The sequence below is a fragment of the Neolamprologus brichardi genome, chromosome 9, assembly GCF_056152115.1.
Source record: "Neolamprologus brichardi isolate AB-2024 chromosome 9, ASM5615211v1, whole genome shotgun sequence".
Lineage (NCBI taxonomy): Eukaryota > Metazoa > Chordata > Actinopteri > Cichliformes > Cichlidae > Neolamprologus > Neolamprologus brichardi.
In genome coordinates this window covers 11,819,734-11,963,912 of record NC_142112.1, presented here as the reverse complement: position 1 = coordinate 11,963,912, position 144,179 = coordinate 11,819,734, and the positions used below count along the sequence as shown (strand labels likewise).

At 40.8% G+C, this 144,179-nt stretch overlaps 3 protein-coding genes across 8 annotated transcripts; 1 reads left to right on the top strand and 2 right to left on the bottom strand.

Annotated features, from left to right (window-relative positions):
- Positions 1-14,053: 14,053 nt before the first annotated feature.
- Positions 14,054-31,034, bottom strand: odad2 (outer dynein arm docking complex subunit 2). 3 transcript variants are annotated; one of them, XM_087845922.1, is made up of 21 exons: positions 30,772-31,034; positions 30,295-30,452; positions 29,740-29,944; positions 29,511-29,617; positions 27,231-27,367; positions 26,909-27,022; positions 25,572-25,702; positions 24,971-25,102; positions 24,695-24,826; positions 24,414-24,567; positions 23,867-24,013; positions 23,317-23,526; positions 22,196-22,429; positions 20,106-20,216; positions 19,839-19,993; positions 17,345-17,525; positions 17,191-17,252; positions 16,438-16,552; positions 15,465-15,653; positions 15,034-15,255; positions 14,054-14,412 (listed from the first exon to the last, which is right to left on the bottom strand). In XM_087845922.1, exons 1-21 carry the CDS (start codon positions 30,993-30,995, stop codon positions 14,287-14,289), a joined length of 3,246 nt encoding a protein of 1,081 aa, XP_087702048.1. In that variant the 5' UTR covers positions 30,996-31,034; the 3' UTR covers positions 14,054-14,286. The 3 variants fall into 3 exon arrangements, with proteins under 3 accessions (XP_087702048.1, XP_087702047.1, XP_087702049.1); XM_087845921.1 differs by having other exon boundaries at positions 29,511-29,621; positions 29,741-29,944; XM_087845923.1 differs by having other exon boundaries at positions 25,572-25,699; positions 29,511-29,621; positions 29,741-29,944.
- Positions 31,035-33,500: 2,466 nt separating this feature from the next.
- Positions 33,501-112,441, bottom strand: mpp7a (MAGUK p55 scaffold protein 7a). Of its 2 annotated transcripts, none has more exons than XM_087845919.1 (17): positions 112,229-112,441; positions 77,586-77,733; positions 61,936-62,054; positions 59,013-59,090; positions 57,691-57,771; positions 55,559-55,690; positions 55,312-55,393; positions 54,599-54,684; positions 54,000-54,074; positions 53,556-53,752; positions 53,060-53,124; positions 46,751-46,921; positions 46,200-46,280; positions 42,436-42,529; positions 41,636-41,744; positions 39,139-39,282; positions 33,501-35,651 (listed from the first exon to the last, which is right to left on the bottom strand). In XM_087845919.1, exons 2-17 carry the CDS (start codon positions 77,620-77,622, stop codon positions 35,472-35,474), a joined length of 1,731 nt encoding a protein of 576 aa, XP_087702045.1. In that variant the 5' UTR covers positions 77,623-77,733; positions 112,229-112,441; the 3' UTR covers positions 33,501-35,471. The 2 variants fall into 2 exon arrangements, with proteins under 2 accessions (XP_087702045.1, XP_087702046.1); XM_087845920.1 differs by lacking the exon at positions 112,229-112,441 and adding an exon at positions 81,588-81,676.
- A 1,920-nt stretch (positions 112,442-114,361) lies between these two features.
- Positions 114,362-142,902, top strand: waca (WW domain containing adaptor with coiled-coil a). 3 transcript variants are annotated; one of them, XM_006804514.2, is made up of 13 exons: positions 114,362-114,615; positions 114,816-114,846; positions 115,634-115,826; positions 127,208-127,299; positions 127,982-128,097; positions 128,196-128,311; positions 135,012-135,257; positions 137,077-137,199; positions 137,378-137,529; positions 137,821-137,945; positions 141,018-141,210; positions 141,295-141,422; positions 141,510-142,902. In XM_006804514.2, the coding sequence occupies exons 1-13, from the start codon at positions 114,575-114,577 to the stop codon at positions 141,577-141,579; spliced, it is 1,626 nt and encodes a 541-aa protein (XP_006804577.2). In that variant the 5' UTR covers positions 114,362-114,574; the 3' UTR covers positions 141,580-142,902. The 3 variants fall into 3 exon arrangements, with proteins under 3 accessions (XP_006804577.2, XP_006804576.2, XP_006804575.2); XM_006804513.2 differs by having other exon boundaries at positions 114,363-114,615; positions 137,381-137,529; positions 141,015-141,210; XM_006804512.2 differs by having other exon boundaries at positions 114,363-114,615; positions 141,015-141,210.
- The last annotated feature ends 1,277 nt before the right edge of the window (positions 142,903-144,179 follow it).

The following is a 144,179-nucleotide window of genomic DNA, read 5'->3' as shown; positions in this document are numbered from 1 at the left end:
CTATTTTTCCAGTTATCCAGGAATTCCGTGGTGCGGAATCATCAACAATGATCACAATGTCCCCTGGCATGAAGTTTCGTTTTGGGTTGCACCATTTCTGTCTTTGTTGCAGTTGTGGAAGATATTCTTTAATCCACCTTTTCCAGAATAAATCTGACATATATTGGACTTGTTTCCATCTGCGACGAGCATATATGTCATCTTTTTGAAAACATCCTGGTGGTAATGATGGTGCAGTCTTAAGAAGCAACAGGTGGTTTGGAGTAAGTGCTTCAAGGTCGTTTGGATCTGTAGAAGCCTTTGTAATAGGACGACCATTCAAAATAGCTTCAGCTTCACATAAAACAGTCCTGAGGCTCTCTTCATCAAGACTTTGTACATTTAAGGTGGAATTAAGAATTTTTCTCACAGATCTTATAAGTCTTTCCCATACACCTCCATGATGTGAGCCAGCTGGGGGATGGAAAGTCCATTTAATGCCATTTTGAAGAAGGGTATTGTGTAGACTATCATTTCCTTCAGCTCACGATGGGCTCCCACAAAGTTGGTGCCGTTGTCAGATCGCAGTTCTTTTACTTGACCACATCTGGCAATAAAGCGACGGGCATTGATAAAAGAGTCTGTGTCCAGTGATGATGCCATTTCAATATGAATAGCTCTTGACGCTAAACATGTGAATATCACACCATAGCATTTTACAGTAGTCCTTCCACGTTTCACTAGAAATGGTCCGAAATAGTCCACTCCAACGTACGTGAATGGTGGTTCATCAGGAGTTACTCTGTGCAGGGGGAGGTCTGCCATTTGCTGTTGTCCTGGTGGGGCATTTACGCGCCGACACACAACGCATTTAGCCACAATTTTTCTTATAGGTACCGTGACACCTGAAATCCAGTATTTTTGACGCAGTTTGGATAACATGTGGTTACGGCCTCCATGACCCACCGCTTCATGGACATGTTGAAGGATTAGGTTAGAAATGTGGAAGTCTTTGGCCAGAATAACAGGATGTTTTCTCTCTTCTGGCATTGCAGTTCTACTGAGTCGTCCACCAACTCTCAACACACCTTCTTCCAGGATGGGAGTAAGTTTATAAATGTGACTGGTTCTCTTAACATTCGATCCTTTTGTTAAACAGGAGATTTCATCAGCAAACCGCTTCCTTTGACAAAAGGAGATTAAAGCCATTTCAGCGCTAATCAGCTCCTCAACTTTGAGACTGCTGGTGTCCAGGCAGTGTTTCTTCATTTGAAGTTCAAGATTTTGTCCAGGATCATGTTTAATCTGTAGTTTTCTTCTACTGTAATGCAGAAGCAGTTTTTTTAACTCTCAGAATCCATGCTACTGCACGCTTCAGCCGAGTCCAGGATGAAAAATACTGAATGAAGTGAGAAACCGGATCCATTTCTTGTGATGTCTGAACAGCATTCACTGTTGTTTTAATTTCTGCATCGTTTGATGAGATTTGTTTCACTTCATCAGGATTCTGAGGCCACTCCTCTTGTGGTAGTAGAAGAAATGGAGGTCCAGAAAGCCAAGTTTGTTTATTTTTCAAAAAGGATTGTACCGTTAAACCTCGAGAAGCCAAATCTGCTGGATTGTTATCCGTGTCCACATATCTCCATTGTTGAGCATTTGAAACTTTGACAATCTCAGAAACTCTGTTGGCGACGAAAGTGCGGAACCTTGTTGTTTTATTGTTGATATATTTTAGTACAGAGGTGCTATCAGTCCAAAATACTGAGTCCTTCAGTTCCATCTGCAGCTCTTTCTTCCACATTACATCCATTCTGCTTGCTAAGGTGGCAGCAGTTAACTCCATTCGAGGGATTGTAACTGGTTTTAAAGGAGCAACACGTGCCTTTCCCATAATGAATGCACAGTGTGCCTGGTCTCGTTCATTCTTTAGTAACAAATAAGTCACTGTTCCATAGCTGTCCTCAGATGCATCTGCGAAATGATGTAACTGAGCAGTTTTTACAGTTCCAAAACTGTTGGTTTTAAAACAATGATCAACCTTGAACTCCTCCAGCTTGTAGAGCTCTTGCATCCAAATAGTCCATTCCTGTATAACTGCATCAGGTAATGCATCATCCCATCCAATCTTTTTTCGACACAGATTTTGCAGAATCTTTTTAGCAGTTAAGATTACTGGTGCCAACATTCCTAAGGGGTCATAAACAGAGCTGACTACAGAAAGGATGCCACGTTTTGTCAAAGGTCGATCTCTTAGAGTGATTCTGAACTTGAAAACGTCAGATTCAACACACCATTGAACGCCCAAAACTCTTTCCACTGGAAGCTCATCACTGATCAAGTCTAGATCCTTTATTTTGTTTGCTCTGTTACTTTCAGGTATTACAGCCAACACATTACGACTGTTACTTATCCATTTGTTCAGTGGAAAGCCTCCTTTCAAGCATATGGCACAGAGTTCATGATAGAGATCTATCGCATCCTCTTCTGTGGCTGCTGAGACGAGACAGTCGTCGACGTAAAAGTTGTTCAACATTGTATCCACGGCTTGAAGGCTAAACTGTTGTTTATGATCTTCAGCACATTTCCTTAGTGCAAAATTTGCACAACTGGGAGATGATGTTGCTCCAAACACATGTACTGTCATCCTGTATTCAACCATGGCTTGAGTGTAATCTCCGTTGGGCCACCAAAGGAATCTCAACATATCTCGATCCTCCTCTGGTATTTTAACCTGATGAAACATGGCTTTAATGTCTGCTGCAATGACAACAGGTTCTTTACGAAATCTTGTCAGAACTCCAATTAACGTGCTGGTCAAGTCTGGACCTTGTAAGAGCTTGCTATTTAGCGACACTCCATGATACTTGGCTCCACAGTCAAACACCACTCTAAGGGTTTTCTTTTGCGGATGCAGAACACCATGGTGCGGCAAATACCATTTCCTGCCATCCGTCCGTTCTAAGTTGTCTTCTGGTACCTTTTCTGCATAACCTTCAGAGATCATATCTGCCATAAAACTGTTATAGTCCTGCAGAAAAGAAGAGTTCTTCATAAGTCTTTTCTTCAGATTCTGAAGGCGTTGTTCAGCAACACTTTTATTATCTGGCATGCAGACCTTTAAGTCTTTCAATGGGAGTCCAATATAATAATGACCATTATGTAGGTTAGCAGTATTGGAAACTTTATCCAAAAACTGTTGGTCTTCCTTAGAAGGTTCTTTCTCATCTCTGGCACACTCTGGAAAATCAGTTTTAAACTGCTGATTCCACAGCTCATCAAGTTTCACCACTTAAACTCTATTGACACTTATCTGTGGCTGATTGTGAGCTTCAGTTTGAGTCTCACCCAAAGGACCGTTTACTATCCAGCCAAGGACAGTTTTAACAGCATACGGTCCATCTCCAACACTTCTAATGACATCCAGTGGTTCCAGAGCCTTTGGCACATTCGAGCCAATTAGCAAATCAATTTCAGAGTCAATTTCTGGCAGATGTACAGACTTCAAATATGGCCACCGGATTATATCGTTCTGGTGAGGAATGTTTCCTTTATGGGCAGGCATAGTGAACTGAGTATAAAGAATGGGAAGATCACAAAACTCATTTCCGTCTAGTCCAGCGACTTCTAAATCTGCAACAATATCCGTTTCAACAACTTTATTTTGTCCCATAGTTCTCAGCAGAATGTTGGATCTTCTTCCATGAATTTTCAGCTTATTCATTAGCTTTACTGTACAAAATGATGCAGTGCTGCCTGGGTCAAGAAATGCATAGGTGTACAATGTTACATTTCCTTTCTTGGCCTTAACTTTCACAGGCACGATTGAAAGTTTGAATTCATCTTTACCGGCCCCAGTAAGAGCACTGGTCTGAATAGAGACTATGGCACGATCCTGAGTTTGTTCCTTTGATTCTTGTTCTTTACTCATTGTCTTTTGATAGATGTGTAACATTTGGCTGCTTTAAACCACACGTCTTGCACCTGAGGCGCTTTTTGCAGTCTCTACTAATGTGTCCTTTACAAAGACATCCGAAACAGACTCCATTCTCTTTTAGAAAAGTGATTGTCTTTTTGCGTTTTTCTTTCCAGCTCTTGACAATTTTCTAAGGTATGTTCACCTTTGCAAAACAAGCAACTCCTCATTTGTGTGGCTCTTTCTTTTTCCTTAACTTTGTCATTTTCTTTATCAGATGCCATCACAGAGGTAGCAAAAGAACTTTCTTTGAATCTTGTGTGAGTTTGAGACTTAAGTTTTCTTGTGTCTCTGTTTGTCATGCAGATATCCTTGATGTCCCCAAACACTGGGTCAGATGCAATCTTCACTCGTTTCTCTAAAAAATCCACAAGATCCTTAAATGTAGCTTGTCGATTACACTTCTCATGGAAATCACAGACTGCAGTTCTCCACTTATCTCTCTGCCTGTAGGGAAGTTTCTTTGTTATAGCTAACATGTTGGCAGGCATGTCAAGCTCCTGCATATAACTGAGATCTTCCATAGCATTGCAACAGCCTCTTAGGAATATTGTGTAAGCTTGAAGAGCTTTCGTGTCCTCTGCTTTTATTGAAGACCAAGCAAGTGCTTTGCTCATGTAAGCCGTGGCAAGTTTATGTTCATTACCAAAATGCTGCCGTAATAAAGACTTTGCCTTTCTGAATCCTGCTTCTGAAGTCATGTGTAGACAACTCCTTACAAGTTCTCTTGGTTGACCCTTTGTGTGTTGTTCCAAATAATAAAGACAATCTCCAGGGTTTTTATTTCTGCTTTCAATGTTGTGTTCAAACGATTTAACAAAAGTCTGGTACTGAAGTGGATCTCCATCAAAAACTGGGATCTCCTTTTTAGGTAATGAAGAAAGACTATGTTGTTGGATTAATAAAGCAGTGAGTTCGTTTTGCTTACTCATGACAGATAAGATGTTACAGTCTTCTTCATGACTAGAGATTTGAGAAGGTACATGTTTATTTTCACGTGAATTTCTAATGTTTGACTGATATGTCAAGGAATCTTCAGAAAGAGTCTGAGGTTGTATTGGAACTCTGCCCGTGGTTAAGAGAGATTGTGAGTCTGCAACATTATGCTCCCTAAAGATATGCACATGTTGCCTTTCATGTACAGGATTATCAGGACGAGTATTCAACACTTGAGTTACCTTTTGTCCCTTTCCAAAATATGACTCCATACCATCTGATATTTTTGATAGTTTACTTTTAATACTGGAACCTTTTGAGCCTCCCAGTACTTTCATTTTTGCAACCGTGGCAGCTATATTTGTTTCCAGCTCCAGTTGCTCGCGCTGTCTCTTTAACTGTGCTTCATGTTCCTCCAAGGCGTGTTTATCCTTAAGCAGTTTTTGCCTTACCATCAGTGCAGCTGCTTCAGCTTCAGCCATTATTCGTGCTGATGTTGTACTTGAGGCTCTGGAGTTTGAGCTTGAAGAACTGATTTTACTCTTTTTGCTTCCTACGTTTGAAACACTGTCACCTGGCTGTATTTCATCTTGTATGTCAGAATTTGTTTTAACCTGCTTTGGAGATGTTAAGATGTTATGTTTATCATTTGTGGAAGAAACCGTCTCCTTTGATAAAACAGTCTCAGCAGAAACGGGCACATCCAAAGTAACAGCAGTAGGCACTTTCTCAGCTTCATTGTCTTTTTCCATAAAAGGTCTTCCAGCTTCAAGAAGCCATCGTTTCACATCTTCAACAAAATCATCATTACATTTTGTTATGCATCCAAACCAGTCAATATAAGCGTCTTGTTCGTCTTTAGGAATCAATAAAATGAATGCATCATGAACTACTTTGGCATTTTTATACAAATCATTCAGTTTTTCCAAGTTAAGCTGCACAGCTTTTGCATTGTCATCATGTTTCATCAATTCTTTAATATCACGAGTTAACCCTTTAATCTTGTTAACATGAGCCTTTCGCTCTTTCTGCAAAGTTTCCATTTTAAAAGCAAGCTTTAGCTTTAGCCGTCAGTTTTGCAGATCTTTTTTCTTCCAGTTCATGTTCGGCTTCTTTTATTTCACTCATCGTCACTTATTCACATGCATCAAAACAACATTATATTCCACAGCTTCAAAGATAGATCACAGCCAATACTTTTCGTCTGTGTAAACCATTGCGCAGCAGCGTCACAGGCTGTCAAAACCAAAGCAGCGTCCTCCAGCTTGCCAAATCAAGCACACGCACGCACACAACGCAGATCAAACCAATGTCCCCAATGGACAAGCGGTGACACTTACAAACTGTGTTCAAAACATCCAATAATACACAGAGTGAATCCGCGTGTCCTACCGCTTCTGAAGTGTCTTTTGTGCTGCGTTCCACCATGCCAGTGTGAAGGTGCCGTTTCCAATTACTCCTTTGAGAACTGCGTCCACTCATCTGAAGGCTCCGTGACTCCAAAACGTATATCCAAAAATCCTCTTCATTGTTCTGATGCGTGCGATAAAAGACAATTTTCTGTTGACTAAATGTTGCGACTTTCATCCGTAAATAAAGCCGCGGCCGGCTGAGTTGGTTGTGTCCCTGTGACGCGCCTCCAATAATCCATAATGAGTCGTACTTGTACTTTGCGCATTTATTTTAAGAACGAAACAAAAACAAATGTTTGCGCTTTCAATCAATTAACAAATAGCGCATGGATTAACTGATGTGCCAAAAAATGACGGTCAACAGAAAAGTTTGCCCACAAACCACTCACCCAACAACACCTGCTGCGAACACCGAGATCAGGTAAATAGACTGTGACCACACCCACATGCCATCACCGGAGACACAGGTAAGGCTATACACCTGTGCCACCATAACAAAAAGGCAAAACATAAACATTGACTTTGGCTCTTACACTATAAATTTCATTATTGTCCGGCTGGAAACAGCAGGGGTGTCAAAATTCAGAGGGCATATCCACCCGAGGACCGAGGCCTTCGCGGTCTAAGTGGGCCGGGTCCTCCGAAAGCCAGGTAGGCTGAAGTGAGCGACTGTGAAATTGGACGGTCAGAATTACGTCACGAGCTCTCTCGGTGGAGATAAACTCTGCCGTCTGCTGCCTGCTATCTAAAATATAACCGGACGCTGGCGTAAATTCTCGACCATCTCACACTTTTGTTTAATCGGTTTTCTGTTTGACGTTTATTCAGTTGTGTGAAATACTCAGGAATCCTCCAGAGGGCTTAATAAAGGTTTATTGACTCTAATCATCTCAGCCAAACCGATTTACTCACGAATAAATAAAACACTGAAAAAAGCCAGACAATAACATTTTTAAGTTATCTAAGTGACTTGTCATGTTTAACCTGAGTAGCGAAAAACCGCTGATGTTTGCTGCTCTCGCCGGCTCAGATATTTAAGGTTTACACACCTACATTCTCGCCTGAAAATATGTTAAAAGTTTATTTTGCGACCCAGAAAGAGTAATGAGAGTAATATTAACACTAAGTCGCTGCCGCCATTGTTGGAAACTGGAATTGGCTGGACCGTAAACAGGGCGCGGGAGCTTTGAATTCTGGGATATGGTTTTTCAATTTTGTTGTCCGGGTGGAAAATCGGGAGAAATTCGGTAGAATGGTGGCTCCGGGAGAAATACGGGTGGGGCACTCCCGGAGAAATCGGGACGGTTGGCATGTATGCCATAAACCCATGCAATAACTTTTTCCCTACATTTACAAAAATCAAAACAAAAAAACGGTTCTGCGGCTCAGTCAGAGAGCGTGTAGCGGTTGCTAGGCAACAGTTTCTCGTTTTTTCTTTAAGGGTGGGCGGGGTTAAACGCAGATCAAATGACATCACATCCAGGGATCAAAGGAGTAGTGACATCACAGGCAACGTCTTAAAAGGCAAGGCAGTCTTAAAAACCCTTATAGACACGCACACCGCTTGTGTTGGGTTCAAACGCAGTTACTTGCTTAATAACAAACCTAGAATAAATTTTCACGAAGCAAAGAGAAATTTAAACACAATGAATAATATAAAAGCTAGGAGTAATCTGGACAAATGTACAACTGATGACACAGTAAGTGCTGTGAAATCACTTGTGGGTCAGTTGTTCGACAACATTACACCGGAGCAGTGGGACGAGTTTCTGTTAGGTCGCTCAGACAAGGTCACCACACAACAGCTCTCTAAATTTGTGGCAAACATTGTGACCCTGTGCTCGCAGTCGACAGCGGCAAACCAGGGGTCTTCCCAGGCCACCCCTGCACCGGACGTCTCCTCTGCCACTGCTGGCAGAAAAACAGTCAAGCGAACGAAGACTGCACGTGGTTGGGGGTTAAAGAAAAAACTCAAAAACCTGTGGATGCGCTGTAGGCGTCAGTCAAGTTCTGTCAGCTCCGCAGACAGAGTTGAAAGCGCCGTAGAAAATCCATTCAATGTAACACCTTCTAACGTTCCTAAGAATTACGCCGTAAACTCAGTCATTGACGGTGTGATTTCACAGGCCGAAAAAGCAGCACATCTCTCTGCTCAAAATTACAAGAAAGAAATGTTTGACAAACTCTGGCCTGAGCTGGAGTCTAAAGAAGTAGAAATCGCAGAAAATGTGGAAACTGTCATTTTCTCTGACATCTGTAAGGAGCTTGCTATTCCAGAGCATGCTGTTTTCTCTGCCATGCTTTTAGACGAAAAACACCAAGAAACAATCATTTCTACATTCAAAAGACACCTGGTTCCATCTTATGGATATACATCTAGTCCTGTAAAAGCAGAAACTCGCTCTGTGGTAAAAGCTCCAACCCCACAGAAATCCCCTGTTAAACATGAAAGCGTGCCGGCTGAAAACAACTCTGAGGATAAAATATGGCTGAGCAAACTTATTCAAACTGTGTTTTCAGAGTTTGCTAAAATATCAGTGTCCCCCTCTTCCGATTCTCTGCATGAACGTTTGTTGGAGAAGGTCTGGGCTGAAATCCAGAACATTAAAGTGCCTTTAGGCCCAGAAGTGCTGGAAAAGGTTGCCAAGGACATTTTCAGTGATCTAAATGAAAAATTAACCGCTTTAGACGAATCACTGATTGACACCACAGTTTTTTGTGTGTTCAAACAACACCTATTGGCATTAACAGACACGTGTCAAGTTGGATCACGTGAAAAAGAAGAAAAATACAAACTTTCTGTGGAACTCTGCAATGGGGACATGGTTAGGTGTGCTTTTGATAAGGTAGGCATTTTCATGCCCCCAGACAGGATTAAAGCCATCCAAAACAGATTTACCACTGTAGTCTGGACAGAACTCAAAGACGAATGTGTTAAAGTTCCATTGGAGAACTTTAAAAACCTCAGCAAGATGGTTTACAAATCTCTTTGCAAAAAGTATGAAACGCCAGAGAACGTTCTCACGTTCATGCAGTTACAATACCCAATAGTTGATGAAACAATCGTGAACGTGTTCAAAAACGAAATCGCAAACTTATCTAAGAAACCAGGTTCCGTCCGCCAATTATTATCATCTGCGCGCAATTATTTCTGGAGCAAAAGATACAATAAGGTTTCTGCAATGTAGGGAAATCAACTGAAAAACATTTCTTAAAAACTAATTGGAGCCATTTTTAAAATCATAATGGCTCTTTAATTAATTGGATCATTTATGAAACTCCGCGGACCGATCGCGACAGATGGCCGTCCCCTCACTGAGCCTGGTTCTGTCGGAGGTTTCTTTCTCTTAAAAGAAAGTTTTTCCTCCCCACTGTCGCCGAGTGCTTGCTCAGAGGGGTGTGTCTGCTGGGGTTTTCTTTTTAACACTGGAAGGTACCAAACCTTACAGTAATACATTGTAAGGTTACCTTACAATGTATTACTGTAAGGAAACCTTACAGTGTGAAAAGACCATCATTTACTTTCCCTTACAGGTTGAAGTGAACTGAATTGAACAGAAAACATAACTAATTCAGCGCTTCAAGTTAATGTCAATAAAATGTTTACATTTCATGCCCTGATTTCTGTTTGATTTCATTGTCTGTGAGTTGAACAAATTCATTCATACCAACTTTGTGTTTCATTTAAATGTGTAACCTATTTTTAAACCTTTCAAAAATCGGAACACGGCAGAATACTGTTAAATAAAGCAGAATGTGATATTTTGTATCTTGACTTATTTCAAAACATACATAGATTTATGTGTGGAAGAAGACAATGTAGCATTTTTTAAAGGAGAGAAAAGAAAAGAGCCAGCTGAGTCTATTATTGTTACCAGACAAGAATATAACTGCACCAAATTTTGAAAGATTAAATACAAGAAATTTTAATCTTTTGACAAAGTGATTAAGTGAAACATTTTGGATTTACTCAGTTTCGAACGATGAGATTTTCTGAAATGTAGATATATTTAAAATAAATACATTTTTAAAATAGACATTGAACAGGATACACTTCCTTTTCAACATCACACCCACCTTCAGAAGGCATGTGACGCTCCTTATTGGCCCACAGTTTTCACTGATCGATGTCTCAGGCCAAAGGGTTGAGCGATGAACCATAACGGCTCTGTAAGCACGTTCACTTATTCAACCTGAACTAAACTGAGAGCAAATTTTGGCTTTTAGGGAGAGGTGAAAGAGATACCTGTAAAGGAAAGGGGAGATGTTGATTCAAAGCAGAAAAATATGAACAAATGAGATCTTCAAAGTTAAAGAAACGCAAGCTGATGAATGATTCAAATGAGTTTTTATCCCAATGATCTTGTTTAATTGGTTGTTAAAAGTCAGAATTGTGATTTAAATCATAATTCAATTCATCTCCCAGCTCTATGATTAATTACTGCTATAGGATTATTAAAAGTATACTCATCACTTCTCGTAGCACAACAATAAACTGTGAAAAATGAATGAATGAAAATTTGTGGTCTCAAAAAATCACCTGTTAGGACGTTAAACATTGTTGAGCTCGATATGGCCAATTTGTTTGTGTTGAGCTTATTCGTTGGTCATTTGGTGACAGGAGGGCTCTGTGTGAACCTGTGATGACAAAAGTGCTGAAATTAAATTGTGCATTTTTATTTTACTGTGAATGACAAACAGGAAGTTGGTACATGCAAGAATGAAATGTCCCCAGTAAATAGAACAGAACTGCCCTTTTGTCACGGTACTGGCTTAACCATCATACACCCTCTCTGTGCTGTGTGTGTTTCCTCCGTGCTCTCCGTATTTTCAAGTTCTGTTCCCAGTTCTGTTTTCTATCTTCATGGTTTGAGTTTCATGTTTGAGTTTTTGGTTTTGTTTTCTGTATTAGTGTAAGAGTTTTCCAGCAATAAAGCTGCCGTTTTGAGTTCACTCCCCATGTACAAGTCCTGGTGACACCTTTACTGTCATTGTACATGTACAACGAAATTGAGGATGCTTCACACCAACTGCAGGAATAAAATATTCATTGTAAGACAGCAGCAATTTAAAAAACAAAAACAGAAATGTATACAAAAGGAGAGAGGAGCACACATTTCACTGTACGGTCTAGTCCAACGTAAGATCACTAAGTTAGGACAACTTAGTCATTGCAAGTACACAGTAATAAGAATAACCCGATTAATCTCAGTGTGAAATACCAATTGTATACCCACTAAACATCAAGTGCTAATAAATTGAAAGAAAACATTTTTTTCTTACACAAATTAAATGCAACTAGATCACATGATGTTTTTTTCTCATATTTCTAGTTCAACAGTGCAAATATAATTCAAAAAGAATTAACAACACTTCTTGTAATGGAGTTAAAATCTGTCTGATCATTTTCCTGATAACAGTTAAATTGACATTCATTGATTACACAGTAGTGAGGAGTAGATTTCTTCAAAGTTGATGTCTTTCTAAAAGTGGTGTAACTAAGTTACATAATCCATTATATATAATGATTATATGGTATAATATAATCTTCAATGCCCTGTACCAACACAGAGCAGAGCAGCTACTCCAACAGAGGTCGATTATCTTGTTAATAATTTTACCTCCTCACTACGTATGACTGGTGAGTAGAGCTACAACAGCAACTCATAAAAGATCACTAAAGTGAAATTACACAAGATGAAAAATGACAATATATGAATTTGCCATGAATTCATTATCATGTGAGCCCTTAAATGAAAGTCTTTCTTTGAGTCTGCTTTTCCTGAGCTGTAAAGGACTCAGTCTCACCTGTAGCTCCAGGTCTTATGAACCTGTAGATGTCAGTGTGGTGCTGTGCTGCATTTCTCCTTTTAACTCACTCTCACTGTAATGTAACATAATTTAATCTAACCTCAAGGTCATGTTCCACAAACATTTTCTTTGTAATACAGATCACTATGAACACCTTAAAGGATATTACTGTATATCTGACACGTAAAATATCAGAAGGAGGGAAGAAAATCCTCGGATTTGTCACAGTGTCCCCTTGTCTCTCCTGTGGAACAAGTGGGTATATTTTACAGAAGGAGTGCTGAGACATACATCAGAGGGTGTCAAGTAAATTTGCAAAGGAAACAATTACAACTTGATCTTTGGCCACGAGGGTCGTAAGAAAAAAAGTTAATAATACTAGTAGTTTAAAACACTGGTTTCTCTGATTAATTTAAATTCCAAACATTAAAAAATCATGCTGATAGACTTTACCTAAAGCAGACCGTAAGGTTTGATGCATCATTAAAGTGCAGCTTTACAAACAAAACAACAGAAGCACTCGTGCAGACTCAATACGCACAAATATAGAATAGATTAGAATAAAATAGCCCTTTAGTGTCATTGTACATGTACAACGAATTTCTGAGTGCTCCACACTAACTGTGACAGAATAAAATATAAATTAGTACACAGCCTGAATAAGTAGCAAACAACAGAAATATATACAGTCAAGAGAGATATATACAAAAATAAGAGAAAAGCCCACATTAGAGAACATCATATTCATTGATGTGCAAAGGTATGCGTGAGGAAATTAACATAAATAAAGTTGTTAATGGTAACACACAAGCACTTCTGTACACAAGTGCAAACTAACCTGCATTCACATCGGAGGGCAATTTGGGGTTAGTATCTTGCCTAGGGATACTCGACATGCAGACTGGGGAAGCCAAGGATCGAACCACCGACCTCCCGATCAATAGCTGATCTGCTCTACCACCTGAGCCACAGCCATTCCTGTGAGGAATTCGTGCAGACAGCAGATCAATTATGAGTACAGTGGATAAATAAATGTTATGTGACTCGTGTGCATCAATGCAGTAAACTTCCAATTCTATTCTATTCAACTTGTAATTTCTAGTTAAATGCTGAAATCTGTCCTGACAAGAGAAGCACCTTTGAGCTTTCATCATTAACATTGCGCTAATTCCGTGCAACAAAAGCACAGAAACAAAACACCCAAGTAGTATTTTTAAGTTCCAACCTGTGTCACCATTTATGACATTTAGTTTTCTATATGGGGTTACAAGTGAGAATAAAGAGCCATGCAAACTCGGTCCAGTTCATTCAAAATTGTATACGTGTTTGTCTTCTACATCATCCCTGTCCTGAGTCTCAGTAACGCGGCTCCATTCCTGCTGCAGTAAATCACTGTGAGCGCAGTTACCTTGTCCCGGCTCCCTCCTGAGTCTGAAATACTACTCAGAGTTGCCAGCTTGTGAAAACCCCCTTTGGCTGGTATTTAGTCCTTCCGTTTGGAACATAACACTGCAAAGCAATATTATAACTAGTCATTAATGAAGCCTGAGTAATTATAAATAAGTAGATTATCTTCAAACTGGAAGAGTTGGCTGGATTTGTACAAAGTGAAATGGTTGGCAATGAACAGATGCAAGGATATCACTGTTATAGCCTCATGCAATAAAGAGGATGTATGCTGTATCACAAGACACAATAAGATGACTGATCAAGTTTTTTCACTACCTCATCGATACGAGGCATTTTGTAGAGGGTCTTGCAGCTGTGGCAGTTGTTTGACTTCAAATGACAACGTTAATATCCACATTTAACTTTCAACTTCTTTTTTTTAAAATCGGTCCTAATACTCTGTTGTAGGCATCTGGACTGTAAAGTAGGAGCTCAGGATTAAAGTTCCCTGCTGAAATTGAAACAAGAAAGCCAACAAATATACACTCATCGATCAAGGTAAAGCAGTTTATTTGAAACCAACAGACAGAATATATCTGAAAGACAGTTCAGTGAACAATTTCGTTATTAGAGCAGAAAGTGTAGGATTTTTTTTTCTAACAATTAAATGGTCCAAACTAAATTTGATAAGCCTGGAAAAACACAGTTCTTTAAAGTAACACATTACATAACTGCGCTGATCATTTTTGTATAGTCCCTCTTGCATATCCAGGGGTGTTGCTGTGATCAGTTTCTAAAAGTGAATAACTCAGCATTCCTGTTAGCCATGTACAGTAGTCGGATGCTGCGCACACAGCCGGCAGCAGCTTCCTGAAGCTCCTCGTCATCGGATCCCATCATGTGGATCAGTGGCTGTGGAAGTATACAGGACAGAGCTGACAACCAGCGGAAGAATGTATTCCCAACAAATCTCATTTACTAAAGAGTGTTTCTCAAAACTGAATTAAAACACCAGAAACACATCACATTTCAAAGCATGAGATGCATTATAATACACCAGTCCACACATCAGTGTGGTTAGCAAGGAAGCAGAGGCAAGGCATTCCTAGGATTTTCCCAGAAAAACCAGAAGATGAAGTGAGCCAGCCTGTGGGTGAAAAAGCTGTGAACTTACAGAATAAGTCCAGTTAAAATCTAAAAAACTGCTGTTCTTCTACTTATAACCACATTATTTTGCAGAAAAAGACAAAAGCAGTCTGCTCAGTGTCGAGGAGTGTGTGTGAAACATTAGTGTTTTATGTGATTAAAATCCAAATATACATCATGGAGTAGTGTTGCAACTCTTAACTGGTACATTAATAAGAGCAAACATAGACACAGATTTAAAAAGTATTTCTTAAATTGGCACATTCTTACCACCCATTAAAAAAAATCTAATAAAAATGTAAGTCTAAATGGAGGAAACAAAAAAGCAGTTTGAATGTGACTGAATTTTGGAGTCAGATATCTAGGTACCACAGCACTGTAACTGACCTGAACTACTTCTTTTTCATGCATGGTAATACAGTTGTTGGGATTCCTTGACAGCTGATACAGGGCCATGGCTGTGCTCCGCTGGACCGAGCCTTCTTTCGACTTAAGGTTACGCACAAGTGGTGCCACAGCTCCAGCCTCACCAAATGATGCCCTATTGCTGCCCCACATGCAGCACTGTGCGATGGCATCAGCAAGATGGTGACGGAGCCTGTCATGAGTCTGGAGAGAAATAAGACGCTACTGAATCCCGGAGAGCATTTTTTACATTGCCCAGAACAAGTTGTGTCTACTAATGCACCCCTCATTCGCTGGATTCATACAGCAGTGAGTGATTAAAGAGCACCTAAACTCAGCATAAAGACGGTATATGAATACAGACAACAACACTACAACCCTGTTGTTTTTCTCCAGCAGTGAGGTGTTCTTACTGTGTTAGTCAGCTTGGCCAGCGATGGGACGACCCCGAAATCAGTGAGGATTGCCAGATTCTCCTCATCTTTGGCTATTTTGCAGATGGCAGCACAAATACTTGCCAGCACCTCATTGTTTGTTGAGCTCAGCAATTTAACAATCAGTTGGAATCCACCGATGAGCGAGCGTGCAGTTTCTCCTGCATCCTAGAGTCAAAAAGTCTGTTATTAGCTGCAAAGGAACACAGAAGATGATCAAGAGGGGAGCAGTCCTAAGAATCCAGTCCAGTGGATCCAGTGAATAAGTACTAACAACCTGTTTCCAGAAAATATCAGGATGCCTTTTATAATGTAAATAAAAACAGAATGAATTTACAATTTAATTTTCATTATTATCGATCTATCGATCTATCAACTTTCAAATCACTGAAGTGGACTCTGACAAACAACACGAGTAACTGATGCTTAAATTATTTTCTGTGTTAAAGCTCAATTTAGCTGGAATCTACACTGGTCCAAAATATGGATTGGCCTTGCTAACCACACAACTTAGCATAACCTTGTTCAAATATTGGCACACAATAACAACACAAAAATGTCCAAAATGCTGAGCCAGAGGTTTAAAGGTGGTAGTCCACTGGGTTTGGACACAGTGGGTACATCAATATTTAATTTACAGCATACCATAAGTTTATATGTTTTCTATGCTTTTAACATACCACGGTTACAAATGAATATAATGTTATTCTGTGCATGGTTGCTCTGTCCTCTGAGCTACAGCCACCCCAGCTGTGTGCCTCTGGAGCTGGTAGCATGTTCAGAGAAGATTTTCAGCTGGGAAATCAGAAGCCATGCCACAGGATATTTACTCAGTCTGGCAAAAACACTGCAGAACTCTTTGATTCACAGGATAAATATGTGCTTCACTTCACACAAACAGGAGACACAAAAGACCCAGTTTTAAGTCACAGACAACTAAAGAAAAACATACCTCTGCATTTTCAATGCATGCACAAAGAGCCCAAGCAGCACTAGACTGAACATCTGCACTGGGGTTTTTTAGCAGCGACCACACCAGACGGATTCCATCGAGCTGGTCAATGATTCTGACGAGAGAGAAAGACGTGGAAGTGTTGTGAGAAAAGAGGGAATGAAAGACGGAATGAACAAACAAATAAACAATTGTAAACACATTTTGCCCACTGTGTGAAACTCTCCACAGTAACTGGCTATATTTTATCATACTGACAATTTTTTATTGGGCTTTTTATCCCAAACACATGTAATGGGTTCATTGTTATTTAGCACTAATAGATAACTAACAACGTGAATTCTGACATTAAGTTGTATTTAGGTTTAGGTATGTTAGTCTGACCAGCTCAGCTCCTAACAGTGACCGCAGGCCTATAGTAAAACTAGGAATTAAACCACAACCACATTTAACACAGCAGGTACAATAAACAAAGCTTTTAAAATCTGTCATTAAGCCGGAGATAAAAGGGTAACCTACCTGCATAATTACAAATGTAAAAAACAGGAGATTTCTTGAAGCATCAATTCATGACCAGTTAATGATACTGTGTTTAGATCCTAGACTTGATGTCATTCTTTTGTAAAACTGTATGACCGTATTGTCGAGAATATGTGAGTGTGTGAATATATGAGACAGACACATCACATTTTAACAGGCAGTTTGTCTTGTGTAAATTGTACTTGTGATGTACAGAAAGAGACAGAGACTTACACCATGTTATCCTTATTTGTTGCACAGGCACCCACTGCTTTGGTAACATTCACAAGCAGCGCCTGGTTAGATTACAGGAAGATGAATCGGTAAAGGATCAAGTTGTAAACATGGCATCACCCTTAATGCAAAAATAGAGAACAAATCTAGATACCTGGTTTGGGCTTGTGAGCAACTTAACTAGTGGTTTGATGCCTCCAAACTCACGGATGGCAGCCTTGTTAGCAGGTATCTGGGCAAATTCCCCCAGGGCTCCCACTACATTGACCAAGACTTCTTCGGGTTGATCAGTTAGTAGATTCACCAAGATCTCCAAGGCTTTGTACTCTTGAAACCTTTAAGGAAAGAAGACAAAACTGGGGTTATATGATATCACTTAGAATAATTTAGCAATTAATTATATTAACCAAAGAATGTAAAACAACACTAAGAGTTTAGTAATGTTTACCAGGTTGTGCTAGACTGGGAACTGTAAACATTTGTGCTATCATTGGTAGCAAAAATATACATAGGTGGAAAGTCAGGGGATGAATAAAGTACTTCTTATCTCACTTTTTAATCCATTCAATAGTCTAAACCATGTCTGGACCACGGTGTGAAGTGGTTTGAACAACAGACTGATGACTATCACTATGTCTAGAACCCCATGCAGGGCATACTACTCAAACGTAGCATTGACTTAGTTGCATCTGCAAGCCACACTGCAACCCACCTCTACTCCCCTTCTCCTTTTATGTCATTTCTGACTAAATCCAGCATGAAATACTAGGAAAATACATGCATATCCACAATGGGAAGAAAGCCAAGTCAAAAATAAATGTAAAATGTCAACAGCCAGCACACTGTGTGGCTCCAGTTTTGCCTTTTAACTGCACCATGGAATCAATGTGTGTATTATCATTAATCAAGAAAATGGCTAATATGTGCTGCTGTCCAGACAATGTAAATCATCAGTCACAGAAAAGAAAAAAACATCCTGTTGTTTGCAGTGGGCCACAGGGTCTCATTTGACCATGAACTTAATGACGGAAAAGAGAAGAAAGTCAACTTCCCTCTCAATACTCCTGTAACAAAACATATTCAAAAATGATTGTCATTTCAGTACGCCACTCAGCCTGTGACTGATTCTGAAATGAGCAAATGCCCCTAAAACCCTGTTACCATTAACGGCCTTTCCTTTTTGACAGTAATGGCTCTGTCGCTTCATTCCAAACTTTTGCCTGACCTAGACATTTCAACCTCCTAAGACCCGCACTCCTCTACGGCATGCATTTTTAATTTCTCTTTGATATTTGGTCACATTAGGGCCTTATTTTTGTTTTTAAGAAAAATAAGAGCCACATATGAGGATATTCGTTTAAAATTTTGATATAACAGTAGCAGTATAATGTCCTCATAAGTGGATATCAGGTCTATTTTGGTCTAAATAACCCAAAATGTGATGTCCAAATATGTGGACGCCAGGTCCTAGGAGGTTAGTGATAGTGATAAGCCTGAGAGAGTACGAAAAAACGGATCCACTGACACATTCAAGTGGGCATTAAAAACATTTGCTGTGCATCACGCTGGTTTCCTCCCGAAGAGGTGGCCAATTTACCTTCATTCATATCCAGCTGTGCATGTCATCCAAAAAACAAAATATAACACAACACACACGGGAACCAAACCACAAAATGAGAGAATGCTGTCAACCTTTGTGACAAGTTAAAGTTAGAGTGAGGACAACCAAAGTGTTTTTTAGTCTTTGTAGTGTCACTAAATGTGCTTTACATAAGATTAATGGCATCATTTCTTCTCCCATGGAGGTTATGTTTGTGAAAGTGTTGTGTGTGCATGCATGCATGTCATTCTTTCTGTAAACACTAAAATTGTTTTTATAATCCTTTTAAAAATGTCTAAGGCTGTAGAGTGGGGTCATGTTTACTATCCATTAAAGTTTGGCTAACATCCTCCGAGGTCTCAAAGGTTGAGTTGATAATTAATTGGTCAAAAATTGGTATATAGCTTCAAGTGTAGTGTGTATTGTCAACAAAGAGAAAGTACCGTACAAAGACCTATTTAAAACTATGTTTGTTACTGCCATTTTTTGTATGATAACAGCATATAAGAGATTCTAAATATCACATTACTTTGGACCTCTCACCTCTCTTTCAAGGTCAAATGTTCATAAAATGTCTTTTATGTTGTAAACTGCTTAAAATTCTACTGCCATTGTTTGTAGTGGAAACATTTAGGAAGTGATACTGGCATATGGGAATTCTAAATATCACTTTACAGTTTTCATCCAAATATTATGTAACATTTGACCTCTGACCTCACTTTCAAAGAACAAAGAAAACGATAGGATTATATACAAAATACAATACTGTTTCCTTGAAAGTAAATACTGCCCAGAGAGTGAGTTGCCTTGGCTGAGGTTTGCACTGTCTGAGCGCTTCTTCTGTTATTATTATTATTATTATTATTATTATTATTATTATTATTATTATTATTATTATTATTATTATCGGTAGCTGGATAACTGTTTTATAGTGTGACAATTCATTAAGTGAGGTAGAGACTCTATACTGACAGCAAGTTTTATATTCTCTTTTAAAATCTGTGTGTGTTAATGAGTGGTACCGCTGTGCTGTCTGAGGTATTCATACTTAGTTACATTCTCCTGGCTTATGGAACACTTCCATATTGCTCCGGTAGCAGCAGCCAGAAGTTGCTTGTTGCCTGCTTTATGCAGCAGTGAGACCAGTGGCTGCAGACCTTTATACTTGCGCACCAGGTCACGGGTTTGCTTATCCTCTGCACACTGCAGAGCAAAAAGAGAGAAGTGAGAGCTATGTTAACACTGTTATAGAACTCTTTTAGTCCACATCCTTTATTCTCCAATGGATCCAAGACACAGACAAGAAACAAGGTACCTTAAAGATAGCACTGGCACAGTGCATTTGTAGCTCATCGTTGTCACTGCTTAGGTTTCTGACCAAATCTTTGATCATGCCTAAAGTCTGAATGTCAGTCCTGTAGCTCTCCTGTAGTGACACAAGAATAAACAGATCACATAACCATGAATGAACCATGAGGTGCTGTAGGGTTAGGCTCAGTGTGTCTCAGGCAGCAGCAAAGAGTGAAGGCCATGGAGGACCAATTGGTGGCTATTGAGGCTGGCGACTGAGTCCCAGCCTCCCAGTCTCCTCTCTAGTGGGGAAGGAGCCTGAACTAGTGTGTGAGGTTGAGAGATACTGGCTAGATATAGCCTCAACTCAACACATGGCTTGGGACCAGTCTCCTAAAGAAGGACTGGACTCTGTTCTAGTCTAGAGTTGCCTTCAATGGGAGGTGGTGGGCTGCGGTGGGCATCCTTGAATTAGAGTTTTAATCAGTGGACAAGAGCGTTTGATCCCTGCACCTGCAAGCCAGGGAATAGGTCCTGGATGTTGTTTGCGCTTGGAGTACCCAGTGTACCCAGAGTATCCACCCTTCTTGGAGTTGCTGGGTGGTGTGCTCGACAGTGCTCTGTCTGGAGCCTCTGTTTTCCTACTAGGAGACTTCCACACTCATATGGGCAACAATAGTAAAACCAAATGGTGTTCTGTTATTGGACCTGCACTATATTGCCAAATGTATTTACTCATCTATCCAAATCACTGAATGTAGGTGTTCCAATCACTTCTGTGGTCACAGGTATATAAAATCAAGCACTTAGGAATGCACACTGTTTCTATGGGTTGCTCTCAGGAGCTCAGTGAATTCCAGCGTTGCACTGTGATAGGATGCCACCTGTGCAACAAGTCCAGCCATGAATACTTCCTAGCTACTAGACAGCCGACAGTCAACTATTAGTGGTATTAGCTCAAGAACAGTGCATGGAGAGCTTCATGGATTTGTTTTTCATGGCAGAGGAGCTCCAATTAAGCCTTACATCTATAAGTGCAATGCAAAGTGTTGGATGCAATGTTGTAAAGCATGCCACCGCTGGAGTGAAAAATCATGCTTCTCTGGCTGGAAGAGTCTGGTTTGGTGGTTGCCAGGAGAGTGATACTTGTGTAACTGCACTGTGCCAAGTGTAAAGTTTGGTGGATGGTGTGTGGTTGTTTTTCAGGACTTGGGATTTGCCCCTTAGTTCCAGTAGAAGGAATTTAAAAATTTTCAGCATACCAAAGTATTTCTGACAAATTCATGCTTCCAACTTTGTGGGGAGAGTTAAGGAAAGAATGACAATAAGTCAGAATTGTTTTGTGCTCATCCAGTGCTCTCCTATGTTACACATTTTGTTCATAACCTTTAAGCACAGAATTTGTATGAACAACCAAGCATCGGAAAGTTACGGTTCGTGGCACCCAGTATCTCATGTGGTCTTGTTGGCTGCAGGCGGTGGTCTCCAGCTCACACTGGAGCAATTCACAGTCGAGCATGAACCAGTGAATATGAGAATTAACTCCTACACGTCTAAAGCCATGGCCATCAGCAGAAATAGGGTAAATATTTTGACCCCTCCAGATAAGGGGCTCGTTGCTGCCCCAAGTGGAGGGATTCTTGTTCCCTTGATTGAGGGAAGACAGGAGCAGAAGTTGACAAATAGATTGCGGCTGCTGTACTCGTCCGTCGTGGTCAAGAGAAAGCTAAATGTGAAAGCAAAGCTGTCGATTTACCGGTCAATTTACGTCCCTACCCTCACCTATGGTCACAAGCTTTGAAACTAGTAGAAAACCAGCAGAAACTATAAACTAAACATTTTTAAACAACAACAAAGAAAATGTAAATAAGAAAGTTAACTCTCAAAATAAATTTAATTTTCTTTTAAAAGTTTTTTAAAGTTTAAATGAAATAAAAATAAAAACTAATTAGAAAATGCAAAACTATTATCAGTTGTATAAATTTATTTACAATAAAAAAGAAAGGGAAATTACTGGCATTGTCATTTAATAAAAATGATTTGCAGTATTTGTTCTAACACTTTGAATAGATGTTTTAATTTGACAACTTGTTGTCAATCCTAGGCCCCTCTCACCTCTGATGCACATTCCTGTAGGGTGCCAACCACTGGAATAAGCATTTTCTGAAGTGGAGACTTGAGCAGGCGTCCCAGCAGAGGGATACCCCCAGCCTTCCGAATGGCCTTCTTGTTCTTGGTGCTCCTGCTGCAGCTCCATAATGCTAAAGCCCCACAACAGGCCACCTCTATATCCTCCTCCTGGCTGGGAGTGAGGCTGGCTAAATTAGGAAGGCAGTCCAGCAGCTTTACCTGATTGGCGATATAGACACCCCAAAACTTACATGTATATAAACACACAGATGAAGCTGTGTGCAGACAAGCAAACACACTCTGTATTTAATCTGATATTCTCTACATATAAGATCTGTGAGCCTAACACAAATTCAAGAACTAAACTCAAAAAATTTATTTGCTACATTTGGGTAATAATTGATGGTTCCAGATGGAAATAGCTCCTTTTTGGTCATGATGGGTGGGATTAAAGTTCTGTTACTAGAACGTTTCATGCAGAGAGAATTAAAACAACAGAGAAGCCAGGAGTAGAAAACTGTCAGGATAGATGTTGATGCTGAAAAGCCCAGTGTGACCATTTAAAGCCATTATTCTGTGTTCATTTGATTTGGGGCTGAACAAAATAAACAAGACATGGTAGCTAAATTAGGAGGGCAGTCCAGTCAAAGATCCCTCCATCAATAATCACGAATGCAGGTCAGAGGATGTAGAAGACATTCTATCTGGTACCCAGCACCCACTTTCTAATTTAAAAAAAAATTGATGACCACTATCAGGCATCTACTGTGTGAAAAGGGAACATAATTCTTTACTTCAAGGAAGCCAAAACAACAACAAAAAAACCCTTTGAACTATGTTAATATATGGATTTCATCAGAATAAAACAGAGTTTTTCTCAAAGCTTTCAAGTTTTCTGAGGTTATTACAAAAAAATACTACATCATAAACAAGCTGACCTGTGTTTTCAAGGAAAATCTGCCACTGTTGGACATTTTTCATTATTACCAGTACAGAAAAATCAGGCTGAAATCTGCAGTGTTTTTCCTGCTGCATTCCTCACCATGGGATTGTAGAGCTTGAGCATGTCACACTCTGAACTTACATTTTACTGTGCTTACACTCACCAGTTTATTGATACCACCATATAACCTGACATTTCTTCTTGCTCTGCGGAACTTGGCCACGTTAGCGATGGTCTCGGCAGCTAAGGCCTTCAGTTCCTTGACTGGTGAGTCCAGGATCTTCACTATGCTCTGCACGCCTCTCATGTCAACAATAACCCGACGGATTTGCGAGTTGTGGCTGATGGTTCTCAGTATTTTTAGAGATCCGATCTAATCACAAGAAAACACATTAATATTAAATATAACCAGTTAAAAATTATGTTTGTTTTATGATAAAGAAACTTATGCACACAAGAGGTCTCTAGTAGCCAAAAAAGTAGCTAAACTTTCCACTAAACGTAGATAAAATGTTGCAGTACAACCCAGTTGAAAAGCACCCACCCACACATCTCATTAGGAATGCTATAGAATAATTGCTACCCCATTTTTTAAACAGCATGCTTTCTACCTTGCACTCATGTTTCTAAAACTAAAACACAAGCTGGCACACATGGCCAGCTCTGTTCATGCCAGCAGGCCGTGCAGGTCCAACTTTGTCATGGCTACTCACTTTACATTTGTGTTCATCTGTATCCAGCAAGTTAAGGAGGACTTTAAGGCCACCTGTGTCCTGGATAGCCATTTGGCATGACTCCTGCATCAAATTAAAGTCCATCATGGCACAAAGAGTGTCAACAGTGACTATCTGGTCACCATCCTGAAACAATGATTTCAAACACAAATGAATTAAAAAGTAGGAGAGGAGGAAATAACATTAAGAATTCTCCATTCTCTCATATTGCTCTTCCCTCTTACTCTGTTGTTTCTTTTCATAATGCTACACATGCTGGAGCTGTTTCATTAATGCCACAGCCTTGTACTTTAAGTGTTTAGCGTTGTGCTGGTTAACACTGATAGAAAAAAAAATGATTTGCTGAATTCCTGGTGTTCAGTTTGGCTCATGGTAGGTTTCAGCATCTAATGGTAATAATATTATAAAATGACTACTGGGCAAACTATAAATAACTGTGCTGTGTGGCATCCAGACACACACACACACAAAGATGTTTTTGTGAAATCTGAGTTTGCTTCTGTTGTGCAGAGTGAACTTATCATACCTTGAGATACCTAACCAGTTTCTGGATTTGCCAGTATTCAGAGGGCAGGTCTGTGTTAGTCTCTGGATGGCGATATGGCTGCTCCTCTTCCTCTTCACTCTCAGTGGAGCTCTCACTGAAAAGTTCTCCTGGCAGGGCTCCTGCTGATGTCTTCCTAAAATACACAAGAGCAACTTCTGCCTTTTTAATTAGGCATACAATCAAAACCCTATATGTCTAACCTCTTGGTTGAATTTACCCCAATTGCAGATCTGGAGGAAACTCTTCAAAGGAAAACTTACAGTTTCTGGGAAGACACGTGTCCAGGTGAAGAAGATGCAGATAATTCTGCTTTCATCTTGCTCTTGGCTCTTTGTCTTAGATTTCTGTGCTCATCTTCAGAACTCTTAAGGGGTTTATTTTCCTCTGTTTTACTATAATGAGGTGAAATAAGAGTCATTATAGCTGCTTCATGGCTACAATCAGATCCCTTGCACTTCTAACCTCTGCTTAGTTTAGTTTACCCCAGCTGCAGTGCAAGAAGGAACCCTTGTAGGTTTTGACAAAAGAGATCTTACCGTTTTTGGGAGGACATGTGTCCAGGTGAAGAAGATGCAGAGAATTCTGCTTTTATTTTGCTCTTGGCTCCTTGTCTAAGACTTTTTTCCTCCTCTTCAGAACTCTTATGGCCTTTATTTTCCTCTGTTTTACTGCAATGATGTGAAATAAGACTCATTATTCCTACTTCTATTTTGAGATGGTGATTTTTCTGGCATAATCATTATTTAACAATTCAGGACAGGGTTCAGCATTTTTTAAGCAATTAAGATTAAAAAGATCAATTTCTCCTCAGATGGGTACAAATATCCTGAGGTAAAGCTGCAACAGCTCAGTCCGTGCTAGATCTATTTATCAATCAAAGACCAAATGTGATAGATCTTTTGGGGATTCTTTTCTCATACTTATTCCTAAGTTTTGTGTTTAGCAGAGAGCAAAGAGGGTTTCCCTTGAATTTCTAAACCATATAACCATGTTTTTATAACATCTGACTGCTAGCAGATACACTAAACACATGCATTAAAGACTTGGCATCATGGTCATCAAAGTTCATCTGCTCTTCAAGAAGAATACCTGCGATGAATATTCAGAACAATTTTTAAGTGAGGAATCATCACATACCCACATGTAGATAAGATACCACTTGGTCTTGGTTCATATATGTTCCTACGTGTTGTGTGCAGCTCAAGCTGTAGTTGCTCATTCATAGTCTTTTCCTTTTTCGTTGATCGTTCTTGAACTGCAGAAGCCTGCTGGTAAGGGGGAAAGTGAGAAGTTGAAGAATGAGTGTAAATACCTCTTCCAATTTGCAACAAAACAAGCGAAATTTGACTGTAAAGTGCTTTTTAATCTGACTGTAAATTTCTCAAATTATTGCTTATATTAAAAAAAGCTATTCTGATTAAGCTGATTAGCATTTCTTTGACTTCTTGTCAATCAGCGTGCTGTATTTTCCATCCATTTTTGCAACTCTATGTCTGACAAAGTCTTGGTCATGCCACTCAAGGAAGACTCATATAAAAACCACGAAAGAGTAAAAAGTTATAATTAAAAACACAAAATTGACATAAGAGCCCTTACTCAACAATATATGGACTTATTTATTTGGGCTTGTGTATGAGCTAGAGCCAAGCATGCCCAATAGCTTTTTTCATTGGCTTGTGTTTTATAAAACACAAAGTGCTATTGGAAACATATGTCAATATACAAACCCACAGTTTGACTTTACTAGGCTAACCAACTTTCTCCAATTCTGCTATATGAGAAATGGACAAATTCGTACTTGTCTGCCTGGAACTCAAAAGTACTACAGGAAATTAGCCCTGTTGTTCTCAGCCAACTTTGGTGGTTTCTCCCATTGATACGTGGGGACGTCTAGTCCATATGCGGCACAGATGTTTCCTATACACAATGTCTCTGTGCTGTCCTTTTTTTGCTTTTAGCCTTTATTTGGACAGATGCAGTGAAGGAAGACAGGAAAGCAGGGAGAGAGAGAGAGGGGTCGGACTCAAATCCTTCTTCCTGATCTACAATCCAGGATACTCACTCCGTGTTTCATCCTTGTGACTCTGACATTCACTAATCCTTACTCTCCCTCTTTCACGGACTTCAGGTGGAGACCTCAATGCACTGTAAGGAGTTTTTTATGTCTTGGCATCAATGCCACCTATCACCTCCTGTGGCCAGCTTATTATTCCATCAATACATATGCCCTATCCGCATATGATCTTATTCCTGCTGTTCAGTTTGCTTTTCAGCACCTTTTTTACAGAATCCCAACTCTGTGTACAAATATGAATCCCACAGCATCAGTAATAAAATCACAGGATTACAGAGAAGATTCATAAGACAAAGAGGCATTTGAGAACCCACACACTTTTGCTTAGAGAGTTACAATTCACAGCAAAAAAAAGACACACCTTAATGTGTTTATGTTAATTGCTATTATTCTACTCTACCTGGTTTATTTTCTCAGCAAAATGTGGAGATCTGCTTTTCAGAAGTGTTACCAGGTCTTCATAAGTATCACTTGTTCGCTCATATCCATTCTCCTCCCCCTCCTGTTTTATGCCCTGTGAAAACAAAGGTAAATTAACTATTTTTTATTCCAAAAACCACAATTTATTGTCAGCTGTTGTTAGTTAAAGTTACAGTTGAGCTGAGGTTAGAACATGTCTGAAAGCTTGTGTGAAAATGAAATGATTATGTTTTATGTCATATTTACATAGAAATATAAAAGATCACAATGTGGACCACAGTGCCTTTCACTTCTAGTCTTACCCCATTGAGGAAACTCCCAGCAGTGCTACAGGTAATGTAGAGGGTTTCAGTGTCACAGGGCTCAATCACAAGGTAGCAAATGTCACCCTGCACCTGTCTCCACAGGGGGGCACGATAGCCATTTGAAAATTCAAAGTCTAAAAACAAAAACAAGAAAGCCAACTTAATAACTTTGGAAATGGTTAAAGGTACCGTCAGTTGATTTTCGAGTTTATTTCACAGAAAAAAAGAATTCAGCTTCAAGCCTCATCTCCTGAACTCAAGTCAGGGTTCATACGCATTTTTGAGCATCAAATTTAAGCACTTTTTAAGCACTTTCAAGGTCCTTTTTCAAGCTTTTCCAGCACATTACCAAAAAAAAAAAGAATGCATGTTTCACTTTGCATCACCTCAGTAAGACCATGAAAAAATTAAAACAAACCATCTTAGGTCGACTTCAATGTACTTTGTGCCTCTTGTTAAAACAGAGAAAAATGCACCACACAAAAATACTGAAAAAGAAAATGGTTTCCTTATATGCATATAGTATACAAGCTCAAACACATTTCTCTTAAAAATTAAGATATGCAAATGTAAACAAATGAACGTGTTAGAGATATTCATCTCCACTTGAAAAAAACAACAACCCCACAAAACAAGAAAACTGCACCAAACACCACAATAATACACAGCAAGGCCAAATTAATAAGTCTCTTATCAGGTATTGATGCTTCTTTCCTATGTGACACAAAAATAGGAGACAGATGTTTGTTTTTTTAAGCACCCATGCCCAGAAAAATGGCGGCAAAAGGGAGGAGATCACGTTTAATCGATTATAACAAGAGGTCAGAAATATAAGTGCCGATGTGAGTAGTGTCCATACAAACCTCCGAATCTCAGCCAGAAAATCATGTAAACCATTTCAACAACAACCAAACAAAGCGAAGATACCAAGCAGTTAAAAGAGCAGTTATGTTACCATGAATCTGTGGACAGGTAATATCCATATTTTGATTTATGATTTTCTGGAGTTAAACGTGTTACCTGGTGTTTAAATAAATTAGGTGAAGGGAAATAAAAAAGCCCATTTTTCTATGTTTGAGTTACAGTAACTTTGACATAGTAACATCTGCAATACACCTCTGATGACATCTCAAAAGCGTTTATTTTATTTTGATACCAAAACTGTTTACAGAGAGCTTGTAATTGCAGAGAAATACCCCACTTTTTTGGTCATTTCATTTTTGAACAGAAAGCTCAGAAAACCCCTGGAGGCCTAACAGGTTAAAGTTAATTCCCAATAAAACCAACTGTGAGATGTTTGACTACATTTGCTGTCTGTATTATCTTTAAAGTCATAAATGATCACCTTTAAAGTGTTTGTGCTGATAATACCATGTACAGTAAGACAGGCATGGAGAACAGCACTGATGGGAGAGGCTTTGAACAGATGACACACTCAGTTCAATTCAACATATAAGACTTTAAGAATGCACAAGCATCTACCTAAAATCTATTTATTTAGTCTATCATCTGTGATATAATTATGTAAAATTATAATGTGTTGTTCATCTCCCTTAAACAAACAGGCAGCCTTAAAGTATAAAATTATATATATATATATATATATATATATATATATATATATATATATATATATATATATATATATATATATATATATATATTAATACATTAAAACACTTACATTTCTCTGCTGTCTTGCTCATAGGGCAAGACAGCAGAGATTGTCTGTCTGTCTGTCTGATTGTTGAGGTTTTCTCTGTATTATTTTAGGTGCTTAGCTTACAAAATAAAGGTGATGGTTGTGATTTTGCACTATATAAATAATTTTGAATTAAAGTAAAAACATAGTGTGTAACAATTTTCTTTTTACGCAAACAGTAGTTGAACCACACCGGCTTGTGCAGCCATCATGGGGCACAGTCTAAATTTCATGTTTTTGATGTTTCATACAGTAGCTAATCTACTGACATCTAACAGTGCAGCATGATATCATTGGTTATGATGTCTATAGTTATACTTGCAATATAAATTGTATTTGAATGGGGTTTTTTGTTTGTTTGCTTTTTCTGTAGAATAGAATAAAATGTGTCATTATGTGTGCATGCTGCTAAATGCAATGCAATGAAGCAAAATACCTGAGCTGAAAAATGACTTTGTAAACTGGAATCTGTCTCTCATGTCTTTGAGAGCAGCAGAACACAGCTTTTATGCAGCATTAGAGTTAACAGTGACTGCTTTCCTCGTATTCCAGTAAAATGTGGAACTGATTCAAACCTGATGTGTATCGCAGTGACTTCAACAGCCCTTTATCCCCTCCACCGCAGAACACTTGAAGGATTTCCACTTCATTCTTCACTGCTTTGGGGTTCAGCCTTACTTGTCTTTTGTGAATATTAAGGAAAACAAAACAATAATTCATTAGTAGTTACTTTTTTCAATATGCTTCCTAGTCCAATCAAATGTGCTTGAACATGTCTAAATGGAAATATTGTCGAGCACTCACTCTGATATGTCTTTAAGAAGCTTGTCAAGGATCTGTTTGTCCATGTCTTGAAACAACTGAAACAGTTTGACCTTGACCTCCAAGTCCTTAGATAAGCCTTCCTCCTTCGTCCTGTCTACCACACTTACTGCATCGTCATGGGCTTCTATCGCCAGGTCAGAGGAAAAGCTCCTACCAAGAATCTTAACCAGGGGCTCTCTGTTTTCTGAACAACAAAAGAGGGGAGGTTTAGCGATTCAAATTCAAATGCTATGAGCTGGATTCATTCTGAACTATAAAAACAGCTGGCTTTGACTGTACTTTGTTTCTTTTCAAAACTAAGCTAATATTATCTCTCCATAACAAATCCACTGGCAGTATGAAATAAGTATTACTATATTCATCATGTGTCCATCTGTTAAAGAAATATATATTAGTTCAGAGAAAGAATTACCAATGGCGGCATAATTGGATGGTTGTACAGAGTAACAAGGAGGACAAACACATTAAGTTCGTGGGTTATGGAGGAATGCCGGTGGTTGGACTGCTTGGGATGCAAATTCGACTCAAATTTACCTTCTAGACATGCCCGAACCTCCACCAACTTCTTATCATCTGCCAGATGAAGTAGTTTAGAGAGCTGGCTGAAGCTGCGTACATAAACAGTCGGTGGAGAGAGCTGCAGCAGTGGATGGCCCTCACTATCTCTTTCGTGGGACTGAACATCTGAATCACTGAGTAGGAAATAAAACAACAGAAACTTTAATTGTCTGAAATGCTTAATGGAGATCTGAGTCTTTGTTTTTGTACTTTTCCAGGTTCATACTATGAGACACAAAGGAAACCACACACTTAAAGTAGAGCAGACATTCTGATGAAATACAGTGGAACGTTCTCAATCTTACTGAAGCTGAAAAACAAATTAATTACAGTCCACATGCAGCTTTGAGTATGTCTAAGGTAAAAACATTTGGACACCATGGTGACAGCAAATCCTGCACAGACACATAATACTGAGAGCCAACCAGCTGCCTGCTTCATGATTAGACCAACCTGATGTCGTAGTCTGTTTTGAAATCAGACGCCACTAAAGTGGTATTCCACTGGAGTGGCTCCTCAAACACATGTTCAGCTTCCTGTGGGTGTTGGGAACTAAAGTGCTCCACTAAGTGCAGGATTTCTTTCAACAAGGATTCATTCATTGGTGTGGATGCCAGCTTTGCAGTACTGGAGCTGACCATGGTCCACTGGGCAGCCCTGGTCAGTGATATCCCCATCGCTGTGTCTGGGATACTCTAAAACGTAACATTAACAAAGGAACCATTTGAAACAGCCTTTTAAGTCTTGGTTTGCTTGTTAGATATGACAGGAAATAAATAAATATTTCTGGATGGATTCATGGATAATTTAAAAAAAGAAGACAGATGCTTGCACTGGTATCATGATGGCCATAGTGGGTCATTCAAATAAATGACATGCACTATATACACTATATAATCCCCTCCTTCCTCCCATCATTATTATAGCTGAATAAAATCTAGAGAGCCAGACCCTTACGTCTGTGTTAGCTGCAGAACTTTAACAAAAGAAAGACATATCCAACAATCAAAACTCGCTAGAGGACAGCAATGTAATAATAAACAAGTAATGTATTATAATAACGGCGTTAACGAGACTGTGAAGAGCACCAGCACACTTTCTTGGGACAGGAGTGACTGCAGTTAAGAGTAATTTTATGCTACAGAGTCCCGTTATTCGAAAAGCCGATGGTCTTCAGCTAATATTAGATACAACAACTGAAACCACACCGAGGTATTCGTCATTAATCAACCATGAAGCAAGTCTCTTCAACTGTCTGTCATGAAGTTATGACTATCTGTTCGAGTACAAACTTACCGTGTATTTTAACTTGCTTTACAAAACCTTTACTGGTAGCTAGTCAACCACAGTATCCATAGAAACAGCACCACTGGTAATTGCCCCTCCCATTTTTGTTGCCATGACACTGGTAAACGAAACGGCAAGCGAGTTAAGTCAAAACTCACAAAACCAATTGTTTCAGTTGACAGATGACGGTAGAAAACGACTTTTTTATATATAAAAAAAGAAGAAGAAAAAGGACATTCCGAGGGTGTTAAGTGTTGTTGTCACTTATTACTGAAGTTGGCAAGCTTTTCAGCTGCTGGTGAACATGTTAGGAACCTGCAAGACAAGTCATGTCCTGCAACCCAATCACTTACTGTATTATTTTGTTATTTTAATGATCACAGAGGTGTAGTAAACTTTTCATGGATAATATTTGCGTTTAGTAAGTCACATAAACCAGTAAACCAGTAAAATAAAAAGCTATGAAAAGTTCAGGATTCAGCCTGTGGAAGGTTGGTGTGTAACAAATGAGATAATTATAAAAATCTCTCTGTGTGATAGTTTGCATGTGAGAGGTGTATGAAAACACTGCTGGGTGATCTTATGTGTGTTGGGAAATAATTTATAATTGTGATTTTTTTCATGAAGTTATGGCTATTGTGCCACGTGTGTCTCTTGGATACAGTGAGTACCAAAATGCCACTGAAAATTTGTCACACTTTCTCAAGGATGATACAGTTTGATAACCTCAAGTCAAGACCTGCAATATGTGTGATGACAAACTAGCTGCCTTAAACCAGCCCACTGAATGAACAATGGGCTTTGAAGTCGGTTCCATAATCATTAATAATCAAGGAACTGACCTCACAGCCCATTGTTCTTTCAGTGGTGCTAGTTTCAGTCATTGTGCAAAGGTACTGTTTATAAGGTTGTGAAAATCCTGCAGTCAGCTGAGACTGAAGTTGTCACTTAGAGGAGTGACAAAATGTTCCTCCCACTGAAGACGCTACGTCCAGATGAACAGAACTTTTGGGGATTTACTTACTTGGATGATTGAACATGCATCAAGACATAGCTCCCATAACAGAGGTGTGGGACAAGTGGGTAAAGGTTCTTCAGATTTTAGATTTTTAGTGAGGATGGGTCATTTTTGACCCTAGGCGTGTACAGGACATGAGGACAACAGGAAGGCTAGAGTGTCTTCCTTAAAAGATGCAAAGCACCGGACCACTTGTGGTATTAAGAATTTAAGAGAAAATTTGGTCAAATACACTTACTTAGCACCTCCTAAACCCATCACTGTGCACCTCCAGGCTGTGCTGTTGCCAGTACCCAATACATCTCGGCATATTAAAAATGAATCACTGACCTTGATTGCTTTTTTGGGGGGCGGGAGAACGTATTTGCCCATTTATTCACTTGTGCGTATAGCCTTGGGAGTGTGGAGGGTTAGTGCCACATTACTGTATGTGAAAGCAGCCCTTTTGTGTCCCCCTTTACTCTAGTATCCTAATTATGAAGCAGGAATGAGTGAAAGACATCAGCAGCAATGTGTGGACTAACTGAGTAAGTGCCATTACCTTCTCCTCCTCTTCCCCCACCTAACACCTCTCTGCCCAACACCATTAACTCTCCTTTGCTCTGCTCTACTCTCAAAGTGAGCACCATGGAAGGTGTTTGGGTTAAGTCAACCTGATTTTGATCTTTAAATGATTTCTTTTGAACATCAAGCGGAGGGCGGCTAAATCCTCTTCTTAAGAGCCCCCCTTTTACCACCTCCACCTGTTCATTACCTTTATTCACAAAATATGCAACATTTTGCTAAAGAGAAGTAGGGATTGTGCTGGTAAACATAAAGTTGTGTTCACTCTTTGCTTGGATAACAACATATATGAATTAATTTGGGGACATTGCAATTACAAGTTTAGTCGTATTTTCTTTAATAAAAAAATGCAGCAGTTATCAAGAATAATGTAAATTCATACAATGTGCCACTTAAAGAGTATATCACTACAGGGAGACATAAAAAGGTATTTTCTGGAGACGGTACAAATGTGACTTTGATCTGTAAGATGGGCAGCAGGGGGGTGGGGAGGTAGAAAAACTGAAAAATCAAAAAGACAAAAAAAAATGTTGGGACAAAGTTTGGCAGACAAGAGTGTTAAAGACATTTAAATCATATTACATCAGAGCAGTATAACCAATCATGCTTACACTTAAAAAAGGACACAAATCTAGTTTGTATATATCACAGTTGGTGGAAAGGGCGAAATAAATGATGCACAATCTGGAAACATACAACCTGAGCTGGACATTCAGCAGTGTAAGAGTATTCTTAAAGTAAAGAAAAAAAGAATTTAGAGTTTAAGGAATCATTCAGACAGTTTGGATAATATGCTTAATGCTTTTTTTTACTGAGACTCTGGAAGACTGATAGCACTCTTAGAGTTTAAATGCAGCTACAGACTGGAGGCAACCAGTCGAGCAAGCACAAAAATTAAGAGATGAATTCAATATGAACTAACAGTTATTAATAGGGATGAACAAGTTCAGAAAGACTAGCAGACATAGGCCTAATTGTTTCCAGTCTCCAACTATCCTAGCGCTCTACCTCCATGTATAAAGGACAACTTATCCATTTGCTTGTATTTTGTCATATACTAAGCAGATATTAAACACTGCTAAATATGCAAAATATTGAGGTCATCTCTGGGAGGCAGTGCGTACGAGCACTAGTTTCTGTTTGCAGAGGCTAGGTGAGGGGCAACCAATCAGAAGAAAGTATACTTTTAAGGAGCAGGAAGTTTAAAAAAAAAAAAAAAAAACAGCCCAAAGCATAAATAAATAAAATATGGATTTTTTTTGTGTGAATTCTGGTGAATAAAAATGTAGCTGGAATTATAGTCTCCCCTTAATTTAAAGGAGGTCAGCTTCTCCCAGAATCAAAAAGAGAGGAAAATCTGGAGCTAGGAGAATTGTAGCAGTGCTGATAACAGAGCCAAATAAAGCCAAATAGAGCTGACAGAGCCAAAAAAACTAAACTAGGGTGACAAACAAAAAAAATGCTAGATTGAGAGAAAAAATGCTTCTAGTAAAAAGAGGCTGTCACAGAGATGGCTACAGCTAAGATCATATTAAAGTCATAAATGTATATAAAATGCGTAAAAAGGACTACAAGCAGATATTAGAAAATATATTAATTTCTTTTAAATAAAATTACACTTATTGCCCTTTCTCAAGAGTGTACCTGACAGTGTTTCGCTTGGAATAACAGTCATGGAAGATTTTAGATGTACAAAAGTCTAGTAAGACAGAAGGCAAGTATGTTTTTCTTTCTCCTCTTTTCCCTGGTGCTGTGCTCTTTTACAGACAAACACATGTAAGTTGTCCACGAAGAAGAAATACATCAATCCCTTTGGTTTCTAATCGTCTAATGTTATAAAACCACTAAAGGAGGAGTCCTGTTTGGCCGGTTTACTGATGTGCTGGCAGGACTGCTGGTGCTACGATGCTCCAAGCTCGCTCCATGTTCCGGTTTGGACCAAGGCGCTCCAAGTTGTGGCCATGGATGTGTGACCCAGACTGAGACCCTGATCAATGTCAAAGTCTTAGATTCTGGAAAGAAGCCTGCAGCCACAACCTGATCACATCTGGTCAGACCTGGAGCTTCCAGACCACAGCTGAGGTCTAAATCCAACCTGATCCCAGGCAGAAGCTTATTTTTAGCTCGATGCAGTTCAGGTATGGCGACACAGCAGCCAGGCACTGTTTTATTCCTGATTTACTTCCCAACACCGTCCCTGGCAAATATTTTTTTAAAAAGATAGAAAACCTGCATATTTTTGTCAAAGCGCTTCCCTTTTCTCCTTTTACAGTCAGTATGTCTCTCAGGAGTGAGTCCAGCTGACTGGAATCCAGTGTGTCTCTGTCTCCACTTTCTTTAGTGCCAACTGCAGCTCGCTGAAGGCAACATCGAGGTCGTCGTTGACTATAACCATCTCAAAGAGATGGCTGTACTGTGTCTCCATTATCTGTGCCGTGTTCACCATCTCCTGAAAGTCTTCCTCCTGGGAAAAGAGGGAAGAGACAAAATAGATGGAAGTTAAACACACAAAACGAATAAAATCTCTTTCGTCAGTCATCCAAGTGTCTGATGAAACGTTTCTCCCACTGAGAACGCTACGTCCAGATGAACAGAATCAACTTTTGGAGAACTTATTTTATCATTTATCATTCAAGTAAATACTGCCTTTCTGAATGAGCCCAGGTATCTCTTGGTGGGTTAGGGCTGTGTTTTTCCTGGGAACACTTAACTTTAAATTGGAGTTTAGCTCATTTTCGCTGCTTGTATCTGCGATCTTGTTCTTTCGATCACTACCCAAAGTTCATGACCATAGATGAGGGGAGGGACATAGATCCACGGGTAAATTGACAGCTTTGCTTTTACACGTTGTCATGACGAAGCTGTCTCTTACAGGGACTTTTGCCAGCAGTTCCTCCAGAATGTTTCTGGTGGTTTTCTGCTTCGTAATGGATTAGCTGTGTTTTTCTGCCCAGCTGTCTACCAGGTAAAAAGAACATTAATCTGAGCAGGAAGCCGTTTAAGGAACAGCAAGGTGGGTTTGGAAGATGAATAGAAAATCAGAGAACTTAAAAAGAAAAGATTGGTTTAGGATGATGCCTCTTCTGGGGGACCAAACTTGAGAAAAAGCACACCCGGGACTCGTTTATTCCCATTAGGTGGCCTAATTTCCACAAGAAGTGATGCAGCATCTTGTGCCTGTTTAGGAACTTTGTCACAGCATAGATTTATTGCCCTTTTCATTGCACAGCAACAAAATACTGAGTCACAGTTTAGGTGAATGTTCCCTCTGTTTTTGTAGCCTTTATATATTTGTTGCTTTTACCTTACAGGACTATAAATCTTTACGTATTTCAGTGGCATGAAGCAGCACGTGTCAGCCTCAGTATCCTCTTTTACAAGCGACCACGTTCTCTGTTGGACACCTGCTTTGTTGTGCCAATAAAACCCACCTGTCTTTGCGTTTTAAAAAAGTGTCAGAAACCAAAGAGATTTCCTCAAATCACTTTGAAATGCCTGCGGTTCTTTCAGATTGGGTGCCAGTTTCTATGCTAACCACATTACAGCTGGGATTTTGCATTACATCAGATTGTTTTGCTTGTATTCACATCACGCTTCCAGCCAGCTCGACTGAAACAATGAGACGACTGTTCCTCGGCCTTTATCATTAAAGCAGACCTGTCTCTTGCAAAGAAAAATACAGCTGGCGGTGGATCGAAAATGTCTGGGACGACTTGCCCAACAACAGCTTCCCTTCATTTAATAGTAAATATGAGATGGGTTTGGTTCTGTCAGTGTACATGAACATTTACACACAGACTTTGTTTGTTACCTGGTTGAAATACAGCCCGCTGTCACACAGCTTTATAGAAGTATATTTGTATTACATGAGAGAATAAGAGAAGCTAATAAAGGGACGTTAAAACTGCAACAGACTGTTCACAACCAGATTGCTTCTGACAACTAAAGCTTATTGTTCTCAAGACCCAGCTGGGAAATAAGGAGCGGACTGAGACAGAATTATGTTTACCTGTGTGAATAATATAAGCTGATGCTGTGTCTGTATCAAGATTTAACAAGCTGACCTTCAACCATAAATTCGCTGCATGTTCTAGGTGAAAGTGAAGTTGTACTCTAGTATTTTCCTCAACACTTATTACCTATAAATGCACTAAATTATGCCTCATATGCCTCAAAGTCGGATCCTATTGTATTTTGTGTTGATGTGACTTGACTAACTATCAGCTCTGGGCATATGTGTTGTAACTGTTTTAAACAGAGTAATGTTTGACCTTCTGATTTGACATGTGAGTTAAAGGTAAATCAACCCATGTGGAAATGAAACCACTGGCTATCGACTGATGACAAATTAGCTTTTTATTGTCACGGTCCCCGTGTCTCTCTGGTTGGCTCACGCTGGCTACAGGTTTTGTTGTTGTTGTTCGTTTTTGTTTTTTCTTTGTCTCTCCTCCTCCTCTCTGCCTGGGTGGAGCTCGTTACGGGCTCTCGCTCTTGGCCCACGCACCTGTGTGATTGTGTCCACCTGCTGTTGATCTGGCTGATTTCCCCAGCTGCTATTTAAAGCAGTGGCACAGAATAGCTCACCGCTGGAACGTTGAACCTCCTGAGTTCGTGCTCTCGGCATTATCAAAAGAATCCCCTGTGTGTATTTTGCTGTGGAACTAACTTTAACTCTTGTGTGTAGATATCCCTCTTCTGGACCAAATCACGGGACCTGCCCGGGTGTGGCAGCGTGTGTGGAGTTTTGGAGCGAGTGCGGCTGAAGAGGAGTGCGTGTGTGCGGAGGAGCTGTGGCGGTGACTGTGTGGAAGAGGAAGCGTGTGTGTGTATTCCCCCCCCCCCCCCCCCCCCCCCGCCCCTTCTCTCCCTGGAGCCCTGGACCCCCCTCTTAACTCACTGTACATATATATAGCACTGAGGTGATCCCTGTTGTAAATAAATCTCTTTTTGTTCTCTAAGAAAGAACTGTCTGCGCGTGAGTCCGTCCAGTAGCCATGACATTTATTAGCTTTCAAAAGTTTTCTGCATTCATAAACAATGACAGCTTTGGCTCAGATGTCTGCTGCCTGTACCAGAAGCCCTGAAATATTGCCAGTTGTTCTACAGAGGTCAACTAAAGTCCTGTGACTGTATCACTGCAGATTGCATGTGTGTGACTTGTAGTTCATCGTAATATAATTGCCAGAGACTGCTTATTTTCAGGTCATTTCAGATCGGGTCTGACTACCAGGCTTTTAATTTTTATGGGGTTGCGTTCGGGAAATTAATTTGTACCAGCTTGTAATTTCTCTATGGTCCATTCTGGTGTCAGTATAGAGTTGATAGAGTTATGACTAGAAATGTAAGAAACTTAAGATCAGCTAATCTGCTGGGATTGCAGCTTAATTTGACTGCATGTCCTGCCTGAAGTAATGCTATGCTTGATTTGACAACTTTAGGAAGCTTTAACTGCTATATTAGCTCAAATAGAGCTGTTGAAACTGAAGAGAAATATTTTTATTTCACAGTATCACGTGAACCGTGCTTGAATGAAATGTACAGGATTGTATTTGTTCCTTGTTGGTCTTCAGAACGACCATTTGCCCCAAGGCTGCACTTTGAAAGCATCTGTTTGAATCAACCAAGCACCACGATGCACCTCAGGCAAAAAATACATCAGAACAAATCACATAAAACAGGTCGTGTGGACAGAGGGAAAGATACATTTAAACCCGACCAAGTCACAGTTACACAGTAACAATTTCCTCTTGCTTTTCTATCTCAACTTAAGAAGGGAGGTAATATCTGATTAACATACGATATAAACTATCAGCCATGTACAACCCACACACTAGAAATGCTTAGCTACACAGTAGTAATTCCCTGTCAGAGTCAACAGAAGGACTCTGGATTAAGCTCTTCAAATCTAAGCTTCAAATTTCAAAGTTTGAAGTTAAAGAATACGTTTTTACCGTGAAGGGTTTGGTGGAGTCCTTGTCGTCTTTGCCTGATATAATTTGGGTTTTCTTTCTGGTCTCTCTCAGTCTGTCGACGGTCGGGGGCTTCACGAACACAACGAAAGGTTTAAACTCTGCTGTTCGAAGATGCTTTATTAGCTGAAAAGAATAAAAGTGGATGCAGAGAAAAAGGAGTTAGGCATTTGGCAGCACATTAAGACGTAATCACAAAGTGTGTCACACATGGTGTAAACCATAGGTGTCAAACTCGAAATTTGGCTTTGCTTATTCCATATTCAGTTTTTCAGCAAAACGTGTTTGAGTCCATAAGAAAAGATTCGTTCTTATATCTGGAGGAATAAATATATTTCAATAAATATTAACGTTAGCCCGCGACTTTGTTCCGGTTTTGAATTTTGGCCCACTGTGTGTTTGAGTTTGACACCCCTGGTATAAACAGACTGTGAAAAAATTAATAGACAAAACATTTAAAAATATAATCCTGTAAAAAAAAAGGTTGCCAATAGTGATATTAACTGGATTATGGGGTTGTCACAAAGTCCAGTTTAACAGATTCAGTCTGCTGATTTCCAATCGAGGAGATATTAAAAATTAAAATCTTTCTTCCATTTTTAAGCAAAGACATTTTCTGCCTTAAGTTCCTCAGACATGAAAAGTTGAGGCTTTTCTTTCATTCTCTCATTGTAAACCAAATATATTTCTGTTTTGCTGTAGAGAAAAGCATTAAATCTTAAATTACCTTTTAACTTATTGACCTCTCTAGAATGAAGACGTGTTTGCATAAATGACTTATTAGTTGGACAGAACAATTAATAATGAGCACAGAGCAGATGACTTCCCATCATTCTGAGTAAATCTAGAACTTTGAAATGATGTTTATAGATATTGCCATTTAAAAATGACTCACAAACACCAATCTGAGGGATAAAGATTACTCACACTAACTCATCACAGCTTTTAAATTCTTTTGGAAGATAGTGGAGGATATATCTGTTTTTATTTATGCCTGATCTTTGTGTCTGTCTCTTCTTTGTGGTGACAGTTTTCTGAAATAACATGCCAATCTGGTACCTCAAAGGCCTTTCACATAGGATGTGGCAAGTGCACAGCTGCACTCTGAAACCCATTTGTTTCTATTGCTTGCGCCACTCAATAACAGTTTTAAAGAGCAAGTGCGCCGGTGAGAGTACTCTTGCATGCCAGGGTCAACGTTTAACTGGGTTAAACTTGGTTAAACTTTGACCGCTGCGACGTACCTTCGCACGACCAACAGAAACGAAGCCTACAGCCCTGCTAAGTTCAACCACACAATGAATGAAAACATGGAGGAAAAGTTGATTGATTGATTTTCCGAGTTCAACAAACTTCATGACACAAGTTGACATGCATACTGAGACTTTAGGAGGAAACAACACACATGTTCACTCGTGGGGACAGTGCCAAAGCTTTCTTTTTTATGGATGAGAAATAGCTGGTCCATCGAGTTTTCGACATACAAGAGACAAATTTTAGGCCACTCGCTCCAGCTCGCGGTAGGTGCGCCCAATGTGAAAGGCCCTTCATGTCACGGTCCTGAGTCAGTGACCCAGTGTTTTGAGTTTCTTGTGCTTCTGAGTTTTTTGTATTATGTTCTTAGTTCTCTTTGTTGTCCCAGCTTATTCTTTAGTGTCTTAGTTTGGTTTTCTTGTATTCTGTTTAGTTCTGAGTATTTAGTAGCTGCCCTCTGTGTCTCTTTGTTGTTGGTGTTGTCTGTGTTTCTTAGTTGCTCTGTCTCCCCTAGTCTAGTTTGCGTCTGTGCTAATTCCTGTTTTACTTTGAAGGTCTGTGTCTCATGTGAGTGTATCCTACTTTGCTCCCTTGTCTCGTCAGTTCTGATTTCTCCCAGCTGTGCTCTCCTTCTGTGTCTCATTCCCCTCGTTACTTCCCAGTGTATTTAAACCCCGTGTTTCTCTGAGTCAGTGTCACGTCGTCCCTCTTGCTGTGTGGCTCTCCCTGTGAGTTTTAGGTCATTGTTTCTCAGTTTAGCTCAGTTTACTTTGTATGCTCGTTTTCCTGTGACCAGCAAATAAAGCTGTGATTTTGAGTTCATCCCCTGAGTCTGTGAGTCCTGCACTTTGAGTCCTCATCTCCTGCCTGCCACACAGCGTTTCATGACACTTCAGAGGTATGAGAGAGATGAGATTTGATTAGAGGTGGCGTCTGGTGTCTGGTTCTGGCATGATCATCTGACCTTCTTGCTATGCTAATAGCAGTGGGTCAAGACCCACAACTCGCAACAAGATGGATAAACTTAACTGGGAAACATAGCTTTATTCATTCACTCAGCTGGTCAATAACTGAGAAATGGTATTACTATGGAGGTTTATGGTGACATAAGCCAAAGAGGAAATCTTCAAATAAAGTAACAGGGCGATCTGCTTCTGAGACAGGTAGTTTCCAAAACAGGCTAAGAATACGGTACAGGGATGGTGAGAAAGAACGTGTCGCTCACATGAGGCTGGACATCCAGCAGGCACACTTTCTTCTTTGAGAGGATTGAACGTATCGAGTCCAGACTTGTGCCGTAGAAATTCCCTTTGTACTCGCCGTGCTCAATGAACCTGAGACATGAAAAGAAGAGTGATGAGAAGAAGCACGAACGCATATCTTTGGATGGACGCATGGACAAAGTTTCAAATAATTATGTCAGTTTTTAGAAGAGTAATTAATCTGAGTTAAAGCCTCAGGCCTGAGCTAAAAGAGGTTCTGTTAGTCTGTGACGAGACAAGGATTATTTTTAACTGCATATATTGTCCAAGAAAGAAAATATAGATCTTGAAATGAGCAGCAGGAGGACATTTTTAAACTAGTTTACATAAAACAAACAAACCTTTCACTTTTTCCACTTTCTTAGATATTTGTGCTTTTAAGATTTTTTTATATATCCTCATAAGAGCAGGATTTTTTTTTTAAACAGCAACTTTCAACTTTCATTTTTATAATTAATTTTCTACAATCACTGTGATTTCTGAGATTAGAGTTTTGAGAAATGGTGATAAACCAAAACAATTCATAATCGTTCTCTCCATTGTAGTAAACATTAAAAAAAGGCAGTTTGAAATAGAGATGTACAAACATATAATCTACACACAGCAGGATATCCAAAAAAGTTTTTCTCTTTTTTTTCCCAGTGAAAAAGTACTTTTGTTTTAGAAAGAGGACGATTTTGGCCAGAATATGAATATCAATTGTTCATCTCTGCTGTATAAAGTCTGAATGTGTGTTGTGATTGAATTCATCAGTTTTGCTTACTTGTTGTTTTGGATGTCCGTCTCAAAGAGCTGCTTGGAGATGAAGTGGTAATCTACACCATCGGTCTCCTGGTTCTTCTTGGGTCGACTGGTGTCTGAGTGAAAGAAGATGAAGATGGAAAGAGAGGGAGTGATGCCTGTGAGTCATTGCAATGAAAAGTGAAATGCTCCCTGTGTGCAACAAGCAGAGAGACAGAGAGAGAGCCGGTGGTCTCCAAAGCTCCAGTTTTCAAATTAACAAAAGAAGCAACACTTTTGGGCTTAACCCGAAACAACAGCAAGTGTTAAACATATCCATGTGTCTACTGGCAGCAATCAAACATTCAAAAAGAGCGAGACGAGATACTTTCCGATTCTCCTTCCTCTCAATGAGAGCCAGGACCTGTGCCATACGTTTCCTATACGGGTCTGAATCAGACTGTCTGGGCTCTATTAAACAACAGCAGCACAGGTCACATTTGAGAACAATTAACAGGCTGTGTGGAGAAAAAAGGCCACGCCAATGGGATTTTAATACAGGGGGCATTTCAAGTGTCAGACTTTGGCTGGGGGAAGACAATAAAGTTATAAAACTTGGTTATAAAAGTTTCTTTTTTCAATAATTAAAAAAATCTTTCTATGTAAAGAAATATTTCAAATAGTGAGAACAGTGAGAATAATACAGCCACATTTTTATTACATTTTATTTTATTTCATTTCTGTCTTGCTTTTAATGTTGCATCCTCAATTCAAGATAAAGCACAGAACGGAAGAAAGACAGAAACTACTGGAACCAGGCTTGCTTAAAAGCACAAAAACAAACAATAAACACACGCTTTAAACTACTGCAATATAAATGGCTCATGAGAACCTATATAACACCTGTCAAGCTTCATCATATGTCCAATGATATTCCGGACATCTGTACTAAATGTTTAGTTGAAAAAGGAACTCTTCTTCATTGTCTATGGGAGTGTCCTAAAATCCAGGACTTTTGGAAAGATGTTATCAAATATCTGTCCAAAGTGTTTAAGGTAAAAATCCCTTTAAAAGGAAAACTCTGTGTACTTGGAATATATCCCAGGGAATTTAAGCAATTGGGAAAAAAAACTAAATTACTGGACTATGGACTACTTCAAGCCAGAAGAGCCATTGCGCTATGTTGGAAGAGTATGGATGCTCCCTCCATGGGACTCTGGAAGAAGGAAATTGCAGTCTCTCTAGGCCTGGAAAGACTAACATGCACAATGCAAACAATGGGACTTTGTGAATATGTGGAAGCCATATATGGATATTTTAGGGAGTGGAGGTGAAGGACATTTATGAAAAAGAAGGAAAAGAAGAAGGGAAGGAAGGGAAAATCTTGTCTATCCTATCCCATTGTATTTTTGTATTACTGTGAGAACTATGCTCATTTCTACATTTGAATGTGATGTAGGCAGGTTTGATGTATGGATGGATGTGTGAATGTGAGGGTGTTCAACATTTGTTTGTATTGTACTATAAAAAATTTCAATAAAAATATATGGAGAAAAAAAAAGAAAGACAGAAACTTTAGTTTCGGCACTCAAATGTTTAACCTCCTAAGACCCGAACTCTTCCACAGCATGCATTTTTAATTTCTCTTTGATATTTGGGCATATTGGGGCCTGATGAATGAAAAAACAAAGAATTACCAGATTTTTTTAAACCTTATTTTTGTTTTTAAGAAAAATAAGAGCCACAAATGAGGATATTTGTTTAAAAGTTTGATAGAACAGAAGCAGTATAATGTCCTCGTAAGTGGATATCAGGCCCATGTAGAGCAAAATTGAGTATTTTAGTCTAAATAACCCAAAATGTGATGTCCACATATGTGACACAGGGTCCTAGGAGGTTAAAGGTTTCTTTGGGATGAAACAAAGAGAAAAGTTGGGTAGTTGGGAACACCACATTTAATGGTCAGCGAATTAACTTCTATTCTATTAACTAGTATAAAACACACATATACAGTGGGGCAAAAAAGTATTTAGTCAGCCACCGATTGTGCAAGTTCCCCCACTTAAAATGATGACAGAGGTCAGTAATTTGCACCAGAGGTACACTTCAACTGTGAGAGACAGAATGTGAAAAAAAAAATCCATGAATTCACATGGTAGGATTTGTAAAGAATTTATTCGTAAATCAGGGTGGAAAATAAGTATTTGGTCACCTCAAACAAGGAAAATCCCTGGCTCTCACAGACCTGTAACGTCTTCTGTAAGAAGCTTTTCTGTCCCCCACTCGTTACCTGTATGAATGGCACCTGTTTGACCTCATCATCTGTATAAAAGACACCTGTCCACAGCCTCAACCAGTCAGACTCCAAACTCCGCCATGGCCAAGACCAAAGAGCTTTCGAAGGACACCAGGAAAAGAATTGTAGACCTGCACCAGACTGGGAAGAGTGAATCTACAATAGGCAAGCAGCTTGGTGTGAAAAAATCAACTGTGGGAGCAATCATCAGAAAATGGAAGACATACAAGACCACTGATAATCTCCCTCGATCTGGGGCTCCACGCAAGATCTCATCCCGTGGGGTCAAAATGATCATGAGAACGGTGAGCAAAGATCCCAGAACCACACGGGGGGACCTGGTGAATGACCTGCAGAGAGCTGGGACCAAAGTAACAAAGGTCACCATCAGTAACACACTACAACGGCAGGGAATCAAATCCCGCAGTGCCAGACGTGTTCCGCTGCTGAAGCCAGTGCATGTCCAGGCCCGTCTGAAGTTTGCCAGAGAGCACATGGATGATACAGCAGAGGATTGGGAGAATGTCATGTGGTCAGATGAAACCAAAGTAGAACTTTTTGGTATAAACTCAACTCGTCGTGTTTGGAGGAAGAAGAATACTGAGTTGCATCCCAAGAACACCATACCTACTGTGAAGCATGGGGGTGGAAACATCATGCTATGGGGCTGTTTTTCTGCCAAGGGGACAGGACGACTGATCCGTGTTAAGGACAGAATGAATGGGGCCAAGTATCGTGAGATTTTGAGCCAAAACCTCCTTCCATCAGTGAGAACTTTGAAGATGAAACGAGGCTGGGTCTTCCAACATGACAATGATCCAAAACACACCGCCCGGGCAACAAAGGAGTGGCTCCGTAAGAAGCATTTGAAAGTCCTGGAGTGGCCTAGCCAGTCTCCAGACCTCAACCCCATAGAAAATCTGTGGCGGGAGTTGAAAGTCCGTGTTGCTCGGCGACAGCCCCAAAACATCACTGCTCTTGAGAAGATCTGCATGGAGGAATGGGCCAAAATACCAGCTACTGTGTGTGCAAACCTGGTAAAGACCTATAGTAAACGTTTGACCTCTGTTATTGCCAACAAAGGTTATGTTACAAAGTATTGAGTTGTATTTTTGTTATTGACCAAATACTTATTTTCCACCCTGATTTACGAATAAATTCTTTACAAATCCTACCATGTGAATTCATGGATTTTTTTTTTCACATTCTGTCTCTCACAGTTGAAGTGTACCTCTGGTGCAAATTACTGACCTCTGTCATCATTTTAAGTGGGGGAACTTGCACAATCGGTGGCTGACTAAATACTTTTTTGCCCCACTGTAAGACGCACACGCAGAGATAAGAACAAAGAGATATGCAGAGAGAAAGACAAATGAACTATACTGTTCAGCCAAAGTTTGGCGGGCTTAAATCAGAAGAGTGAAGTGAACTTTTTTCCTTTTTTTTAATTTAACCTTTATTTACACAGGTAGTCACACTGACACCCAATGTCTCTTTTACAGGACACTTACGTGGAATGGTCACACTGAAGTGCTGGGGGTCAGAGATCAACAGTTTCTTCTTCAGTTCACTCAAGCCGACACCCGTGGGTCCTACACACAAACATCTAATTATAAACCAAACTCCTCATCACGTTATTATCACATCCATAACATCATATGAGACATTCAAACTATCTTTCGTCTGTACTTGGTGGTTAGAGTCGCAGAAGTTAACTCAAGACCTCAAACACTAATGATGAGAATATAAATTCAAATGTCTAATAGGATCAAATGATGAACTAATGAAAATTTGTATCCAAAAGATCTAAAGTCACTTATTTTTCTGCAAAAATAAATTTCTGGTTATTCATATTCACTTGTTACGAACAGATGATAGAGAAACATAATATTCAGCTTCTCTCTTGTAGAGCTGAGCTACCTTTATTGTTTCTGTCGTCTCTATGTGACAATGAGGATTTTCATTAAATTCGGTATCCTTCATGATGCCACGTATAACAGCAACAGTGTGTGAGGTAAGCAGCGACATCAGAGTTTGAGAACTTCAATTTCTCTTCACTCACCTACTAGCACCACCAGCCTGTGTTTGTCTCCCCTTTGCCTGCGGTACGGGACGACTTCCTCGTACGTGGGCACGTCAGCCATGTCGTACATTTCACTCTTCTTCGCCTCGTACATGGACTTGGTGGTCTTTCTGTCTCTCCTGCTGAGGCGAAAGCTTCTCCTGAACCCAGCTGGAGGTCAGCATGAGCCAAAAGAGGAGACAGAAGAAACAGATCAATCAATACAAAAAAAGAAAATTCTTTGTCAGTAGTGTAAAATCCAGCACAACCGTATGTACACACACAAATACTGTGGACTTCAATTTATAGTTGTTTCAGGATCTTGGCAAACACCTCCACACAAACATTACTTTCCCCAGGTGACATCAAACAGGTGAAAACTCATCATAGGTCTATCATCATCAAAAATACAGTCCCTCTCTCCTCTTGCACCCACTGACACACTCACTAAAATAACACAGGTAACTAATTACACAACAACAACAACAACAACCATCCTGTCTTCCATACCAATGGAAACTATATTACACAGAGAGGATGACAATGAATGTGCTCCAAATTTTAGAACAAGTCATGTATGTAAACGAAGCTTGCTCATTTGTTATGGAAAGCCTCATAAGATGATCCAAACACGATCAAGTTAGTAAAAAGAAAGGAGCTGATATCTACTTTGATTCAAAGCCCCTTCAGTGAAGTAAAAGTGCAAAAAGGTGAAGGAAAAAGATGAGCATATTTAACACAAGCTGGGACGACGCACACTTACACACAGATACATACAGGAAGTGACTTTACTTCCACAAACAAACAGTTAAATGAAAACAGAAAGTTGGTATAAAGATTGAAATCAGTGAATGAATCTAAGCGTCATCAGCTTAAATGTAAATTAATCTCTACACTTGATGTAACCTAACACTGACCACCACAGCTGCTCTGTATCAGCCCAACACAGAGCTTTACTGTGATTTCACCACATTAATGCTAACCTGTTTATTCTGCAAACATGATATTATAGAAACACAAAGTTAGTATACTCACACAATGAAAATAGATCATTTGTCAAAACGCATCATATACAGATGTGATGTGTGATTAAAAATTATGACATGTAACCTTTAAATCTGCAGGTCATTAAATGTCCCAGAGCAGACATCAGCTTTAAAAATAATCTCTATTCTTTCTCTCCTGTCCTGTCTTTCTCATCTTTCTCCGTCTCTGAGTGAAGTTAGCTCTTTCTTTTCTCTCCTTGTGAAATACAGCAGCTGGACCTTTAACTAGCAACACACTGAGACCAACGGCACACAAACAGCTTGAGTCTGCTGATGTTTGTTGAGCTGATAGAAATGTTGTAGCAACATTATGTTGTGAAGCAAGGTTACTCCCTTTATACTCACTCCTCTTCTGTAACACTAGCTACAAGCTGACTATAACATACAGACAAACACACTTTTTCCGACTCAATTTCAGCTGATACTGTTGAGACTAAAGTAAGGAGCCTGTTTTAAAAATGATATTTGTGCAAAAATGTAGAGAATAAGGCTACGTCCACACGTACACAGGTATTTTTGAAAACAGAGAGTTTTCGTTTTAAAAAATAATCCCGTCCACACGTAAAGGCAGAAATGAAGGAAAACGCTGCTAGGAACATGCCAAAGCAGCAGGTGGCGATATATTCCTAACCGTGCAGAAATGTTGGCCAATCAGAAGTCTAGAAGCCTCGGTGGGAAAAAGTAAACAAAGCTGGGGCATAGAAGCAGAACCGAGTGGTATGTGTGGAGGGACAGTAACTGTGTGTGTATGTAAGCATTTAAACACTGCAGAGAGTACAATTAACAGTAACAGTATTGTAGAAATTCATTTCACCGAAACAATAACGTGGCGCACGGTGTGACGTCAAAAAATGCGCACACCTTTGACGCTGCGTTTTCTGCGTTTTTCTCGTCCACACGTAAATGCAAAAACTGAGTTTTCGAAAATATCCACCCTGGCCGGAGCTTTTAAAAAGCTCCGTTTTCAGTGACCAAAAACGCCGTTTACGTGTGGACGAAAGGTGCAAACGCATAGAAAAATCAGTGTTTTCAAAAATACCCGGGTACGTGTGGACGTAGCCTAAGAGTAAATACTCAGGTAAAGTACAGATACCTGAAGGTTCTACTTAAGTAGAGTAACGAAGTAGCCTCTAAACAATGCTTACTAAAAAGATTTCATTCTCAAGTTCGCTGGCTGTAAAATCAGGAATCTGTTCATCCCAAAGTAGTGCTCAAGAATTTCTCTGGCAATGGACCTTACAGACGTTGCATCATTGAGAGGCATGGAGAGAAAACAAACCAAAAACTAAGGACAACAACTGCCGCCCCCTCCCACTCCTTTATTTCCCCATGCAACCTCAGCAGCATTGCAAAAGCATCTGTAAGTTCTAAGATTTCAAACTTTTAGGGACAGGCCAACTTTAAATCATACAACCACATCCAACAGGCTGAAAAGCCATGCAGCAAGTACTCTCCTAGAAAAGATGTTATTATAACTCACTATTTTTTACTTCTTCTCCTGAGGTTCTCTCATTTCATTTAAACCTCGTTCTTGGCTGCTGGACTCAAGGTGCTGGACTTTTTTGGGCAAAAAAGAGTTCGGCTTTGGGAGTGACCCTGATTGAGCTTGGCAGACATGACTCAAATGTAGCATTTATAAACTTGCGTGTGCTCTGGATATCCTGTGAAATCTGGAGTCTAAATGCTGTAATGTGCAAATGACAGTGGTAATAAAAACATGATGGGAAACATTTTCTGTACAAGACAGGGATTTGGAAGCAGCTCTCTGGAATTAAAGTGGTTGCAGAACTAAAGTGGGCCATGGTAATTGTCATTAAGTCTGACTGGAACCACATCAACAAGACCGACCTTCATCCGGACCTCCACAATGCAGCGAAGCACACAAACCTTTCTTTTAAGCCAACTCCAACCAGAACCTTTCAAAGAAGTCCTCAGACCCACAGCAGAGGCAGAACAGGATAACTACATACTGCAAATCCATGACATGATCTGCCAGTGCACTCATGCTGTCAGCATGGGAGCACAAATAGCACAGCATAGTGAGAAAGTACAAAACTATTAAAGTCCAAAAAGTGAATTATGTAAGAAGGTTTAAGAAGTGAATTATTTGCCCCACAAGTGCTCTGTGAGTTAGAAGAAAAGGTCAAAGATATGAACAACTGTTCCGTCCCGTGAAACACGTATGACTTAATAGTTCTTAAAAGATGATATATGAAAGATTCATGTGGAAAAAACAAAACTTGTACTTGGCCACTGTCGTGATTTTTATTGTAACAGAGAAATGACCACATTTGGAGGGAAGAGAAGACAAGAAGACAAAAGAAGACAATCTCTCACCTAGGTGAAATCCACCACTATAATCAGCATCCTCTGGTGATGAAAAGAAACAAAGGAGCCAACAGAGAACCACAACATCAAGTTAAAGAGAATAGTCAGAAATGAGCTGCAGCCCTCTAAATATGATGAAGGGAAAAACACACAGGTGTCAGAGTGGTTTGGGGTAAATTTTGGTTGAGTTAAAGTTTGTTCGTTCTTTTTAAATATTGGCCTTTTGCCCAGAATGACAGCCACGCATGTAGCGGTAAATTCAAGGACAGGTTACATATAACCTCCATCTAGTGAGCAGCTAAAGTTGACCAAAATAAACAAAATACTCTTTTTCTTTACAGAACTAACAATGTTGAAAAATGTTGATGATCCCAGCTAACTGGCTGAGCCCCGTTTAGCCTTACAGGCCACTACATTCTTGGCTGTGGTGTTGGACGATTCTTGGAGACAGTGAATCAGTTTGTGCTGTGACTGAGTCCAACAAATATTACTTGTGACGGGATGATTCTCAAAAATGATGTCCACATTTATGAAAATGAGTCAAGGAAAGATGAGGCTTTGTAAAATGTTAAAATCAATAAAATCTATGAGAAATCATTGACTGTGACAACTGATGTTACTCTTAAATGGTAAATAGCTTTAATGGGTCAACTGGGGAGATGAGGTAAGAGGTGGACCTCATTACACACAAATAGCAAGGGGAACCAATCACAGATGGTTTGGTTAGTAAAGTCCTACTCGGTGGAGGATGTCAGAAAAGTAGTACCTTCAATCTCTTCAGCTTTGAGTGCAAGAGAAGCAAGGAATGGAAATTAGGTAATACTAAACAAAATATTAGATTAGGAAAGTAAACATAACTCAGGGATGAGGAAGAAATATAAGAAGAAACCTACCAAACTCTACTGTCACATCATCTTAGAAAAGCAGAGCAAAAGACAACAGAGAGAACATTATAAAACATTTTAAAGCTGAGTGCCACATCCACAAACATCCTATGCAGGTTCAATTCAGTCATTTCTCACAAAACACTGAAAAAGCAAACAATTCTATTCAGTTTTGTAATGTTTGTGAAAAATACTGAGCTTGACCACTACACAGTAACTCCCAGTATCACTCTAATGGTATCACTAGTTTAACCATCTACCTTTCAAATAATAAAATAACTCAAGTTCCACTTGGGTCTGAAACACTCGTCAGGTCTTCCTGAGAGGAAGTTGCAGTACACTCAGCTGTCATGACATAAATTGATGGAACTCATTGAGGAAATCTTATCCTTAACTTCTTACTTTTTTAAGGTTGAGTTTAAAAAGAACACGTACAGAAACCCTTCATAAGCCATGCTGCTACTAAAAGGTTACAAAAACACCAGTAAGTGGAGCTTGAGTTCAGGTTTTATGAGAATACAACAAACATTTACTTTCTATTTGCTCCTATTTTGATAGAAATATGTATATCCATTGTTACCTAGTGATACACAATCTGCAGTACATGTCTGTGGTGCAGTCACTATTTACAGGGGGGAAAAAAGCCATTTAGATTCATAAGCCTCCAAATGATTGATATTGTAATACTGATACAGTCCTCTGTAAGTATTTAACAGTATGAAGCTCATCTTACATCACTGCATTCATTTTCCAGAGTGTTGTTCAGCATGTCCAGAATTAATGTCTAACCAAAACAACAGTCAAGACCTATCTGTGCAAGGTTGTTTGTAGGCCAGACGCATCAGGCACGAGAGCGACAACTGTTCTGAAGTGTGTGTACCTTTATCTGACATCTTGTTTCAAATGTTAGTGGTCAGGTCAGTTTTCCCACTGATGTTGCCCTCTTCCTGCTCTAATGTGGCATCTTAAGTTGGGACAGCGACCTCAAAATGTGGTTTTAAGAAGGATGAGAATTACGGTACTGTGAATAAGAGTTTAGCCAGATTTAATGATCTAATTTATTTGAAACTAAACCTTAAAGAAAGAATGTGATGACAACTGCCATAAAGATGTACGATTAGTCCACCTTTATCAAGTCCATGGGTGAGCTGCCAGGGATGTTTACATTGGAAAAATCTGGGTAATAATGTAATAATACTGTAATACTGTTTGTCTTCATTTTCTGTTCCAAATAAATCCAGCGGTGATGATGAGGAGTTGAACTCTGCAGTTGGAGTCAATCACGGACAATTGCTGAATAACAGGCCGCCATCAAAACCATCCTTGTTAATACCCTCATCATCATCACCCCAAGAGTATAAGTGATTATGCAAATTAGAAGCCAGGCAGCCAAGTGACAATACCAGTTCACATGAACTTGTCTTTTATCTTTGCTATCTGCATTATGCTTTTAGAAAATCAATCAGCTATCTCTTTAGCTAGAGTAACAGCCAGAGGGCAAACCCTCTTCTACTTCATATTAAAGCTCCTGCATGACTACAACAACAATCATATGACCCCCTATGAACAAGCACTTTGGTAACATTGGGAAGGAAAAACTCCCTTTTAACAGGAAGAAACCTCTGGCAGAACCAGGTTTAGGGACGGGCGGCCATCTGCCGTGACTGGTTGGGGAGAGCAAAGGAAGACAGGATAAAAGACATGCTGTGGACTTAGTGAACAACACACAAAGAGGCTGTAGGAGACACATGGAACAGACTCTGGATAGAAATTTAGAGGGAGAAACATTGAGCAGACAGGAAGGAAAATCAAAACAAAGATAAATCTAAATTGCTTCTCCAGACGACCAGCGTGAACTACACAACTACACGAAAGACTCCAGTGGTGGAATCAAGCAGAAGGACGAGTCTGTTTCAGAAATGAACTCCACAAACTGTCCTGACCAGCATTCCTCACTTTTGCCATTCTTCTCTTCATCCCATCCACCTGTTAAAGATAACTGTCTTGTTGTGGTTTATTAGTCGCTAACACAGCAAATAATATATGCTTACATGATCGTCTAGTAGACCTCCTTAGGGACGAAAGAGTTGTAACAGGTTGCTGAAATGCAAGTCTCCTGAAAAAGGAGAAAAAGGAAAGAACAGAAAAAAGAAAACCATCAGTTTTTATGGTCACTCTGGGAATAATAAACACTCTGCTATGCTACAGAAACCCTGCTCTACAATATCCTTCATTTCTATTCTGTCAGCTGAGACTGGTGAAACCAAAGATTGAGGACTCTTCAGCCTTCCTCTTTCTGCCCAAGCCTCCTGAGTTCTGTTTAGGTCTGATGTGCGTTTTCCATCCACTTGCAGTTTAATGTGGATTGGTACCAGCGCTATCATTTTCTGTCATTACTCACTTTGGACCAGAAAATGTGTGGAAACCCAGACTACTTTGGCAGAGTGAAGCAAGAATACATGGATTAAAGAGAGGGAGAGAAAGAAGATGGAACATCTATGACAGTGACAGCACTGAAGCCAATAAGGTCAGCCTTATTTTTCTCACCTCTCCTGGAACTGTTTGGATGGTATTAAGCCAGCACGAGGATTTGTGTCGCCCTCGTGTTTGGCCTGCCACCAGGTTGCATCATCTTGGCTCATGATCTGTAGGATGCAACCCTTCTTGAAGGGCAAACCAGCTTCCTTACATGGGATGGTGTTGTCATCTTTTGGGTTGTAGTCAAAGAGCGCCTTCACAAACATCTGTACATCATCATGAGGGAAAGGCAAGAAAACAAAGAGGAGGATTGAAGTTCACTATGTTGTATATAAAATGTTTTCTTTCTAAAACATTGTCATCATGGTTAAAGGTGATTCACCAAAGTTCAGATTGATTATTCTCACGCTGCAAGTGATGGCCAAGATGGTCTTTCAATGACTTTCCACTATCAAAGGGTCTAAATCACTTAACAAGTGGATAAACCAAATAACCGAGAAAGACAGGACCTACCTGTGGCTCCTTGATAGATGCCTCTTCCTTTACAGCAGGGACAACTTTAAAGGTAATGGCTCCTTGTGACTGTGCCTAAATAATGTAGGAACAGAAGTTGGAGTAATTTTAAAGGATAGTTTTCCAATCCTTTTAAGTATTTTATAAGAGACCTAATCTAGTTACAGTGACATAGCGTCAAGCATTGATTTTTCAACAAAGGAAGGTTTAGTGGGATAGTATAACTATTCTTGACAGAATTAGGGAGTACAGTGCAGGGGTGTAAAGGAGGAGTGTTGAGAGCTCAAAGACTTTTGTGTCTGAGAAGAGTTTAAGATGCCAGGCACATGACAGAGCTCATTTAGGCCTGTGACCAAAGCTGCGTGGAGGAACTACACATCATCGGCCTCATCCACAGAGACTCAATGCATGTGATCTATCGGCCAAGACAGACTTTCAGAGAAAGGCCAGAGTTTGGTTTCAACACGGCAATGGGAGGCCTGGGTCGTGGATGAGTTGATAAGGGGAGGTTTCTGTCAGTATAAACAAAGGCTGGTACCAAGGGAGTGGAGCTGAAAAACCCTCAGTCTCACAAACGTCCATAGAAAGACAAGACTTACCAGAATACGAATGATTTCCTCTGGTTTCTTGTCGTCCACAGGGATTCCATTGACCTCCTTCAGTTCATCCCCTACATGAATTAAGCCTGCCACACATAAACAGACGTTACTAATTTGCAGTCATTCTGGCATTTTATTATTTTAACGCCCTGATGTAAGCGAGGTACTAAATTCTGTGCAATGCCAATATATTCCACACTACAGACTTGTATGGCTCTTTTCCACTAGTATCTACTTTGCTCATCTTGACTTGACTCTGTTTTTTAGGGTTTTCTATTAGATGGCAGCACCTGATACCTACTAGAGCAGTCGTTCTGAGCAACCTGAGTTGATCTGAAACTGTGACGTCAACAGACTCCATGCCACCATGTGATGCCAGTCAATTATGTCACTTGATGAGTCATGAGAGTGATTCCTTCACAAACATCAAAACTGCCCTTTTTGAAACACGGCATTTAGGGAAACAGTGTGATCGGACAGGTATACCAACGCCTCCATGTCCACTGTTGTGTGCTGGGTTTGTGTTGCATACAAATGACATCATGGGACTTTCAACTGAGTTGCTATAACGACCCTATGTAGAAAATGACCGAAAACCGAGTAGAATCGAACACACACACACACACACACACACACACACACACACACACACACACACACACACACACACACACAGGCAAACTTATAAAAGAGAGAAAAAGGCTGGAACCAACCACTTCTGTCAGCTGGCCCTCCCTTCATGATCCGGGCCACAATGATGGCACCTGTGCTCTCATCACGTCTTATTGTTGCTCCCTATAAAAGAAGAACAGTCACTATAACAGCATTTCTACCTTTATGACATCATCATGTGCAAGTCAAACAGCAATGACCTAAAATTACTGTAAAAGGTATTCAGATGAAAATTAAGGCGTAGAGACAGAGAGATACAGCACACAGGATGATTGTTAAGTTACTTACCAGTGGCTCCTTGTTCTTGACCAATCTTATAATTTTCACAGAATCTTCATCGTCATCGATGTCTTCAGGCAGCGGAGGTAGTTCGGGGTCATACTTCTTTTGGGCAACTGCGTCGTGGACGGACAGGAGGCTCTAGAAAAAGGAGAAAATAGGATTTATGGGAGGAAACACAGAACAGGCAAGGGTTATCTGTCAAGCCACGAAGGCCTCAACTTTACCCCAGTCCACTTAGCTAAATAAAGTATGGCCATGCATGCTATTAAGAGTCCGATCTATCACTTCCTTTTTTAAGCAGGACAGAGAAACTGCAGACTGCAGGGAGGATGGTTATGAATTGGGTTGTCTCCTTCATGTGCTGGGTGATGGATTTGAAAGGATTCAAGGCCAGAGCTTGTAGATGAACAAGCGTTAATTGCCATTAGGCCCGTGCTCTCCCTCCATACATCTCTCTGATTAAAGGCAACCCAGGCTCGCCCTGCACCATTGCTCAGCAAGAGCTGCAAATGGAAGGGAGGGGGGGCAATGTGACCACCACAAAATCCACGCTTTGCAGGGTAAGGTGGTGAAGACTCAAAAGCGAAGTTCTCAGCTCAGATATTTCACACTTTCACGAGCAGACATAAAAAGAGACGGGACACAGACGGGAATGATGCCTTTCAGGAGACATTCATTTTTCAAAGTATTTAACAACTGTGGGTCCGGACCAAGATGCAGCTGGACACGTGCTGCTTTTTCTGTGGTTTAGAGGGGGGAAAAAGTGAGAAAAACATCTTCCAACCAAAGTGCCAGACAAAAGTAGAGGGGTGGAGAGCAAGAGAAACAGGGAAGAAAGAGAAGGATATGGTGAGAAGAGAAGCAGTGTGTTTTATGACATGGGAGCATGCTGCAGTACAGCATTCAAGATGTTGCTAACTGGGAGCAGATGAGAGGAGGAGACACAACTGGAGCTATGTGAGTCTTTGGAAGGCAAAGAGTCTGGATTATCTTATTATAACTAAAAATAATAACTTCTTTCGATCAAGAGAATCCCAAATGAATAACATATGTAAAGAAAATCTCACAGCCAGGAGATCTTTAAAAATGGTTGGTTTTAATCCTACTTCAGAGATAAAATGCCACTCCTCTCCAGCTTGTCTTCTTTGGCTTGTGCTGCTACACCGTCTGCCAAAATTCACCAGCCAGCAATGGAGGAAGCAGTAGCAGAAAGAACATTTTCCATTGTTTGGTGGGGAATTGCTTGGCTGACCCCATTCTGCACTGGAGCCGAGAGACCACTGCGCAACTACAGCAGCAATTATATGTGTTAGGTGCAGGGGAAAAACATAGTAATGAGCCCAATGAGTACCGGTTTGATGGAGGTGTGTGTGGAGTTGCTGATTCTATGTCTAAAATATGTGCTGCCTGGTGAAATATGTGTGTCTGTACCTATAGCACCTGTAAAATCACATGCTCCACACTTGTCTTTGAACAGATTAATGTAGTTGTTCTTAATGTGTTTGGAGAATTTAGGAAATGAATCATAATTACCAGCTCAGACATTGAAAAATCCATGTTTGGGAACCACCATCTCTTGAATCCCTGCTGTTTGACACTGATAGGTATTGAATATTTGCATGTACTGTAAGTGTGTGTGTGTGTGTGTGCTATGTTGGGGGAGAACTAGAGAGCTGTTGTTTCTGGCAGAGCCCAAACAAGCATGACGACAGCGCATTAAAAACAGAGCCTGTCCAACTCTGCTTCTATCCTGCCGTCGTGAAGGCAGCTCTGTCTGCCTGAGACACCTGGAGGCCCTGATGGATGGCCCCAGTTATGCATTAGAAAATAAAAATGTGTAAATTTATTTTGTAGCTGTCTGCATCTGGCTAACGAGGTCAGCAACGGCAGCCAAGAAAACGAGACAAGGCCTGGATCTAACAGGCGTGTTATTTTGTGTACAGCACGATGATTGTAACGCTTTAATGTGGCTGCTGTGCAAACAGCAAAGACCCAGAGCCAGAATTGCCAAATGCTTTGCTGTTTTTTGGATGGAATAATACAATCCTCCACAAAGAGAATATGTGGTTTTAGTTTGTTAAAATCTGCTCAGCACAAAATAAGCAAATCCAGCCATGAAGAACAGAAGCAAAACTCACCTTTACATGTGGGTTTGCCAGCAGTTTAAGAAGCTCTTTGACATCCTGACTGGCTGATTTGCCTTCCAGCTCATCAGACACCTGAAAAAAGTCAAGGACACAATGTTCACACAACTGTGCTCAGACCATTAAGCATGCTTCTCTTTTTCAGGAGTGCATGTGAACATTCAAGATGTTTTACTGGATTTATACTTCGACAAGAAGACAACAGCAGTCTGTATTATGAAAAACCACTGGTGCAGGTTTGTAATTAACAGTTCAACTCTGCAAGGTGTCAGTAATGAATAGAGGACTTGCTTTTAGAGAGATAAACATACTAGTTATGCTTTATCTAAAGAAGTTATGTTGGTGTATCTTCTATTTGTATCATATTGTATTAAGACTTAAAAATGCAGCTCTTCCAGTTACAAGATTTATCTGCAGCTTCATCTTGTCTTAAATTAGGTACATCGCAGCTGGAGGCAAGGCCACACTTTGTCATGTGGCCTAGAACTCCCACCTACTGGCACCTGCCCTTTGATAAATCTTCTATTGTACCAGATCATTTTCCAATGAGAGAACTAAAGAAAACAGTTGGTTAAACTGGAAACAATGGGAGCTCTGAGAGCTTCACTGATCACTGGGCCTGAGCTGAACTACATTATGATGAATGAGTGGTAGCTCTGAGACAAGTGACTCTGCTTCTTAAGCCCAGGCCACGCTCCTCCATCTGTGCTCTGATTTATGGAAGATCCTCCTGGACGTGGCTGGAGTGTGGAAAGGAGCAGCAAGCCGTCCCACACAGTAAAAACTGACATGAAAGACACTTGACACTGATGAACCCTTTCTCTGTGTTTGTATTTTTCCTATCTGACCTGCAGGAATAAAATGCAGACCAATGCTCTCTGATGGCACCAAGTGGTCTGTCCAGGTAACAGCAGAGTTTGTATGAAGATGTTTGGAAGTCAGCCAGAAGAGGAAAAGGGTTTTCCAACAGGGAGAAGGATACAAGTCAGCCATAACAACCGTACAGTTCTAGATCAGTGGCCATCATTTGAACTATTTATTGATGATGTGGTGTGTCTCGCTTCCTTACACCAACATGTAAGGCCATGCTGGCTTCACTTGAGCGGTGGCAGTCACCTGCCAGGAGTTCTAGACAGTGCGGCCGGGGCCAGACGGGGGTTGAAGTGTCATTTTATGTTAATCAATAAATTAAACCTCTATTAACCAAAACCCATCTAGACAGACACTGTTTACCAAAGGTTGCTTTAATCGATTAATTTGCCTCCCAGCCAATAAAAAGATCAATCAGTTTAAACAAGTTTTTTAAAAACACTTACGTCACGTGCCAGAGGTGCAGCTCCTTCCAGGACGGGGGCGGGCTTGCTCTCTTCATAATGCTGCAGCCGTTCGTGGATCTGAAAGGACAGATTGTATTCATTATTAAGGCTGAGATAGTAGTGAGCACATGTGGAAGAAAAAGTGTGCACGCTGGAAGCCGTGTGCACGTCTCCAAACACACGTGTAAGAAAACATGTACAACCTTCATCAGCACCATTTTATACATGCACAGAGTTCATTAAATCATGTCCTTAAATACCAACAGCACACACAAAGATCTTTCACTCCCTCGATCCACTAAGTATTTCAGTTAGCTTAGCCACTGTACAAACAATCCAGTTTTTCACCATGCATTCGATATGTCCCAGTGGCCCCGTGATGATTCCAAATCATTTCAACAGTCTGGTGAAATTGGCTAAACATTTCCTTATCAGCCTCAGCGCTGTGACTGCACAGTGTTGAGAGACAGAGCTGCGTCTCTGGAGAGTTGCTAAAATGGAAAGTAAGCCTGACTTGTGCGCTCACTTTCACTCATTTATATACGCAAAACCACTTCATCATATGTGGAGCAGAGATGGAATAATTTATAAACACACAAAGCACACGTTCACACCCACGCACACAACGTCAAAGGCACAGTTGCACACTTGTGGCTACGCACACACAGACTCACAAAAAACACTACAGATATCCCATTTGTGATTTAAAAGCAGCTGCGCAGGAATGCGTTGACAGCCTACAGGCTGCTGTCAGGTCCCATCAAGGAACAGACAGGGACAGCTTTCCTCCCAGCAGCCACTCCTGCGTCTCTCCTTCCTCAGGCCCAGCATGGTGAAGGGGATCTGGGCCACGGGTCTGACTGATAGCTGGGCCCCGAGCCTGGAGCTTCCAGCTGGATGTCCTAGAAAGCATTCCAGGAGGAACAGAGGAGCCTCTGGCTGAAGAGACAGCGACAGAGACGCTCTGGGCCACTTCTATATCTAAAGGGCCAAATCCACACATGTGGGAATGCACACACACACAGATGGAGCAGTGACAACGTGTGACAGAAAATCACTCAGCAGGACAGAAAAAGACAAGAAAAGCAGTTTGTTTGCTGTCACACTGAACAGCTACAGATGCTTTGTGCAATTAAAACATCTGTTTTAGGAATGTTAGACATAGTTTTTACTCCTCGCAACACAAGTGACGCAACACAAGTGACGCAACACAAGTGACGCAACACAAGTGACGCAACACAACGCAACTCTGAAAAGCAGCAGAGAATGGATGGATTGATGGAGGGATGGATGGACCTGGAATAATGGCTGTGGGATTTTCCTTGATTACCAATACAGACAATACAAAATGATAGAATAGGGACTGGTGGACCTGTAGATTTCTTCTTGTTTTAATGTCCCTCCAGTGTGCAAGACATGGTTCAAAAAGTTTTTCAGTAGTCTGCTGTCTGCTGCAATATGGAGTTTCCTTCTTCCTTCTCTTGTCCCTATCATAACCTTGCATTTGGCTTCATCTATCATCATCTAGCCCCTTTTGGCTCATTTCAGAGGAACTTGTTTGTGAACAACGTGCTTGATCCGGTAACTCTGGGCTGCAGTCGACCATTGAACTTTAATCAAAATATTTGGAAGGTAGTTTAAATACAAAGTAAGACAGTGCAAGGAAGGGGATATATTTTGGATTCAAGTGAGGCTTTTAAACTATAAATAAGCACCTGGCTCGTGTCATGAGAATATTTTCTAGCAACAAACAGATGTAAATAAAAGCTGAAAGATGATATCGGACAATAATTCTTTCATCTCTGTAACATAATCGGATTAGGAGGGATGTGAGACATCCCGACCATCTGGTGAGTACAGGTGAGAGAGACAGAAAGAGCATATGTCTGGTTTAAGTCTTCATGTTGCTCTGAATCCTCTACTTCTTTCTTGTCTCTCTCTCTCCATCTGTGACACCTCCTCCTCTGGACCGTCTCTCTCCTTCCAGACAGAGTGACCAACAACTGGCTGTAATTACACAGGTGAGGCATGAGCTTTTCCATATGAGCGACCTGGGTTAGGAAGCCTGTCAGATTAACGTGATGCGTGTGTGTTTTCTCTCTGCTGTTTAGCCTTTCCTTGGTATCCCCTCTACAACCTTACACAAGCTCAAAATAAAGGTGGAATCTGTGGAGATTTGGAGGCCGAGCTTTAGGAAGAGGACAATTAAGGTTTTATTAATGGTGTGTCCATGATGTTAGCCACATACACCCGAACGCTGCATCCGGTTTCTGAGTAAGACGAGATGGTAGTTTGGTACTTCTGTGCGTTTTAAAGTCTGCCCGTCTGTCCATTTGGCTCACTAGGATGGCTCAGTTAATCAGTCAGACACAGCAGTCGAGCAGCTATTACATTTATTTACTGAATAATAAAGAACAGAAAGCTGATTTGCAGGAAACTACCCCATGTTTAGGGGGGAAAATTTTTCTCTATTTAACAACAAAAATCAGAGAAAGATTTCAGACAAACCTTCTCCCCAATCTCTGCAGCTATCTAGTTTAACGGGCAGTAACCAAACCACAGGCCCCTTCCTGCTGGTAGAGGAAGGAATTAGAAGATCTGGGCAGGTAGATGGGGCAATAGGACTGTAATTCATGAATAATAATTGCTTTTGAGGCCGGGGGCTCCTCTTTTCAAGACTCTTTATGTGACTAATTTAGTTGTCTGCCTTCTTGGCAATAAACTTTGTACACAATCTACATGTGCAATTAAAGCTAGGCTTGGTTAAACTGAGGTATTCATATGTATAGCACTTAAATGAAATTACTTAAGCGTTTTAAGTGTATTTAAGAGTTATCAGTGCGTGTATATATGAGTTAAACAACATGTGGTTTTCTGAAAAATATGTAGGCGAAATTCCTATAACTCTATTTGTTTGTTGTACCTTAACAAGTGAGTGGAGACTTCTCTCTCCAAACATATCCTGAAGGAATGTGTTGTCCTCAGAGCAGTTGACATGAGGCTGCAGCTGGGATGGCAGGGCTGCCAGCAGCTCATACAGACCTGCAGAAGGAAAGAGGAAGCAGGGGGTCAGTGTGGTAGTGTGAGTTGTTGCATGCACAGCAAAAGACACAAGTGCTGTATGTGTGCATGAATACATATACACCCAACACACCCAGAGTCAGGCAAAAAGCAGATGCACACGTAAAAACAAAACACACAAAGTCCTGTACTAGTGCCTTTAGGAAGGAGTACATACTTACACAGACTACAGCTCTAATTATAATCTGTGGATGCTCTTCCTTTTCCCTCCATGCTGATTCTATTACGCATTAAAAAAACAGAAACAAAAATGTATGGTTCAAACTTCTACGAGCGACAAAACAGACGATGATATCCCTCGGTCGCTTGCCACTGGAAAGAAGAGGAAACGTAAAGGCAATAAACTATTTCCCTTCTCCGCCTTTACTTCTTGCTTTTGTTCCAGCAATTCCTGTTGTTTGAGGGACGCTTCTGTCCATGATTAGAAACAACTGAAAAAAACAGGGAATGAAGAATCCCACTTCTTTTTTGGTTAGTTAAAAAGTTCAATATGAAACTTCTTTTTTAATAAAACACACAACACGTATGCACACATCTTCGCTGTCCGTAAACACTCCATTTACTAAACCATTTCAGCAACTGAATCTGAAGTAAGTGAAATGAACAGACATTGCATTAATCCAGGTCTATGTGAGCCATGCACAGGTCAACACTATTGCATGTGTAAGTTTGTTGGTTACAGTGTGAGACGCAGGCCTCGTGGAACAAGAGGCTAAATCTGAATCCTCTCAGAACAGCTGAAATCCACGAGGCCTTTCAGGGTTTTACTCACCCAGCTTATAAAAAGAATGAAGATTTCAAATTCAATTTAAAGAGAACCAGACTGGGGAGCTGATGGTTCCAAGATTAAGCAGGGGGGAGGTGAAGCACTCAAGACGGAGAGAGCACAAAACCAGTGAGTGAGTGGGGTTACATCCAAACACAACACAGTCTTGGAGCACAGCTGATGGAGAGTGGTAGCAGATACTTGTTTGCTGCTCACTTCAGGTCCTCAGCGTGGCTGTGATCCACCAAACTAGGTGATGCATTAAAGGTCAGGCTCATACTGAATGCAGTCAAGCTGCATCAAAGACCCCTTCACTGATTCTTCAGAAAAGGCCCCCCAGTTTCAAACTCCACAAACACAACCACACGGTGCTTGAAAGCCTTTGAACTAACACTGATCACGTGAAGAAGTTCTAAACATATCCACAGCAGAGCCACTGAAACGTCAAAACAAAGACAAGTGGCTTGGCTACCTCTCTGAGAGTGTCTTTCATCAGAGCACAGGGCAACAGAGAGAAAGGAGAGAGAAAAAAAGAAAATGACCACAGACAGAAGCAGAGTAAGTCAGAGCTGAAAATGACTGATTGATGGTTGACATTGACTGCTGGACGAGCGACTGACTGAACTGGGTTCTGACCGGGTTAGAGTCAGTGTGTAGCTCTGGACGTTTTGTGGGAGAGCTGATGTCATGCTCTCCGTCTGCTGCTGTTGGGCACCAGGCAGTGTTGGGAAGGTTACTTTTAAAATGTATTCCATTACAGATTACAGATTACATGCCCCAAAATGTATTCTGTAACGTATTCCATTACGTTACTCAATGAGAGTAACGTATTCTGAATACTTTGGATTACTTAATATATTATCATGCTGTTTACAACTACATGAATGTACTATTGCTGTGATTTATTACTGTTACTGAAGGTCCGCGGCTCCGAACCGTAGTAAAGGGACCTCTGGCTAATACGGTGGGTTCTGTGTCGGCTCGTAGCCGAAAAATAGCTTTACTTTGTTGTCTGGGTCAACTTCGCTCTCTAGACAGAGAGAGGCGTTGAAAAGCTGCTCCAACAGAACTTATTGTTTTTGGAGGAAAACACGAACACGGTGTACAGTCGAGTCTTAATAGCTTACTTACAACTGAGCTCGTCAGGCACTCTTCTTGGCTGCAGTGGTTATTATTATATTTACATGCTTCCAGCTCCCGTTTTTGCTGGATGACAGCTCATACTTTTCCTTTTTCTCCCTCCCTCGCTCACAGACACATAACGTGTATGGCAGTCCATTCTCCCTGCAGCACGGACTACACTGCCTATGATGCTACATTCTTTAGAGCTATATCGGTAGCATTCTGCCTATTAGCTTAGCACAACAACAACAGGCGCTCTCTCACCCAGGAAACACGCAGAGAGAGAGTAACCCTGTAACCATGGCAACCGTAACGCTGCCACCTGGAACAACAGAACGTAGCTGTCAAACAAAACCCAAACAGTCCTGACCCGCCACAATATGAAACAGGGAAGTACCGCCGTGTAATCCATTTATTTCAACAAAGTAACTGTATTCTAAATACCACCTTTTTAAACGGTAACTGTAACGGAATACAGTTACTCATATTTTGTATTTTAAATACGTAACGGCGGTACATGTATTCCGTTACTCCCCAACACTGGCACCAGGATACAGCAATATGATATCCTGCCCTTTTCTCTAATCGCCAACACGATTCCTGTGCAGTGTTAGTGCCTCATACCTCACCGTTTCTCTGGTGAAAAAAAAGGGGGGAAGAGAGACGAAGAGAACTTTTACACATAATGATGCAGGCCAGATGCAGGTTCTGGCGTCCTCATCACCAGAAAGTTTGTAGCTAACAAAAGCCGACTGAGGGCTGCTGGCCCTCTCAATCATTTACAACTTGGAACTCTCTACAGAATATCTCACATAATATATTCAACAAAAGGATTTAAAGAGACATGGGATGAGGTGATGGGTGTAGAAAGGGCTGCTAAGGGAGCCCACTTCCCTCTCTATACTGATCTTCTTACAAAATACGAACTGATGAAAACGAACTCGTTTGAATACAGGAAATGAACGCTGGGTTTTGTCTTTCTCCCAGGTGCTCGGTGAATTATTGACCCCCCTCAATATATGGGAGGATTTACGAGGTTTGCCAGACTGCTGGGGGAATAGTGTTGTGACAACATATTTCAAACACTGCCTTGTGAACATGTCTGAGAGTCATGTTCATTAATCCACTTGAGGCTTGATTTACCTTCCTATTCTCCAGTTGAGAGAGGAGGAAAGACGGCCTCAAGCAACAGCTTTACTGACAAAGCAGTAGACTTGATAGTAAAAGATACTTATTTGAAATTTTATTTGCCAAACTTGCTGAAAAAATGGTTTTCAGTGAACTTTGATAAAAGAAATTACAGAAGAGGATGTACTGATGGATAACTGCAATCACACTGAGGAGCGTGAATTTTTGTCAGGCACGTGTTTGGTGTTTTGCTGACAGATTTGACATGTTTTGAGTATAAATGTGGGAACAGGGTGACAGCAGAAGTTGCAGACCTAATGGATTTGGATGGAAAATCTCAAAACCTTATTATTTGTCACTATGACCTGGCAGTTTAATAAGCTAGAACTGTCAGGTGACATACAAGGACCCAAATAGCAGACAGGTCTGGCCCGGATCTGGTGTCAAGCTGGCACTGCTGGCTGACTTCTGGCATGGTAAGTTATATGTCATCCAGATATGGGCCAGGCCTGGCGTAGATGGCACTGTTTATGTGATGGCATGCCACATTTGGCCCGATTGTGGTTTGGTGTATGTGGCCCAGGCTCATAGAAAATAGGTCTGGTCCGGATCTGGGATCAAGCTGGCACTTCTGACTGACTGGTGTCACGTCAGGGTGTATGTCAACTAGATGTGGGCCAGGTCTGGCAATGATGGCACTATTTATGTTCCTATTTTCCTGTTTTAGTTAGAAGGCCCAACTGCCATGTTGCAATACTATACTGCTATGGTAGCCAACGTTTCAAATGCAGGTTTGACAGGTTTGTGAGTGTACACTTTATCCAAAACCTAGTGATGGTTTACTCATGTTTACCACTGGGTGGCTGTAGTTCAGGTCATCTACTGATCGGAAGCTTAGTGATTCGATCCCTGGCTCCTCCAGTCTGCATGTCAAGAGTGTGAATGTGTACGAATGTAGTTAGGAAGCACTGAGTTAAGAATCAGTCCATGCACTGTCTGAACACAGTTTCGTATATTACTTTTGTACTATTATGTTCCAGCACATGTTGTTATTTCATGGCTTGATTAAGGTACACATTAGGCTGATATCTGGGGCCAGAGCTGAAACTGTTCTGGGCCAGCACAGGGCCAGCAGTGTGTCTGCAACTGGCCTTGTTCTGGCCCATGTGTGGGCCACCTCTGGTAACCTGATCTGGGCCACCAAAGGGCCGTCATTCTTTGTGGTAGGTGCGCCACGTGTAAGCGAAATGTGTGGGCCAGATCTGGGCCATACCAATTTTGCTATGTGGGGATGTGTGCTGCATACAAATTCAGGAAAATACACATCAAAAAAACAAACATTTTGATGAAATGTATCTACAAATTGAAGTTTGCAGACATACTTACAGTTTTTAGAGGTTAACATTTTTCAAGTTATTAAATTTATATGAATTATTATATAAACAATGGCGTGGCTTTTTGGCAACAAATCACAGGTATGGGAAATGTCATTTTTTCCCACTCATCAAGTCAGGAACTCCCTTTAAAAAACACACATTAGTAATTTAATGTGTGTGACACCATCCCTACCATATTGTCTGTTTTTTTCTCAGGTGTCACAGTGTAATCAAAAGTACCATATTCTTTATTTCCTCCTGAAGTTTAGCTTAGATTCATTTCTCTTACCTCTGAATAAATCTATGGAAGTGCTTGTTTGTATAAGCCTTTGTGTTGTTGAATGTAACTTCCTTTACTCTATGTCCTCTTTGTCTGTCTGTGTGTTATTGTCTGAGTTTATTCTCTCCTTTTTTTTCAGTTCCTACCTCTTTCATTTTAAATGTTGGTTCCTCTTTGGGCTTTCACTTTTAAAGATAGATTTGGCAGAAATGAGTTTCATTCTAATTAAGGATGGGAATCAATAACCAGTTCTTGTAGAGAAACAGTTCCCAGTAGTCCAAGTCCTTGGAACCGTTAATGTGTTTGCCAATCGATTCCACTTATCCACTTGCACTTGCTCTACAATCAGCTGGTGTTAAAGTGCAAATGATATCCAGGACAGAAACAACTGTACTATGCTCTTAACACAACTTTGGCTCTTTGCAAGTAACGCATAGACAACATGCTAATGCTAAGCTAGCCAAGAACCTAAAGTGATGTCAAAGCTGATTGAATGGCAACCCCAGACTAGAGATGGCACGATACCACTTTTTTATGTCCGATACCGATACCGATATCATAAATTTGGATATCTGCCGATACCGATATGAATCCGATATAGTGTGTTTTTTAATCAATAAAACGTTTTTTTTAATATCTTGCTGGATTTTGTATAAGTTTATACTCAAGTTTAAATAAATAACAACACTAAAGCTATTCTGTTATACCTGTATGTAAAAAATACAACAAAATATTTCATAGTTCAGCAACACTGATCAATCTAATAAACGTAAACCTACTCCATCCTCCCTATTCTGGTATTTTAAAGAGTACTTAGCAGAAATATCAAGCAACCTAACTAATAGGGTTGCAAACTCCCAGCAAAAAAAAAAAAAATAGGGAACCACCCCCCACCCTCCAGCTCATGATGCTTAATCGATGTAATCAAATTTAATTTGATGCAGGGGGAAAAATGCACAGAAAGAAATTATTTTTCAAGAATAATTAAATAGATTCAACATCTTTCTTCAACAGAATTGCAGAATTCACAGATGGTATCTTCCCAAAGGAAAAAGTAGTATAGCTTACTAGGGTATATTAGACTTAACAGTTACTATATACAGTAATGGACTTCTATATATTTTACATCAGATTAAAACTTTGGGTGTAAGAGTCAGATAATTATTTATTAAAAGCTAGACATTTTAAATGAGAATAAGAAAGAAAGGTATGTCTTTGTGCCCCCTTTTCCCTGTTCATGCCCTATCGGCCCCCCTGGCTAAACTTTTTCTAGATCCGCCCCTGCACAGTTACCAGCCGTCAGCTACGTAGAAAAAGATCCTGGTGTAGAAAGTAATATTAAATAAATTCTAACAACAGCTTATCAAGCTTAATAGTGCTGCTGTTGTTCAGCCGCTGGTTTCCTCTTTCTGGTGAGAAGTGGGCCAAAAACTAAGAAGAGAGATGGACTCGCGACAGAAAAGCCGATCAGCTGATCATTAAGCAGTTTCACGATTGAAGTAGCAGCAGGAGAGAGAGAGAGAGAGAGAGGCAGTCGCTCCATATATCTGTTGTTAAGCTTAAGGTGGGAATGCTTTACAAACATTCAGAGATGAGCTTACACACTTGCTTTACTTCTCTCTGGGAAAACTTCCTCGGAGATGAAATGCTGGTTTGCTAGTGTAAAGTGTAGAAGTAAATTTAAATAAGTTTTAAGTTTTGATATTTACATGTTTACACGTTTGAATGTTTAGACATGCATGTTCAAACCAGTAATTAGTATGTATTATATCTACCTGGTTGTTTTCCTGTTTTGATCTGAGTATAAGATTTCCTGGTTTCTGAGAGGTCAGTGAAGTATTCATGAGGGCGGCACACAGGAAGTGTGGGTTGTTGTTGCCGTGTGCTGAGAGTAAAGAGGCTGCTAAAAAGTTATCCGTCTCCATCTTGCTGTTTCTAATTATTCCGAGAGATTCCAGACCATCTAGTGAACCCTCACGTTACATCTGGTGGCAGCGGTGGGATCTATTTTCTTGATGGCTCTGTGTATTTGGTGAGTTCTACTCCCAAGCTGCGGATAGGATCGTTTTTTTTTTCCCGCTCGGATTTAACCCTCTCTGTGAACAGCTGATGAACTGAAAATAATAACAGTAATAATTTTTGGAGATAGTAAGGATTGTTGCAGCTTTTCTCTCTGTTTTTGTGATTTTTTTTTTTTGAGCTGGATATTTGTTGGGAACATGTCAGCTGACGAGAGTGAATCTGTGCACGAGCTGCGCTCTTCTCCTGTGCCACATTCGAGGTCAGTGGATGCAATACGGACTGTTGCTGCTCCCGCCCACCATACCGTCTCCAGTGCCCTGACAATAGATCTTCCACCTGTTTTTAAAGGAGATGGGACTGAATCTTTTACTAGTTGGTCTCGTCGCTTGGAAGTGGCAGTGCAAGCTATGACTCCACCTGAGGTAGATTTGGCAACTGTGATGTCCTCTGTTCTGCCTACTCGTCTAGCAGATGCTGCATTTTTGTACTGGGACAGTTTGCCTTCATCAACCCAGAAAGACTATGATCTAGTAAAGGATAAGCTGAAAGAGGTTTTCGGTCCAAAATATTCTCTGCCATTCTTCCAGACACATGTGAACGCTCGCCCCCGGAAACCAGGTGAAAGTTTAGATGTATACAGCGCAGATATTACCCGTCTTGTGCTTGAAGCTTTCCCTAACTATGACTACAATGCCTTGGAAGGTGAAAAATTTCGCCGTTTTGTTGCTGGGTTAGACCCCACCTTGCAATCTAAGATTCATGAGATGGGTGCAGAGGATCTCAACGGAGCCCTGCGCATTGCCAGCCGTTGTGAGAGAGCACGGGCAGCATTGCAACTTACAGCTGCAGGATCCTCTCATATTCCGTCTTCGGAACAGGTTGCTATGATACGTCCTCAGCCTACTGATGCTAAACTTCTTCAAGCAGTTGAGGAGCTCACGCTTACTGTAACCAGCCTGAAACATGAAGTACAGCAGTTACGGGAGAAACAGAGTTACCTTGCCCAACGTTTGGACTCCAGTCGTGATAGATCCTCCTCTTCCAATGTTCAGTACAGCACCCGCAGTGCATCCCCGTCGCCTTATCATGCCAGACAACATCCCAGAGACTATTGCTCACCTGAGAGGCGTTATCATCGTGATCCAGAGTCTCACCGTGAACGTCCTCCTTCCCCTGTTCCCCAGAGGTTCAATGAGTGGGACAAATGTGAGAAACATGATCAACGCACATACCATTCCCAACAGCCCTCCCAGTATTCCAGGTACAATTACCCTGACAATAACAGATACCGACGCAGTCCCAGTCCTGCTCCACGTAGAGTTAGAGATGCCGGGTCCTACAGTAGGACCAGTGTTCGTTTCCAGTCCCCGGAAAGGCCTGCACATTTAACCTCCAGCCCACAGGGAAACTTTCATTAGCTGCTGTTGAGGGGCAAACATCAGCTACAGTATCAGAGCCCCAAAACCACATTCCCCAGTTCCCCTCAGAATCTGATGGATCAGTCTCCTCTAACGTGTTGGCTATTGTCGAGGGCATTGAAGTGTGTGCTCTAATTGACTCTGGTTCCTTTGTCTCCCTTGTGAGTGAAGATTTTCGAAACTCTCATCCAGCTTTAAGAAAACGGCCTATGGTAGCATCCTCTGTGCCAGCTCGTTCGGTCAATGGAGAACGTCTGGAAATCTTAGGCAAGTTAACCGTTGGTATTAGGCTTGGGACTCAGGTATGGCAGCAGGAATTTGAAGTCCTCAGGGGTGCTTACCAGCCAGTCATTCTAGGTTGGGATTTTCTGCAGAGGCACCATGCTCTTCTCGACCTCAAAAACAAAGTACTGCAACTGTGGGACATGAAAATTCCCCTGTTGCCCAAAGGACATGAGGTGGCTGCCTGCTGTAATGTTTCTGTGTTAGCGCCAACCAAAATCCCAGCTATGAGCGAAACTCTGATCACAGCCTGTGTGTCAGCAGCCACACCGGCTTCTCCTGTTCCAACAGACTACTATGGTGTCTTGATCCCTAATCCAACATGTGACATCGTTGTGGCTCACACTCTCAGTGAAGTTCAGAATGGTACTACAGTGGTTCGAATGCTTAATCCCTCCAGCGATGAAATCGAACTATACCCTGGACAGCATCTTGGTGAGTTTCATTCAGGCTCATCTGTTGATATCATCCCTCTGGAGCAGACATGTTGTGCTACTTCACCTGTGTATGATTCGACTCTGCCGGTAGAAATTGATGAAACAAACTTGTCACACTCCCAGGTTCAGTCCCTGAAATCACTTCTCCAGAAGTATTCAGGAATCTTCAGTAAGCACTCAGAGGACAGAGGTCACACAGGCATAATTAAGCATCATATTCACACAGGTGATGCTACACCGATTAAACAAAGAGCCTATAGAGTGACACCCGAACAGAGAGCTGAAATACAGACTCAAGTTGACAACCTTTTAAAGGCAGGTGTCATCGAAGAAAGCTACAGCCCATGGGCCGCCCCAGTTGTTTTGGTGCGAAAGAAAAATGGTACGTGGCGTTTCTGTCTCGACTATAGGAAACTCAATGCAGTGACAATCAAAGACTCTCATCCTCTTCCAAGGGTTGATGATGCACTGGATGCTCTGTCAGGTTCTGCCTGGTTCTCCACAATGGACCTTCAACATGGCTATTGGCAGGTTGAACTGGAAGAGAAGGATCGTGAGAAAACTGCTTTCACAACTGGCAGTGGACTTTACCACTTCACTGTTATGCCCATGGGACTCACAAACGCTCCAGCCACATGTCAGCGGTTAATGGAGATGGTACTTCGTGGCCTTCCCTGGAAAACCTGCTTAGTGTATTTGGATGATGTCCTCATTTACAGCCGCTCTTTCGCAGAACATCTCCAGCACCTGGAGGAATCTTCGGCAGATTCCAGGAAAGTGGTTTGAAGCTAAACCCCTCAAAATGCTGTTTTGCCAAAGATCAGGTACAATTTCTGGGCCACATTGTATCAAAAAATGGCATTCAGCCTGACCCCAGAAATGTGAACAGTGTGCAAGCCTGGCCTATTCCACGAACAGCGACAGAAGTGAGGTCATTCCTTGGACTTTGTTCATATTATCGCAAGTTCATTCAAAACTTTGCGCACCAGAGTGTCCCCCTACATGCTCTCACTGAAAAGCATGCAACTTTTCAATGGACTTCTCAGTGCCAGGATGCATTCATGTATCTGAAACATGCCCTCTCAAACCCTCCAGTGGTTTCATTCCCTGACTTCACATTGCCATTTTCTCTGTATACTGATGCTTCAAGCACAGCGATTGGCAGTGTACTAGCTCAAAAACAGGGACAGCAAGAGAAAGTCATTGCCTATGCTAGCCATGCACTTACAAAGGCAGAAAGAAAGTGGTCGACTTATGATCGAGAACTCTGGGCCATTGTTTGGGCAGTTAGACATTTTCGTCACTATCTCTACAAGCAGCCATTTGTTATTGTCACGGATCACAAGCCCCTCCTGGGTCTTCGGAAAATACCCATTGACAGTGATAGAACTGGTCGCTGTGCTCGCTGGGCTCTTGAACTCGATCCTTTTGAATGGACTGTGATTCATAAAGATGGCCACCGCCACCTCAATGCGGACGCACTCTCACGTCGCCCTGTCACTGGTGACACCGTAGAGCAGGACACAGTCTGCACTGCTTCTGCTACCTTGAGACCTGAAGAGAGGTGCGTAGGTCCTGCAGGTCCGCCCAACCATAGTCCCTGCAGTACTGACCAAAAACACATTCCATGCAATGACTTTTCTGATCCACGACTGCAGTGTGCAGCGCTATCTGTTTCATCCACATTTGTGCTTGAGCTGCCTGAAGATGATCTCAAAAGTGAACAACAAAAAGATCCTGTACTGTCAGAAGTCATTGGCTGGAAAGCTAAGGGTCGGAAACCACCTTACTGGCGTATGAAAAAATGCCCACCTCAGGAAAAAGTGCTATGGCATGAGTACTCTAGACTTACCTTCCACAATGGCTTACTCTGTCGTAAAGCTTTCAACCCGTCCCAAAAGTCAGTGTTGCATCAGTTAGTTGTTCCTGAATCTTTAAAAGACACTGTCCTACAGCTGCTGCATGGCAACCCAGTGTCCGGTCATCTATCAGCAGATAAGGTCCTGAAACGTGCTCAGCAGCTATACTACTGGCCATTCATGTCACGTGACATCAGAATATGGTGCACACAATGCACTCCATGTGATGCCAGACGGAATCCCACACCTCATCACAGAGCTCCAATGAAAACAATTGTTGCTACGGAGCCATTTCAAAAGGTGGCAGCTGACATACTTGAACTCCCCATTACGAGTCGTGGCAACAGATATGTGCTCGTTGTTCAAGACTATTTCTCGAAATATGTCAATCTCTATGCTATCCCAGACCAACGTGCCACAACAGTTGCAAAATGCCTGTTTGACAACTTCATCTGTCAGCACGGCGTCCCTGAAATGCTACACACAGACCAAGGACGTCAATTTGAATCTGACCTGGTGAAACATCTGTGTCAGCTGCTAGGCATCCAGAAAACACGGACCAGCCCATATCACCCTCAATGCGATGGTATGGTTGAGAGGTTCAACCGAACACTTATTGACCAGTTAGCTAAGTTACTCCTTCAGCAGCCTGGCGAATGGGATGACTGCCTCAATCAAGTTGCTTTGGCTTACAACACCAGTCCTCACTCTACCACGGGGTTTACGCCATTTTTTCTCACACATGGACATGAAGCACGGATGCCTGCTAATATGCTGTTGCCTACCAACATGTCAGCATCATCTACTTCTGCTTCTCCTGCTGACTACGTCACCCAGTTGACTCAGAGACTTCAGTCTGCCTTCAGCACTGCTGCATGGAACAGAGATTGTGCCCACACCCAGCAGAAACAACTGTACGATAGGGGCATCAAACACACTCCTTATGTTCCGGGTGACTTGGTGTGGTTAAATGACCCCACTACAGCAAAGCAGAAACTTGCTCCACATTGGAAGGGCCCCTTTGAGATATTGGAGTGCCTTGGAACAGATGGAGAAAACCCTGGTGTCACGTACAGGATTCGCTACCTCCTGGACCAATCAGACAAGACTCAAATTGTTCACTACAATCGTCTCAGGCCTTACAAAGCACCTGTCCCTAAAGGTGGAACCAACTCGCCTGCTGGTGACATACCTGCACAGCCCCAGATTCCACAATTGACTGCATTATCAGGTGCTTTGCCCTTCACAGCTTCAAAATCTGCAGCTAAAGGGAGCTGGAATGTTCAGGGCCACAGACCTGCAACCTCATCAGACCCTCAGGTTTGTCAGCCACCACTTCTAAAACAGTCACGACCCCATTCCCACTCTCCTTTGTCCCCTTCTCCTCGGTCTGAGACTGTAACAGCTTCCCCCTCTGGCCATGTGGTGATACACCAATCAGACATTGTTCCTTCAACTCCTCATCGAGTATCTGGTGTTTCACGGCGATGTGGGAGACGTCAAGTTGTGCCTCCCAGATACCTCAAGGACTATGTTTTGAACTGAACTTGTTTTTGGTTTTGCTGTTGTTTTATTGTTGTCCCCTTTGCTAGCAGTATGTTGTTTTTTTCCTTTTCTGTAGGGAAACGGGGACGTTTCTTATGTGAGGGGGGGAGGAAAATGTAAAGTGTAGAAGTAAATTTAAATAAGTTTTAAGTTTTGATATTTACATGTTTACACGTTTGAATGTTTAGACATGCATGTTCAAACCAGTAATTAGTATGTATTATATCTACCTGGTTGTTTTCCTGTTTTGATCTGAGTATAAGATTTCCTGGTTTCTGAGAGGTCAGTGAAGTATTCATGAGGGCGGCACACAGGAAGTGTGGGTTGTTGTTGCCGTGTGCTGAGAGTAAAGAGGCTGCTAAAAAGTTATCCGTCTCCATCTTGCTGTTTCTAATTATTCCGAGAGATTCCAGACCATCTAGTGAACCCTCACGTTACACTAGCAAGGCTACAAATACACACAGAGGCTCTATCACGTGACGCATACTGCTGCGACGTGCTATGGTTATGAGCCGAGTTACGCCGTGTAGCAAGCTTTGTGAGGTGCTTTTTTGATATTTAATGGATCGGATTACATTTTTTATTTCTCGCCGATATCCGATCCAGCAATTTGGGTCAGTATCGGACCGATACCGATACGTAATATCGGATCGGTCCATCTCTACCCCAGACCCTGAACTTCAACAGATTACAAACAGACGAGCACAAACCTTTGAGCACACAGTCTGTAATTAATTTGCACAAATGTAATGTCTTTGAGATCCTACTTAACAATGGTGACAACAGCTGATATTGATAATGGAATCAGAATCAATAAATTCTGATCAATTCCCATCCATACTTCCAAGGATGGCTGGGCTGTCCCTTAGAGACAAGGTGAGGAGCTCGGAGTAAAGCAGCTGCTGTTCCTCCACATTTAAAGGAGTCAGATAAATAAGGGATCTGACTAGGATGCCATCTGGATGCCTGCTAGATGAAGTATTCTGGGCATGTCCTACCAAATGGTAACCCCAGAGCAGACCAATGACTTGCTGGAGAGATTATATCTGTTGATTGGCTCTGTTGAAGTCTTGGTGTCCCCTAGATGAGCCTCCTTTCTCTGACTAAAGATAAGGCAGCCATCGTGAGGGAAGTCTGGGCTTCTCTGCTCAGGCTGCTGCTGCTTAACTAGGATACAGGGTGATTGATGGATGGATGGATGTTGTTCATCCTTCGTATGGAAGGAAAGTGTGATAGCGTAATACCTTGCTAAGGATACAACAAACCTCAGCATAGCACAAACCTTTCTCCCCATGCCATAACTGCCGTTCACTTTAGTTTATCTCAGTTTCTCATTTCTTCTCTCTCGTGCTCACTCGCCACACGATTCTGCAGAGTTTCATCATCATGATTTTTGTGGCTTATTTGTGGTAGCAGAGCAACCTTTAAAACCAGAGCATGGCAAATATAAAACTACACTGCAGAAAGGAAATTCAATAAAATATTATCTATCATATGTCTTCCAGCTGGAAGTACAAATTGTATTGAAACAGATTAAACTACAGTGGTGCACCAGCAGTCAACATATTTTTTAACATGTTATTTCCTTATTACATTTTGAAGCTGTAGTTTTAAGTCACAGCTGATCTAAAAATGTATTTATCAATTAAATTGTTGCTTTTTTCTTGAAAACTATGAATTTTTTTCCCCACCATCCTCACAGAACTTTGGCTCCTAAATCAACAGCTTTCTTAGGATACCAGGAGTAATACTACCAGTAATCTGTGCAAACGTTGGTAGAACGCCAGTTACTCTCTATGCCAGGCTAACCACAAGCATTTATGACTTCTCCCAACCTGTAACACAACATTCATCCATAATGCTCATTAGGTTTCACCTGCACACACAACTTCACAGCTTTCTACTTTGCCTCTACAAATTTCCAGAACAACAGGACCTTTGGTTACTAGTAAATGGACTGATTCTTATATAGCGCTTTTCTACTTGTGGGCGACCGTGGAACAGGGAGTTGGGAAGCGCATCTGTAACCAGAAGATCCCCGGGCTCTCTGTCCTGGTTGTTGTGTCCTTGGGCAAGACACTTCACTTACCGCCTACTGGTGTTGGCCAGAGGGGCCGATGGCGCAATATGGCAGCCTCGCTTCTGTCAGTCTGCCCCAGGGCAGCTGTGGCTACAACTGTAGCTTGCCTCCACCAGTGTATGAATGTGAGAGTGAATGAATAGTGGCATTGTAAAGCACTTTGGGTGCCTTGAAAAGCGCTATATAAATCCAATCCATCATTATTATTACTCTCCCAGAGTACTCAAAGCACAACATGTCACATTCTCTCCCATTCATTCTTCCCTACTTCAGGGATGTTTAGCAAACATTCACACACATTCACGCTGCAACGGATGCATTGGAGAGCAACCGGGGTTTGGAATGTTGCTCAAGGATTTTTGATATGCAGACTAGGGGGAGCCAGGGATCGAACCACCAACCTTCCAATGAGTAGCTGACCTGCTCTATCACCTGAGCTACAGCCACCCTGGTGCTCTTTACTCTGTTAAAAGTCTGGACACAGAAACACACACGCTCTTTATCCATCAGCATAAGACTTAATGTCTTTCCTCCTTTTGTCCTCATGCTGTTCGGAGCTTGTCGGGTCAAGACCTCTGTATGTGCGTGCACAGTGATGTAGCCGCCCATTAAGCCGGTCTGAGAGGAGGAAAGCGTTCCTGAGGGGAGAGGTGGTGATTTCTGCCAGCTGTCTCTGTGATGACAAGTCTGACATGTTCCTCATTCTGACATCACACACACGCACTCCCCACAACTGGAAGGCGAGAGCACGGTGTATGTATTTTAACATCGTTTTGCTCTATGTTGTTAAACTGTAAATTCACAGCAGTATGCTTTTCATTGAGCTGGGCACAAAATGGAGCGAAAATAGACTTTGGTTTATTTTCCAACCGCAGTTTTACATGGTCCACTCGAGTCAAGAAAAAGTACCCTGAGGCACACGAATAGTAATTCTTTTCTACCTTGAAATTAAATTTGGGCTCCCCTTAAAGTGGTGGGCGCACCAACAGGCTATACTGACATTTAAATAAAGATGTATTCATTTTTCAGCTGAGGTCAGACTTGCAGTCATACTCTTCTATTTGTATGCTGTGGAGCCACATAATAGCATGAATCAAATAAGTCCTTTAGCAAATTCTTCTATAAGACACATATTAGTAGTGTTGCTGACTGTGTTCCTCGCCTGAGGGTCCGTTACCTGGCTCATGGCCGGCTCCGGTGGCCAGGGCAGGCATGTCTCCTGCCGGCTACTTCCTGGTTCTCCTCAGACTGTGGAAAATGGCGTCAGGAGCTCCTCGGAAGCAATCTCCAGCTGAATCTGAGGATGGGCTTTATGCCATAGAGCCCTGCAAGAGAACAAGAATGTTGAGCCTACTTGTGGCAGAACAGATGTATATGTCTGAGTATGTGTTTAGGGATTACACTGGCATCTGTAACCATGGATATAAATATCTATTATACCAGCAAAACATATATTTTTCTCTGTAGGTGAGCCAGTGCATGTGCGTTGACAGTGTGTTCACAATTTACTTCTGGTGTTTACAACGCATTACTTTTTCTGCTGCTACTTTTCAGCTTATATATCCCCCTGAATCACAACATAAGGAAACCAAGCAGCTAATGTGCATCAGTATGGACAACACACACGTATTCTGCTCATTTCCAACTCCATGGCTTTATTCTTGGACTCTATTGAAGTAGTTTTCCATTATCCAGAGCTCAAACTAATCCTTTTTTCTCCTTCTGTTCATCCTCTGCATAGCTTTGAGTTTCAGCTACCTTTAATAAATTTTATGTATATAAGACTGTATCACAGCAACAGTCACATCAAGGCACTTATTGTAAACTAAAGATCCTACAATAATAGAGAGAAAACCCCGACAATCAGACAACGACGTATTAGAAAGCACTTAGCATCAGTGGGAACTACAAACTTTAACAGGAAGAAAACCTCCAGCTCTGTACAAACACATGTAGAGTTTGAGCCAACGCAGCTAAATAGAAACAAACATGAAAAGTCTTAAGGTATGCTGCACCATCTTTTTCTTCATTTTTTGTTGTATGTGAAGGGGAATGACCACATTCTCAACTGTTAGTGTCTGTTCAGACCACAAGAAAATCTGATGGTCATGGGAGGAGTAAAGTGACACTTTGCCATGTTGATAAAGGTCAAGCTCTGCTTAGTTGCAATGAGCTGTTCCTCCATGTATCCATGTAAAGCCTGACATCTCCAAATGGTTCTCCCACCATCTAGTGGGAACTGTTGCAACTGCAGGGAGTGTTCACCCTAAAAAACCCAGCTGGGGTTTTTACCACCTGTATGTGTGTAAGTCAGAAGATCTTGTCTGCATGTACGAAAACACATCTGGGTGATGGAAATGTGTACAGACTGTTTTTCTTCTTCTCTTTCCAAAAACAATCCTTTCTGCTGGGCCTGCGGGGAGAATCGGTGGAACAATCTGAATCTCAGCTGGATGCTGATGAAGTTAGAGAGAGAAACAGTCAGGAGGTGAATGACTTACAGAGAAAAACACTCGAGTGCCTGAAACTTCTCACTGCCTATCAAGAAATGTAAAGTCTGTTTCAAGTTTAAAACTTGAAGACAGTTTTATTATTTAATCTTTAGCTTCTTCTCCTCTTTCTTGAGCAGACGGGACATTGGAAGATCACTGCTCAAAGCAAATGGCCAAAAGACATCAAGAACTTCATCAGGTAAAGAAACAGGAGAGAAACGTGTCATCCTCTGAATGCTTTCTCAGGGTTCAACTGGGAGAAATGCTGTCTCCATCTGGGCCTGACAGGAAGAGCAACGACAGGACACAAGAGAGGTCAACTTTGCCAACGAAGGTCAGCGCCATTGAATCCTCCCCAGGCACCCACTGGGATGTTGGATTTTCTGTCTGTCCTGTTCTTCCCACATCCAGTAACAGCAAGGCCAGCTCCTGGCACTGGATTTTACTGGGCCACCATGAATGACACTCGTCTCCACTGCGTAACTGATGACCATCCAAAACCAGCCCTGTCACACCTGCTCTGGTTACAGCTCAAAGGAGCAGTTAGCTCCAAAGTTATCCAGCAGCTCCAGTGTCTGCTGATCAGCTTCAGGGTTTATCTACACTGGTCCTTATATGACAGAAAATCTATTCAGCAGCCTGTGCAACACATGCTCCTTTTACCAACACCGTTCTGTCAGCTAGATTGAAGAAATTCATCTTGTAACATTTAAATAAAAGCAATCACGGCAGTGATCACAAATTTGATGAAAATATTTAATGTTAGCTTTCAGATTCGACACTTCTTAGACACTCAATCCTACTAGATGTTTTAGTCAGTACCAAATATATATTAAAAGGATAAAACAGTTTGAGGTCTGTGTAATCACTGGTGATCCCCTAACCCTTTACCTCCAACTATCATCTAAATCCACTGCATAGTTCTTGCAGCATTCAAGGCCACAGACTTGCTGAGGTATTAAATTTGCAGACAGTAATCAACAGCTGCATGCTGAAGGGTACTATGTTGTTTTTGCTCGCTCTTGTGTGTTCCCATAAAGGTCAGTTATGGTAGTAGACAGCACACAATCTTCCAGCCCATAAAAAGAGGTTTCCAAATATTTTTCCTGTGATGATGTTTAAAAAGAGGGAGGTTCTGCTAGAGACACTGAAGATGAGAGATTTACAAGCTCATGGGTTTAAAACGAGGAATAAAGCTGTGCTTTTTATGGAAAACTGTGGTTGCTTCAAGTCAGTATGATGTAGAGTAGCTGAAATACAAATTGATTTCTTTCTTCACAGTCGCCCCGATACCAACATCCCAAACAACCACAATGTGCAAAGTCAGACAGACAGAAGTAGATAGAGTTACAGGCGATGCACACAAGCATACATGACACACTTGTAAGAGCATAATTGCAGCTTAACCAGCTGTGGTAAAGGCGAACATTCATTTACACACAGTGGAACTCCATTTCAATGAGCTGTGCATAATTGCAGTGTATTAAAGCGTGGTCTTTGGGAATTTTTTCATCCACATGACATTCTGAAATGGAAAGAAAGAAATTGAGAAATCCTTCTGATGGCAGCTCTCTGCCGTTTTCTGGTTCTTCTGTGGAAAAACACATTGTTGAATAATGTCTTTCTCCTGCCTCGCTGCGACCCTGCCAAAGTGTCACCACGTCCATTCCTATTAAGCATGAGGCACGTGGCGTTGGCGGGACAGGGTTGAGTTTTCTGGAGTGTGCCATGCGTCTTCTGCTTAATAGCCGTTAGCTTTATGAGGGATCGGGGCTGCTTAAAATAAGATTTGGCGGTACCTGGCACGGTTTGTGTTCCTGGAATGACTGACTGCTATGAAGGAGGAGAGGAGCAGTAATAACAATGAGCAATAGGAAGAAGTCCATGCATGTGTATGTAAGTGATTAACGGGAAAATGTGAAAAGTGAGCTCTCATCTCTCGGGCTCAGGTGTGATTTTTTTGACAGGTCAGACAGAATCAGCACTCAGCCATGTGTTCCTCATGACTGTCCGGTTGTTCCACATAAAATACTTGTGCTTATGTATATGTACACACAAACACACACACGCCAAGAAAATCAATATACAACTCTCTACTGTATTCTGTATTTCCTATAGAAAAACTACACTAAAGGTTTTGCAGCAGCATTCCAAAATGTAACACTTCCCATGTAATAAAAGCTCATACCCATATGGAAAAGAAATAGTAAAAACTTACATGATTTACTCATGAAAGTGGCCACTTTCTCATTACTTTCATATATTGTTTTAGTAAGTATCCAAAACATACAAGTTTCATTATATAATTTTTCAAGGGATCTTATATCTGTTTTCACTCTTGTATGCTTTTCACACACGTTTCACACAAGACAGATACAAACTTTATAAGATTTATATATATCTTTTCCATATAATATATATATATAGTAACAGGGTAATCGTATCAATCAGTATGAACTGTACAAATACTGATAGCAAGTGAAAAAAGAACAAGCAAAGTCACTTTGTCTACACAAAAATCGTTTGACCACAGAAACCTTCATGAGCACATGATTGAATACATGTGCAGGGCAAAAACAGGTTCAGTAAATAACAACCAGCCAAAATCTGGTCTAACCGATGACAAAGATGTTCTACACAAGATAACAAATCAAGAAGAAATGGCCAAAAGCTCTGCAGGGACTCACCAGATCACCTTCTTCGTTCAACAGAAACAGCTTTGTACACAGCAGCAGACACTCAGACGTGCACAAAAACACTAGAGCCTCCCATACAGGATGATACCCACCCGCCAGGTGTGTCAGCTCACCTGGAAAGACCTGAAACTCGAGTTCCTCCTGCCTAAGGGTTGACTGCGTTCCACCCTCTTTTAATTTACACTACAACTCAATAGTAAAGAGACAGAAAGGGTGTTAACCAGTTTGACCCCGGCACAAAGAAAACAAGTCTTATCTTGGTCCTCTCCGAAACTGGAAACTTTTATTTGTCTTTGATTTTACATACAGCCTTGCTTCTGTTTGGCTAAACATGCTTTTAAGTATACTATAGAAACATATAAAACTATATTTCCTTCTGTCATACACAATGTAACAAAAAGGTCCAGATAAAGTGCTTAGTAAATGCAATACAGCAGTCTTTTCAAAACGTAATAACAACAAATAACCACTAGATGGTGCAATCAGCTCACTAAATATTTTCACTGCTCAGCCACCAGCAGCAAAAACTACTTTGGAGAATAGCTGACAGCTTACATTTACATTGTTGCTTCAGTTTGTGTATTTTTTGTGTGTGTGTGTGTCCCCATCATGACCTCAAGATGTGCCTCAGTGTGGCAGTAAATACAGGGATCAGTAATCTCATCCACTGCCTGCCAGGCAGGGCCCCATTATTCCTCCACAGAGGAGACAGTTTTGTTCTTGATGCTCATTTAGTTAAGGTGGCACAGAAAGACAGAAAATTATAATGCTTATTAATAAATCAGATTACAATGGATTTTGAGAAGAAAAAAAGGAATTAATTAAGAGTATTGTAGTGCAATAATTTTGCAAGACTTGAGCAAGTTGCCAGTTGTACACATTATCTGAGCTTTTTTCATTGAACACTTAATTCAACCCTGATCTGCCAAAGAGGCATATAAAGAAAGCCAACTCTGAGATTGACAAAAGCAGATAAAGGGTCATTTCAAGCAGAATATTCTTTTTCAAACACAGCTTTGCAGATGCATGGCCAAAAATCCTTGATAAGGCTTTTTCAGGAGCATTCACGTACCATTTGCCATTTACAAGTATACTGAATGGGGACATCTATTACCTGCATAACCTTCTTAATAAGTTGAAACAGATAATGATAATAAATGGGAGATTAATTGTCCATAATAATAAAACAGCACTGCTATAATACACAGTGTGTTTCTTTGTCCACAAACTCATCGTAGACCATCAGGTGTTGAACAACTAAACCTTTCCCGCAGGTACATCTTAGGCTCCTGAAGGTTCTTATCTAGATCAGATGTTATTATGTCATTATTTCACAGATTATTTCAAAATATGCCCACGATGAGTACATGTCACCCTTTGATTACAGCTTAAAGACCTCATAGCATCAAATTATCTCAACTGAGCCCTCCCTGAACATGTTCACTTCCTGTTTAAAGTGAGTTCTTTCTCCCCCCGTGTTTGCTTATAGGAAAGTGTCTGCCTGTTGGGGTTTTCTCGCTAATATTGTAGGATATTTACATCACAAGCCCCTTGAAGCGGCCGTTAATGTTAATTGGTGCTGCATAAATTAAACCTTGCTGAAAGGAACAGTGTGTTACTTAACGCTTATAAAGTTTTTAGCAGGAGAAAAAATTATTTTTGCCATAAAACCTGAAAGATTTGGTCCAAGTCTTGTGCAGTCTAATTGTATTTTTTAAATCTCTTTCTTTGATGACATTCAAATGTTCAACATATTTTATATACTCCTAACAGAAGAAAGAGTAATTGCCATATCATAAAGCCTATAAACAATGACTCGTTAAAAATAGAAATATACATTTGTTTCAAATGCTCCAGTGTACAGTCAGCTACTTGCTTGTCCTGAACACCTCCTCCTCCACCTCTTTGTTCTCCTCCTGTCACTCCCCTCTGGTTCCCATGCAGACATAGCAGCTCTTTGTCTGTCTCTGACCCATCAACAAGGACAGGAGGCCAAAGTGACTATCAGTTGCCACTGACACATTCCACTTTCTCTCTCTCTCACACACACACACACACACTTACCGTGTTGAACCAGTCATTAACCAATTACATTGATCCTAGACATCAGATGGAGAGCAAAAAGGTGGAGGATGGATATAGTGGCAGTGGTGGTGCAGAGAAAAGAGGAGTAAAACACACTTTGCTTAATCACATAATATCATTGATTTGAGTACTTCACTTAAGCCCCACAGGACTCAAAGTCCCTGAATGAAATTGTGTTTATTTATAGTGAGGGAGATGCTAATGCATGACACACACACACACACACACACACACACACACACACACACACACACACACACACACACACACACACACACACACACACACAATTTCCATTCATTAGATGAGCAAATAAAATAAACCTACAGTGAGAGGCACAGAGAGAGAACAGCAGGTAGCCATAAGCCTCTCTAATCTCTATGTCCTTCCAGTGTTGCCGGGTAGCCTACATCCTCACCAGATATTACCGGAGTTAAGTGCTCTACCTGGAGTGCACTGCAGGTGAGGAGGGGGTGAGAGAGAGACATATACAGATAGAATAAAGGAAAGAGAGAGAGCGAGAGAGTTTGACAGACGGATGTGATGAAGCCGATAAGAAAGCAGGAATGCGGCCTGCAGAAAAGCCGATAAGTTAAAATATGGTCTGCTTACTTTTCATGCATGTTGACACACGCGCCCACCCACTGTGAGTGTTTAACATATGAGTTACCAAAGCTGCAGTGGAAAGTGGAAGCGAGCCCATTAACACGTGCATAATTAATAAATGTAGAAAGCAAGAGGAAAGAGCAACAATGAGGAGAATATAAAAGAATATCACCTAAATAAAGGTAGATAAATAAAAAAAGAAGTGTAGCATTTACTCATCCCAATGACACCAGCTGTATCTCACGCTCCTAGCTGCACTCTAATGCTGTTTGGCCCATTTTAGCCCAAAATAACTCTCACTGCCACTATAAATAATCCCTTGTAGTATCAACAAGCATTGTGGTAAAATTCTAGGCACAAAGCTATTCATGCCAAGACAACTTCAGAGCAAAGATAACTATGAGTCAGATACATTTACAGCCGTACAGGTCCATCAGTAAGGCTGCACTTACTTGGATGGGTGTTTCATCTGTTTCATAGGAATTCTGTCATAAACCAGAGGATTGGAAACTTTTCTGTATATATTATATGTAACAGTTTACATAATTGGAGAAATTGTGTCTAACGTTGTTGTCGTTAGCGACAAAAAGGTTCCTGCTTCAAACTTCCTGGTCAGCCGAGACCTTCCTGTGTGTTGCTTGTATGTCCTTGCAGGTTCCTCCCACAGTCCACAGACATGCATTTCAAGTTAACCCCAGGTGTAACTAGGGAATGGGTGTGTCTGTCACTTTGTGTTATCACTGTACAGCTGACCTCTCCACCAGAAAAATGTACTGTAAGTTTTTTTAATCATGCGACAATTTGTTTTGTTTTGCGGGTTTTTTTTTTTGGGGGGGGGGGGGGGGGGGAGAGAGAGAGAGAGAGAGAGAGAGAGAGAGAATCACGCTGATGACGTGGAAGTCTAAAATCTCACAAAAAAACTGTATGTATCAAATATGGCGTTAAGGGGTTAAATGATCTATGAACATTTTTATTGATTTTATATTTATGAGTTTGTTTTAGTAATGGAGTTTGTAGCATCTTACATATAACTGTTGTAATAATAAATTAATTAATTAATTTAAAAAAAATAAATTTTTAAAGCAAAGAGACTCCAGCATCCAGTCTCTGTAGTTGCACCACTCAAACAAAAAACAGAAGAAAATAGTCGGAAGTCTGAAAACCTGGTCATTTTTGAGGACGTACAGCTTGACTAAAATCCAAGACCTTAGTAGACAGCTGCATGGATTAAAACTGCAGCTGATGCAGGTCAGAGCTAGAGCTGGTAAGGTCATGCCACTGCAGTAACAAATATCACCATCATCGTGCTCAGGAGATGGAGAGATAAAAGCTTAAGTGATGGTTTGCGTGATGAGCTCTTGACTCCCATAATTCACTTAGAAGTCATAAACTAAGAGTCCCTCTGAGCAGGTAGACATCTGCCTGCTCGTAGATTACAAAACTGCCATGTAAGTGAATGTCCGCTCTAAAAATAGGGCTTTTATTTCATTAATCCCCAGAGAGGTGGGCTTTTTGGAAATGCTGCCTTTTGACTTGATATAAAAATATCCTGAGCTTCGCAGACTCAAATGCAACTGTAACAGGATCATTTTGCATTTCGGGCTGGTTCAATAACTCCAGGTTACTGACTCTGGTATCATTCTCTTGAAGACACAGCATTTTAGCACATTCTGTCCCAATGCAAAAAGAAAATCCTTAGCAGACTGTGAGCAAACATTTAATTCTCTTATAGCATACTGAGACACATACGCTAAATTGACCAACAATAAAACCAACACTTAATCTCATCTTGTGATTTATCATCATAATGTTGATCACCTGCCACAAGTTTAAACTCTACTAAAACTGTCTTTAATCTTTTTATGTTGTCACTATTTATCGACTCTGATAACAGAGCAGGATCCAAGTCCACCTCTCACAGTATAACAGGTGCTATGAGGGTGGAGGCAAGAATAGAAGCTGGCACGCTAAGGGAATAACAACGGAAGGTATATGGCTGAAGCAATCCTTGCTGTGAAACATCACTTGTAGTGACTGATAATCTGAGGACTAAGCTGCTTATGTTGGAAAACAAACATTACTAGATGCCACCCAGCTGGTGGTGGAGCAAGAGCTCGGTCAAAACCTGGACCCCAGAGTGAAAAGCACACGGCCGTGTGTCCAGAGCTCTGTTTCACTGCAAGTAAACAAAGATATTCAAGAAAAAATAATCAAAAACCATCCGAGAGGAATGTGTTGTGTAGCCATGTAACCACATCAGTGGTTTACAGTCACAAAACAAAAACTATTCACAGACTCCTTTAAACAGGAAGAAATGTGTTTTAACCACACAGCAACAGCAGTTTTAACTAGAAGCTGTTATTATCTCAACTTTTCATCTATCTGGGGGGGGGGGGGTGTTGCCATGCCACCCACTGGAGCCACTTCCTCCAATAAGCCTCCACAGTTTGGCTATGGTCTTGCCCCCTCCGTGACACAAACACAGGTTTAAATCAGCCGGGGTGACAGTCATCCTACGTGCATCCAACATAGTTTCTAACTGCCAAGGAAAATCCAAACCACAGAGCTACCTCAAAGCTGCCAAATCCTCAATTCTACTCTCTCTGCGTGTCACACAGAAGCTATTCAAGGAATAAAACTAAAAGATGTCAGGTCAGCTTTCCTGCCATTTGGTGGCGATTGTTTCTCAGAGCAGCTAAAGATACACTGTTTGCAATAAGTTAGCTGTCCAGTGAACGCAGGAGCTACAAAGTGAAATTATAATCAGAAGTATTCAGAAGTAATCAGTGTTGTGGCTGAAAGCAATGGCCTGGTCCATTTAAAACTGCACAGTCAATAAAAACATGTCTGCTGGAGTTCCCAAAATTACTGGATTTGCTCAAAAACTCCACGAATTTGAAACACGAGCTTTCAAAGATGTGCGACTAATGCCTCATCCATTCAGTGTTAACAGCTTCTGGGAATTCATTTGAAAAGGTAGGATGTACCTGCTTTGACTAAAACCCAGAGTGCTTCTTTGCAAAACGGGGGTTAAAAAGTCAGAAAACACACCAAACTCTTCTCCATCACCGTGAGGAACAGGAGGCAGTTTCCTCCACCTCTGCCTCCTGTTAGTCATTTGTCCACTCACCCCCTCTATGATCCCTTTCAGAGTAATGAAGCAAGGCCTCCAGATGACCCAGACCTAACCCTGAAAATGAAGCAGCAGAGACCTACACTAAGCTCAGTAATAAATAGGAGGCTGTACAGAGTTCTTCACAGCAAACACAAACACATGAAGATACTTCCCAAAAGAGAAACCTGACTTTTCTTTCAAGATAAAAGCTGGCAGGAATTCAGCTTTCATATATTATACAAAAACTATAAAATTGTTCTTGGTTAACCACAGAGTATATTTCCTTAAAGGTCCTGTGATACATACAGTTATGTAACAAGTAGCACAGAAAACATTCGACAAACCAGCAAAATTCAATATGGAGACTGTAGGCAATGAAGCATGACTTTATCAGCTAAGCTCTGCTATGTTTCTTTGCCTCATCAGGTGAAACTCTACACTGTTCCCACATTGAATGAAATGTGAGAACATCTGTCAAGCGTGCGCGTGTGTGCACGCGTGTCTAACAACACCATTATCAATTCATCGTGACAATGCATGACGAGAGACAAGCTGGGAAAACTAGCCTGCTGAGAGAACCGGATCATCACCAATAAGACAGGAAAGGATTTAGATGTGCGGCTGTACACTGAATCACTTTCCCGTCGCGTTCATAATTTAACACAAGCCCGGTGCATAAACACCCAGTCTTTATAACAAACTGTTAGGACACATCCTACATCTGGTAGATGAAGGCTCTTGATCTTTCATGATACAAGAATAAATCAATTCACAATAATGCTAATTGTGTTTATACAAAGCATTGATCCCAAACCGCAATTCCCACTGTGAGGAAGAGACTGAGAATCGTTCCATAATGTTTGAGGTCGTCCAGCCTCAACTTTAAATTTAGTAAACTTACTGAATTGGTATTAATGTGAGGGTCACAGGCTGTTATTTATAGTGTCCCCTTTTCTCCTCTGTTATTCTTTTTGCTCCTTTTTTACTGCACGTGCACACGTGTGTGGAGCGGAGTTGACAAGAGGCAGGCGAAGTGAAATACCATTAATGGAGTTGGCGACAACATGCAAGTGCAGTAAAAGCTTCCAAACAAGCAACAACAAGCATACTGAGAGTGAAAGTGAGTGAATGCATCAATCCATCTGAGCTATTTGGTTGTATCGACACAGTTTACGCTAAAATTAAAGACTACTGCAGACAAATAAAAGCTGTTGGTGTAGCTGGAATTAAATACCTCCATGCTGCTGTCACTTTGCTACATTAGCTTTCTTGCTAGCGGCCAGTGTGCTGCTGCTGATGTGTCTCATGTGACAAGACTTAACAGTGATATCTGAGGCAAGTTTTCATCTCAGAATCAAATCAATATCCAATACAGTTATTAGATCACTATCACCTATTGACTTTCTGGTCAGTATCTTCTCCCCCTTAACGGGCAGACCAATCTCAACGAAACTTTGCACGAACATCATCACACATACAGCGATTAATAACGTTTACATCTTAAAAAAAACATTCATAATAAATCCCAATTGTTCTTATTTTCATCTTCATCATCCCCCTGTGAATGCGATATTGCATGCTCTGTTTGTTTCCCATGTCACATTCAGCATACATTGCCATTGATAACTTAACAAAATTTGAATCACAGCTGGAATTTTCTTCATGTCGCCATTAAATACAGAATAAAAAATTTTAAAAACTCTTGCATCCTGGTAAAAACTACCCATAGGAAGGGTTTCTGCTATTATTATATAAATATTGCTAATATTATCTTAAAATAGCAAGCAGTTCCACCCTTTTCTGTGTTAACCACTTCAGCCTTTGAATATACATGATGAACTGTCATATTTCAATATGTAGTTTCCAAACGTGGACATCCAGTCACAGTTCATTTTAAGAAGATTAAAATCATTTTACTTGCTGAAAATCCTAGCTTTTTATGCCCGCTTGCAGTCCCAATCAAAAGTTTAAGACCACTTGAAAAATGGTAGACAGTAGATCCCCTACGTACGGCCGTCTTCACCACTTGCAGAAATGTTCCCACACCTCATGGAAATGCTTGCGTCAAGCATGCCGCAACAAATTTTTGAAGTGATCAACAATAACGGTGGAGCTACTCATTACTGAGTTCATGTTTGGAACTTTGATTTCTGTTTTGGGGGGTTTACGGGGTTTTTTTGAGGTGTGGTCCTAAACTTTTGATCAGCTGTAAAAGAGCCTGCTTCAGTTTAAGCGTTGTTTTCAATAAATTGCATGCTCAAAAAAATGTTTTGTCTCACTTTCATTTCTTCTTGTTGAATGTTGAAGCTCTACTTGGAACCTTGTTAAGTTCCCACCATGCTAAATATGATTTTTTTGCCATTTTTTCAAAAAAAAAGGGAAACTTTGGATCCGGACTGTAATTCATTTAGACTAAAAAGGCATGCGGGTAAAATGTACCCCGGAGACTGTGATGGATGTGGTTAACCTGGAGACAACATAGCCCACAATTTCAGCACACTAAGATTGTGTTTGGTTGTCCCTAAATGGTGGATACAGAACCAGAAAACATGACATGTCGTACACAGCAGTAACCCTGCTGAGGTTGACTCTGCTTTATTTCATACCAGATGGAGAAAGTCTGATCGAGCAGATGGACAAAGGTGGTGAGATGGTGTGTGGGAAGCTTTGGTGGCAGAAAATGCTGTATTACACCAAAGCTGCTCCTCTGGGGGCAGCAAAACAACTGTCAGCCAGGCTGCCACGATCAGGGTAGTACCACCAGGGCAACAAGCAACTCGCTCTTAGTATAACGTGGAAAATGAAAATGCACTGTAGACAGACAACGCAAAAACAAAAAACTCACCTAAAATGCTACTGTGTGTGCCACCACGTGAGTCCAATCCTTCCAGCAGATCACGTTTTCAAAACGATATCATCACCAAGGCATCAGACATGAGCAGATGGCACAGATCTATAGAATCAATTGTGCTGTGTCATAAAATATCCACGAGCAGAAGCTTAACCTTGGAGACTGCAAATGCAGCTTTTTCCACTGCAGGGCGGCGTCTCACACAGACACTGGCTGTGAGAATGGGAGTATCACCATAGCTATCCCCTGGCAGAGTGACAGCAGCCACAATGGAGTGTCAGCAATCAGCACCTTCCAAATTACCAACACACACAGGTCAACCTGCGGTTTAATACAGCATGTGTGCATGAGGGTGAGTGCATGGGGCCGCCAAGGCTTACTGTCTCACTAAATCTTCTTTGCTCTGATGTCTCAGGCGGATAGAGACCATCACAGATTTTGGTTGTGATAGTTGGGAGTAGTGCTGGGCGATATGACGATATATATCGTGTGGACGATAGAAAAGTGTCTATCGTGCCATTTGTCTTCTATCGTTTCTAACCCAAATTTTATAAATTATTACATGAAATATATAATTAACCCTTTACAACCAGTTGGAGCAGGCACACTCCGTTTTACCTAAGTATTTTTAAATCCCTGTAGAACTGGAACCACGTAAGCTAGCGCAATAATTTCTTTTGCATGTGAAACTGGAGGAGTTGTACTTACATCTAATGCCATTAGCTTGCCCTAGGTCAGGTTTCCTTCCACATACAGCTTTGCAAAAATTCCATTAGAAGCACTTGCAGCAACAAAAAGTTAATATTTCAGACTTGAAGCAACAAAAACATAATATTCCAGAAACACACTTTGCCGATGTTCATAACACTTCCTACGTTGGCATATACGTCAGTGCAAACTATCGCATGTTTGCCATTACCTGCCCGAAACCGGAAGTGATGTCATTTTTGCGAAAGGGCCTTATAAGCCTATGTTGGTGTTTTTAAAAGTCATGTTTTACTTTAAGCTTTTCTGTATTGTTTCTGGGATGCTTAGAACTCAAATTATAATTATAATATTTATTTTCATTTTTCCTGTAGTATATAAAAATTAGTGTATCTCAAAAATAAAACTATAAAGACACTCAAAATAAATTTCTTGTGGTTGGAAACTATTTGTTTTTTGTATTTACAGTTTTGAGGGATACACCTCTTAAATATTTCTAACTAGAAATATATGTAAAAAAACAAAAACGATTTTCAATTTTTTTGTAGTTTATTGCACTACAATTTTTTTGCAATTTATGTAGTTACTATGGACTTAATGCATACATATTTTTAAAATTTGGGCTATAACGGTTGTATTGATGTATGGAAACTTGAAATGCTCCCACAAATGGCACTACAGCATGTAAAAACATAAAGATAAGCTCTGGCGGACTTGGTTCTATGGTAAGTCTTAAAGGGTTAAATAGCCTGTGGCAAATATATTAGTGTTGTCTTCTCACTATACATGCTCTTAATATTATGCAAGAGAAAATAAAGTATAAAAAAATCATATTTTTTGCAAAGAAACTCCGTCTTGTGGTTTGCCACCTGGTGCTGCTATACGTGCAACCGGATTTACGACATACTTTACGGTAACTCAAAACAAAGACTGCACCCTCGGCACTTGCTGTTTACAGACTGTGTCCTTTCTAGATGACCACAGGTCAGGTGGAATATCGTGATATATATCGTTATCGTGATATAAAATAATTCATATCGTGATAAATATTTTTTCCATATCGCCCAGCACTAGTTGGGAGTTTCCCACAGATTTACATTTTGCTTAGCTGGCGACGGCATTACTTTAGAGCAGATAAAGCACTACCATCCTGGGGCGACCAGCTTTGGTCCATGAAGGTGGAGTTCAGGTACTTCTTACAATGGAACAAGATGTTTTTTGCAGATGAATAACACTAAGTGCAGACAGAATAACGACCTGAAATGGCCTGAAAGCCAGTTTCTAGTCATAAAACGAGACTAACTGCAAAAATAAAAGTATCCAAGAATGTATCATCGCATATGGCAATGGTCCTCCAGATGGATTAAAAAAACAAAAAACGTAGTAACCTGATTTGCCACTTTACTTAGGCAGGCCCATCAAAGTTAAGTCAATGTGTGGGAAAACACTGGTTTTGTAAATTAATTTACATTTCATGTATAAGGTGATGTGAGATATAAATGTAGTAGTTACAACAATGCAGATCAGGGGTCTCAAACTCGCGACCCAGGGGTCACTTGCAGCCCACGTCATCCCTGCTTGTGGCCTGTATATTGGCGTGAATGCAGTTTGGCCCTTGAAGTTACTTTTTTTGTTAGGAGGATTTGTTTGTTGTTGAGTACAATGCTAAAATAAGTTCTTTAAAAAGCAAAGCAAGAGTTATTTATAAAAAAAAACAACTTTCACTAGCAGTGATAAAACTAAAGTGTACACTTTCTGCAATTTATTTATTTAGTAATTCAACGAAAGGCTTCAGTTAGTTAAGACGAGAAAAAAAATCTCAACAACTATTTGGCTCTACAAAACATTTGATTCATTAGACTCAAGATCAGACATGATGTATCAGTTGATGTTGAATCAATTCACACATGTGCCTGTGCAGGTTTAGCAGAAACGTTTTTTTTGGGGGGGGAATAGTAACATGCTTTAGGCAATGGCCGAACAATGCCAAATTAAATATATTTTTAGAAACCATGACCTCTACTTTTTGTATCACCTCATATTGTCGAGAGCTTTTAATCTGCGGGACGGAAACCACAGACCGCCATGTATTTCTACATAAGCCTCTGTTTGCACTGACTGTCTTGCTGCTGGTACTTCAGAACTGAATGAAAACAAAACCAAAACCGGGCGAGTTCTTACATGCAATTATGAGCTAGACTCAAAGACATTGTTGGGATTAAGGAGATAGACAAACAGGGTATTCACATAGAATTTAGCTTCTAGTGCTGGGAAAGTGAGAGAATTCACCTGAGGCAGCGAACAGGGGGAACAGAGCGGTGCACCAGTGCATCAGGGTGGTGGGTCAGAAGGCCTGCTAGCACATTCCTCAACATTCATGTTATGCAGTACGGGAAAATATTAGACTGATAAATGAAAAACAGCAGTGTTTATGACCTCTATTTTTCCTGGCAACGCAACAGATTCTGGCTTTGGTTACTGCAAATGAAAGAGGTATAAGCAGGGAGAACAATGCCTCAATTGATTATCAGAGTGGTGCCCCAACTCTAAACATGACTCACCTCATTTAAAACCACAAGTCTTTCAGAGACTTTGACTCTCTCACTGATGTGCTTGAACTAAAGATTCAGACCATATATTCAGTGTTCCTGTGAGAATTAATCAGAAATAATCAGCTGCAGCTTCCTTCAGTGTCCTGTCACATCTATCAGACGGTGCTGAGCCGTCTGAGCTGAGAGACAATAATGATCCCTTTTGTCTACGACAGCCATTCTAAGTGGCTAAGCAGCACCTGTCAGCAGCTAATCAGGTACACAGAGAATCCAACACACATATCTCCATTAATTTCTCCCGTCTCCCGACCCTTTTCATCCCACTCTCTGAAGTGCTCTCATCCCCACACTCCTCCACATTCCACACACACAATGACGTACAGCCGGCACTTCCTCCTCCACTCTAGCAAAATGGGATCAGTTTCCATCGCAGCCTGGCTCCCATCGTCCTGTTGCTTTGTTAGTGAAATCGGAGCTGTGTGGATACAGGTTACTTAGTCTACAATTATAAAAGAAAAAAGTTCTCAAGCTTCAAAAAAAGCTTTACAAAAGGTTTCTACATGCTGTAAGCGTGTTTTACTGTGACCTCAGAGAGGATTGTGTGATTAGGTGTAGGTCCTTTCTACCTTTCAGATTAAGTTACAAGGTTAGAGGGTTAAATAGAACTGAACATGTAAACACTTCTCCTGCCTGCTGAAGGGAATTCAACCTGTCTTGGCCTTAGTAATTAAACATGGTCTCTGTTCTAATCCATAGTTTTTCTTCCTTTGTGTTAATTCTTAGTTCTTGTCCTGCTTAGTTTTATGAGTGTTTTCTCAATGAGAAGGAAAATTGTAATTTGATTACATCATTGGTCCCTCTCTTAGCTAATCCTTGTTTTATTTCCAAGGTTTGTTTTCCCGTTTGTGTTTTTAGTTCCCTTCTTTATTCCTTTTCTGTCCTTGATACTGTCTTGACTGAGTTCACTTGTGTCTGATTGGCCCTTTAACTGTTATGTGTAATAAGTGTGTTTTTCCTCCGTCTTTGTCAGTGCAATAGACCTTATTCACTAATGTGTGCACAGAAATGATGTTATTCTGCATAAAAAAATAAGTGCGTATGCAAATTTACTGTCAGATTCGAGAAATGCAAATGCATTAGTGAATCAGCATATTTCTAAACCAACAGGATAGTGCAATCAGCATATTTTCATGTCTCCATTTAACTGTATGAGCAAACAGATTTACCTCAAGCTGAAGGAAAGAAAGTGGCAGTGATGTTGTAAGAGAGAAGCCTGTTAAGGCAAGACAGCAGGAGAAAGGCCAACTGAAGAAATTTAGACAACAGTGTCCTAGGAGGAAGCCACAAAAGGAACAGCTTTCCAAAGCTTCCAAATAAAAAGCAAAGCTCGGGCTCAGAGTCTGAGGAGGACAAGAAGGTCCAAGGTGGACAAGGGAGTAGGGGTGGGTTTTGATAATCGATTTATTGATTAAAATCGATTCTAGCTAACGTGATATCGATTCATTAAAATCCTGAATCGATTTTTTAATATAAATTTATTTTGCCCGAAATGCCAGAATCTCAGGTGAAACCTCACAAAATTTCAACAACCACCAAACAGCTAAAACAGTGAATGAGAGCAGGAACACAATACTTCAAGATCAGTTTCCCGTCTAAAAATCTGTTTTCTGCATTATTCACTTGCTTGTTACACACAAGACTGCCGTTGTTTACAGCGCTGTCGGCCGCTGTTTTTTTCCTTTTACTTACTTCCGAAAAGAAAACCTAATTTCTGCTGTTCAATAGGCTTCTGAACAAATTGAAACTTTTTAAAATTATGCAAAATGCAAAACGCTTAGCCGTGTCTCTAATAAAACCGCTGTAACTTCAGAGGTAATGTTCATATGTTGATTAACGGTTTTCTTTCGTTTTTGATCTACTGCAGAATATTTTTATAAAATCCCAGGCCAGGGAAATCACCTTCATGTTTTTCTGTGTTTTATCTTCAGCTACTTTGACACAAAGGCATCTGCTGTGATGCTCACACCTTTGATAAAGTCTTGCGAGTGTCAGCTTCCTTTTCATAGATACAAAAATATGTAAATGTACTGATCTGAATTATAATATTTCTGACTGTCTGAGGCAAAATTTCCCAGATACAAATCGAATCGAATTGAATCGAATCGAATCGAATCGAATCGTGGATCAAATTGATTCGAGACCCTGTGAATCAGAATCGAATCGATTCTAGAAATCAGTGACGATACCCAGCCCTACAAGGGAGACCTGATCTGTCAACCAAATAAGAGAAAGTTACTAAAAAACATCCATATTCTGGGATATTCTGGACATCTGTGATAGTACGTGAGGACATTAAACAAGGTTGGAAGTCAGTTTTAATGAAAGATAAGATTCTTGTTGCACATGGTCTGAGGCAGTTTTAAATCAGTTTGTCGAATATGAACAAATTAAGGTGTGAAAATAACAATGAACTGCAGATTAAACTCAGATTTGTGCATATCGACTGTGAATGAGACCCACTGTGCTTTGTATAATTCCTGCTTTTGCTTCCTAATTAGATTCCTAATGTCTGATGTTTATAGCTTCAGGCCTGTGATTGTTTGGTCAAAGTATAACATTTCCTGTCCAGTTTATTTTGTATCTGCATATTAGTTCTTTCTATGAACTTCATCAGAGATGTCTGATAGGTACCAGCGGTTATTCTGTTCAAAAATGCAACTAAAATTGTGTTGAGCTGTGCTGGTGTATGCTGTAAGAAGGAAAGCTGCCCAGTTCATGACCCCTGAGAATGCTAAATAAACAAATAAAATCAGTTTCCACCTAAAGCTGGTATCAGCTGGCACCAGAGATGGGCAGTAACGCGTTACTTGTAACGCGTTACTGTAATCTGATTACTTTTTTCAAGTAACGAGTAAAGTAAGGGATTACTATTGCAAAAACGGTAATTAGATTACCGTTACTTTCCCGTAGGAACGCTGCGTTACTGCGTTACTAAAACCGTGATTTTCTTGCGAGAATGTCTCATGACAGTGAGGTAAGCGAGTGTGATGTTCGTGACAACAGCTGTGTGCAGATCAACAATGGATAATATATCGAGTGCGGAGAGAGTATGAGCGTGCAGCGTTTAAAACGTGGAAGTACTGACCTTATTTTGAGTTTGATTCCGTAAAAAGAGACAAAAACATTAGTGTCCGCTGTGCGTGGGAAGAAAACTTCTTTTTACAGCGAAAAAAACCCCCTAAACTTCCAAGCAAGCACCGAGTAGCTACGACGTAATGAGAAACTCACAGAGAAACTGCGGTATCCTTCCACTGACCGCTGCGGCACACCTGCACCAGGATAAACCTCCGCCTACTCTACTCCTGCTTTACAGGTGAAAATAGAGCAAAAGGACCGCTAGTCTTTGACTTTATTTATTTTCTGCTGTGTTTTACTTGCATCTGAAAGAGTGAGTGTAAACACAAAAAAATTATATATATAGATATATATATAATGTGCTGGAATGTGCAGAAAATAGGTTTAAATGTTAAACTAATTTCTTCCAGTCAGAGAATGGTGCATATAATTAAAATTTTGCTTCATGCATAAAGTTAAAAGATTAAAACTAACAAAACAAGTTTTAAAAAGAGACTTTTCCATTTGATTACATTTTGTATGATGGATTATGTAGAAAAAGTAGAATTGGGCTGAAAGATCTATCGCTTTATCACCTATTCAGGTTGTAAATCATGTTTTTAAAAAGTAACTAAGTAACTAAGTAACTAAGTAATTAATTACTTTTGAAAATAAGTAATCAGTAAAGTAACGGGATTACTTTTTTGGGGAAGTAATCAGTAATTAATTACTGATTACTTTTTTCAAGTAACTTGACCAACACTGGCTGGCACACACCAAAGAGAAAAAAACAACCTTTAACTTTACTTTGGATCCAACATATTCAAACCATCTAACCACATATTTCTCCAAGTGCAAATGGGAGTTGCTATCACTGCAAACTTCTGACACATGTTGAATGTTTCTAGATAAAGTTTTTTCTTGGAAATAACTTCATCCTTTGGCTGAAAAAGTCCAGATAATGGAATAGTGGAGGAGTACCTGGACGTTATCTTTACTATAAACGCAAAGCTGAGAGAAGTTGCCTGGGTGGTGAACATGCCAGAACCTCATTGCATCGAGCTGAAACTTTTGTTTTAAAAATGAAAACCTAAAAAACGATTGACAGCCTCAGCCAGGCGGTGGACTGCTGAGTGCCACCAGTGATGATCCCTAGTTCTGTGGATGATGGCCAGGCTGCATGTTCTAATACCTCGTTACGCAACGAGCCATTCACTTCACCCATTCACACTCCCGTCTGTTCAAATCACATAGATGAACTAAAGCATTTTCTAAGCGTTATTAGGCTTCCCCAGCTTTAAAAGAACTGTTAGGGATGAAAGAGGATGTGTGTGAATCAATGGTGAAAGTCAAAAGCTTAATGATGTGGCAAAGGGCCTGCTTGGTGTCTGCACCCAGAATTTCCCACGTTTTATTGTGCAGAACAAGAGTGCACTACACAGAGTACACACTGCTGTCACCGATGTTATTGACAAGAAAAGAGCAAACTGATGAGTGACCTTTAACATGCAAGCAAATTTACCAAAGTGTGCACAATACACTTGGTGATGCATACACACAGTTACTCACAAGCACTTTCACAGTTGCTTAGACACTCCTTAGTGTTTACTGATGTTGCTCTGCAGTCTAAATGCCAGCAGCTCTGTTGAAGCTTTGAAAACTCAGCCCTATCTAAGGTCTGGGAAAATGTAAAACGTGCAGTTTTCTAACTAAGATTCTGATTAGATATAAAACTTTGGAGTGTCATGTATCAAGCGAAGATACATGCAATAATGGGTTACAGGCAGCTGTAGCCAATCGCTGTGTACTAGGCCTCAACTACACTGAATGGAGTCACTGAACTGCTTTTCAAAACTGTGTTTGATGTTAGTGCCTAACGACTCTTTATTAGTGTAATAATTTGATAAATAGTATGACTTGTAGTGATGTTGTTACTGATGAATGTTACTTAGTCCTAATTGGCACCAATAGATGTCCTAATGTTTGTTTTAGTGCACTTTACTGATGATAACTTCTACCATCTGGTCCAAATAAGGTAAGATCTGGTTAGAGCAGGGCGATATGACCAAAAATATTTATCACGATATACATTTGAAAATTTGCGATAACGATATAACTGACGATATAATTGACACTAGACAAAATACTTTACAACTCCTCCACTTTATCCGGTCGTTAAGTCTGACATCACTAGTCGTGTCTGGGCCTAAACTCCGCTGCAGGTCCATATATCAAACGATCACTATGGCATTACTGAGAGTTGAAAAACTGTCTAAAGTCTTTCATCTTTAATAAAATGATCAGCGTTCTGCTCTACCAGGTGTAACAATTGAGTTTAACATCCAGGCATCCATGAAAACGGAATTTATGACATTTAACAGAGTTAGAAGTTAGCAGGAAGTTAGCTTGCTAGCTTCTATCTAAATACAATATAGCATGTCCTGACTGCGGGGTTTTGGAAACAAATTAAAACGTACAGCTCTGTTATCACTTCCAACATAAATGAAGACAGAAAACTAAACAGCAGTGACGTTTGTAGGGTTACTGAAGTTTGGCTAGCTGGTATATAACGATGTGCTATGTGACCGCTAGCAACACCGCTATGTTAGCATAATATAAACAAGCTAACTTTTTTTCCACTCGATAAAAGTTAATGTGAGTGTTCTCGGTGGTCAGGGACAAATGTAATCGCATGGCAGGATGCTGTAAAAGGACCAAACTTCAGCCAGGAGAACAACTGAGATAATCCATCCACAATACGAGGTTAGTCATTCATATACTGCTGCATGGGCTGGGCTGTAGTTACATCCTAAGGTTTTAAAAACTGAGCTTAAATAAATGATTAGCAGCAATAAAAGCCGAGGGAGGTCAACGGTGATCACTGACTGTTTTAGGAGCTTTTTGAGATTAAATAGAAGAAAATACAAAACATTAAACATGTTAACAACACAAAAGCCATATTAAACACAGACTACTTTAGGCCCGGAAGTAGGATTCGTCACGTCATCGCTTAACGACTGGATTGGTGCAAAAAAACCCAAAAACATCAATGTATTTTCACTTAAACAAGCAGCTGTTTTATGTGCATTAAAGTTTTATAAAAAATTAACAGTGCAAATGCAAATTCCTTGCTGACAGTTTAACCAAAAGGCATTTCCAGTGGAAATTGGCCGACATATCCTCAGCATAACCATGTATAACATCCACAAAACTTAAAAGAGGTTATACACACACAATACGGTAATATTATGTTGAAGCACAGTACGTATCACTCCGCGAGGCTCCTGCCTACGACAGCTGTGCGGGTTCGTAGCTTAGCAAAGTCGAACTGAAACATTTGACAGATTTTCAAGCGCCGTGTACCACATAAAATCGTTTCGAGGTCAGTAAACACAACCAGAATTTATACATAAGGCACACGGGATTATAAGGGACACTTTCGATTTTCAGAAAAATCAAAGGATTGATTTTAAGTGTGCCGTATTTTCCAAAAAAACACGGTAATAATGACGGCCCGCTGGCATGCTCTACCAAAAATAGTGCTTTGTTGTGTATCTGACAGATGAAAGCCAAACCAGTTCCACACCACTGAAGTTGCAGCATTTTTACAAACCAATTCTGGTTCATCCGTTTCATTCAACAATCCACTTTTGCTCTTCTCATTCTGTGTCGCCACCATGTGCGTATGTAAACAAAGGCACTGCGCATGCACATTTTACCCATATTCTATCGCGATATTTCATTTTCCTATCGTTGCCCAACATTACACCGGTATTACCGTGACCTGTATGATATAGCCCAGCCCTAGATCTGGTTCCAAAAAAACAGCAGCGATAATACTAAGCTGCTGTGAGTCTCTTAACCAGGAGGTGATGTCACAGTAGTTCCTGTCATTTTTTATATCGACTCTATGGTCTACACACCTCTCCTCTATCAGTAGCTACTGCTTTCTATTCCCTTAATACAGTTTTCAGCACCATTAGGAACTTGTATGAACTTCTCCAGTTAAGGACATAAAGAAAGGAAATAAACAAAAGTGGTGTAAGTAACAACATACTGAAATATCACAGGTCATAGCACGTTTTCACACTGCAGTTTGGTTTGAAGTCGAAGCAGTCAGCTGGATGTGGTTACAACGTTCACACATTCGAGTGCTGTTAGCGTTAGAACCTAGCCCTCACTGAAACCACTGAAAGTGTAGTCAAAACCAGTAAAACTAAAACAATCCTTTCCAGCATCTGTCTCACAGGTTTCTCATTTGATGGGGTGTCTACTGAAATACATTAAAGGTACTAATGAAGGAGGATACATGTCTAGGCTGTTGTGAAAAGATTTCTTTAATACTTAAGATGGATATCAATAAGATTTTAACTGATAGCAGTGCCATTACTGATTTTGCCTATGGGTCAGAGAAAGGGACGTCAATTGAATTCAACAAAATACGCTTAAAATGAACAGTTAAACTTTTAACTTCTGGGCACCAGTAAAAGCTGGAGCGGGATCTAATCTGTTTAACTAATCACATAAAGACTATTTTTTGTCACTTTTTAACAATTTTAGAGACAAAGTTTTAGGTGATTTGTATCTCAGTTTAAAAACGCCAACATTTTGGAAGCTTAACTTGTACAAAGTTCCCTTCTCTGCCAGCATCTGGATGTCATCAAGAGAAAGGAAGGACGATTTCTTTCATTCTTGATCAAATACCAACTCTATAGTCCAGTCTATTCATAGAGATCAAGTTACAGCTTCATATTTATTTGTCAACACCAAAAAAATTGCATCACTAAATTAAGTTTAAGGGAAAATCTTTTCCTCCCCACTCGCCTTGACCTTTGGGATGACAGATTAATGAGTGACCAAAACATCTCCAGTAAATTCTTTTGTTCTCCTTTAACAGCTACTTCACATAAACCTAACTGAGAACTAAAGCAGCTTTTCTTATATGTATATCATAGTCTTGTCTTGTCAACTGCTTCTGAGAATCTTGGGTTGAGGTGTATTGTTGGTAAATGTATCCCTGGCAGATTCCCTTATGATGTTTTGGAGATTTAACACCACTGTCCTCCTGTATTAAAAAAGAAAGAAAGAAAGAAGCAAGCTGTTCTACAGCGGCTCACTGGCACACAATACTCCTCTGTTCACTGGATGCCAAATGGTCCAGTCATCACCCTTCATGCCACCCCAACCCCTCTTTCACTGTCTCTCAGGATTTTTCTCTGTCTTTCCCTGTGATAGAAGCTGCTGCTGATGGTCAGATTAGCTGAAGAGGCAACTCGAAAACAGACAAATAAAGAGCTGCTTTGTGTCCGTCTGGTGCCAACGACCCCGGAAATAAGAGAGGAAACTGAGTGGGCAGAGAAAGACCCATTATAATGACCAACTGTTAAAGGTTGGGTTTGCAGGGAAAACCAGCAGTACCTGGGTCAGCACGATGTCCAATCATATGCTTTTATTTTAATGTGTATTTCATGTTGTCGCAGAGGTTCTCAAATGATGAATCAAGCACAGTGAATCTTGAAACTAGAGAAAAACTAGAGATTTTTCACTTGTTCCACTGGCAGATTTTTTTCACTTATTTCAAGCTAAAATATCTTGTATTAAGTAAAAATCTGCCAATGAAACAAGTGAAAAATCTCTAGTTTGAAGCTTCACTGACTTGAAACAAGTTCCTTTAGCTTACTGAAATGTTGCCCTGTAGCTGATTGTGTGTTATTTTAAGTGAAATTACAAATATACTTGGTAAGATTTTGAGTTTTTGCAGTGCATTAGTCATACATTACAACAATAAAAACTGTCCAGACAGTAATAAACACAAATTTAACCTCACTTTTAAAATGATTACAGTGTTTGCATTTATTTCCCAGAAGAGAAAAGTTGTATTTCTTAAAAATGTTTTCTAAAAAGCCTCTGACAAAGGACACTAAACTCCATTAGGCAGTCACTGGGTGGTGGGAATTATTAAAGACTGTAATTAATAAGAAAATATGCGAGGGGGGATTTTAGCTGACTGCTAGCATGAAAAAAAACCCCTTCAAAATGGAGGCAAACTTTTCTGTATGCATTCAGATAGAAAACTTGGCTAATACTAACATGGAATAAAGGCCAAGCATCCCTTCTTAAAGAAATCTGGCCTACTTCAAAAGAGCATGCAATCTGATTGGGAGGTCACAAATCTACTCACTACCCATGGGTCTACCTTAATACCACTGTGCTGCTTAGGGCTGGGCTATATCATACTGTTCACAGTAATACCGGTGTAATTTTGGGCAACGATAGGAAAATGAAATATCGCGATAGAATATGGGTAAAACGCGTATGCGCAGTGCCTTTGTTTACATACGCACATGGCGGCGACGCAGAATGAGAAGAGCAAAAGCGGATTGTTGAATGAAACGGATGAACCAGAATTGGTTTGTAAAAATGCTGCAACTTCAGTGGTGTGAAACTGGTTTAGCTTTCGTCCGTCAGATACACAACAAAGCACTATTTTTGGTAGAGCATGCCAGCGGGCTGTTGTTATTACCGTGTTGTTTGGAAAATACGGCGCACTTAAAATCAATCCTTTGATTTTTCTGAAAATTGACAGTGCCCCTTATAATCCCGTGTGACTTATGTATGAATTCTATTTGTGTTTACTGACCTCGAAACGATTTTATGTGGTACACGGCGCTCAAATGTTTCAGTACAACTTTGCTAAGCTAGGAACCCGCACAGCTTGATGGATTGTCGGAGCATTACGGCTGTCGTAGGCAGGCGCCTCGTGGAGTGATACGTACTGTGCTTCAACATAATATTACCGTACTGTGTGTGTATAACCTCTTTCTAAGTTTTGTGGATATTATACATGGTTATGCTGAGGATATGTCGGCCAATTTCCACTGGAAATGCCTTTTGGTTAAACTGTCAGCAAGGAATTTGCACTGTTACGTTTTTATATAACTTTAATGCACATAAAAGCTGCTTGTTTAAGTGAAAATACATTGATGGGGTTTTTTGCACTAATAAAGTTGTGGAGTTGTAAAGTATTTTGTCTAGTGTCAATTATATCGTCAGTTATATCGTTATCGCAAATTTTCAAATGTATATCGTGATAAATATTTTTGGTCATATCGCCCTGCTCTAGTGCTGCTATACAAGCACTTCTGAATAGAAAGCTGAAATACAGAAACAAGTTAAGGAGATCTCAAGTGATGTGATGTAGTATAATATCAATCAAAACTCTCTGAACAAATTCATTATCATAAAGCATGTGACCCAAACCCTATCCCCACACTGCACATCTATTCAAACTCTATTCAAATCTAAATAGACTAACAGCTGCGTTATGGTGCCGCCAGAGAGAGTCAACTGCACCAACACACAGTGCTCCATGAACACCATACGCCTGCTGTTATCAACTGACAATCCAAAGCAAACTATAAATATCATACTTTGATTTCACCAGAGCAAAAAAAAAAAAGAAAACACAGTCAAAGGTTACTCAGCAATTAGTGGTGAGCTAAGTTAGCGGTGCTTTGATATAGGGTTCTGTGTCACAGGCGGCAGGGAGTGCTTACAGCTGTTTACATTTTAGGATGGTTCCCAAAAAAAACCCCCAAAAAACCAACCTCATTTCAGCTGGTAGAAATGTTAGGCTGAGGCAGTCATTCCTGCTGGTTTGAATCATGTATGCAATGTGAAGGCAGTTTAGGTTCAATGTGGCAAAACTTGTTTCGATAACAGCAGCATGAAACAACAATGTATTCGTATTAGAAAACAAAGGGACATTTGACAAAGGGATATGGGTCAAATTTACCAAACAACACTGCAGAAAACAACAGAAGCATACAATGTCGCAAGAAACATGCTGTACATGCAGGAAGCTACAGTTCATATCAGCCCAGAACAGTCATTAAAACACTGTAGCAGTCACAGCTGTAGTCACATAAGCTCAGTGCAAAATAATTTAGTTGGACATTTTGTAGCTTTTTTTTTCCAAGTCCTATTGTGGTGCGTATAACATGTAGGTTTTCCTATTGACTATTCACTTGTGTAATGCTTATATTGAGAAAAAATTAGGGTTATTTTCTCTCCAGGTCTCACCAAACCTTCTCTCACAAAAAAGACTAACAGAGCTCAGAGTGTAGCACACTGCCCTGCTGGTTTAAATAGTTTATAATCCCTTTGTCCCTTTGTCTGCCATCATTTAGACTGAATAGCCTTTATCATGTGGGTCATCAAAGAGTGAAGATTGCATAGTTAATAGTCCTATTAGACTCTCATGAAGGGTTTATTCACAGTCGAATTGCCCTAATTGTGTTCAATGAGCAACAAGGGAGTAGACACACACAGAGTGGGGCTCGTGGGCTAAAGATGAATGAATGAATGCCTGTCCGATACAGGCACACACAAACACACACACAGAAGCCTGAGAACATGCTTTCCAGCTCAGAGACAAAAACATGCATTCACACACACACACACACACAGACCTCCAAAGATTTACATGTAGTGGCGTGTAGTTGAGATTGCTACCCCTGCAGCCAGAAGTAGGTGGCAGGAGACAACAGCAACAAGTGTGGAGAACTACAGCTCACACTACTTGAGACACCCCACACACAAAAGAGGGGGGATTTACCCGTGAAAACCAGCATTGCTTTCTGGAAAGGGTCCCTGCCAACTGACAGAAAACAGGCAACAGGAGAAAAAGAAGAGAAAAAAACCTCTTAGCCTAATCAGCACCATTCTGGAGGTCTGTGCAAGATGCCACCCACAGTCACAGAGAGCATACCCAAGTACTAAGTCCCCTGCCACTCATCACATCAATGACAACAATGCAGCAAGGTCAAGAAGGTGAAGACATCTTGAGTGACATCAGAAAAGGAAACATGCTTTACTTAAATGCAGCGATCCACTACAGAATGAATAGCTTTAGTTCAAGCAGGCCAATAGCAGCCCACATCAATAGATACCCTAACTCATTCCCTTCTTCAAGTCAATTGGTTAAGCACATACAGGTCATGCAATTGAAACTGTTATTTTAGCCTTTCAACTGCTGCAAGTCTGCAAACTTCTTTGCAACCCATCTCACCTCATGCTGTTTAATATAAATGATCAGCGGCTAAGAAAACAAGAGCAGTTGTAGTGGAACTCAGATTCCTTGCCAGAAAGCCCAAGGTAGCAGAAAAAAGGAAATACATTAACATTAAGTTCATTTAACCTCTTTATTTTGTGGCCTTGCTCTACAGGACCCTTCACCATGTAAAAAAAAAAAGGAGGCAATGTTTTAGGAAGAGAAGTCATGTTCGCTTGTGTTATCTGTTTTATCGGATGCTCTCACAGCAGCAAGCAAGGAAGACTGTGCTGACATCAGTGTGTTATGTGCGTGTTGCATCATAAATGGTGTTACATTACCCTTATATTAATTAAATCAAATGCTCAAGTTACTGTCAAGTTGCTGTTAGAGGTAAAGGCGAGCAAGGAAATCATGGGTCACAGGACAAATGTTTGGTAACTAAGGGCTCCAAACACTCTAAATATCATGGCCATTAATACAGCAGTGGTGATCGTCACTGACAGTTGACGAAGATCTTGTCATGCTGATGGAGTAAACTTGAAGCCTTCAGGTCAAATAGCAAAAACAAACGTCTTCCTATTCAGATCCACAAAAGTCATTAAGTTGACATTTAAAGAGAGTTACATAAACTGCATTATTTAACTAAACCACCAACAAGCGCACAGTTTAGGCTGTTTTAGTTCTATTTGCCCCGAGCACAGTGAATAATTCATGGCGCTGCCATAAGTGGAACAGGCATAGTAACACTAAGCAGGGGCCACGCATGGAAAACTCTCATCAATAAATCACTGTTTGACAAATAAGCCTGACATCAGTTAAGGGTACCCTCTTCTGCGTCTAGCCCTCACTGACTGCACACAAGTTCTTACAGACATGCATCATGTCTTTACATGACTGTGCGACATTGTCTTTGAACTAATTGTAAAAGAAAACCATGCATATAGAGTTTACTGTGCATATTCTTGTTAGCGCAAAGGCTTTAAATGCAAATCAAATTAGGTTAGAGATGTAGCTGAACAGGAATGTAACTTAGCACGTGCATGTCTTAATTGCTTATGACTAGGGCTGGACTATATCATACCAGTCACAGTAATACCAGTGTAATTTTGGGCAACGATAGGAAAATGAAATATCGCGATAGAATATGGGTAAAACGCGCATGTGCAGTGCGTTTGTTTACATACGCACATGGCGGCGACGCAGAATGAGAAGAGCAAAAGCGGATTGTTGAGTGAAACGGAGGAACCACAATTGGTTTGTAAAAATGCTGCAACTTCAGTGGTGTGGAACTGGTTTAGCTTTCATCCGTCAGGTACACAACAAAGCACTATTTTTGGTAGAGCATGCTAGCGGGCCGTCGTTATTATCGTGTTGTTTGGAAAATACGACACACTTAAAATCAATCCTTTGATTTTTCTGAAAATCGACAGTGCCCCTTATAATCCTGTGTGCCTTATGTATGAATTCTGGTTGTGTTTACTGACCTCGAAACGATTTTATGTACACGGCGCTCGAAAATCTGTCAAATGGTTCAGTACAACTTTGCTAAGCTACGAACCCGCACAGCTTGATGGATTGTCGGAGCATTACGGCTATCGCAGGCAGGCGCCTCGTGGAGTGATACGTACTGTGCTTCAACATAATATTACCGTACTGTGTGTGTATAACCTCTTTTTAAGTTTTGTGGATGTTATACATGGTTATGCTGAGGATATGTTGGCCAGTTTCCACTAGAAATGCCTTTTGGTTAAACTGTCAGCAAGGAATTTGCATTTGCACTGTTAATTTTTTATAAAACTTTAATGCACATAAAAAACAGCTGCTTGTTTAAGTGAAAATACATTGATGGGGGTTTTTTTGGCACTAATAAAGTTGAGGAGTTGTAAAGTATTTTGTCTAGTGTCAATTATATCGTCAGTTATATCGTTATCGCAAATTTTCAAATGTATATTGTGAGAAATATTTTTGGTCATATCGCCCTGCTCTACTTATGACCTAAATGAGAAGAAAACAGCATCCCACAACAAGATATCACTTTCCTACTAATCATGTTTAGACCTTTACACAGTAGCACATGGCTTGACATTCTCCCTTAGGGTTCAGGGGCTAACTTATTTTCATTAAGTGCTGTCATTCATTCAGTCTCTGTTTTCTCCATCAAAAAATGGGCCGCAGTGAGTAAGGAGGGCTGCATGCCTGCACAGTGACCGCAGCGTTTCATGTACACAGGCTGGAATGTGACGCAGTTGACCGTCGGTGTCTGATAGCTGGCATCTGCTAGGTGGGCTCATTCCACCGCAGCACAGCAGAGGCTTAGGTGGTACTGAGAGAAACTCTACACCTCTGCAAGGCAGGCAGGGGCATGAGAACACAGCATCACTAATGCTCATCAACCATGACCCCTGCCAGGGACCCTGATGAGCACATCAGTTTAATGTATCCATCTGGGATTGGCAGAGTGGCAGAAGGCTCACAAGTCCACTGCAAACTCAGAGATTACAGAAAGATGGTCACTATAGACAGACAGTAGGACGGATGGATAAATAGATGGATGGATGAATGGTGTAATGAAAGAATGGCTGGGGTGGGTAGATGGATGGATGAATGAATGAATGGAGAGACTGATGCGTCATTGGATAGCCTGTTCTCAGTATGCATGCTGCTTGGATCATTACAACAACAGCAGTGATGAAGTAAGAACAGACTGAGTCAGAGAGGATCACTTCCACTGATGTCAGAAAATTTGATCTAGTTCCGGGAAGCTAGCTTTAACAATCTCATCACTTCTCAGCTGTCAATTTCACAACATGGGTTGCAACATGTACGATCATGGAAAATGTGCTATATAAGACCCTTGACAAATCTACATGCGAGGTGTAAAAATATTTTGATCAGTCTGGCTTCAGACTGTATAAATGGATTAAGCTAGTGAAACAACATACTTGTATTCATATTTCATATGATGCCAAGTTTAGCAAATGACCAGCTGTAAAGTAGGTTTGCCACGAGGCAGTGCTCGAAGACCAATCCACAATAACACCATGTCTTTCTCATGATTCTGTGGATTTTTTAGTCTTGTGCTTCACTTCAGTGCCAGAGGAGCTGCACAGTGTACTCCAAACATTCACAATTAGCAGACACCTGCCTACTGCTTGAATTAGACTTCATTTATTACCTTTCATATTAAATATAAGCAATTCTTGGAGGTGTTTAAGAAGAAAACATTTCTGAAACACTAATAAACGTATTTTCCCAGCGTTTCTCTTCCAAGTCAAATGCTTACAGCTGTGCTTAGACTGGTGTATGAGCACAGCTGCTCAGACTTCCTTCTCCCATGACACCAGGCTTCTGCTCGGGGGATGCTGAGATGTTTCCAAGCCAGCTGAGAGACAAAGTATATCCCGACTCTGCCAAAGGGTCTTTTTCCTCTTTGGCCATCACTGAAACACCTCACACGCTGACCTTGTGATTCTATCTCAGATGGAAAGCTTGTCAGCCTTGCCTTTGCAAATGGCGCCGTACGACAAGGGTGATGCAGCATCGACTGGTGCGAGCTAGATTTTGGTGTCATTTTAGCCTGTTGTGCACCTCTCAGTTTTTGTAAGTAGATAGGTTCTGCGGCTGCTTTTACTAACATTTTATTGCTCCACGAGTACAAAAGCTTGTGGATTCACAGATTATACAGAGGACGATATTGCAATAGTTTGAAAAAAATGAGACTTTGCTTCCAGTTTTAACTTATTCTCATTGTACAGCAGCGCTGATGTGAAGGTTTTGTCTGAGTAGTGACACCTAGTGTTCAGGAAAATACTGCAGAAAGTAACCACGCCCTCAGTGCTGGTAGAACTGCTATAGAAATGTGGCGACACGCGTGTCGCAACACAGCCTAACAACAGGTATAACAGGTCTATAAGTGTGAGTCCAGGCAGGTATAAGTGTCTTTCAGTTGCTACCATTAGCTCATGGGCAGAGATAAAGCTCAGATTTTAAACTGACCAATCAAATTGACAGCTTTGCCTCTAGGCTCAGCTCTCTCCTCATAAAAGCTGAATAGATGATGCAGATGCTTCACCAATCCATCTGTCCACTCTTTCCCCCACTTGTGAACAAGATTCTGGGATACTTAAAAACCTGCAGCATTAACAACAGGCCCAGTACCCCATTCTCCTGAAGCATCTCCCACAGGACACCCAAGAGAGTCATAGATACATGACAGACATAGAGTGGTCAGGCAAACTCCAATGAACTGTCTTCACACAAGGCAATTTCCCATGACTCTGAGAGCTGATAGTAATCCAAACTAATGCTTGGATTAAGAGTCTTAAACCACTGTATCCCACCCACCCTTAAGCCCCAAGAAAATAGCCTCCCTGCTGACAAGCAGTTCCGAACCAAATCTCAGCTTTGTCTCCGGCCGTGGGCACAGCACTGAGCTGCTGATAGGTTTCTCATCAACATAGACCAGGCTGGTGTAGGGACAGGAAGCGTTTGTCTCTGTCAGCAGGTTGCCAGGGTGAATTCTGGGAGTTAAGCCTTCTATGCATAGCATTCTCAGTTCCCACATCTCCCTCCCCCAGCTCAGTGACCATCCACGCCAGGAACAAAACCCTGGGAATGCGAGCTATGCAGAGCTGCAGCTCGGAGACACCTGTTCAGGCAACCACCACGGGTCAAACTCTCCTACACGGAGCCTCGTCTGAGTCACAGCATTTGACCCCACCCTAACCTCCGCTGCTCCCATATACACACTCCAGAGAACTATGTGCACAAAAAACAAAAGAAAATCATCTGGCAGCAGGGATTTGCACAGTCAATTTCCAGGATGCAAACATTTGTACCTTGACCCCTTCAATCATCACCAAGAGTCCCTGAACCCACTAACCATGACAAACCTGATTTAATGAAACCCTCTGTCATGATGCCCGACTGCTGACCTCACAAACAAGCTGGAGTAATGAACTTGACTAAAATACTTACAAAGTCTCCTGAGAGACTTTTCCTGCCCATTTGGAATGCAGACTAAAGGCCTCCTACCTTTTCTAGACAAGATTTGAAGAAAAAAAAAAGCTGGGTTATTCCCAGTGAGAGCACAATAGGTGGCCAAAAAACTGTAGATTAAACCACATGTCAGCTCTTCAGAAAGTCCCCTCAGTGGCAGTGAACCATGAGGAAAAGAAGGTCGTCCTCATACTGTCTTTTTTTTCCTTTTCACTCTCAGCCAAAGCACCACAAATGTGGTAAAAGGATACAAACAAAATCACTACTGAGTGATGGGACACAGTTCAGGCACTTTACCTGCCAGCAAGCAGTGAGAGGTTTATTCGAAATTAAGTCACCTAGACATTGATTTAAATTTGGAAAAACCCTTGAATTCAATGGGATGTTTGCCAGTGAAGTCCAGCTTTCTTTTAAATGAACTGCTTCCTCCAAACATCACTGCACTTCCTCTTTTACACGAGAGCCACATTTGGAGTCAGTGGTTATGCAGAATTTAACTTTCAAGGGACTCAGAGGAATAAGAGGAATTGAAAACAACAGCTTAATTTGGCAAATTATACTGGTGTCTTGGGTCTTTTGGCCACTTCAAGAAACCCTTTATAGGAAGATACTTTCACTTCTGGACTATAAGGCACTCTTAAGTAAAGATGCACAAAGGGTGTGAGCAATAAGGATTATGAAGGAATTGTGTGAGACAAAACACACATACACCTGCTCGATCATGATTATGCACATTCAAAATATGCAAAACCAGTGGCTGAACTGGGAGGCGGTGGCAGCTGGCCAAGTGCTGAGTCTCCCGGTGTGGCAGCCCAGTCAGAGGCTTGGCGATGTCAGCCAGTGTCAAGCTCCGTGTCACCATACTTGACTTCGCAGGGCACAAGGGCTCTGTATTCCCTCTGTCCACACTACAAGGCGTGGATAGAGGGGGAAGGAGCTTTACGTTGTAGGTGTGTGTGCTTGTGGAAAGGTTGTCTTTATGCTTGGTTTGTGTGTATTTTACCAGGCTGGACTACCTGTGTCGTGTCATTAGGTTGTACATGTAGCCGTGCATGTTGCTATCACTAATAACAACTTATTACTGTCATTTCGAAACATTGTTGTGGGCCCTGCAACGCAGCTGCGTTCACTTCCCCACGGAAACCGCACACGAGAAAAGCCGTCAGGTGAAATTTTATTTACTAAAAAGGCGATATTAGGAAAGAATTTCACATTTCACTGCGCATATAATGTCGAAAGAAGGGGACGAGGTTAGCATTTCATTCGAATTAATCAATTTTACCGTGTAAAATTTGGCACAAGTCCCAGACGGTTACTTTTATATTTTGTAGGTTGGTAACAACTGAAGTTCGCTGTTAGGTTAGCGCATACAAAGCAGCTCCACCTCTATTACACTGTTACACGGCTAGTCTCGCTACCTATAGCCTTACGCTTTTCCCCCATGGAACCGCTGCAATATTCACGGCAGCTTTTATTTTAAATACAAATATATTAGTTTGTTTTCATTGTTCTGACAGCTGTGAGGATAAATAACGTGATGGTTCCACTCACCCGGAGTTCGGAGTTGAATGGCCACGGTGTAGCTACTCCACTGGTTCTTTCGAGGGCAAAACTTTTCCCTGGTTTTGTTTCCCACTTTTAAAACCGTCTGTTTTTTCCTTTGTAGACCCTTAACTCATCCCCGCTCTAGCGGTGTGTGCTGAGCTTTCAAAACGTTACGCCTCGGCAGACAGTGCCACTCTCCAAGAATCGTAAAGTGCTCTGTCAAGGGGCTGACTTGGAAGCGGTTTGTATATTTAGACACAGCGTTAGCGGGAGGGCGTGCAACAACACAGAGCTGTTCTGAGATCTGTGCCGCGCGGAGCTTTCACCACCCAGGCAACCCCATCCGCTCGTTCATTGGTCAGTGTTCTATCGAGGCGTGTCCAGAGATTCATTCTACATTTTAATTGGCTTGTTTTCGTTGTCCGTCATCCGCAAACGCCTTGTAAACTTGCCTTTCCGTAGTAAGCAAGGGGCACAATTACAATTAAAAATCAGGTCGCTGAGGAAATATGTTTATGGACACATTGATGGGAAATTTACAGAAGTGCGTCCAAAGCAAAGGTTATGTGTACCAGTTTAATCATAAGGAGTGAAGTAATTCATTTTCATTTATCGACAAGTATCATAGTAGGACTTTTCCCCCTATTTTTTAAAAAAAAAAAAAAAAGCTGAAAGAAACGGAACTAGAAAATCAAAACCCATAAGAATCTAGTGTTCAGGTGAGTTTTTGTACCTTTCCTACTAGAGCCATAAAAGTGGTGTGATACCTCCTCCTACCGGTCATATTAAGATAGAAAGCAACAAGTTACCCAATGAAGGGCCAGAAGTGGTTTGATTTAATTCTGCTTTATTCCTAAAACAAATAAACGCATATGTAAATAAATATATTAATTAATTAATGTAATTTTAATATAGATCGGAGACATCATACACATGGACACACGCAACACTGGACACGTCAACACACATCCAGTGTGTGAAGTTCCTGAAATATGCTAACAATAGAAACACCCCCTGTTTGTGGCCTCTTGTCCCCACATTAATTTGCACTGTGAGCCAAAATGCTTAACTGCAGCTTCTTTTGTCCTCGGGCTTGGGATATGATGTGGGCTGCATTGTATGGGAACAATGGACTCCTGCAGCCCCCTTGTGACAGCTACTCACTCTGAAACTTTAATACAACCTGGTCAAACTCTGTTAGGAAATGGCTTCACGTAGTACGCGTTTATTATAGTCCATAATGATTCCTTTGGGGATTTATATATTTATGTTTGGATTTGTCTTTTTTTTTATCATTACTATATCCCTTTCATAAATTTTTGACAGACAGATTTTTTAAAGAGTCGACTGAAAGCAGAATAGCAGAAATGGCCCCTGTTTCATTTGTTAATCTGACAAAGCAAAGTCTGTCATTCAAAATCTTCCCAGTCGTTTGTGGTATACCATAAACCGTGTTTTAGGTAGTGCAGTTTTATTGATTGCTGACGCTTAGATGAATATCACCTGCGATGTCAAAGTACAACCACTAGATGTCAGGAGAGAACAAGTCACTGGCCGTCTCAGATCTGTCAACATGATATTTATACACAATTGTTTATTCAGTATGGAGGACCACAAGAGCCACGTGCATTAAATCAAAATTCTGGGTAGAAAATAGTAATTTATCCGATGCAGCAACACAGATTCACGTTTTTGCAAGTTTTGAGGGGACTCCAGTCGCTTTGTGGCCCGGATGTTGCCATAGAAAGGGGGTGTGTGTAGTTGCAGCGGTTGCAGCTAGGTTGCCAGGTCTGTAAAAAAATTGTAGTTAATGTATATATACATATATGTACTCGTCATTTTTCCAAATACCTATCAATGACGTCATAGTTCTGGCACACGAGGTGATTTTAATGCGCCATTAAATAATTTATGTGTAAGTTTTACATATCCACATTCGGTAATGTTAAAGTAAAATTAACAGTATTAGCTTAAAACTGTCAAAACAAATATATGTACATGGCAGAGAGCAACAAAACCTCACATATATAATGTTATTAGTATGACTTGGTAAACATTTTCTGACTTCACGAAGGCGTGCTCCTAGTGGTGGATGTGGCCTATCTGGCAACCCCGGTCTCAGCTCGGCTTCTCTGCTACGTTTGCTCGGCTGTTAGAGACACGGCTGTGAGCCAGAGTGGGAGATGGACTGAGTGAGGGCGCTCTTTCGACCAGTGCAGCCGATTTAGCATTGCAATACCCAGAAGCTAGGCTGAAAAATAACTGGCGATTTCAGGTCGCTGAATCAACACGAAAACATAGTGCAGTTATCAGTCTTTCACATCCCACTCCAATCACACTAACACGGCATTGATGGTAATGTATGCAAGGAAACAACCGAGACTCGGCGATGGGTAAACACCTCCTTTTAACCTTACTTATTCACATTTTTTTCCTTTTCCTCATAGCTACGCTTTGACAATCCGCCATTTTTACTGAAACCAAAATAACTGTGTGGAAACTTGTATCCCTCACTCGCTGCGGGGCTTTCACCGATTTCTGAACATTGACATTTGAAGCTTAAAATTCACAACTGTTTCCTTTTTCTTTGCAGGTGCGACCGAAGAGATTCTCAGCCCTATCAGGTACTTGTTAGCCAAGCGTCTCCTGCTAGCTTGCTAGCAGCAAATAAGATTAAAATGGACACTCTAGTGCAGGCTTCTGGAGAGCACAACAGGCCCCAGTCAGTGCGGAAAATAACACAAAAAGTAGAAAGGTTTGCTTAAAGCCTCCATTTAAGCCCTGTAAATGTATCCTAACGTTAGCATTGCTAGTAAAGACTTGACAGAGTGAACATATTCGTCGAAGTCGGCTGTTTTGGAAAAGGTACGGGCGAGTTTTATTACAGCTGAAAGCTAATGATAGCTTGTTACTGTTAGCTTGCTTGCTAGCCAGTCCGATTAGGGCCTGACCGCAATCTGTCATTTTAAGGATATAGCCAGTTAAGCGTCCTTAATATCAAAGTGCTTGATATTTATACAGCAAACCAGTGAATTCACTACCTAATTCAAATCGCGATAGCCAAGTGAAATGGCGAGCTAATACTCATAGGTCGGATAAAATGTTGTTTACTTCGTCATTTAACATGTGTTAGTTTGCATGCATACGTTGTTATGAGCAGAAAAACGGGCACAATTAACGTGGCTGTTAATAAGCTGATAAATAAGCTGCTCGATTTATATATATATATGCATTTCCTCGTGCTAATAAATTTCTGCATCATTGAAACTATGAATGAAATGGCATTACTTTAAAGAGCTGAGGACTGTGCTCACCATGGCTGCTTTTAGAAACCTGCCAATGGTGATAACAGAAGCGTAGGCCTATTTTAAGTGTGAGGTTTTTAGTAAAGCGTTTGATTTGTGTTTACAGACTCTCAAATACTCATCCAAGAGCCATCCAGGAGGGGACCACCGGCATGACAAGATGCGAGACTCTTCAGACGTCACCCCTCCCTGCAAGATGCTCAGGAGGTCTGACAGCCCTGAAAACAAGCACATCGACAGCACGGGACACAGTAGAGCAAAGGGTGTCCACATGCACCGGGCCAGAGACAGGGATGGAGGTGAGAGCGGGGAATAAAATGAGTTTAGAAAGAAATAAAGCTGCTCTCTGTAATTACTCCAGAAACGGGTGCTCTTTCTCTTAGTGAGGCACTTTTGTTTTTTTGTTTTTCTTACAACTGAGTGCTTCAGTATTGAAACTGCAGCTGTTAGGTTTTACACTGTGGGTAATCCGGCCGTGGTAGTTTTTGAACAAACAAATTTAAAATAAACGCGTTGTCAAGCTGTCGCTATGTGCTTTAAATTTAACCACTGAGCATTAGTCTCTGCAGTTTGCATTTGATTGAATGAATGGTCATCGTGGTTTCCAACCTCACAGGTAGATGTTCTGTGAGTACAGTTAAAGTTCAGACCAGAGTAAGACCACACTCTGCACAGACATTCAAGTCTTGAAGGACACGTTTTGTGGAGGGGAGTAACTGCTTTTGTTTCTTCGCCTTGGTCAGCTGCTAATTTTAACAACATTATTTCAGTACAGTTTTATCAAAGTGGACTTTTTGGTAAACTTTGAGTAACTGGCACGCAAGCAGTTGAGTCCATGCGGGGAGTATTGTGGTGTTTTGAGCTCCTTTTAAGACATGCTCTCCTCTCTGGAATCGGAGTGTGTCAGCTGTCCTGGTCACTTTTCTGTAAAAAGTCCCTACAGCAATCTAATACTACTCGAACACTAGTAACAGTGCCACAAGTTTGCATGCAAGCAGCCACGTGATGGATAGGCTCTCACAATATAAGGACAGCACGTGTCTTTCTTTTCTAGACGAAAACAGCTGTTTGCTAACTTGTCTGACCTTTAGGCATTGGCCACATTTCATTACATTCCAGCACCAAAGATCCATTTAGCATGTGTTTAAGTGTAGGAAGTGTATCCATACCCCTACAAACTGTGTGTCTTGTCTTTCCCTCAATGTTTGATCTGCAATTTCAGTTATTTGAAATGTTTTTTAAAATGCAGTTTCATGAAGTCTTTACTGTGACGAAGACAAATGCATTGACAGTTTAGGGTTAACAAGATTCTCCATCATGAACCACAGAGCCAAAAATTCAGTGCAGGATTACAGGTGCTCCAATTAGATTTCTGCATATAAAGCATTTCTAATGTGGGAGAATCTACAATGACAGCAGTCTAATAATGTTCAGCCTAATGTTTGAATCAGTGCAAAATGACAAGCCTGGAGCACTGCAGAGATGGACCGACATCCAATCTGAACAGCAACACCTGGTCTGCTTTCTCTTTTTCTCTCTCTGTAAGATTATAGTCTCCTACAGGCAAAGATGTGAAATTGAAAGCGTTCAGACAAGGACTGCTAGCTGAAAATTTACATTTACAGCTGGCAAGGAACTCACTCAGAAAACAGCAACTCAACACTTGAAGGGACAGTGTGTGTTCTCAGTGAAAATGATGTTGAGGCTTTGAATCCTTGGGTTTCTCAAATGGATAATGCTAATATTATTAGCGTGCCATACCAGATAAATCTGATAAACATTCTAACGAAACTTGCCTTAAAAACTGCTTTTAAGTGTCATCTGCCCTTTTCATCTCTGCTCCCCTCCTACTCTCCACCTGAAACATTGCTTCCTAAACTAAAGTTAGGGCGTTAACACACAAAAACATGCATAAACAATGTCCAGAATTTCCAGACATTGTCGCAGTTACTGATTTTTAAGCGGAAAAGAAATGCTACCCTTCCATCTCTGTACAGCTGACAACAAGCTGGTTAAACAACAACAACAGCTGGTTGTAAATAAAGTTATGAAAGCTGGTGTTTGAGTGTCCTAAACATCACACTTTGCCTCTGATAAATAGTTTGATCACATTCGCAAATCTTATGAGTGGATTGTTGGCCTCAAAGAAAGTTTCATTGAAACCAGCTAATAGCAGTATTACTCTCACTAAAATGCTTACTGATGGAAAAGTTTTGGTGATCCTCAACAACTCATCTCAGTATCTCTGTCATCCATCAGAGGTGAGCTTCACTGACTCATCAACTCGTATCGTAATCCTTTCACAAACTTTTACAGCCTCAGAGTAAATAGTTGTGGACACTTCTTACTTGGCATTGTGAGGGTTAGTAGAAAGAACCAGTCCAAATTAAGTAAAATGATGTGACAGCGCGGAGATGTGTTAAGTCAAGGAAAAATAACCCACTGGGCAGTATGTTTGTATTTTTTTTCTCTCCTGTAGAAAGTCTAAATTTTGGTTATGGTTCCTGTTTCCGTTTTGTAGCAGTTTTTGTGTTCGGTTAGATGTGATTGAGTCAACACTTTCAATATGTCGATATGTCATAGTGACATGTTGGAGGTTTCAGTAAGGGAATACAATCGGTCTTAAATTCTGTATGATGTTTTCCTGATTTGCAGTTTCTTCTGAATAGCTGTGTCGCAGTATTGTTACTATTGTTACTATTATTATTTGCTGAAATCAATCTTTTTAGCAGATATGAACTTTATTATTTTTGAGTTTTAGCAAATTGTTAATAGGACTTGAAATTATTATTATTTTGTTTTTGCTTCCAGATGTTTCTAGAAGTTTTTCTTCTGCATTATTTACATATCTGCAGAATCAGATAAGCTTTTTCAAAATGACTATTGCCTTCAGTTGCACATTAATTACTTCAAGTAACTCTGATGGTAAATGGACTGGTTCTTATTTAGCGTTTTTCCACTCTTCTGAGCACTCAAAGCGCTTTACACAACTTGTACATTCACACCAGTTCATTTTTCTAGGTGCTTTCTAAGTAACATTCACACACTCACACTCCGATGGATGCAATTTGGGGTTCGTATCTTGCCCAAGGATTTTGGCATGCAGACTAGGGGAAGCCAGGAATCGAACCACCAACCTTCCGATCAGTAGATGACCTGCTCTACCGCCTGAGCTACAGCCACCCCCTAACTACTATTATAGGTACTCTCTTCAGACAAGTGGCGCTCTTAACTATTATAACTACTATTATAGGTACTCTCTATAAATGACAAACTAGCCAAATATTAAAATGCAGGCTCTTTGCCTTAAGCATTACATATCACTTGATATACTGTTGTCATGTCACTTATAGCAGTGTACAGAATGCCACATAAGTACTATTAAGTATAATTTGTGGTCCTGCCAATGTGTCTCGTCTGTGTAAGCGTTCCCGTTTAGACAGCGAACCTTCTCCCATCCAGTCCTCCAAAATACGCAACTGGAGGACAAAGACCTATGTAGCCATCAAACCAGGTGATTGGTTGAAGAGTGGGCAGGAGTAGGAAAGGCAGTGAGTGTAATTCACCAAATCCTCGAAGATCAAATAATACAGCAACACAAGACTGTCCACGGGCCCATATTTTGTACACTGTGTCCATCAACAACAAACACTTTCTACAGGTAGAAGGCAGTCTGTAACTGTCAGAGGACTGCCTTTTTGCTGCCTCCACTCAAACATAAAATAAGTATTAATGTTCTGTCAGTGTGGTGGGAGTGTCTAGAGATGTGGCAGCATCCATGTAAAAGTGCTTCATGTCTGAATGCCAGTGCCATTTTTAGAGATTGGTGCTACATATCTCGCACACGAAAAGGCATTTAGAAATGCATGTGAGGGATAATCACAGCTGTACATTAGTGAATTTTGCATTTACATTTGTAGTGTTATATTACTGTAACTTTCATATTACTAAGTTGATGAAATTTTGGGTTACCCTTGACCTGAAGAAGTGTCTGTCTACAGACTAGGAATGCCTTGATAGCAGAAATCTGGTAGTCTCTATAACAAAATCAATCGGCGATGTTGTGCCACAGAGGGCTGTACAGGGGTGACCTGACTGCATGTATCTATTCTGATTTATTTAATTGTTAAATGATTTAGTCCTTTATGGTGACAGAATTAGAAATGACTTCTTTCTTTCTTTTAATATACATATATGCATAAGAAATATACAATTTTTGTAGTTTCTTCAGGTCCGTGTAGCTAATTAATAACTAAAGGTGTGTCTTGCGTGCTTCATGTCCCAGTGATGTCCCGTACCTGCTGTTTGGTGTGAATGATTCCTCAGTAAAGCATTTCATCTTTCAGGGCTTTCTGCTGTTTATTATGGAATTACTGTATCCATGTCTAAGCAAGCTTGCAGAATAACAAGTAGATAAAAAATGCTGCATGTTCTGTCATAATTGCTTTGACAGTGTTGGGTATTGAAAGCTATTTTTATTCTAGTTCTGGTTGGTTTGTAAAAATCAAACTGGATTTGTTAATCTTAAAGACATTTGTTGCTGCTATGGAACTATTTTTATGGTCGCTCATGCGGAAGTCGGTGCTTTAGTTGAAGATCTCATTAGACTTGGATTCTTTGAGTTGCGTTTTTTTCTTTTGTACATTCGTTTTGTGACAAAAAAAGATTTTATGGTTGAGATGGGAATCCCAGTAGTTCAATTCCTTGGAATTGTTAGTCTGCATGCCTATTGATTTTTCTTATCGGTTCCACTTGCATTACAATCAGCTGATTTCAGTTTGTCCAAGAGAAGCAAAATAGTGGCACAGTCTACAGCGTGTATATGGACATTAATTTTATTGCACAAATTAAAGCTGAGTAAATGCGGACCCCAGCCTAGCAAACAGACACTGAACTTCAACAGCTGACAAAGGGATGAGCAGTGAGGCTACAGCCTGTTTCTACCTGTTCATGCTTCCAAAGTAGAATCACTGTGGCGACTGGTTTTCATGTTTGCCTTGGGTTGCCAGCTTTGTGTTGATACATAAATAGTAAGAGAAAGATCATATAGAGATTGAAAATGTGACATCATTCAGGGGTAAAACCGCAAATAATTCTGGGAACTCGTGGCAAGAGGTAGTAGCGCACGCAGGCTTTCAATTGAAATCAGTTACACAGCGATAAAAAGAAACAAAAAAAATGGCAAGAAGCTGTTGTATTATTAACTGCAATAGCCGGTCGCATGACAGCCACGGAAGCCGACGGGTAAAGAGATCGGTTGTTATCGGATTACGTCGTTGAAGAGAAATTGTTCGAGCCCTGTTTCCGAAGTAACAAAGAGGCGACGGATGGCCTGGATTGCAGCCATTCAAAGACCAAATATAATGTCCCAGAACCTTCCAGCTCACATGTTAGTTTGCTCCAAGCATTTCCACAAAGGTCAGTCTTCTGTTGTAGTTAATACGTCATTTTTCATAACATAATTGGTGATATAGGTTACAAGCAAGTCTGGCGCTGAACAGAAATTGTTGCGCTATGCTCCTTTGTTTATTGTGCATAAATAGTGAATTGTCCTGACACAATATTGCGTTTCGCTTCTGTTATTACCATGGTACATTGACAAAAACATATACCGTATTTCCCGGACTACAAAGCGCACCTGAATATTAGCCGCACAAGCTAAAATAAGGGGAAAATCCTGTTTTGTACACACATTAGCCGCACCTGACTAAAAGCCGCAGGTGTTTCAATGTTGACTTATCATATGTAAGAGAATATGCACAAAGCGAATTGTCAGGAAAGAGATGGCTGTTTGGAGACACACCCCTTTTATTAATATTTTGAAAAATAAGTTATGGGTACATATTTGCATAACTTTTTAGGTATATGTACAAGTAGCGGTAATTACAAGTACGAAACATGTACTGTGCTTCATAAACGAGTAACAAATGTAGTACATAACAATAACCTACAGCACCCCAGAAAAATAGATTCGGACTACCTTTTAGGCTCAGGTGCAGTGACACGGCTTTAACAAGAAGAAAAGTCAGTCATTCACCACCATCTTCCTGCGCACTAAAACCACCAAAGTCCTCTTCTTCAGTGTCAGATACGAACAGGCTCAGGATGGCTTCGTCATCCACTCTCAGCTTCTCTCCTTCGTTGTCACTTTCAAAACCAAACAAATCCTCGTTGTCAGTGTCAGAGTCGAACACCCTCTGAAGGGCCATGGCGGTGTCCTCCTCTCCATCATGCAGCAGTCCAGCCCTTCGAAATCCGTTGGTGATCATGGATGTTTTCACACTTTTCCACGCTGTCAGATTCCACCGGTGGAGTTGAGCATAACTTCGCAAGTTTATCGCCGCTCGTCATCCACGCCTCCCACTGAACGCATAGCGCTACTTTGAAGTTTGTTTTTCGCGCTACTTGTACGGCACTATGTTGCCTGGAGGATGGACATGTGACCAACATACCACTCTTGAACCCCGATACTGTGTGTCTGATCACATGCCCTTCCGCCAGGCAACGTAGTGCCGTACAACAGTGGAACAAACAAAACAAATCGTCTTACGATATGACAAAAATCATGGACAATCCATAGAAAAGCCGCACCTGACTAAAAGCCGCAGGGTTCAAAGCTTGTGCAAAAAGTAGCGGCTTATAGCCCGACAATTACGGTACTTTTATTCACAGGATAAAACTGTTTTTTTGTATCACTAATTGCCCAGTACGATTACAGCATACAATATTATTGTCACTGCTACATTTCTGTAATCCGTACCAGAAATTATTTCCACTACTAATTAATTACTGTTGAGCTCAAAGGTCCTATTAATAAACGGTTAACGATTGTGTATTCATGAAGACGATTTGTGAGACTGGTGAACTTATGATACGTACGATGGTCTTTCGTTCTACACGGTGCATTTCAAGGTCCTGTACCCATCGGTCGGTAAACTGTACCTGGGCTTGTTGCAGTGACCTGAAGTCACTAAAAACTTCACGAGTGTATGCACTCACTCCAAGAAGCTATAATTATAAATATGAGCGTGGTGAAAGTTGGGCAGAGGGGAAAATGCCCAATGCTCCAACATGCACAAACATCTGATCACACAGGATGAAATTCATTTTGCATGAGCAGATGAGATGATTTCTTGACTTGATGGAGGAAAGAGCCAAGGAGGAAGAAAACCCCACCTTAGCCAACTACATAACTACCCGAAGATGTCAGTGAAGCTGATGATGTCCTCTTACACGTTGGCGACAGACATTAACTGTGCTTTGGTGAATTTGGCTTTCAGGCCACGGTACACTCTTTAGGTTTCAGATAGTTTGTTTGACCAGCTGTTTTGTCAGATTAGATGTGTGGCTAGCTTTGTACTACAAATGTTCCAGAAAGGGGTGTGTGTGCGCGTGGGGGGGGGTTAAAAATGTCTTCAACATTGAGTGATATTGGTCTTGCGCTTGTTTTTCCTCAAACCCAGATATGCTCTGGTAGGGCTGGGCGATATGGCCTAAAATCTATATCGCGATATAATTTGAAGCACGTGCGGTAACGATATATATCGCGATATATTATTTTCTTCTGTATAACGTATTTTCCACACTATAAAGGCACACTTAAAATCCTTTAATTTTCTCAAAAATCGAGAGTGTGCCTTATGTATGAATTCTGGTCCCAGGTCCCAAAGTCAAACGAACACTGAGAGTTAAAAACGGTCTAAATTCTTTCATCTTTAATTAAATCATCAGCGTTGCTGCTTTACCAGGTGTAACAATTAAGTTTAACATCCAGGCATCCATGAAAACAGAATTTATTAATTTAGATCTCTATCGTTGGCCAAATTTATATCGTTTCTATCGTATATCGTTTATATCGCCCACCCCTATGCTCTGGTACTGAAATTTGGTACAGATTGAGTTCGTGTGAACCGATACTCAGTTGGTCCGACAGTGTAATTTTGACAGAAAATTTAGATTTAGTTTAGTCATAATTTAGGATTCTAAATTCTTTGTTTTAGTTCACTAAATATCATAAGATTATCGTAGACTAAATCTAAAGTTAATTCAGTTGACTGAAATATATCCTGTTTTCAACCAGTGAAACTTACTCCACATGTTCACTCATTTAACTCGTCCCGCCTCTCTACACAACTTAATTGTGATTCTGATTGGCTCTCATCTCTCCAGATCATTTTCATCTCGTTTTTATTCGTCATCGAAAGTGTCAATATATCTCTTCATAGTTTTTGACCTTGTGCATTAATTTTTATTTAATTATCATCTTTTTTACAGTACAATTGGGCAACTTTTGAAGGTATTTGGCAGGTGGGGTTTTGGTGGGAGGAGGGTATGTATAGTGTCGGGTAGGGCTGGGCCATACTATACCGTTCACGGTAATACCGGTACAATGTTAAGCAACGATAAGAAAATGAAATATCGTGATAGAATATGGGTAAAACGCGCATGCGCAGTGCCTTTGTTTTCATACGCACATGGCCGAAAAAGCATGGCAGCAACGGAGAATGAGAAGGGAAAAAGCGGATCGTTGAGTGAAACGGATGAACCAGAATCCGGTCGTTAAGTGATGACGTGACGAATCCTACTTCCGGGCCTAAAGTAGTCTGCGTTTAATATGGCTTTTGTGTTGTTAACATGTTTAATGTTTTGTATTTTCTTCTATTTAATCTCAAAAAGCTCCTAAAACAGTCAGTGATCACTGTTGACCTCCCTCAGCTTTTATTACCGCTAATCATTTATTTAAGCTCAGTTTTTTAAAACCTTAGGATGTAACTACAGCCCAGCCCATGCAGCAGTATATGAATGACTAACCTCGTATTGTGGATGGATTATCTCAGTTGTTCTCCTGGCTGAAGTTTGGTCCTTTTACAGCATCCTGCCATGCGATTACATTTGTTCCTGACCACCAGGAACACTCACGTTAACTTTTATCGAGTGGAAAAAAAGTTAGCTTGTTTATATTATGCTAACATAGCTGTGTCGCTAGCGGTGACGTAGCACATCGTTATATACCAGCTAGCCAAACTTCAGTAACCCTACAAACGTCACTGCTGTTTAATTTTCTGTCTTCATTTATGTTGGAAGTGATAACAGAGCTGTACGTTTTAATTTGTTTCCAAAACCCTGCAGTCAGGACATGCTATATTGTATTTAGATAGAAGCTAGCGAGCTAACTTCCTGCTAACTTCTGACTCCGTTAAATGTCATAAATTCCGTTTTCATGGATGCCTGGATGTTAAACTCAATTGTTACACCTGGTAGAGCAGAACGCTGATCATTTTATTAAAGATGAAAGACTTTAGACAGTTTTTCAACTCTCAGTAATGCCATAGTGATCGTTTGATATATGGACCTGCAGCGGAGTTTAGGCCCAGACACGGCTAGTGACATCAGACTTAACGACCAGATAGGTTTGTAAAAATGGTGCCACTTCAGTGATGTGGAACTGTTTTGGTGTTTGTCTGTCAGATACCCACCAAAGCACTTTTTTTTTTTTTTTTTTTTTTTTTTTTTTTTTGGTAGAACATGCAAGCGGCTGTTGTTATTGCCGTATTTGTCAGACTAAGGTGCTCGTAAATCAGGGAGTAATCTGGGTCCTAAACAGGTCCCAAAGTCAAACGAACTCTGCAGCATCACTGAGAGTTAAAAACTGTCTTAATTCTTTCATCTTTAATAAAACGATCAGCATTGCTGCTTTACCAGGTGTAACTATGAAGTTTAACATCCAGGCATCCATGAAAACAGAATTTATTACATTTAACGGAGTTAGAAGTTAGCAGGAAGTTAGTGGATGTTATCTCGCTAGTTTCGTAGTTACCTAAGCATGATGTAACATGTTCTGACTGGGAGATTTCCGAAAAAATTCAAACATACAGCTTTGCTATCACTTCCAACATAAATGAAGACGGGAAACTAAACAGCAGTGACGTTTGTAAGGTTACTGAAGTTGGGCTAGGTGGTATATAATGTGATCACTAGTGACACAGCTATGTTAGCATAACATAACAGGATGAACGCTAACACTTTTCCACTCGATAAAAGTTAACGTGAAGGTTCCTGATGGTTAGAGACAAATGCAATCGCATGGCAGGATGCTGTAAACAGACCAAACTTCAGTCAGGAGAACAACTGAGATAATCCATCCACAATAGAAGGTTAGTTATTAATAAACTGCAACAACATGGGGATAGAGCAGCTGTGATAGAAAACCGCATTAATGAATCAATGGTACCGAAGGGGAGGAAGCAAGAATAATGAGTTCAATAAAGTTTGATTTATCTGACTGCTTTGTTTCGCTTAATGTGTCTTATAATCCCGTGCCTCTTATGGTCCAAAAAATATGTATTTGACTTTTTTATTTGGCATACTACAGTTTAATGTTGCAAAGCTCCTCTTTTTAACTTCAGTGGATTTTATACATGTTATGCTCAGGGTATGTCAGCCCATTTCTACTGGAGATGCCTTTTGGTTAAACTTTCAGCAAGGAATTTGCTTTTGCACTGTTAAATTTTTACGTAGCTTTATGCACATAAAAAACAGCTGCTTTGTTTAAGTGAAAATAAATGGATGGGGGTTTTTTTTGCGCTAGTAAAGTTGTGGAGTTGTAGTTTGTCTCGCATCAATTATATCGTCAGTTATATAGTTATCGCAAATTTTCAAATGTATATCGTGATAAATATTTTTGACCATATCGCCCTGCTCTAGGGTCGGGCATTGAGGCAGGATCCCAGTATCTGTTTAATATGTCTGTTTTGGATATTCAGCCTTCACTTGCATCCACATTGCATTGGACCTGAGAGGTCCAGTGAAATGCTCAAAAGCAACTGGACAACTGACTGAAAAACAGTTTGCATCATCTGTAAATAAGAGGCTATGGGTGTAATTTCTAAATGGATAGTGTTAGTATGGGATGGGACTGATCTGTCTAACCAGCCGTATATCACAAAAATTATCCTGGAAATGTGCTCAAATTATTTCTTGGGTTGTAAACCTAAGATGCTAGTCAGGTTTTTTAATAAAAATTATTAAATGAGACGATTTACAAGCTAGTAAAGTTTATAAGCTGAAACTTTCATTTTGCACCAGTAGCACATTGTAGTGATGCCTGTGTATCCACCGCTAGAGAATCTAGTCTATACAGAGTGATGCTCACTGAGTCATTCATCTCCTTATGCTGCATGTGCAGAAACAATGATCACCAGAGGCCTTTCTGTCACACGTACCTTGCCTGCTGTTCTGCCTCACTGACATATAGTTATATCACCAAAGCAGTTTAAAAATGTTATGGCATATTATCTCAAAATGCACACTCTTGAAGCATCTCGGTAAAGATGAGAGAGTTCAAAAGCAGGTTCACTGTTTCCATCGGATTGTTGTACTTGTTCTGCTACCTGTTGAAGTGCTGGCAGTCTTCAAATGTATCAAGTAGGCAGCTTAATTCTCTGATTTTTAAGCTTCTAATTATTTGATAGGCCACAAAGCTGGAATAAATTATACCAATACTCTTACATTAATGGAGCTTACTTGTTAAAGTACAACCTGGAAGTTAAGTTGGCCGAGAGAACATTGATGCTTGCCACAGTCTGCTTCATCCAGGCGCTCGGTGATGCAGTGAACTTTGTTTGTGTTTTTGTGTGTTACTCATGGATCTCTCCCTCTCCTGTGCTGTGTTTCATTGCAGGGACCAGTTATTCTCCACAGGAAAATTCTCACAATCACAGTTCCCTTCATAGCTCCAACTCACATTCTAACCCCAGCAAGACCTCAGACACAGTAAGTATCGCCTCCTCCTTAACACAGGAAGCTATAATGGCCCGAAGTCTTGTCTATCCTGTGCAATAGACTGAATTGTTTCCTGGCAGCAGCACCTGCTGATGTGTCGTTTCACAGGTGTAAAAAAATAGTGTTGTTTTTTGGTACTTGCATTTCATTCAAGTTCCCTTACATTCTTAAAGCACATGTCACACATAAATCAGGGTAATCCTCCTCTTACACTCATATACTTGTGCTTTTATTTGAAATTATTTCTACTTTGCTTTTCTCTCAGTGATATGTAAGCTTCAAGTTTCTGCTCTTTTCTATCTGTTTACCTCATAATATTGGATTAAATTTGTTAGGTTATTTCTAAATGCTGGAAATGAAGAAGAAGAAAAAAACTTCAGTGACAATACAGGTTTTAAAAAGCAACCCTTTTCAATCTGATGCCTTAACAGCCAAAACTGTCTCTAGAATGAGTCTTCCTCCTTCTTACAAAGCTGCTCTGCAAACAGCCTTCCTAGGCTTTCTGCTTTCACCCCAATATCTATTGTACATTTCAGATTGTATTACAAGTTCTTGCATCAGAACCTGCCAACACACACACACACACACACACACACACACACACACACACACACACACACTCTTTCATTCTGTCTCGTTGGCTTCACGTTCCTAAATGTATATTTCTTTTCAGCCTTATGAACCTGGTGATGACTGGTCAGAGCACATCAGTTCCTCTGGAAAGAAATACTATTACAACTGCAGGACAGAAGTGTCCCAGTGGGAGAAGCCCAAAGAATGGCTGGAGAGGTAGCTAAAAGTATTTCATTATATAAGCTGGAATTTGTCCCAGTGTTGTCGCATAAAGAATGCATGCATGGTTAATTTGTATTGTATGCGTTTCATAGAGAACAGAGGCAAAAAGAGGCAACAAAGACTGCTGTTGTCAACAGTTTCCCAAAGGACAGGGACTACAGAAGGGAGGCTATGCAAGCATCGGCAGCCCCTGGCTTTACTGGACCTAGTAAGTGTTCCACACACTATTAAATAATGCACTGTTCTAGTCGGGTCTGCTATTTATGATCATTCTATGTCAAAACTGCTTTGTTTACTTTTTGTGTGTTTTTTTTCTTTGCTTGGCATGGCAGATGTTTATCAGTAACGGTCCTTCTACACAGCTAAATAAAATACATTTAAAGATTATTACTGGTTCAGTAGTAATGATAGTGTTGAGGTGCTCTCTGGTGGATCAATGCTAAGGAACTCTTTACCAAGCTACTGAGACTCCAAATGACTGAACAGTGTTGCTCAGGTTTTACGTTGTGTACTGTAGCAGTGAGCTAAAGCTAATTGAGTTCAAAGCTATTAATTTCTGCTGTGAAGTTAAGGGAACACATCTCAGTTTATCTAATTTTAGCTGTTATTTTGACATTCTGTCTGTTCAAGTTGGGTCGAGTCTGTTGCAGTCAGTTTGACACCAGATCATTACACTTCACAGAATTATTGACTGTGATTTGATCATAGTAATTTATCTGCAAAATCGCTGCATTGTTTTCTTACTGGATAATATGATATGCATTTTTTACAAGATTTGGGACTACTTTCTGAGCGGAGTTCTCGAGGGAGCCGAAGAACTCCCATTGCAATCCTGTACAATCCTTCTATTTTATTCGGATGGCAAAAGTTGCCAAAGCGCTTGGTGTTTAATATCACTTGGTTTTAATGGTCTTTATTTCAACCAATTTACTAGTGGATGAAATGGGAGATAAAAATCAATCTAATCACCAAATTTTATGAGTAGTAAATTGAGCACAGTGAGATGGAGTGTCCAATAGAACCACGTTCTAATAATCACATTTTTCAGTAACAGATGCATATTTTAAATGCTATTGTGCGATATGACAAAATGTATTGGATGACGATATGAAAACATCTGTTGTTTCATATTATACGCTATCGTTTGTTTCGTGGTGTTGCAAAATACACTGTTAACAGCAATATTTTTTTTTCTCTACCACCCACGCAAGAATCACGTGAGAGAGTATGGAGAGAGTTTTACGGATGAGAAGCAAAAAAGAGCCGTCAGGTGCTCAAAATAAACCTTTGACTCAAACTTTAGAACAGGGTTTTCCTGGCAGCACGCCGTGTAATAAATACTCACAAAGAAAATGGCAGCTGTTACAAATTATATCTAAAATATATAGTTTCATGCATCGGTCACAAAACATGACTCCAGGTACACAACGCCCAGCAGAAAACACTTCACACAAGTCGAGTTGCCTGAGATTAACTGAATTTACAGAAAAATCAATATTTTGTGATATATATAGTTATCGGGATATGAGATTTTGGTCATATCGGACAGCCCTAATTGTGCGTGTAAAATATTATGCACTTTATGCTGTGCGCATATGCAGTATCAGTATGGCTGTAGGGTCTCTAGCTGTGGTAATTCTAGCAGCCTTCTTTTGTTTCAGGTTAGCGTCCACATGTTTGTGCTGAATGTGTACATGTGTTGCTTTGTTTGAATGGAGACAGTGTCAGAATATTCTGTTTCCCTCTGGTCCATCTGACTTTTTAGCTTCTAAATGATCTTTTATGCTCACAAGTTCCCATCATAGCTACACCGGTGCTGCCATCTGCTGGGCCTGCAGCTGCAGCTAGTCGCTGTATAACGTCTTAGATCCAAAGATCAGGCATTAATAAAATATATTTAGGTTAACAGACTTCAGTTTCTCTTGCCAAGTATCAGGGGCAGCAGTACTAAATCGAGTAGTCAGCTACTCACACACATCCCTGATAAATATGTATTTGAGCCCTGAAAAAACAGGGACTGTGAAGAGATCTTACGCTAGAGATGCTGGAACTACAGCCACATCTATAAACTACAGTTGTGTTACAGAGTGAAGCCTCAAACAGTCTTTGGCTGATTACACTGCCTCACAGAGAGACCCAAACCCAACATCAGGGAAGCTGTATGAAGCTGTTTTGCAGAACTAGAGCTGCTCGTGAACCCAAATAATTTCATCTTTGCACACTAATCATCGATCCATTTTCTTTACTGCTTATTCGGTTCAGTTTCGTGTGAGGGCTGGAGCCTATCACAACAGTTCTGGAGCAAAAGGCAGGGTACAGGAAAGCTCACTGGTCTCTTACAGGTCTAACGCAGAGACAACCATTAGTGCTCACATTCGTACCTATAGCTAGTTTCAAATCAGCAGTTGCCTTCCATGGGTGAAACCCCACGCAGTCATAGGGAGAACACACAAACACCAGGACGTCCTTCTGTGAGGCCAAAGTCGTGACCACTACATGACTGTTTGTGCACACTTTAAATTTGAAATGCAGATATGAATAAGATGCGTAAAGTTTTAAAGAGGTTTTTTTAAATACTTGTTCACCATCATGTGAGATTTTGTGTTCTTTAAAAATCACAATCGCACAATCTGTTACCGAGTCTGCCTATTGTCCCTGTGTTATTGGCTTATTTCTCAATGACAGAGAAAACTTGTCTGCGTGTAGATGGAAATAGTTATTTGAGTGGGCCGGTCCTGATGCTGTGTGTTTGAACAATCTGGTAAATGATTTCCCGAAGCGTGGTCGTCTTCTATTATTGTGATAGGAATTTAAGCAAGGCTGCTACAAGCTAGTTCCAGGCAAAATGTTGCTGAGCGTTTGTCAGTAGTCATCTTCTGAAAAGTAAACAAACATGTAATGAAGTGGTGTACTGAGAAAAGGATGTCATTTATCATGAATAACCTGTTTCTGAATACCTAATAACCACTCCTTATACTGCTTCCTGCTTAACAAAGGAGTACATGACATACCTGACAGATATGTTCATTAAATCTTTGTGATTTACAGAAACACAAAGTTATGTTGTGTAATATGTTAACATTTTCTAACCGTCCAGACACCCAGCAGGTGGTAATTGCTGCTATATTTAAAGCGTGGTGATCACACACTTGCTCAGTGCAAAAATTACCTCCTGGAAGTTTTTGTCTTTACCTGGACAAAAACTAACAGGCTGTAATGAAGCAAATATATGAAGGATGCTTACAGCTTGTAAAAAATGAACAAACAAGCATTCATAACATACACGCTTAAAAGATCAAAGTGAACAACAGTGACATTAGGCTTGCCTGTAGGGCTGGACGATATGACCCAAAATTCATATCTCAATATTTTTTAGCTGGGTGGCGATATAAGATATATATCTCGAATTCTTTTTAAAGCCATAAGTTAAGAACAAAAAGAGAGTTCTTAGTCACACTGTGTCCCAGATGTCACACAGGCAGTTTTATTTACATACAGCATAGATTTACATGAAGAAATTACTCAAAAATAAATTATCAGCATTTAAGCAGTCAAAATGTAACCTAATAGACGCTGAGCATAGTAACAAAGACAGATTTCACAGCTGCTCTGTTCCCAGCTTCTACTGCGTGACTGACAGCCTTGAGTTTGAAATCCTCTTTATGGCCCTTATACACACACAATACGGTAATATTACGTTGAAGCACAGTACATATCACTCCGCGAGGCTCCAGACTAAGGTAGCCGTAATGCTCCGACAATCCATCAAGCGCTGCAGCTCCATAGCTTAGCAAAGTTGTACTAAAACATTTTTCTTGACAGATTGCTGAGCGCCTTGTACCACCTAAAATCGGTTCGCGGTCAGTAAGCACAACCAGAATTCATACATAAGGCGCACTGTCAACTTTTGAGAAAATGAAAGGATTTTAGGCCGTGCAACCCCTGTGGGCTGCATGTCGTTAGCGCGGTTAGCTCGCTAACACGTTGACGCCGTCCAGCCCCACAACTCGCTAACGGAGATTTGCCGTGTCCATCTTGTCGCTGCCTGCAGGTGAAGCTATGGGGGAGGAGGAGGAGTTGTGTTCAGTGAAGGAGAGAGACAAAAGTGGACGAAAGAGAGGCAAACTTGTGGCTCCACAAGTATAATTATAACGTAACATAGACTATATCGATATAAAGGATATTGTCACATCTTATATCTCGTATGAAAATATATCGATATTTTTTTTAAAACTCGATATATCGCCCAGCCCTACTTGTCTGTCATTGCTTCTGGATGGGTTGTGAGCTCTGATAATTCAGACAAAAACAGAAAAACATTGGTGCTTATCAGCCACAGGTCCCCACAGCACTACGCTCGCTAATCACAAGCTTTCAGTCTATGAACGTCTGTATGTCACTCTCACCACCTTTATAAAACTGTAAAAATGAAAGCGGAGTCTCCTTTTAGTGCTTCACAAGGTAGTTATAGTTGAAGCGTGTTAAACCTGTTGATAAGGATGCAGACTAAATTGCCCAAATGACACAAATGAACCTACACAAGCCCTAATACAGTCCTGATCAAAACTTAAAGACCACTTGAAAAATGCCAAAAAATCATATTTGCGTGGTTGGATCTTAACAAGGTTCCAAGTAGAGCTTCAACATGCAACAAGAAGAAATGAGAGTGAGACAAGACATTTTTTTGAGCATCCAATTTATTGAAAACAACACTTAAACTGAAACAGGCTGTTTTACAGCTGATCAAAAGTTTAGGACCCCATGCCTTTAAAAGGCCAAATCTGTGCAGAAATGTGCATTTCATTGTCACTTTCAGTCATGACGTTCTGATGGCAAAGGGAAAAAACGTTCCCTTTTTTAATGTTTTTGGGGTGGCTGTAGCTCAGGTGGTAGAGCAGGTCATCTACTGATCGGAAGGTTGGTGGTTCGATTCCTGGCTTCCCCTAGTCTGCATGCCAAATATCCTTGGGCAAGATACTAACCCCAAATTGCTCTCCGATGCATCCATCGGAGTATGAATGTGTGTGAATGTTATCTAGAAAGCACTTAGAAAGATGTGCTTGTGCGAATGGGTCTGAATGGGTGAATGCACAAGTTGTGTAAAGCGCTTTGAGTGCTCAGATGAGTAGAAAAGCGCTATATAAGAACCAGTCCATTTACCATTTACCAATGTTTTCGGGTTGTTGAACTGCCTAAGGAGGGTCTCTCGCAGTGCGCCATCGCTGTTGAGGTGGGGCGCAGTAGACAGTCATGTGGAAGTTCTTAAATGATCCTGAGGGTAATGGAGCAGGACTGTGATCAGGACTGTATGAACACATGAAATCATCATATAGTGGCATGCATCACTACAGCAGTCCATGTTACTAGTATTGTGTATTAGGGTTGGGCGATATGTAAAAATTTTCCAACCAATAATCGACGACGGGTGATACATTTGCACATGCGCAGACTTTCTGATAGGCGGAGCAATGTAATCATGCACGGACTGATTTGCGCGTTTACAACACGGGAGTCCAAACATGGACAACTAATTTCTCCAAAAAATTACGGCTGTCAGTGTTAACGCTGTCATCACCATTGAAATTTTTAACACGCTCAACCCATCTGGAGCGCAGAATAAACAAACTTTGGACAAAGTGCCCGAAATGCGTTGCGTTTCGGGGATTTTGACTCAGCCTGCACTCCAGATGGGTTAATTGTTAATCACGTTAGTCATGATGACGGCACGTTAACGCTGACATCACTGAAATAAATATCAAGTTGCCCATTTGGGATGAAAGCGGTAAACTTAAGGATGTAACCAAAGTGGTGTGCCGCTTGTGCAGATGTATAGTGCGAGCAAAGTACTCAAACACAACTTGCATGAGCACATATATGTCCACTATCTGGCTGAGTATGCTAGGCTATCACCAGCTTCTGCAGCTCGATCAACAAACATTTGGGTGCACTCTGAGGAGGGTGAATTTGCTCGCAGATGAAAGAGGGTGCCGTTAAAACAACGCTTTTGGTTTTTTGGTTTTTTTTGTTTTTGTTTTTTTGCTGTTGACTGCTTCTATTAACGCCATCATTATTAGCAAACTTACTCATGGACAAATAAATAAATAAATCACAAAAACGATTGCCGATGGGCTCAGCCTATCGTCGATAGTCGATATATTCGTCCAATCACCCAACCCTATTGTAGTTATGTAATGCAAATGTACAATAGCCCCATTCAGGGCTGATATTGGTTACAGTTCTTCTTCTCCTTCGTAGTCTTTCAAAAGACAGTTATTAAAATTATTATTGTGATCATTTTTACTACATTTGTAACCATACAGGAAGTTAACATCTCACTTTGTGAAACGTTTAATATAAACAACTAAATGACAAAAACTAGATTCTGAATTCTTGTTTTCAGACCAAGAAAAAATAAGATGAATCATAAGGGTTCAGTTTTGTTTAGATTGTTGCCCCGTTTATGGGCAGTCATACTGTAACCACTCATGCACAGGCCTCTGAAGGTGTTGGCGTAGTGCTTGTTCTTCCATTGAAACACAATCTATAAAATCCAGCTGGAACAGCAGAAAGTCTTGTAAAGCCTGATCAAATGCCACAACACTGATTTAAAGTACTAAGACCAGAAACGGAACCACATGCAGCATTCACATGCTGACTGTTTGACCAGGTGTCTCACTTGCAGGGATCTGTTTAAATGTTGAAGCAATCACAGAGGCTTGTTTGCACTTATTGGCATATCACCCTGTGCTGGAACGTGAACGATAGTTCCTGGACACGGCTTTTTCAGATGAATGTTGTTGTTTTTTTTTAAGGTTTTGTGTTTTATGTTGGACCATAAATTATTGGAGGAAATGGATTTCAGACTTCCACCTTTGATGACACTGCATCTTTATCTTTTTGCTCCACAGAGTCGGCCCAGGTGGAAAAGCCTGCAGCAGCACTTGCCACCCAGTCTCAGTCGTCATCTGGCTCTGGGAGCTTGAATCCGTCATCAGGCCCACCTGGATCATCTACTGTACCCGTGTCTCCAGTCCTTCAATCCCCAGCTCCTCCGCTCCTCCAGGACCCCACCCTGCTTCGACAGCTTCTCCCAGCACTTCAGACTGCCCTGCAGCTCAACAACGCCAGTGTGGACATGGCAAAAATCAACGAAGGTAAGAAGAAATAGATTTAAGAGCCACTTGACATATTCAACTTCTACATTCAGCTTGCAGCAGAGACGGTGATTGATGGCCACTGGTTACAAGAAGGCACTGAAATTATTAACTACTGTTATCAGCTTTTGTTCTGACACCGTTGTTAGAAGCTTTGACATAATCTGTCCTGTTAGTCTGAGCACACTAGAGTCCTAACTCGACATCGTCAGCGTGGTGCTGTTTGCATAGCTGATGTCTGGATGAAGAATGCCTCACAGCAAGAGTTTGCTAGATGAGAACATGGTATCTGACCATGTGACACTGAAAGGAAAGATTCAGCTGTCAGAGTGGTATGAGATACATTAATTGTAAAATGGGAACGACAGCACAGACTTTTCTAAGTCTAGAATGTGTTGTAATGTACCTGATGGCTGCTAGATGTCCTTAGAAGTCATCCTGCTTCAGTTTGATAGACTCTGTCAAGTCCAAGATTCCAGGGTCGGGATGAAGATAATGGAAAGTGTTTCAATGTTTACAAGTGTGAGTCACTGTGGTACCAGCTCATGATGTAAACCCTGGCATAGTAGTGGGAACTTCAATTTAAAAAGAAAATTCCCTTCTCACCCCTGCGGGCGGTCTTTATCCTTCAAGCTCGGGTCCTCTACCAGAGGCCTGGGAGCTTGAGGGTCCTTTGCTGTTCCTAGGACTGTGCGCTTCTGAACAGAGATCTCGGATGTTGTTCCTGGGATCTTCTGGAGCTACTTGCCTCGCTCTTGTGCTCAGAGCTTGTTCCTATGCTGCCATGATTATTGCCTCTCTGCTGTCTTTCAGTCCAGCTTTGTCCAGGCATTGGTAGGATTTCTGGATGTCAGCCACTTCATCTATTTGCTGGTAATCCATACCATGCAGGGCCCTGTCCTTCCATGATGGTTCTCCTATTGCCCCTCTCTCTCGGGTTTCTGCTGCCTGAGGTATTCACTAAGCATGCGGTCAGTTAGGGCCATCTTCCTGATGTATACGTAGGTGTTCGTTATCTCATCCTGGACTGTGGTACTGACACTCACCAGTCTTCCTTCAGCTTAGCATACAGCCTCAGGGTGCTGAAGTTAGGGTGAAACTCTCCGTGCATGGTCAGGTGCTTCCTGGTCTTGTTGTCAGTGGCTTCCGAGGTTGTGTAGAGAATTTTTGATCAATAATTCAAATGTCTGTGGTAGCAGGTTATGCGTGGGGTGTATTTGTAGCAGCATAATAACTTGGGCTAAGGTACTTTATATGTATGTATATCAAATTTACCTGTTACCTTCTGTTACAAATATATGTGAATGAGCTATATATGATGAGAGAGCAGTGTGGGTCTGAAGTTTTAAGATTTTTCCCTCTCCTTATGTGTGACATCTCATTTACAAACATACAGGAGAAAAATATTTATATATATATCTATATTTTAAGACAAAAAAGGGATAAATGAGGGCCTGTTATGTCCTCGCATTTATATTCTCACAGGTGGGTTTCACTATTCAGAGATGCCGTTGACAATCAAAGCAGCAGACATGGATGTGCATACTGTGTCATATTGCACAGCATAGAGTTGATCTCGGTTAATGAACAGGATCACTTGTGCTGAATAACACTGATCACCACCATATTCCCACCAGAAAGATCTCTGTAAACACACAACTGATAGGCTCTTCTTTTATTTCTAATTTGTAAACCAGTTTATAGGAGACATATCTGAGTTTTGACTGTCAGACTTACTGCAGTGCAGTACCTAAACTATTCTTGTAGCAGGACTCGTGTCATCAGTTCTAACCGCGTGTCCATTTGCTTTTCTCTGTAGTTCTCACAGCTGCCGTCACACAAGCTTCATTACAGTCTATGCTTCATAAGATCCTCACTGCTGGACCGTCAGCTTTCAATATCACTACTATCCTCTCTCAAGCTGCTCAACTATCCAACCAAGGTAAATGAAACCCATACACAAGTGTTTCTATACCACCGCTGTATGCTTATGTCGTCTCTTATGTGTGCTGTGAAATGACTGCGTAGGCTTCCTGTGTGTTTCCTGTGAGGTACTTAGAAGTTGTATTTGAAGTTGTTTTGATTCCCTAGAGTAACTTTGTTGTTTTGTTTATGTCTAGCAGCTCAGCAGTCGAACCAGTCACCAATGTCATTAACATCAGACGCCTCATCGCCAAGGTCCTATGTGTCTCCGAGGATCAGCACACCACAGACCAACGCTGGTCCTCTAAAGCCCCTCCTCAGCACACAGCCTGTCATCACACAGCCAAAAGTAAGATAGTAGGATAGTAGGCAGGTACAGAAAACTCCCAGCTTAGTGAATATTGAATATTTCCCAAGGGGAAAAAAAGGGGCAGAGGAGGGGAAAAAAATCAATAGTTTGCAATTATGAACGTGAAATGCTTTCCAAAGAATGTTAACAGGTGTGAAAAGTCTTGATTGACACTGTCAGTCTGTTTCATGTATTGTTTGTGAGATAGACGGACATGCTTCAGATTAAGCCATTGTGTATAGCAGTAGTCTGTTTCAGTGAAATGACGTGCTGTTTGTCTTGTTGTTTTAGGTAAGCACGCCATCAGCAAAGCAGGCATCTCACCCCCAGCCCACATCCCAGCAGCCCCTCTCCAGCGATAAGCAGCACAGTTATGATGCGACCACATCTTCCCCACGCACCCTCCAGCGCCAAGGGTGAGCAACAGTTCATTTTATAAATCCCACTTTTTGGGGGGTTGCTTGAAATTATGGCATGAATGATGAGTAGGTGAGCTCTCAGAGAATCAAGGGATGTTTTTTGGGTTTAGGTGTCAATATGCGTGAGTTCATGAAGCTTGGGTTGTCCCTTCTTGAGGGCAGAATTGGTTACAAGTAATTAAGACATATCTTGTTAGAGTTATATTAATCTCTGGGCACTGATTTCATCCACATCTGCTATCAGAGAGTGGAAATTCTGCATTAGCGAAAATACACTCACTCTCAAAAGCTGTTTTCAGTTTTCATTTTGTGGTGTTGTTGCTCCCTCTGCTGGCTGTTGATGGAACAGTGAGTTGCTCTTTGATTCATTTCTAGGTCTTGATTTGTGCAACAGTCCTTTGATTGGAGGTGTTCATTACTGCTGTGAAGTGCATTTAGTGTTAGTGTGAACAGGTTTGAACATGACTTTCCTCTGAGCTTATCTCTTGTACATGCAGACTCGCAGATATTATTCAAAATCCAATTCCAAAAGTCAGAATCTGAAATCTGAGTTGGTGCTAATGGAAAAAACAATCCAAAACCTTCTGTTATATCTGACATTGTTATAAATTAACGCTGAGGTATATCCATGGTAACATACTGAGTTTAGAGTGCAGCACAGCAAAGTAAATATTATAGCAGGGCGATATGACCAAAAATATTTATCACGATATACATTTGAAAATTTGCGATAACGATATAACTGATGATATAATTGACACTAGACAAAACACTTTACAACTCCACAACTTTATTAGTGCAAAAAACCCCATCAATGTATTTTCACTTAAACAAGCAGGTGTTTTATGTGCATTAAAGTTATATAAAAATGTAACAGTGCAAATGCAAATTCCTTGCTGACAGTTTAACCAAAAGGCATTTCCAGTGGAAACTGGCCGACATATCCTCAGCATAACCATGTATAATATCCACAAAACTTAGAAAGAGGTTATACACACACAATACGGTAATATTATGTTGAAGCACAGTACATATCACTCCACGAGGCGCCTGCCTACGATAGCCGTAATGCTCCGACAATCCATCAAGCGGTGCGGCTTCGTAGTCATACTAAACCATGTGACAGATTTTCCAGCACTGTGTACCACATAAAATCGTTTCAAGGTCAGTAAACACAACCAGAATTCATACATAAGGCACACGGGATTATAAGGGGCACTGTCGATTTTCAGAAAAATCAATGGATTGATTTTAAGTGCGCCGTATTTTCCAAACAACACGGTAATAACGACGGCCCGCTAGCATGCTCTACCAAAAATAGTGCTTTGTTGTGTATCTGATGGATGAAAGCCAAACCAGTTACACACCACTGCAGTTGCAGCATTTTTACAAACCAATTCTGGTTCATCTGTTTCATTCAACGATCCGCTTTCGCTCTTCTCATTCTCCCTCGCCGCCATGCTTTTTCCTCCATGTGCATATGAAAACAAAGGCACTGCGCATGCGCGTTTTACCCATATTCTATCACGATATTTCATTTTCTTATCATTGCCCAGCCCTAGTAAATATAGTTCAGCATATTTATCCCATTTTTGTGCAGAATATGTATCTCAGGGGTCTTGAAACCATATTTTCATGTCAGTCTTGCACGAATCAGGCAATCAAGTGGACGAATTCAGTTTTTTGGTGGGGGGACTCCATCACTCCATCAGAAGTACTGATTCACATCACTCTAGAGAGCTATTTTTGTACAAATTACCCAAAGTAAATTGCAGTGGCTTTAAATGCCTATTTGGGTAGAGTTACTATTATGCCATGTCAAGCGGCTTCTTTTACTTAAAACAAATAAATAATAAATAAATAAAATTGTATTTATATAGCACCTTTCAAGATAAAATCACAAAGTGCTTTACAGAGGCAGAAAACAGACATTAAAATCTAAAACAAAACAAAATCAACCAAAAGCGAGTTTAAACAGATAGGTTTTTAACTGCTTTTTAAAAGACATGACTGAGTCCACAGATCTCAAACTCAAAGGGAGCGAGTTCCAGAGTCTGGGAGCTGATACAAACGCTCTGTCACCTTTTGTTTTTAACCTTGTATGCGGGACAGCCAGCAACCCCTGGTCACAAGACCTCAGGGACCTGCTGGGGTGATAGGAAAGAATAAGATCACTTAAGTAAGTTGGAGCTACACCGTGCAGGGCCCTATAAGTCATGATTATGATCTTAAATTGGACCCTGAACTTGACAGGGAGCCAATGCAGTTGAATCTGCAGGGGAGTGGCATGGGAGTATTTGTGATGCTTTGTCAGAAGCCTGGCAGCAGCATTCTGAACACCCTGCAGTCGTTCCAGGGAGGCATTACTTAAGCTTGTAAACAACGAATTACAATAGTCTAAGCGAGATGAAACAAAAGCATGAACAACAACAGAGTTGGCCAATCTGTCAGACTGAATTCAGGCTGTACTTCTGTTTTTTATCACGGCCCACCAAGGAGGCCCCAACCCACACTTTGGGAACTACTGTACTAGCATTATGAGTTAGCAAGTTCAAATTACAGGCTGTTGACAGTGTTTCTTGCTCAAGTCAGTGTGCTTTGTGTTTATTGTGTTGCATATTTAAAGTGCACATTAACACCAAGCAGAACAATTACGTCTGTTGTACTTGGACCTTTGCAAACACTTGATCACATTCCAGGACAGCTGACCATCAGGCTGTTGCAAATCAGCGCAGAACCAGATAGATCTGGCCTGACATCAGTCAGCTGCCTGCATGCTGCTCACAAGTGTCAAACAAAGGGCTGAAAATCTCACACTGCACACACAAACAGTATATTGTTCCATTAATGTGCCAGCTTTCTTCTAGATCACCATACTATGTTGATCTATCGATTGTAACTATCGATTGTAACTATCTATCGATTGTAACTATAATACTGAGACATCTTGTGAAACTCGCGTTATCATGTTCAGCATTCTACCTCAGAGGGCTGCTGTATGATTGTCACAGGCCAGTTTGTTCATGCACATCGCTCACATTCTCCCCAACACTGTGCTCACTTCAGCAGTCAGAGGAGTCCCTCCCCAGGTCCCAACCACGTCGCCTCCAGCAGCAGCAACGCCTCCAACTCGGCCTCCGCTCCGCCTGCCCCCTCAGCGGCCCGACCCTCCTGCTCCTTCACCCCCACCTTGGCTGCCCACTTCAACGAGAACCTTATCAAACACGTGCAGGGATGGCCCGCCGAACACGCGGAGAAGCAGGTCTGTACCACTAACATTTCCACAGGTTTTGGCTACATCTTCATGAAAGCATCATTCAAATGATTTTCATCTTAACCCTCACAGGCATCAAGACTACGTGAAGAAGCTCACACCATGGGCAGCATCTGCATGTCCGAGAACTGCACCGAGCTCAAAAACCTGCGGTCTTTGGTCAGAGTCTGTGAAATACAAGCAACATTGCGTGAGCAGAGGTGAGCGTCTGTGTTTTAGAAGAGTCCCTGTTAATGATGTAAAACACACCTGCACATAACTCATTGTTCTCTGCCTTTTCCCCACAGGATACTGTTTCTGAGACAGCAAATCAAAGAACTTGAAAAGCTGAAGAATCAGAATTCTTTTATGGTCTGAGAACTTCTGATTTGCAAGTCGGAGCAGGTGTCGGAGAAGAGTGGGGACGGGTGGGGGTGGGGAGACCCATTGCACATAGTCGGAAGCTGGAGGGAGAACGGGTTGTTCAATTTCAATTCCTCTTGAGCCCAGTCTAAACACACAGACACACACACACACAGGAGCTGTAGTCAGGTTTGCTTTGGACCGTTGGGCTGGGAATCCAAGAGGGAGAAATGAAGAGCTGTTGTGGGAGGATGAGGGGAAGGGGGGAGGGCAATTTACAAGACTTTGTTTTGTAAAATCCCGTGGCTGGCGGGTGGACGGGGAGGGGGTGTAGATTTCTTGTAGATGTTATTATCTATGTTGTAAATATGTTTTGTAGATTGAAGCCATGGAAAGCCATGCCTATCAAAGCTTTTGACATCCAGACTAATCAACGCCTAGGCGGCTACATTCATTAGCTAGCCTTTTCCTTCATGTTAACTCGTCTGCAGACTTTACAGCTTCATTTTGTCAGTTCATAGATCGCTGAACCACTGAGCATGTGTGACCTGCGTGGAAACAGAGGAGGATGTTTGAAGGCATTTATTTACACAGAAGCCTAGCATAAAGCATAACACACTGTCGTCGATGTAGTTTGGGGTTTATTTTAATTTTTAATTTTTTTTTCTTCAGATCTACTCTGTCTAGATTCTCTTCCTTCCACCCTCTCGTGGTGAACTGTAACATGTACTTAGGCGTGGCAGACATCCCCTCTGTGTGGGTCTGTGCTTCCAGTGGTTCACTGATTTGTTTTGCAGCTTTCTGGTGGCCCTGCATTTCCCAGTCTGAAAATAAACAGTGCCTGATGGTGTGATGAGTGAGTGATGGGGAAAAAAAAAAAGACATGATGGCGTGCTGCTTTGGACCATTCCCGCTCCACTCCCCTGGCCTCTGCCCTGCCTCACCTCCTCCTGAGACATCACACCCCTCCTTTTTTTTCTCCCGCACCCTCCCACTGTTTCTGTTCCTGTTTTTTACATTCAGGGTGTCATCACTGGTTCATTCCTTTGTACAGTTGCTAATAGCAGTGCAGTTTTAAGTAAACATAAGAAAGGGGTTTATTTATAAAGAGTTGTTGTGATGAGAGCTAAATCATGACAATATCCACACTTGTTTTGTTTTTTTGTTTGGGTTTTTTCTCTCTTCCCAAAAGCACCCAAGGTTAGGACATGTATCACAACTGCGAGCGGGTCAGAGGCAGGCGGGTGGGTGTGTATGTGGAGCACCTCTTGAGTTAGTGCAGGGTAACAAGAGGTCAAATGTGAAATGTATGTATTGTAATAAACATGTTAAACTAAAGCGAGCACTGGTTATTTCCTTGGAGTGTTAGGTTTGGTTCATTTGCTAGTGCCTTGTTTGAAAGTCTTAAGCCTCATTCACCTGTTGAACCCACTTTCTGTTTTTTAATCCCAACAAGATTATCTTCAACAAGCATGTGACACACACTCGATTTTCTGGCACGTCCCCGTCCTCCCCTGCCCTGCTCTCCTCTCGTTTGTTTGCTTCCCACTGTTGAAGAGCAGGGTCCTCAGTTGCAAAGGCCTGTTTATTTCTCCCACCATAACTATCTATTGATAAGTGAACTGCACCACACATTCAGTAAAAGGTGACCACATCATTGCTTTGTATATTGTTTCCTGAAGTATATTGACAAATGAAATAAAATATGCCTTTCCAGGGCCATGTTGTTCTTGGGTTTTTGATGGTGCTGCAAGCTTAATTTTTCTCCTTTCATTTAACTCTGACGTGAAACGCCTGATGGTTAAGTAAACATGTAAACTCGGTCGAGCTGTCTCATTTTGTTCAGTGATTGAGCCGAATTAACAACCCGCTGTGGCTCACAGTAGATGCTCTTAAATGCATCTGCAATCAAACACACCAGTCAATTGCAAACTGGAGCTCAGTAACAAGATTACCAGTCAGCTGTGTGAACTCTGAGCCCATCTTGTGCTTTTATTTCTTTCGTTCTTGCGGTCAATGCCCGACATATGAAGGCTAAATAGGTTGATCAAATATGTGACATTATAAAGTCAAACACATCAACAGGATTTATTTATTTTTATTTAATTAGCCGTCTATTGTAACTGTGTAAAATGTTGAAGGTTGGTAATCTGTTTGGGATACGACAATATTGATAATTTTTTTTTTTTTTTTTTATAAAAACCCTGAAAATGTAACTGAGACCAGTCCAAGAGCAGGATTTTAACTCTTCAGTAAATATTGGACTTGCTGTGGAGGATAATGCCCGAACCACCTCAGCTGGCTACTTTTGATGTGGAGGAGCAGCTTTCCTCTGTGCCCCTCCTGGATGGTCCAACTTCTCACCCTATTTCTACGTGAGAGGCTAGCCATGGAGAAAGATCATTTCCGCCGTATGTGTCCGTGGTGTCGTTCTTGCGGTCATTGCCCAAAGCTCAGGACCATAGGGTGAGGGTAAGGACATACCTCAACTGGACCACTGGATACCATGAGGACCATGGCCTCAGACTTGGAGATGCTGATTCTCATTCCTGCTGCTTCCCACTCAGCTGGGAACAGTGCGAGCTGGAGGTGACCACCTGATGAAGTCAACAGAA

Bases quoted from the DNA above. Each gene is read 5' to 3' on its own strand.
- odad2 (XM_087845921.1), bottom strand. From the start codon at position 30,995: ATGGGGATATCACTGACCAGGGCTGCCCAGTGGACCATGGTCAGCTCC. The intron at 19,994-20,105 runs GTACCTTGTTTC...TTTGCTCTGCAG, and splicing joins GTGCCAGTGCTATCTTTAAG to TGTGCAGAGGATAAGCAAAC. The intron at 16,553-17,190 runs GTAAGTCTCTGT...CTCTCTCGTCAG, and splicing joins ACAAATAAGGATAACATGGT to AATCATTGACCAGCTCGATG.
- mpp7a (XM_087845919.1), bottom strand. From the start codon at position 77,622: ATGCCTGCCCTGGCCACCGGAGCCGGCCATGAGCCAG. The intron at 59,091-61,935 runs GTACAACAAACA...CTGTCCTTTCAG, and splicing joins GTCTCCACTCACTTGTTAAG to ATCCACGAACGGCTGCAGCA. The intron at 39,283-41,635 runs GTGAGCGACACG...TATTCTTTTCAG, and splicing joins TGCTGGATGTCCAGCCTCAT to CTAATAAAGCATCTTCGAAC.
- waca (XM_006804512.2), top strand. From the start codon at position 114,575: ATGGTAATGTATGCAAGGAAACAACCGAGACTCGGCGATGG. The intron at 137,530-137,820 runs GTAAGATAGTAG...TTGTTGTTTTAG, and splicing joins CTGTCATCACACAGCCAAAA to GTAAGCACGCCATCAGCAAA. The intron at 137,946-141,014 runs GTGAGCAACAGT...TGCTCACTTCAG, and splicing joins CGCACCCTCCAGCGCCAAGG to CAGTCAGAGGAGTCCCTCCC.